General features: G+C 42.8%; 3 protein-coding genes across 6 annotated transcripts; 2 read left to right on the top strand and 1 right to left on the bottom strand.

Moving 5' to 3' along the window:
* Positions 1-530: 530 nt before the first annotated feature.
* LOC139369559 (plasma membrane calcium-transporting ATPase 1-like) lies at positions 531-26,351 on the bottom strand. 2 transcript variants are annotated; one of them, XM_071108807.1, is made up of 21 exons: positions 26,215-26,351; positions 21,551-21,990; positions 17,326-17,523; positions 15,849-16,106; positions 15,514-15,639; positions 14,189-14,425; positions 10,945-10,971; positions 8,707-8,853; positions 8,359-8,573; positions 7,956-8,198; positions 7,416-7,657; positions 7,069-7,306; positions 6,682-6,861; positions 6,502-6,589; positions 6,289-6,395; positions 5,960-6,151; positions 5,556-5,769; positions 2,391-2,602; positions 2,180-2,287; positions 1,870-2,058; positions 531-1,719 (listed from the first exon to the last, which is right to left on the bottom strand). In XM_071108807.1, the coding sequence occupies exons 2-21, from the start codon at positions 21,747-21,749 to the stop codon at positions 1,348-1,350; spliced, it is 3,792 nt and encodes a 1,263-aa protein (XP_070964908.1). In that variant the 5' UTR covers positions 21,750-21,990; positions 26,215-26,351; the 3' UTR covers positions 531-1,347. The 2 variants fall into 2 exon arrangements, with proteins under 2 accessions (XP_070964908.1, XP_070964916.1); XM_071108815.1 differs by lacking the exon at positions 26,215-26,351 and adding an exon at positions 23,366-23,604.
* Positions 26,352-45,310: 18,959 nt separating this feature from the next.
* Positions 45,311-88,526, top strand: LOC139369574 (GRAM domain-containing protein 4-like). 3 transcript variants are annotated; one of them, XM_071108833.1, is made up of 19 exons: positions 45,311-45,451; positions 54,371-54,578; positions 56,415-56,538; positions 63,028-63,151; positions 63,431-63,489; positions 69,257-69,389; positions 71,981-72,006; positions 72,204-72,295; positions 72,882-72,973; positions 73,084-73,132; positions 73,565-73,636; positions 73,780-73,823; positions 75,391-75,500; positions 75,693-75,847; positions 81,353-81,500; positions 81,738-81,831; positions 83,268-83,358; positions 83,944-84,012; positions 84,897-88,526. In XM_071108833.1, exons 2-19 carry the CDS (start codon positions 54,414-54,416, stop codon positions 85,002-85,004), a joined length of 1,755 nt encoding a protein of 584 aa, XP_070964934.1. In that variant the 5' UTR covers positions 45,311-45,451; positions 54,371-54,413; the 3' UTR covers positions 85,005-88,526. The 3 variants fall into 3 exon arrangements, with proteins under 3 accessions (XP_070964934.1, XP_070964927.1, XP_070964942.1); XM_071108826.1 differs by lacking the exon at positions 45,311-45,451 and adding an exon at positions 53,450-53,673; XM_071108841.1 differs by lacking the exon at positions 45,311-45,451 and adding an exon at positions 54,098-54,235.
* Positions 88,527-114,232: 25,706 nt separating this feature from the next.
* LOC139381449 (L-amino-acid oxidase-like) lies at positions 114,233-120,765 on the top strand. The gene is made up of 7 exons (XM_071124991.1): positions 114,233-114,577; positions 114,710-114,822; positions 115,279-115,480; positions 115,622-115,690; positions 117,557-117,693; positions 118,045-118,342; positions 118,640-120,765. Exons 1-7 carry the CDS (start codon positions 114,344-114,346, stop codon positions 119,114-119,116), a joined length of 1,530 nt encoding a protein of 509 aa, XP_070981092.1. The 5' UTR covers positions 114,233-114,343; the 3' UTR covers positions 119,117-120,765.
* Positions 120,766-144,179: the final 23,414 nt, after the last annotated feature.

Consider the following 144,179-nt stretch of genomic DNA (forward strand, 5'->3'; position numbering starts at 1 on the left):
TAACAATCTACTCGCTTTACAAAATGCTCTCTAGGGAAACATCTGAAACAGCAACAGGTTTCTCCTCTCTTTTTCTGTAACGTATGGGTCTTATTCTGGATTCATAATGAGCCTTTCAATGGATCAGTGGTCAGTGCTTATGATCAGTGGTCTAGATTGAAAGCACTAAGGACACAAATAGGAGCTCCACCACTTTCCAGTAGTCATGAAATTGAGTTTTGGAACAACGTTAAAGAGATTCTCCGGTACTTTTGTATACTTTTTTTAGCCAGTAGTTCTGAAAGTAGCAGCACTCACGAGCCGAATGTGGTCCCTGAAGATTGCTTACTACGTCACATATGTATGGAAATGTCCACCATGTCATTTCTCTCTCTCCCTCTCTCTCTCTCCCGTGTCCACTGAGCTGTTGGGCCTGCCCTGCAACTTCATTGGATAACACTGGGCAGGCCTCCTGCTAGCTGTCACTCAAATGTTGAAGCTCATTGGCTAGAACTTGAATTGCTATGGGGGTGACCCACGTGGGGGGGGGGGGGGGATGTTGGGAAAATTGCGGTGCAAAACTTCAAGAAAACAACCACTTTCAAAATAAGGATTTCTTGGCTAATTGAGATAAGACAGTAATTATGCTCATAGATTATGCAGGTATGTACTACATATTGACACATCCAGCCCAAAGCTGGAGGTTTAAAAAACTATTTCTTAGTCGCCAAAGTACCGGAGCATGTCTTTTAATATTTACAGTGTGGAAGTGTGAACATGGATATTTGAGGACATTTTCCCAGTTATTTTCCTGTCTTCTTATAAACATTTAAAACCAATTTCTTATTACTTCGCTAGATATTTCTATGTACCTAGACAAAAACACACCAAATAGTACCTGCAGGCATGTTAGTTCAGTTTCAACAGAAACCTTACTTTTCTCCTAAAAGACAGAAATATCTAAAATACGTTATTTATTTTTTCATTTTGCAGTATGCAGCCCCACTTTGTACATATTATAACGTTGGTTTTTCACGGACAGTCAAAGTTTCACAAACGTGTAAACAGGGTTGCTTTCACAACATGAATGAAATCATAAAAATATAAATAGCCAATGCGTGAATTCTTTAGAAGTACTGCTGATGTACAGCAATGCATACCAGTCTCCCTGTTCATTTAATAAAAATGAAAATGTGCACCACGCAAAATGTGCACCTCTCCTCGATACAAGACCCAAAAATGCTTTAGGAACCAAACATATAAGTAAAAACAGAAACCCATGAGGCTTCCAGAAGCCCTCTCTCCCCACGTCTTGGTATTGTTAAGTGGGCTGAGGTGAGTGGGTAATTACTGGTATTAGAGCCCAGCTCAGAGGGAGGTCTCCAGGCTGTGCAGCGGGCTCCCAGGGCGCGGCGGCAGCGCAGCACTCTGGTGGATCCCGCCAGTCTTTGGGCTCTCTTTGTATAAGGGGATGATCCTGTCCACAGCATTATTGTTCTGGTTGGGCGTGGACGGAAGGGTTGCCAGCGTCGAGGGTGGGGGCAGGGTCTGTGTAGCGTTGCGCTTGGTGGGAGCATCGTCCTCCCCCTCTGTGTCGTCGATGAGGGGGATCTGCGGCTCCGAGTCTTCTATCCGGAACTCCGGGGTGGTCATGAAGTTGTGGATCGAGTTGCGGGACTCAGGGGTCTCCAGGCCTTCGTAGGGGGACAAAGTGTCTTGGAAGGCATTCACTACACGGATCTGGATGGTTTGGGGATGAAGACAGTCAAAATTTTAGTATTGAGTCCCCATCGAAAGTTAAAGCACAATCCTGAGTTTGAATCCTTGGTTTGGTGTAAAGCTGAGGGATGATTGTAAGCTGAGATGTAACTTAGAGTTGATCAAACAAACCTGAGTCTGGATCCTGCCTAGGCCTCTGCACCAGAGCACCTGCCCCCTTCTCATCTCCATTTCACCATGGTCGATCTCGTCCAGGTCATCCATCTCCTCCAGCTCATCCTCAGGGATCTCCTCCTGCTGCGTACCATGACCTGCAGACTTCAGGAACTTCAGCCGACTAGTGGGGACAGTGGTGACCACCTAGAAATGAACAGACAGGAACTCAAATGTTGTCACTAATTTGTGACAAAACATTTGTGACAAAGCTTCATAACAGCCAAGTAGATCATTGGAAGACATTAGAAACCTGTGAGAATCTCACCTGGCCCCATAGAAGACATCCAAAGCCCAAGAACACACACCAGAGCCACTGGTCGATGCTGAGGCCCACACAGCTGAAAGGTTTCCCTCCAAACTGAACGATCACAATCTGAACAACAAAACACAGGGTGATTTGAGAGCAATGTTATTTTCTGTCCAATATGAAATCTCCTCTGTGTGGATATCCTGTATGGATCCGAAGGCTAGCTCACCTGGATGACGAACGTTCCGAACACAATGGAGCAGAAGATCATGTTTTTGAAGATGCCGTCAAAGACGTTGCGCTCGCCGTGGATCTTGCGAGCGTTGATTTCATTGAAGAGCTGCATCATGACGAAGGTGTTGAAAACAATGGTGTAATGTTCCGAGGGAGGTGCATGGAGAGGCGCATACCTCCCACTGTCAATGTCGAAAATCTGCTCTCCTGTGGTGGAAACATACAGGTACATAATAACAAGGCCCACTGGAGACAAGCAATACGGATCAAGTCATTTATTAGATCAATACATTTGCTTTCATATCTTCATAAAGGACAAAGTTAGATGTCCAATTGGCACGACTAACTAATTTGAACCCAGGCGGTACTCACCCGGTAGGGTTGCAAAGCTACTGGTAATTTACCAAAGTTACCAGAATCTTTGGCAATCTATGGAAATCTGTAGTAGCTATGGTAATTTATACTTGAGTAAAAAAAAGTATTCATATATAGTATACACTTTTTATATCAAAGGGCAGTGGTGGAAAAAGTACTCAATTGTCATACTGTAAAAGTAAAGATATTAAAAGTGAGTCACACAGTAAAATACTACTTGAGTAAAAGTCTAAAAGTATCTGATTTTAAATATACTTAAGTATCAAAAGTAAATGCAATTGCTCAAATGTACTTCAGTATCAAAAGTAAAAGTATAAATTCCTTATAAACTCAGCAAAAAAAGAAACGTCCACTCACTGTCAACTGCGTTTATTTTCAGCAAACTTACATTTGTAAATATTTGTATGAACATAAGATTCAACAACTGAGACATAAACTGAACAAGTTCCTCAGACATGTGACTAACAGAAATTGAATAATGTGTCCCTGAACAAAGGTAACAGTCAGTATCTGGTGTGGCCACCAGCTGCATTAAGTACTGCAGTGCATCTCGTCCTCATGGACTGCAGCAGATTTGCCAGTTCTTGCTCTGAGATGTTACTCCACTCTTCCACCTTGGCACCTGCAAGTTCCTGGACATTTCTTGGGGGAATGGCCCTCCGATCCAACAGGTCCCAGACGTGCTCAAAGGGATTGAGATCTGGGCTCTTCGCTGGTGACGGCAGAACACTGACATTCCTGTCTTGCAGGAAATCACACACAGACGAACAGTATGGCTGGTGGCATTGTCATGCTGGAGGGTCATGTCAGGATGCACCTGCAGGAAGGGTACCACATGAGGGAGGAGGATGTCTTCCCTGTAACGCACAGCGTTGAGATTGCCTGCAATGACATCAAGCTCAGTCCGATGATGCTGTGACACACCACCCCAGACCATGACGGACACTCCACCTCCAAATCGATCCCACTCCAGAGTACAGGCCTCGGTGTAAAGCTCATTCCTTCACTCGTCAGCGAAGAGCACTTTTTGCCAGTCCTGTCTGGTCCAGCGACAGTGGACGCGCCCAAAGGCGATGTTGTTGCCGGTGATGTCTATTGAGGACCTGCCTTACAACAGGCTTACAAGCCCTCAGTCCAGCCTCTCTCAGCCTATTGTGGACAGTCTGAGCACTGATGGAGGGATTGTGCGTTCCTGGTGTAACTTGGGCAGTTGTTGTTGCCATCCTGTACCTGTCCCGCGCAGGTGTGATGTTCGGATGTACCGATCCTGTGCAGGCGTTGTTACACGTGGTCTGCCACTGCATGTACAATCAGCTGTCCGTCCTGTCTCCCTGTAGTGCTGTCTTAGGCGTCTCACAGTACGGACATTGCAATTTATTGCCCTGGCCACATCTGCAGTCCTCATGCCTCCTTTCAGCATGCCTAAGGCACGTTCACGCAGATGAGCAGGGACCCTGGGCATCTTTCTTTTGGTGTTTTTCAGAGTCAGTATAAAGGCCTCTTTAGTGTCCTACGTTTTCATAACTGTGACCTTAATTGCCTACCATCTGTAAGCTGTTAGTGTCTTAAAGACCGTTCCACAGGGGCATGTTAATTAATTGTTTATGGTTCGTTAAACAAGCATGGGAAACAGTGTTTAAATCCTTTACAATGAAGATCTATGGAGTTATTTGTGTTTTTACCTAATTATCTTTGAAAGACAGGGTCCTGAAAAAGGGACGTTTGTTTTTTTGCTGAGCTTATTGAGCAAACCAGACAGCACAATATTTTTTTTATGTTTTAGCGGTTAGGCAGGGGCCTACTAAAACACATAATTTACAAACAAAGCATTTGTGTTTAGTGAGTCCGCCATATTTAATTAAGTACTTTACACTACTGTCTAGGGATGGATCTTAAAATAGAGAAAGGTTACCTGGAGGAAAATGGGGGAGAGTCATGATTTTAGAATTCCAATCAAGGAAATTAATTTATTTTAAATGTTTTATCTAGTCCAGGGGAGGGTCATGTAATTTGTAATTGATGAAATCTCAATATTTCTCAGTGTTTGAGTTGTTTATCTTTGTGTGCTTGATGCTGCCCCTTATCTCTGATTCTCTGCTGGGCGGGCAATATCAATAGGCTATAGGCTACGAAGTGCATCCTCTGAGAGGCACAGAGCAAAGTTATATTTCTAATATAGCTGCTGCTGGGATGGTACAAATACAACTAGGCTGCATTACGCCCATTACTCCCTGAGCCCTGGCCTGCTCTGTTCTTGCTGATCAAAAACATTTTTGTGTGCTGCCTAACCAATGGCGGTGCTGTGTAGGCCTAAAGTGGCAGTTCAGGAGGAGAGTCAAAGGCTTCTTCCGAATATTTTACTTATTTATTAGGCCTAGGCCAAAAACTCTTGCTCCAGGACTAGCCTATAGCCCAGGTCTTTCCAACCCTGTTCACGGAGAGCTGCTCTTCTGTAGGTTTTCGCTCCAACCCCAGCTGTAACTAACCTGATTTACCTTATCAACCTGCTAATTATTAGAATCAGGTGTGCAAAATTATGGTTGGAGTGAAAACCTACAGGACGGTAGCTCTCCAGGAACAGGCTTGCTGAAACCTTCATTTTAAACACCAATTGTATTCACTATTTATTCTTGGGATAATGTTTTCATTAATTGTATTATTTTATATATATTAGGCCACAGATAGGGCCAGACATAATTACAGACACCTGTGATAATCTGAATTACCCAAAAGGGCCACTTTGAAAGTTTCCAGTAATATACCCTCCCTTTGCAACACTACTCACCGGTGAAGAGCAGGGTGAAGATGACAGTGAGCTGGTAGACAGCATGGCCCAGGATGTTCTTCATCATGGTGCGGGAGATGAGGGGCTTGTTCCGGCCATACGGTTTCCTCAGCAGCAGAGACTCGGTGGGGGGCTCAGTGGCCAGGGCCAGGGAGGCAAAGGTGTCCATGATCAGGTTCACCCACAGCATCTGGACAGCTTTGAGAGGAGAGTCCTGGGGGGAGATGTAGTTTGGTTTATGTATAGCCCCTCACTTTTCAAAGACTGTCGTAACTTGTAGAGTTTAGAAAATTAGAAAAACTCCCTATAGTGAGTCAGCCGCTCTCTAGTTGACCGATGCGTCCCCTTTTCACGCAGAAAGACAAGATGGGAAGGATGGACATGACAGCAATACAGTGTCTCACCTGTGTGATGCATGCTCCTGTGAAGGCCACGATGACAGCCACCACGTTGACTGTCAACTGGAACTGGAGGAACTTGGAGATGCTGTCGTAGACGTTCCGCCCCCACATCACCGCCTTGACGATGCTGCTGAAGTTGTCGTCTGTCAGGATGATGTCTGAGGCCTCTTTGGCTACGTCCGTGCCCGCAATGCCCTGTGGGCACAGCATGTCACAGCGCATTAGTCGCAGGACCAAAAGTACCCGTCTGGTCAAATCAGAGAGACAACATACTCATGAAATATTGATGGGGTATAAGATACGCCAGATCTTGAAGTATAAAAACACCATACCATGGCAAATCCAACATCCGCTTTCTTCAAGGCAGGGCCGTCATTAGTGCCATCTCCTGTTACAGCAACAACTTGTCTTGGTTCTAGTACAGTGCTATCCATTATACCTGTGAACAGAGGCAAGCATCATCTAGATAGATAATAATAATAATAATATGTAAGACCTAAAAATGTATCTGTAGTGATAAATGAAAAAATACCCCCCAAACATACCTTTTACTAAAGTATGTTTGTCAGTGGGTGAGGATCTTGCAAGCACACGGAGTTTAGGCCAAATCTTATCAATGCGTTCTTGCTCAATCTGGAAGTAGATTGTTTCTTGGGTCACAATATCATCAACATTTTTTTTCACAGAAACAGATTCATTTTGTGAGAGAAAGAGAGGAATATTACCTCTCCCAATTGGTTTCTTATCCGTCGGTTGAACTCTTTGCCGTCTATACAGAGGAAGTCATCTCCGGGGTGCACTATGCCACACTTACTGGCAATGGCGCGAGCCGTGTCGATGTTGTCCCCTGTGACCATGCGCACCGTGATGCCAGCGCGCTGACACCTCTTAATGGCGTCAGGAACCTAGGGTGGAAGAAAAATACTTAATTTTTCCGATTATGGAAATGTGTGTTTTGTTTATAACACACTTAGAAAGACCTGCTCTCCCCTTCAGGGGAATTATACATGTACATTGTTGAGGGTTATATCACCACAAACATCTACCTCCTTGAATTCATTGGACCTTTGCAACAAGGACCTTGATTGGGCATATCCCGCTTGCCCTTTTACCTCTGGCCGCACAGGGTCCTCGATGCCCACCACACACAAACAGGTGAGGCCGGTGAGGATGTCAGTTTCGTTTTCCCAGTCAGGCTCGCCGTCGACCGGGGGGAAGTCCCTGTAGGCCAGGCATATGGTCCTCAGGCCCTCGGAGGCCATGGGCTCGATCACATTCTTCACCACATAGTCTCTGTCCCTGGGCTTGAAGACCTTAGCCTCCCCGCTTGCTGTCATGATCTTACAACACCTGCGATGAGACAAAGAGGAAATCTATATTAGGTTTCGGGACAAATAATACTGGGAGAGTTCACCGAGTTAATTTGCAGGAAAGCAAGAAACTGAAAGTGCCAGCCTACTTCTTTAGGAGGATCTCGGAGGCTCCTTTGCTGAACATCCTGTAGCTCCCGTCTGCGTTCTTCAGCACTGTGCTCATGGACTTCCTGACTGAGTTGAAAGTGTAGACCTTGAAGAGCTTCTCCTCTGGGATCTCGTTGCGGATGGTCATATAGTCACGTCTCAGTTCCAAGACAAAGCCCAGCAAGGCACATTCGGTCTTGTTGCCCACCTGGCGTGGCAGCCCGCCCTCCTTCTCAGGAGACTGAGACAAACCATTTACATGTTAAGGTCAGTTCCAAACTTCAAATCAACTAACATAACTGATACTTTGTACGAAAATGTCCCATTATATCAATGCATGATTTAAATGAAAGTCTGAGTTCTCAGATTTCAAGAGGATTTGTCCCTGGCTTGAAATCCCTGACCTGGCACTCAACATATTTGCTCAGATGTCAATGAACGATTGCTATGAAAAGAGCTGTATTGCACATCTCTTTGTGTTCTGTTTGACAGAGGTGAAAACCTCAACTCGTAGTCTCAAGTGAAGTATGTTCACTTACCATGATCTTGGATGTGTACGCACAGTTGACTCCGATGCCCATAATGAGCAGGTCCAAGACTTTGCCTGGGATGAGGTCAGACTCAGGAACCACCCTGTAGTGCCTGTCTCCCAGATAAGCCTGGACCACGGTCATCCTGTTCATGGTTAACGTCCCCGTTTTGTCAGAGCAGATGGCTGTGGCGTTGCCCATGGTTTCACAGGCATCCAAGTGCCTCACCAGGTTGTTGTCTTTCATCATTTTCTGAGGAAGAGAGGAGGCTATGATTTGGGATCTGGCAATGATTTTCCTAATTGCTCTTGTCTGTAATATATATATATATATATATATATATATATATATATATATATATATATATATATATACTATAGTAATATAGTAGTGACAAAGTAGTGATACCTACTTTGACAGAATACGCAAGTGAGATGGTGACGGCCAGGGGGAGACCTTCGGGTACGGCCACCACAAGCACGGTAACACCAATGATGAAGAACTTGACGCAGAACTGAATGTAGATGGGCGTGCAGTCCGCGATCCACGGTAGGCCCTGGATCCAGAAGGTGTCCACCATAAACAGAGTTATCAGGATGATGACTGTCAACCCTGACATGAACAGGCCTGGACAGAGGAAAAGATAGTAGTGCACTGTACACAATGAGATAAATATTTGCAATAATGACAAGCTGGGACAAGCTGCTGCGGAAATCAAACACACTTTTCAACATTCAGAATTCCCTTGTGATGGTCTTACCCGCTTTGCCGATCTGCACCGCTAATTTGGTCAATTTCCCCTGGAGCACAGACTTCTCCTTCTTCGGGTGGGCTTTCTTCTTCTCCTCCCCTTCGTCGTCACTGTTGAGGGCCTGCATCTCCACGCCTGCACCATCCTGAGACTTACCTGAGGGAGAGGAGAGGACGAGTCCAAAGACATTTAAACAAGGATTGTTGATGCAGCTGAATAAAAAAAGCATGAAATGGGAAAAATAGTCGGGAAAATAGTACATTGGTGTGTAAGGGTTCATCGTGAGATGGCACTGCTACTGCTTGGAAACAGATAGGGGGTGCTGTTCTGTGTGATACACCGCACGACGCTGTGGTGTTTGGTTGACAGTCCTTAATCCGAGCCTGGGGATTATGGCTCCTTCTAGGCTGAGATTCTTTACAAACAAATTCTTCCACCATCATCCCAAAACATGCCCACGTTCTGTAATAGCACAAACACACACGCACCAGAACCCTATATGCTCAAAACTTTTAAAAGTGAAGTAAAGGGACATTGTTCATCCAGGCAAATGTGTGAGTGAGTTTGTGTGTGTCAGTGTGTACAGTATGTGTGTCTGTAAATGTGAACAGTATGTGTAAATGTGTACAGTATGTGTGTCTGTAAGTGTGTACAGCATGTGTGTGTGTAAAGTGTGTACAGTATGTGTGTCTGTAAATGTGTACAGTATGTGTGTCTGTAAGTGTGTACAGTATGTGTGCGTGTAAAGTGTGTACAGTATGTGTGTCTGTAAATGTGTACAGTATGTGTGTCTGTAAGTGTGTACAGTATGTGTGTCTGTAAGTGTGAACAGTATGTGTGTCTGTAAGTGAGTACAGTATGTGTGTCTGTAAGTGTGAACAGTATGTGTAAATGTGTACAGTATGTGTGTCTGTAAGTGTGTACAGTATGTGTGCGTGTAAAGTGTGTACAGTATGTGTGTCTGTAAGTGTGTACAGTATGTGTGTCTGTAAGTGTGTACAGTATGTGTGTCTGTAAGTGTGTACAGTATGTGTGTCTGTAAGTGTGTTGATCCAAAAACAGTACATAAAGGTTGTTAGCTAAGGGAAGAAAGGCATGGGGAAGAATCAGCTGCTGAGCTTAAGAGCTGTAATCTCCTTGGTCCTAATCACCATGAACGGAGTCAAGAGCACCTGCTGCTCGGACAACAGGAACACACACATGACCATATGGCGTCAGGGACACACAGGGCCACATTCAGACTATACACACTTCATGCACAAACCGGAGCCCTATACTATGAATTTAGTTTAGTTTGGTCAACCCTTCAGATCTAACCTGAGCCATATACTACAAATCTAGTTTGAGGACTTAGTGAGGTACAGCTCTTTCAGAAAGTATTCACACCCCTTGACTTTTTCCACATTTTGTTGTGTTACGGCCTTTAAATGGATTCAATTTAAGATTTGTTTTGTCACTGGCCTCCACACGAAACCTTTATAATGTCAAAGTGGAATTGTGTTTTTAGAAATATTTACCAATTAACTAAACATGAAAAGCTGAAATGTCTTGAGTCAATAAGTATTCATCCCCTTTGTTATGGCAAGCCTAAATACGTTCGGGAGTAAAACTGTGCCTAACAAGTCACACAATAAGTTGCATGGACTCACTCTGTGTGCAACAATAATGTTCAACATGATTTTTGAATGACTACCTCATCTCTGTACCCCGCATATACAAATATGTCTACGGTCCCTCAGGCGAGCAGTGGATTTCAAACAGAGATTCATCCACAAAGACCAGGGAGGTTTTTAAAAAGGAGACATTTAATATCCTTTTCATCATGGTGAAATTATTATTTTCCCTTTGGATGGTGTATCTATACACACAGTCACTACAAAGATACTGGCGTCTTTCCTAGGAACATACTGAATGTTTGGTCTTAGAAGTAGTTTTCACATACAAACTTTATATTATTAGGGAAATTGTTATTTTTGCAAAGCATGTAAAAAAAGCATGTGTTTTTCAGATCAAACACACCGCTGGAACGCCAATTAAGCTGTTTTCATGTCACAATAATTTGAAAGATAACTCGGAAAACCAGGTGTTTTAAATCGGCGTATACTTACTGCGATTTTGACCTTTGGCCGCTCTAAGATCAGCAAAGTAAGGCGTTTTACATGACTATTGCATAATCTGCCTACTCCCATAATCCGTTTAATATCAAATCATTACTGTGGATTTAAACGCACTCATTGACAAACTTACCTTTCTTGTTTTTCTCATCTCTTTTATCTGTGGAAAAAAAATAAACGACTGCAGTTAATCATTTGTCCATTTACACATCAGCAAAGAGCATCTCACTATTGCAGAGTGGCAAAACACTTTTAGTTCTAATATGTTCCCTTGGATGTGAGTTCCCTTGACGGCTAGCCCTTAGACACTGAAGTGGAAACTATGAGGCGTGAATGCTCTGACATTTCTGTCTTAACTCCCTAATACAGTCCTCACTCACTCTGAGAATCCCCTGATCAATGATATTGCGACGACAAATGTAAACAAAACACTCCCCTAACACAATTAGCGGCTATGCACCAGGTTGGTTAATTCACAGGCGGTAACGTTTTTTTGTAGCCCTGGTATGTCAGGAGAAGTAACGTCCTTAGTCCAACGGACCCATCTGCAGTCAGTTAACTAACTGAGATGTTAACCAACTGTGTCTATAAGTCAGCATCCTCTATAGCGCTCTTACATGCCGTAATTAACCTGCACCAAGATTCAGCTGCAGATACTCTGTCTGTGTATTGTGGTGTAAGGTGGGAACTTCCTCTATTTGGCACAGCATCTGAGTGGGAGTGTTGAAAGTGCATGTCACTCTCACGCCACTGGCAGACACATCATATAACTCAAGATCGTTGAACTTCGTTGAATTTCATTTGACTACTTTCAGGAATTATTCTTTGACCCCTTCAGTTAATACGGAGCTAATGTTGCAGGGCTTTCAAGCTGTCACAGATTACAAAAGGGAAACCCAGCCGCGAAATGTCCACCGATGCTAGCCTAACAGACGAGCTAAATTCCTTCGATGCGTACTCCAAGGCAAGCAACACTGAACCAAGCAACAGTCCTCCGTAGCACATCAACACCATCATTCCAGACACCCTGTACCCACTCCAAATTCCATACCGCCCCAACAGATCCACAGATGACGCAATCTCTATTTCACTCCAACTGCACTCTCCCACCTGGACAAAAGGAATACTTATGTAAGAATGCTTTTCATTGAGTACAGCTCAGCAAGTTTGACAAACACCATCATCATGTTTACTGACGACACGATGATGGTATGACTGATCACTAACAACAATGAGGCAGCCTCTTGGGAGGAGATCAGTGTGGCGCCAGGACAACAACCACTCCCTCAATGTCAGCAAGACAAAGGAGCTGATCGTGGACTACAGGAAACGGAGGGGTGAGCACGCCCCCCATCCACATCAATAGGGCTGTAGTGGAGTGGGTTGAGAGCTTCAAGTTCCTCAGTGTCCACACCACTAAGGAATTAACATGGTCCACACACACCCACATAGTTGTGAAGAAGGCACGACAGTGCATCTTCCCCCTCAGGACGCTGAAAAGATTTGGCATGGGCCAGAGATCCTCAAAGTTCTACAGCTGCACCATTGAGAGTATCTTGACTGGCTGCATCACTGCTTGGCATGGCAACTGCAAGGCACCTGACCGGAAGGCGCAACAGAGGGTGGTGAGCTCCCTGTCATACACGACCACTATACCAGGCGAGGCAGGCCCCAAAAAATGTCAGACTCCAGCCACCTGAGCTATAGACTGTTCTCTCTGCTACCACATGGCAAGCGGTACCAGTGCACCAAATCTGGAACCAACAGGACCCCGAACAGCTTCTACCCCCAAGCCATAAGACTGACAAACAAGACTGCTAAATAGCTAATGAAATGGCTACCCAGACTATCTGCATTGATCCTTTTTGCACTAACTAGTGCTGAGCGATAAAAAAAAGAAGATAAAACATAACATTTCAGTTAAACAACTGATTGACCAACATCGGTTACATTATTTTAATTCCATTTCCTTTATTTTCTTTTCTTCTGTGAGCTCAGTGCGCAGTTTCTGAGATAAATCAGTTTAGCGCAGAAAACGTGCTAATTAACTACAATGACCACAATCCATTGCATTCGTACTTGTCCGTTCTGTGTGTTTCTTTATTACCTGCTAAGTTAGGTTAGTGCAGGGGCAGACATGGAAAGAGAGAGAGAGAGAGAGAGAGGGAGAGAGAGAGAGAGAGAGAGAGAGAGAGAGAGAGAAGAGCCAAAATAATGTACGATCGAGAGGGATAGAGAGCAGTTCCTTCACGAGGTATCTCTACCTGAAAATGTATGATCTAAGTGATAGTTAGTATTTCAGCATTCATAAAAGTATGCCTTATTTACTTTGAAGAACAGCAGCTCAATGGAGATGAGATGTTGACTTGGAATGAAATAATAAAGTCACCAAATAAAACAAATGTAATATACACAACAACTGAAATATTTTATTAAAGTAAAGTAATGTGAATAAATTACGGTTAGTAAGCAGTAATTGTCACGCCATGATCTGTTTCACCTGTCCTTGTGCTTGTCTGTACCCCCCACCAGGGGTCGCTCATCTTCCCCATTATCCCCTGGGTACCTATACCTGTGTCCTCTGTTTGTCTGTTGCCAGTTTGTATTGTTTGTCAAGTCAACCAGCGTTTGTCAAGTCAACCACCGAAACGACCTCAAAAAGCACTAATTGCTCAGCACTAGCTCTCTTGCACTGACTCCATGCACACACACACTTAACTGTACACACACACACATACTTACACTGACACCCCAACATACACACACACACTATATGCATACTTACACAACACAATAGCTGCTGTTATTGTCTATTATCTATCCTGTTGCCTAGTCACTTTACCCCTACCTATATGTACATAGTTACCTCAATTACCTCGTACCCCGGCACATCGACTGGGTACTGGTACTCCCTGTATATAGCCCTGTTATTTTCTACTCCCTGTATATAGCCATGTTATTTTTTACTCGTTATTGTTATTCCCTGTGTATTTTGTATCTTTATCTTTAACTCTGCATTGTTGGAAAAGGACCCGTAAGTAAGCATTTCACTGTTAGTCTACACCGGTTGTTTACGAAAGCATGTGACAAATAACATTTTATTTCATTTTAATAACCTTGTCTGACACCTTCTATGGTGGCAAATAGCTTTATGTCATGCCACTGGCAAATTGTAATGTAATAGCATCTGTAGGCCCTATAGGATAGCATCATGGAATATCTTATAACACATATTGTTGGAAAGGGTTTTTCAAAACAATTAGATTCTACGTTTACTCCTATGATGGTGAGTCTCAACCAAATACAATAGAGATGAGGTGAGTTTTTTACAAATGTTGTGTAACAGATGACTAAAAGTTTAATCTAGTTGCACATACTTTTCTTGTCCAGTTTGTCCTTCTTGTCCTTCTTTTCTTTCTTCTCTTTCTTTCTCCTCTCTTTCTCCTTCTTCTTCTCCTCCCTTTCCCTCTTTTTCCTTTCCTTCTCTGCTTTCTCCTCCTCGTCGTCGTCTTCGTCTTCGCCGGCTCCGAGCAGGGTGAAAATGATGCCGGTCTGGGAGTTGACACCTACTGCTGTGATCAATATCTTCCCAGAACCCTCCATGACATGGGTACCTGACAGAAGACAAACATGGACAGCCATTGAGACATGGTCATAGGAACCTGACAAATATAATTTCTCCAACTAAAATGGTACAGTAAAAGATATTTCTTTCTTTTACAAGTAAGGCCATACAAATGCATTTAAATGTTTAACGGATACAAATTTTGTGAGGGGAGCAAGCTAATAAAATTTGATTATATTTTTTTGAAAAGTGAAGAGGGGTATGCGTTAAATATTTAATTACATGAGTATGGCCTAACAGTATTTATGCAGGAATAGCAAGATCATGCTGTTTCAAGTAGTTGTTAACTCCAAGGCGCACTTATGAAGATTGATTGACAGTAATAAGATGCCAGGCTAAACAGCAAATGAAAACAACAATGGAAAAGAAAAGGGACCCAGTGGTGTACAGTACTTCAATAGTACTTTAAAGTATTTTTTACTTAAGTAGTTTTGGGGGGAATCTGTACTTCACTTCACTATTTATATTTTGACATATTTTACTTTTACTTCACTACATTCCTAAAGAACATAATGTACTCTTTACTCCTTACATTTTCCCTGACACCCAAAAGTACTCATTACATTTTGAATGCTTAGCAGGACAGGAAAATTGTCCAATTCACGCACGTATCAAGAGAACATCTCTGGTCATCCGTATTGCCTCTGATCTGACGGACTCACTAAACACGAATGCTTTGTTTGTAAATTATGTCGGAGTTTTGGAGAGTGCCCCTGGCTATCTGTAATTTAAAAAACAAGAAAATTGTGCAGACTGGTTTGCTTAATATAAAGAATTTGAAATGATTTATACTTTTACTTTGATACTTAAGTATATTTTAGCAATTCAATTTACTTTTGATACTTTAGACTTTTATTGAAGTAGTATCATTTTCTGAGTCATTTTCTATTAAGGTATTTTTTACTTTCATTCAAGTATGACAATTGGGTACTTTTTCCACCACTACCACCACCTTAATTCATAGTGGAAAGAACAAACGAAGCGACGCCTCTGGGCGATGCCCAGCTCGATCCAAACTGGATCTGCATCTAGACATCAGCCACGTTATATGAAGAGAGGAAGGCTCATCATCATTACCTGACAGCAGCATTGGATCGTTGTCCAAAGTCTTCTTGACATGGTCGGATTCCCCGGTGAGAGAGCTTTCATCGATTTTCAAATCATTTCCCTGGATAAGCACACCATCAGCAGGAAGAAGGTCACCTGGGAAAAAAACATACACACCATACATGAACATCAGACAGCCCAGCTGGGTGAGTTAGCTCATTTAACCCAGATTCAGAGTAGTGGAAAAAGTTGGGTAGAAAGTTATATCAAACGTAGGATGGTAGATGCTCTTTGGTTTTAAGGCAAGCTCTCACGGACACACACACACATACATACGCAGGTCACTCTTCCTTCAGGACCAATACCATATTTCACTTGTGCAACGTCGCCGACTACGATCTCAGCCACGTGGACCTGGACGACTTGGCCTCCGCGGACCACCGTGAACTTCTGCTCCTGTTCGATGCGGCTCTGTAGCCCGCGGAACTGCTTCTCTTTGCTCCAGTCATTGAACGCTGTCACCAGGACCACACAGACGACGGACAGGAGGATGGCTGCACCCTCAATCCAGCCTGCGTCTGCCTCCCCCTCATCCTCCACCCCTCCAGCTGCCTTTCCACAATCTGAAAAGAGGGACAGTTGTCACCTTCTGGACATGCTACAAAGAACAGAAGTACAATGCAATCCCTCCAGAATTGTGTTTTTAAGCCTAGGCCTTAACCCTAAATCGAGGACAAATGGCTAATTCATTCTGACGACATTGCCAATGTTGTCGTTGGTAGCATGGCCATCTAGTGATTACCCAAAGGGACAGCTACAGTGAGTTCCACAGAAAGTAGCCTACAAAAGTAACCTACCATGATTATAAGACAGGAAGTATCACTGTCTTGATCGCAGGAAGTAAAACTGGCTACCCACTATGCCTCTAAAGAGTCCTTTGAAGAATGGGATTATGGATTGATTGAAGTGTATCAAGAGTATCAGACTAAATCCCTGTGTGATTATTCAATGGGCAGGCTACTCACATTTTGTACCAATTGATATCTCTTTGTGCCAATAAAGTCAGAGACATGAGATCAAACAAAACTTTGTGAACATCCTCGGGAAGACGCAGTAAAACATCTGAAATTAGATCTAAGCTACTTGTTTTGGCCTCCGACGAATTCCAAAGTATCTGTCCAATAAACAATCGCCAGAAAGTAAAGTGCATAAACCAGACACGTGGAAACTGTATGACTGCATGCATGAAGTTTACAGGTGCAAAGTAGCAACAATCTGATCATTTTGTATTTGACTGAGTAAATATTCATGATCTGGTGATAAATCAATTAGAATACATGGCATTTCAAGGCCTCCCGGGTGGCGCAGGGGTTAAGGGCGCTGTACTGCAGCGCCAGCTTTGCCATCAGAGTCCTGGGTTCGCGCCCAGGCTCTGTCGTAACCGGCCGCGACCGGGAGGTCTGTGGGGCGACGCACAATTGGCTTAGCGTCGCCCGGGTTAGGGAGGGCCAGCGACTCCTGTGGCGGGCTGGGCGCAGTGTACGCTTGCCAAGGTGGCCAGGTGCACGGTGTTTCCTCCGGCGCATTGGTGCGGCTGGCTTCCGGGTTGGATGTGCGCTGTGTTAAAGAAGCAGCGGCTTGGTTGGTTGTGTATCGGAGGACGCATGACTTTCAACCTTTGTCTCTCCCGAGCCCGTACGGGAGTTGTAGCGATGAGACAAGATAGTAGCTACTACAACAATTGGATACTACGAAAATTGGGGAGAAAAAGGGGTAAAAATTCAACAAAAAAAAAAGAAAAAAAAAGAATACATGGCATTTCAAATGAGAGGAGATACTTACTTTCCCTTTCGGCATCTGGAGGTCTATAAAAAGAAAGGCCTAATGAAATGATGGCTGCCACTTCGAGGATGATTAGTGTCACATCTTGCAACGCTTCCCACACTAACTGAAGAAATGTTTTTGGCTTTTTTGGAGGTATAACGTTTTGTCCAAACTCCTCTTTCCTCCTGGCAATGTCGTCGGCATGGCCTCCTAAACCTAGAGACAAAAGAGGGAAAGGGATCAGGAACAACTGTAAGGCATTTGCATTGTCTAGAATTCAAACATGAGCAAATGCATGCATGACTCTCTCCTGGCTGAGCTCTCTTTTTAGAACAACGCAGTGCAGACCTGTGTTTAGATTTGTTCTACGTTCACAGATGGAACGGCAGAGACAGAACCTGTCGAGAATGGTAAGCTTGGCTTGTTTTTGGAGGCTTTCCAAAAACGTTGACGTTTCAGACCTTTGAGGTGGCTCTGCATGGGGCTGTGTTCATGACAAAACAGGGCCGTGAATATAGCCCGTGAAGCGTTGCCACGAGGGTCGTCAGCACAGGCATTCGAGGTCAACAGCAGGGAATCAATGACTTTCAAAACGCACAAGCCTCCATCTTCCCTCAGACAGCATACTCGACAGTCCGTAAATAGCACGTGTCATAAGAAAACGACCCCAAAACCACACCAAAACCTTTTTGTTGGACATGTATTCTCGCTGAAAGGATTTCATCGATGAATTCCTCACTGTGTGACACTGTACTTTTCTTTACATTTAATCACTGACAAAGTTATGAATAACAAACAGCTACATTTCCATTATGTGACTCAGCCTCTGCCGCTCTGATTCAGAAAGCAAGCCAAATGAATCTCTGAGCTATGTGGACAGGCAACCCGGCAAAAGACGTCCCACCAGGAGCAGCGTGTGTTCCTCGTATATTCTCATTCCATCTAACAGAGATGACTAGTGGCTCTACGATAACAACACATCAGAGAGACAAGAGAAGAAAGCCTTGCGATCATGTGAGTTACACATGAACATAGAAGTCACAACTCTGCCCTGAGTGTGTATGTATTTAACGTACCTAAAGAGTAAAATGGTCAGAGCCACCAACGAGGTGTGCGTAACAGAGACGTTGCTCTCTGTTGTGGCGAACATCTGGATTAAATATTTTTTTTTAGCAGTTCCAGATGACAAGCATTGCTGTTTGCGGGCACAAAGCGTCAATCAAGGAATGAAGAGTAACAAACCAGGAAAGTTCATCGAATGAGGAGAGATGGTCTACAATTGATCATATGAGCCGCAAAAAACAGTTCTGCACAAAACAATTAAAAGTAACTACCAATTGGATACCATGAAATTGAGGAGAAAAGGAGTAATATATATATATATATATATATTATATGTTGTTGTTTATGCTCCAGGAGACTGGTAGATGTAACTAAATTAGACTGAACTTTAATTGTAATCAAAGAGTAAGGGTGCAGCTCTTTGAACTAATATCATGAGACGTGACCTATCTTGCGTTCCCCCTGGAGAGCTGATGACGTCATTGTTATCACTGCAGTAGAGGTCAAATGGCTGCTTTTGTGACTCCATGCAGCACAGCATTGGCCTTCTCTGGCCTGAGTTGGGTTAGTATGCTTATTCCCTCTAAATCCCTCTAAGCAATGCTGCTTCTTCTGACGCTTTAAGGTTAGATTCCAACTCAGGGAGAAAAAAAACCCTGCCGTGATTCTTCACCCTATCACCGAATTACAGATTTCTGGAGTTATCTTCGATTCTTTTTGGACTATTTTGAGGAGGTGCACTTGTTGCTATGGCGTCTCAAGAAGGACAAACAGTTATATTGCCACTCTTTTCTCATTTAAGGGAGAATGCGAAGCACAGATGTTCCCTTCGCCTAGCCGAGTTCTGCCAGGAGCAAACCAAACCTAGTATGTGGGTGCCTTTATACGAGCACCTGCCATTTGCATTTTATAGTGCAAAATGTATGTGTGTGCCACATAGCTTTGTAACTGTACTCCTTTTCTTATATAGTCTTAAATTGGGAATCATGTATGCGGCAGGATTAGAAATGTTTTTTGTAATCTGAGAATCCCATTCAAATCCCATTCCCTAAGAGTTCACCAAAAGGTCACCAACGGGATTATGCAGAAGGACAATGGAGAAGCAGCACTGAAAGGCTTGTCACAATTTGGCCTGTGTACGCTATGTGTGCTCTTGACTGACAAATTCAGGTATAGATTGGAGCAGAACAGGGCATCCTCACAAGCATAGCAGTATCGACATGGGAAAAGGTTCATGGCCAATGAATGTTAGCCAAACAACATGTTAGCCAAACAACATCTAACATCATTCCATCCACATAGGGATTTATAAAACGGCTTGGTCTGAGTAAAGCTGGTTCCTGTTTCCCAACAGCCTACAACTGGCAAAAACATACATGAAAAAGCCATTATAATTGCAAGTAAATGTGTATCAATGCATATTTCTGAATTATAAAAAGGATTTTAGTTGTAATGCTTTTAATGCTTATACATGTTTACAAATTAATGTATTAATTGTATGTACAGTGCCAACAGAAAGTATTAGCACACCTTGACAGTTCCCACATTTTGTTGTGTTACAACCGGAATTTAAAATGTATGCATTTGAGATTTTTGGTCACTGGCCAACACACAATACCCCATAATGTCAAAGCGGGATTACTTCTTCATCTCTGTACCCCACACATACAATTATCTGTAAGGTCCCTCAGTCGATCATTGAATTTCAAACACAGATTCAACCTCAAAGACCAGGGAGGTTTTCAATACCTCACAAAGAAGGGCACCTATTGGTAGATGGGTAAAAATAATACCTTTGATCATGGTGAAGGTATTAATTACACTTTGGATGGTGTAGCAATACACCCAGTCACTACAAAGATACAGGCGTCCTTCCTAACTCAGTTGCCGGAGAGGAAGGAAACCGCTTAGGGATTTCACCATGAGGTCAATAGTGATTTTAAAACAGTTTAATGGCTGTGAGAGGAGGAAACTGATGATGGATCAACAACATTGTAGTTGCTCCACAATACTAACTTAATTGACAGAGTGAAAAGAAGGAAGCTTGTGCAGAAAAAAAATATATTCTGCAAAGCAATTCACTTTTTGTCCTGAATACAAAGTGTTGTGTTTAGGGCAAGTTCAATACAACACATTACTGAGTACAACTCTCCATATTTTCAAGCATAGTGGTGGCTGCATCATGTAATGGGTATGCTTGTAATCATTAAGGGCTAGAAGGTTTTTCAGGATAAAAAAGAAAACGGAATGCAGCTAAGCACAGGCAAAATCCTAGAGGAGAACCTGGTTCAGTCTGCTTTCCACCAGACACTTGGAGATGAATTCACCATTCAGAAGGACAATAACCTAGGCCAAACACAAGGCCAAATCTACACTGGAGTTTCTTACCAAGAAGACAGCGAATGCTCCTGAGTGGCCAAGTTACAGTTTTGACTTGAATCTACTTGAAAGTCTATGGCAAGACCTGAAAATATTTGTCTAACAATGATCAACAACCAATTTGAAAGAGCTTGAAAAATGTTGAAAATAACAAAATGGGCAAATGTTGCACAAACCAGGTGGGGAAATCTGTTAGAACCTTACCCAGAGCGACTCACAGCTGTCATCGGTGCTGCGTGAAAAGTGTGAGTTATCCCCATGTGTAGAGAAGTGACAGCCGGGCCCTGCAGAGTGCCTTCCACTCAGAGCCCAAACCGTAGCCCACACCAGTTCCCCTCAATAAACTCAACAAGACATTGTGCTAAAAGGCTTGAGATTGGCGTAGGAGGAGCAACTCATGACAACTCCAATGGAATGAATGCAGTATCTAGAATCATTCTGCATGGCAGTTGTAGATGCTATTTTGAATTGTTATTGTATTCACAAACTTGTAATTGGGGGGGGGGGGGGGGGGGGGGGTCGGGTTGACGTCAATTTCAGCCACCAGATGAATCGGCAATCAACTCATACATTTAATACGTCCATTACTTCAATTAGGGGTTTTCAATTTGTAAATTATTACAATTCGCTGCAGGGGGGCCCAACCAAATCTCACTTAGGGCCCCCAAAAGGCGTATGGCCCCCAAAAGGCTGATTGGAGTTAAGCCTATCCCCAATGAGTAATAGGAGAATTGGTGTCTGAAGCACCAGACCTGAAAAAAAGAACAAAAACACAAAGCAAGATGCTCAGCAGCATATTTACCATGGATAGGTGATGTTCTTAGTCTGGTACATAGTCCTTCGACATCTCCGTAACATTCCTGGATTCTAGCTATTCCCTCAGGTCCCCTGAGTTCCATGAGAGACCGCAGCTCCTTGAGAGAGCAGTTGAAGTCTCCAACATCATGATTGGCCTGTGCATGTCGACCACGCTTTGACCCACGGAATGAGTTGCTGGCCATGTCTCCTCTACAGCGCACCACTCAAGGGTGGTGGAGAGAGGCTTTCCCAAAAAGGCAAGTAAAATCCTCAGAGGCAAAATACGGTATTTCCCATAAACTGCTGTTATTTCTCAGGGGTGTACGTCGCTTGACTCCTTAGAGCATGACTTGGACATGTAGAAAGCCATTTTAATTTGATTCCTGTAAGCCCACTCTCTCATCTTGGCTGTTGATGTTGGCTTAAGTCCTCACAAGGCTACATCTGAAAAGGCAAACAAAAAATATTGAGTAAAGGTCTTTCTGTTTATCTCTGAAGTCATTCATGTTGACATGAGGAACCTGATCCCGCATATGGCTGAAATGCTATCTAGTAATGTCACACTAATAAAGAATAACATTGAACCCCAAATCATTTAGGTACACTGATACTCCCGTCAACGTACTACTGATCAATACATTTGCAGTAAACATTTTATATTGCATTTTCATGTCAGTCATTTAGCAGATGCTCTTATCCAGAGCAACTTACAGTAGTGAGTGCAGACATTTTCACATTTGTTTTATACTGGTCCCCCGTGGGAATCAAACCCACAACCCTGCCTTTGCAAGTGCCATGCTCTAGCAAATGAGCCACACAGGATCTCCCAGCCACATATGGAATCTACCATTTGAGACACACGTCTGTTAGAGCAATGTTAGCAATGTTTATGCCAAGCTTCTCCACAGCCTCTGTATAGAAAAGCTATTTGAGGAAGAATTCACCCAGAATTCTACGATGACATGACCATCAAATCATTCCCCTTCTCCTGAAATGATGAGGACATTTTGATGGTCTCTGGTATAGCTCTAGACATCCCATCTCAGTCAATCAATCAATCAATTGTTTTTTGGACTCAATCAACTTGAAGTGAGAGTTCTGTTAGGGGTGAGCCTGTCTGACACTCACACCCACTGGCCAGTACACAAAGTGACAGCCGGCTTTAAACACAAGGCCCTGCGAAGTCTATTTAAGACCGGAAAGGCACAAATTAGTTCAGTTACATAAAAAAAAACTGACACGTTGGCCCTGAAATGATCAGCTTTGGGCAAAGTGTACTTGATTTTGTGTACTTGAAATTTGGAGAGAAATGCTGGAAAAAGGACCCAAAGATGTTGAGGACCTATCTGCTCATCCTTACTGACACATCTAAGCTTAGTGGGGCTAATAATAACACACAGGGTGCAACTAATTGTCAGCACGATGGGGTGTGCCTTGCAATGAAAACTGTGACGCCTGAAAACATCGATCCTTGGAGTCGATTTGGTGGTCGAGAAAGTCTTGTAATTTACAGCTGATCAGACAGTGTCTGTGACGGAGGGAGACCAGATTAGCAGGCCCAGACTCAAACACCAGACATCAGGCCTCTCTTATTTGTATCCACACGGAGCAATAAGAAGTATAACCCCTTCGAGGAATGACACCGTGCAAGCACTGCTAACAAGTGACACTGGACGACGCCTTACAACGGTAGCAGATGGAACCAGTTTGAGCATTATTAAAGAGACATGACACATTTTCCGTACAACAATTAATACTGACACTCACTATTAATTTTAGAGATTGCCTCTGCGTTGACCAAAAGATTTTGTGTACTTACTAGAAATCCACCCTTTTCCTATCGTCATAGCAACAGGAGGTATATGACGGTAAGACCACAGGTCCGATTAGGGAAGGCAGTGTCTTTCACAGAACTCCAGAAACATCCCCATAATCCCCTTAGTAGCATCTACCAGCACTTCTCAGAGGGTATCCAGATAGTTACCCTTCTCAGGGTTACGTCCAAATTGCAACTCTTCCTTTGAAAATCAAGGTTTGACCTTCAGTGCACACGCTCGACCGACGCAGGCTTCATTAGAGGGAAAAAGGCTCGCTCAATGATTATCTCAGGAAAGCTTCTTCCTTAATCTAATTAGACAATCTGTGGCATCGGTGCGCTCTACAGTCACTGCTTGCCTTCCCCGAGAGAGCCACTAACACTGTGATGGGGAGACACTGTGGAAAAGTGAAGACACAGCCACCCCATAATTTTTTCACGAGCGTTTTCACTACCACTGTCCATTCAGCTCTACTTTGCCTGTGGTGAATTACATCTGTCAAAATGCAGACTAGAGAACAATTAAAAGGCACTGAATTAGGATGAATATCTTACAATCACAACCAGGGAATGTACCGTGTTCTGGAATGTACCCGTCCTTGGTTGAAACCTTTACAGGTAGACTGAGCTTCCTACTCAAGGGAGGTACACTGGATAGATAACACAGGCCACCAGATGTTTTTTGTTCACTTCTGTTTGACACCGAATGGCCGTGGAACACAATCTTCTCTTGACAATTTTGATTGTATTCCGAGGTCTACTTTATGCCCTCAAGCACAAACAGGTGAGCACTTTCTATTTAATTAAGGAAATTGCACCACTAAATACTCTTTCACAGCCTCGTACCGGTGAAAGGTTTGTTTTTGGTGAAACGTTTTGATTATGTAGATCTCACTACAAGACAAACTAGAGCCGTGTGGTTATAACCAAATGGTTTGAGCACATTCTAGCCTAAATAGCCTAGAATAATTGGGCCACAATACAACAACAAACATAACGTCACAGGGTCACCTGTAACATACAGTGATGGATTAGTTCCTGCCCGTCTAGATGGGCAGGCGTTGCATTGCGGCAACCAATTGTTGCGTGCCACGTCATCAACTGTGCAGTTAGGCATCAGATTGCTATATGATAAGATGTGGTAAACGTATGTGTTAAATACCTATCCAGGCGTTGTAAGATCTGGCATCGGTCTGCAATGTGGTCCTGCGGGATGAGACCCCCTTCCACTTGATCTAGTGACACTGCAAGTGTAATGATGCCAAATCGCGGACCGAAGCTGATTAAGTTATATTCATCAACTTCGGGACACACTACAACTTCAGGGAGCAAGTCATTAGAAAATGTGTGTCGAATCTAGGCAATAATGTGAACAATATAAAATATGAATATTTCTATAAAAATGACTCATAGGATACAGAGCATTGACCTAAGATATATTTTGGCTGGAAGCATTCTGCTCTTTAATGTCAGAACCTTTTATATCAGTTTGGACCTTCCCCCAGGATCTCTGTCTATGGCGTTCTCTGCCTTTGAATTCATACACTGCCAGCAGAAAGAATTCAGCCATAAACATGTGCGGATGTTAGTTGCATTTCAACAGAACGAAAGTAGCCTCATGACCCCGCTGATGAGCATGCATGTTTTTCTCTTCCATCCATTACACGTTGGTCTTTGTGAATCTCAGTTACTATGAAAATGATTGAAAGACCTCGTAAAGGCAAGCACAAAAAAACCTGACTCTCTCGTCAATGATCTTTTTCTGTTGTCTTAATGCTGAATGGAGGCTGGAGAAACACAAATGTGTGTGTGTGTTTGTGTGTGTGCGATGTGCGTGCCTGGATGCAATGTGATGTGCGATGTGCATTCGTAGTGTGTGCTCTCGAGTTTGTATGTGTGTGTGTGTGTGTGCATTAAAGTATGATGAATCGATGACACTTCAAAGGGAAAAGGGATGAAGAAGTAAAGCGCTCCATAACAACAAAGACAACAGGAGAAAATGAGTCAATGGATTTCTGCTGTAAAGGTCAAAGTTGGGGAGGTTAAGTCATTCATTTGGACAGCTTTCCTTCTCGACTGAGGCCATCAATACAACAACAACAGGCACAATCCTGAAGTCTATTTGAAATGATAGTCCTGAGTCGGGTCTAATGGCACCGCTAATGACTTCCGATCACACATCCAGCCCCTTTGGGCAGGGGTTAAATTCTCACTAGAGCCCTTTCTGTCTGCATGCCCCTCTATCTGTATCTCCCTTCTTTATTTGATGACTTCACTACAATACATTTGTAAAAAAAAATAAAAAAGACTTAAAAAGACAACAATTCCCACGTCGATACGTCATCAAATGGAAATGTTTTGATTTTAAATTCCGTAAAAAAAACAGCGTTAAGGTTCACGGAAACACGTAGATTCAAACAGCTGGTGACATGGCAACATTTTAAGCCAAGTCGTGTTGCTTCCAGCTACATAGATGCCTAATCTTATTATGGTGGTACCTACCTATCCTCCCGTAAATGCATTCTCAGACAGAGAATATATTAATCAGGTTGTATGTGTTGCTACGACACAGTGTGAGCATGTGCGTGGGTTGTTAGCGTGACAGAGCAAATAACATGCAACAAAAGGATAAATAAACAATTGGTAAAGCTGTTAAAATTCTATTCTAACTCTAAAAAGCTCTCACAACTGGTAATGCAAATGTCTTATTTTGACCAACAAAAAAGTGAATCATTTCGTTCTAATAAAATGATCTGCAAATCCAATGAGATCCAAGAAATCACCCAAGAGCCCACAAATGATTGTTTATGTTGGTTTGATATGATAGTTCATGTCAAGGCGGAGTCACTTACAGGTGAGCCACAGAGGGGGCCCGCCGGTGGGGCAGGGCTCGTGTGTCGAGGTGAAGGGAATCCGCCATGTCAGAAACATCCAGAAGAGCCCTGTCTATCTGCCCATCAACGGTCACACACACAAATGGAGCCCGGTCTGCTGCCTAGCTGCATCCTTTGCCAGCCCTCTCTTGCACGACGACAGCACGCCAGCGGCGCTTAACTCCGATTGCTCCGTCTCAGGGACAGTAGAGAGCACGACCTCACCGAAACAGGATTAGCTATAAATAGGCATGCATATCCGTCCAGGGGCTGCTGCGTGGCAGTGGCTCAGTCTTTGCCTGTGTGGTACTCTGTTGCACTAGAACGCTAAACACTTGTGGAGTAAACGACTAAACCTGTGTACCCTCACTCAACCCCACCCTACTTCACCCACCAGTCGTTGGGTTAGCTATAGCTCCAAGGGATTTTGGGAGTGATGGGCAGGGGATTATGTTAATCAGACTCCTTTCCCGTCCCCTTTGTTCTACAGAGTCCTGCCTCTCACTACGCCCCCAACTCCCCAATTAAGAGATCAAGCCAAGTATCCCATGATCAAGGCCTCATTTCACCTCACTACTGCTGTGTTTTACACATACTGAAATGCAGTGCACATGTCGCACATGCATGCACACACCCTCCCGTGCACAGATGCCCACATTCAGAGGAGGATTAAACTACACTGCACCTACGCACATGCACACACACAGCCAGATTACAGACGCACATATACACACGGCACAGAAGGATTATACACAAATGCACACACCCACACATACACTGCAGCTAGACAGCAGGATTAGAGGCACACACAAGTACACACACAGAAAGAGACAGATAGAGAGAGAGATTACAATGCAGTTCAGACCCGGTTGCCTCTGCAGAATGTGCAGATCTGATATGTAGGGCAGCAGAGGAAGAGGACATTATTTAATGCAATCTCTCCAAATAATACCATACCCTCCCTGCCAATGAGTGACCCTGTTTGAAAGCTACCCTAACTTGACATTCGCCCAGGGCAACCACAAAGAGTGATGAGCCATTGAAAAGCATAGCGGCCAGGCTGCGTTTCTCTACCATGTCAGCTTCTTTCTGAGAGGATTGTTTGTTGCTTGTGGCTCCTAGGTATTCGATCCTTTAGACAAAGGGCAATTCCACAGTAACGGAATGCCGCTTTGCCTCAGTTTTTCACGTGAAAATGCATACCAAACAAAAAACATTGATTTCAAAGTTCAACAAACCATGCAAGTCTATACACAAAAACTAATTTAGTGGGAGAACTGTCCAGATGCAAACTTTGGTCATTTTTATGTGACCACGTTTTCCAAAAACGTTAAATACCTGCTCCGAATTCTGATTAGATGATGTCTGCATAAAGAATGGGGTATCAGCTATGACATGGCACCTTGAGTTTGAAAAAAAATCTCTTTCGGTTATTGAACTACAGCAAGTGAAGTAGATTTATACCTGATAACTGAGTTACGGTAACAGATTTACCTCATGGGCCCCTGATCTCTACTACACAGAAATGCATAATTATGGATACGAATGTCATTCTCCTCATGTTTCACGTTTGGACATCAAAGCACAGCACAGTAGAGTACAGTGCAGTACAATACAGCACAGCAGAGTAGAGTACAATATATTGTGCTCTACACACTGTGCTGTACAGTACTCAGTACTGTATTGTACTTGTTTTATACTGTACTCTACTGTGCTCTACTCACTGTATTGTATTGTACTGTACTGTACTGCGCTACCCAAACTTGTGAAACAAATGTCTGTGATAGGTTCAGATTTGCTAATGGAATTATGAGTTTTAATCACTTCATTATTAATAATCAAAATTGCTATAAATTAAATCACTGTAACTAATTGATACCATTACTTGTTACCTCTATGAACTTTCATTATCCTTCCTGCTCATGCGGTTTTTGATAACAGAGTTACAAGCAACAAGGCAATATTACTTAAACTTACAATTAATTTCTCCAAAACAACATTTTGATATGTTGGCAGGGGTCTTTATGTCAACATTATTGTGTTTTGATGTATTTCTGATACCTTTTAAGACTTTTTCTGGTAGATGTTTTCTAAGACCCCGTTTCCATCTGTTCACCTCAATAATTTTGAAAATGGAAAATGGTTGAAAAATGTAACTTTATTCAGGGAACAGTAGTTATAACTGTACGTTTCCTTTCAGTCGGCCCCTCAGCATAACATACGATGGGGAAATACAATCCCACCCCAGGCGGGCTCAGACGGTACCAATCTAGGAGGCCCGTGGCAGCCCAAGCACACACAGGTTCCACTGGCTCCAAAAACGAGTTACAGAAGCCACCTTTTCCCCCTAATACTTACCGAGAAGCCTGAACTGTCAGACCCCCATATAGGGAACCAGAACCTGCTGCAAATTGGCTATGCACCCTGACCATAGAGTCCAAGTCCATAGACCCCACAGTTCCAAGAACAATACTTACCTTTAGAGTCTGAAATGTCAGAACTCGTACAAGGAACCCCAAGTCTAAAACGACGGAACACCTGTCGTGACTTAGTAAAGCACGCACGCGCACTGCATAGCATCGATCAGAGTCGGGGAACTGTGGTAACCCGGGTTAAATGCGGAGGCTGCACAGTGGTCTAAGGCACTGCATAGCATCGATCAGAGTCGGGGAACTGTGGTAACCCGGGTTAAATGCGGAGGCTGCACAGTGGTCTAAGGTACTGCATAGCATCGATCAGAGTCGGGGAATTGTGGTAACCCGGGTTAAATGCGGAGGCTGCACAGTGGTCTAAGGCACTGCATAGCATCGATCAGAGTCGGGGAATTGTGGTAACCCGGGTTAAATGCGGAGGCTGCACAGTGGTCTAAGGCACTGCATCGCAGTGCTAGCTGTGCCACTAGATATTCTGGGTTCAAGTCCAGGCTCTGACGCAGCCGGCCGCGACCGGGAGACCCATGGGGCAGCGCATAATTGGCCCAGCACCGTCCGGGATAGGGAAGGGCTTGGCCGGCAGGGATGTCCTTTTTCCATCATGCACTAGCGAATCCTGTGGCGGGCCGGGCGCAGTGCACACTGACATGGTTGCCAGGTGTACTGCGTTTCATCCGACACATTGGTGCGGCTGGCTTCTGGGTTAAGTGGGCATCGTGTCAAGAAGCAGTGCGACTTGGTTGGGTAATGTTTCGGAAGACGCACGGCTCTCGACCTTCGCCTCTCCAGAATCCGTGCGGGAGTTGCAGTGATGAGACAAGACTGTAACTACCAATTGGATACCACAAAATTGGGGAGAAAAAGGGGTACCATTTTCTTTTTTTAATAAATAAAATATTAAATAAATAAATGTGCAACCTGCGGGCTGCCTAACACCCACTCCCGAACCCAGCAATAAAAACACTATGAGGCACCGTGGGAGCAGTTACATCCAAGTGATACAACTGCAGCAAAGATATCACCCATTGCCATACTCCTGCAAAATGCCCAAGCAGCTGCCACACCCCTAGTGGAGTGAGAACCCTTGTCCTTTGCTTTCATACCCCAGAGAGATAACCTCCACAATCCAATGAGAAACACACTGCTTAGAAAGAGCCCTACCCCTATCTAGATTAGTGAAATAGACACAAAGCTGGTCACAAATGCAGATATCCTTGGACCTATCCAAACACGTGCATAAAGCGCGCACCGGACACAGGCCATGCAACCTCCGTTGTTCACTGGAACAAATGGAGTAGGTTAGAAAGGGAACAGCTTGAATGCAAGGGACCTGTAAGACATAGGCATAACCTTGGGAGCAAACGCTGCATTAGGACATAGTATCACCTTGGAGTCGCCAGGTGCAAACTCCAAATAGGAAGGGTGTACTGATAACGCGGAGATCCCCAATGCGTTTGGGCGACGCCAAGGCCATGAGTACCCCAGTCTTGTAGGAAAGGATCTTCAGGTCCACAGACTCCAATGGTTCAAACGGAGGCTCACACAGTGTCCAGGACCAAATCCAAGGTCCTAGGTCAGTAGCATAGGCTTAGACACTGGTCTGAGACGACGCAACCTTTCAGGAACCGCCCCACCAGAAGATGAGACCCCAGGGTATTTTATTTTATTTATTTAACCTTATTTAAATAGGGAAGTCAGTTAAGAACAATGTTCTTATTCACAATGACGGCCTACCCCGGCCAAACCCGGAAGACGCTTGGTCAAGTGTGTGCCGCACTATGGGACACCCAATCACGGTCGGTTGTGCTATAGCCTGGAATCAAACCAGGGTACGTGGTGATGCCTCCAGCACTGAGATGCAGTGCCTTAGACCACTGTGCCACTCGGGAGCACCCGAGAGAGCCGTCAATCTCTACATGACACGCCAAGATGGCTGCCATATAAACCTTTAATGTGGAAAAGAAAGGCCCTGCTTAAAAAGCGCTTGCAAGAACATCAAAATCCAAAGAGCTCTGAAAAGGTGAAACTCGTTTAACCTGAGAATGTGCATTTTGTCTTATAAAAGTGTTGAATAATGTCACGAATACTCCCTCTCCGGCCTCTAGGTCACCAGGCTGCTGATTATTACGCACACCTGTCACCATCGTCACCGCACCAGCACTTCATGACACACACCTAGACTCCAGCACATGTCTGGTCTGGGTTCTGTTGCCGGAGCAAATGAGGATGCCTCAGCCAGCTCACCAGGCTTTCATGCCTCAGCCGGTACTTCGAGGTGTCTAGACTCAGTTGGCAGGTTAAGCGTCTGTTTCCGAGTCTACCGAGGATGCCTCAGCTAGCTCGTCAGGCTTTCATGCCTTAGCTAGCTCGTCAGGTTCTCAAGACTCGGTGTGCTCGGCAGGCTCCCATGCCACAGCTGGCGCTTCAGGCTGCTTGTCAGGTTCCTGTGCCTCGGTGTAGGCGACTGGTCCACTCTTGATCCCCGGGATCGTGCCTTTGGTCGGCGTCCTGCGACTGGAGTCGCGCATCGCAGAGGGGGTACTGTTTCGTCTGCTCCTTTTTCGGCGCTCTAGGTCGCCGGGCTCCCACGCCCCAGCCGGCTCAGCAGGTTCCCGCGCTTCAGCAGAGGTGACAAGTCCGCTCCTGATCCCCGGGATTGTCCCTTTTGTCAGTGTCCTGCGGCTGGAGTCGCGCATCAGGGAGGGAGTCACGTATACTCCCTCTCCGGCCTCTAGGTCACCAGGCTGCTGATTATTACACACGCCTGTCACCATCGCCACACACACCAGCGCTTCATGACACTCACCTGGACTCCATCACCTCCTTGATTACCTTTCCTATATCTGTCACTCTCCTTGGTTTTTTACTCAGGTGTTAGTAACTGTTCTATGTCAGTGTGTTGTTCGTGTTTATGGTTTTATGTTCCGTTTATTTATTAAACACTCACTCCCTGTACTTGCTTCCCGACTCTCAGCACATTTGTTACAAATAAAAAGTGTTGACAAATTTGAACTCACTCATAAAACCAGCAGCTCTTTGCTGTATTCGTTAACTGTCTCTAGTCATGGTTGAATATTTTTTAAATCTCATAGTATCAATTTTGCTGTAGCTTTCTTTTATGCCTGCTATGTTACTGCAGACACAGTAATCTGAGCCATCCGATTGGCCAGTGGTAAGTGCACTCGATTTGCTCCAGGGCCAACCAGGGAGGCAAAGTTTGTTCAGGTACATGAAATTTTTCAAAATCCGAACACTTCCCCTACCTGGTGCAAACGGCAGCTGAATCGGTTGCACCTACCAACAATAGTGCGAGATGATAAAAGAAATTGGAACGCAAGGCTTTATTGGTGGATTTTTACAGACATTTTTGTTCATTGACTAGAAACGCGACCGGTAGGTGACCACTGCTTTAGGTAATTGATATTCAGCACCCCTTTTCCAAGTAACCCACACACAGCACTCCCTATCCCAGTAAGGAAGCATCTGTCGTGTTCAACCAGCGGGACACTTCTCAGACCATGAGAACCCCCTGCAACAGCAGTCACGGGTCCTTTCAAGGAGACAACACCTGTAGGCACAACAGGGATATTCTTATTTACAATGACGGCCTACCTTGGCCAAACCCAGATGATGTTGGGCCAATTGTGCGCCGCCCTATGGGACTCCCGAATCACGGCCCATTATGATACAGCCAGGGATCAAACCCGGGTCTGTAGTGACACCTCTAGCACTGCAATGCAGTGCCTTAGACCGCTACGTCACTCAGGAGGACCATTGATGTAATCACGCCACAAAAAGCAGGAAGAGGATGCACAGCGAACTGCAGACCATACACCCTCGTCAGCGTCCTCATCTCCCATGGTATAACTGCACCCTGAGAACACGCCCACTCTCCCGGCCTCTTGCTATGTATGCAAAGGTCTGCTCTTTTCCCCGCAGTGCAGAAGAATCAGCTTTCACCTCGCGCTCTTTTGACCCAGCACAGTGTCCATGCCAAGAAGTCCCCCGCTGCCCAGAAGCACCAAGATGGTCAAAAACTCTCCATGAACCCGCCTCTGGCTTGGCCCCTTTCCTTCACACAATAGGAACTGCCGGGCAGCCCCCGCAAAGGTTTTTCATGGGAAAAAGGACCCGTAGAGCTGCGTCCTGTTTTTGTTTCTCCTCGAAACAGGCCTGTAAGGACTTCATAGCTGAGCCAAACAACCTTGTTGGCGAAACTGGCTCATGAGCGAAAGCCTCCTTAGCATGTTTTCAGGACAAACAGCACAGCACTCAAAGCCATCTTTCATTTTCCGAAAAATAGGGCACGGTCAGAGGTTCAAACTCTGCTTTTTGAAATTACTCTTACCACTGGTCATCTTGGGTACACACACAGAGCAGAAAGTAGTGGGGTTTTAGCAAACACAAATTGTACCCAAGCAAGGAAGCATTAGCTACACACACAGAGCAGAAAGTAGTGGGGTTTTAGCAAACACAAATTGTACCCAAGCAAGGAAGCATTAGCTACACAAGCAGAGCAGAAAGTAGTTAGCTTTTAGCAAACACAAAAACCGATACCAAGACCCAAACTTGCAACATCTAGGGGGACGAGTACTCTCTCCCCACTAACAGACGCCTAAGTCAGAGACGAATCCCTTAGTCTTCATATGTTTAGTAAAGTAGTTAGTGATTTCGTAACACCTACTTCCTTCAGGTGAGCTAAAGAGAGAAGCATTTAGGAAATGGATGCGAGCGCCGGTATTATAGCCAGGAAAGCGTTACTTCCAAGGGCATACTAGGTATTCATTGGCCCATTGGGAGTGATTTCAGTTTTCTTCAGGTGAATATAATTGGTTGTTGACTCCCCATATTGTGTTATACCAAGTGACCGACTGAAAGGGGACTGAAGATGCATGCTTAGTCATTCATTTTTGTTTTTTTATGCATGCAGAATTCATGGCCTGCTGGTCAGTGTGGCCTTTTGTTTTGGAGAGAGTATGTCTGTGTACACGAAACATGGTCATATGTGGGTAAGCAAGCATGTCATTAAATCTAACAGACGCACCTCCCCTACCTTGCCAGTCAACCAATCTTTGTCTGTGTATTGGACATGGAGCTTGTGGAAGCCTAAAGCTGTTGCTAGCTTAAAACTAAGGATTGTTAGCAATTACAAATCTATAGCGTGTCTTTAAGTTAAAGTAAATATTCTGGCACAAAGCTGCAGCACTCATGTCTGCCCCAGAAGCGCACACACACACACACACACACACACACACACACACACACACACACACACACACACACACACACACACACACACACACACACACACACACACACACACACACACAAGAAGATTAATAATTTTAGAGGAAAACAGCATCAGTACTTTTAGGGACATATGCACACAGATTTGCCCCCACACAGCATCCCTAGGCAACACACATCGTATGGTGGCAACCATGGCATCAAATGAATCCACACCTTACCCACTCAACCTGTCTGCTAATCAAAGGAACTGGTCATGGACACATGTTTGCCGTACCGTTTTGCAGTCCAGGTAATGACTAGAGGGTGTGAAAGGCATTAGAAACGTCTCATTAACATTCAGTGAAAGCCAATGTTTCACCAGGTAACAGGAGAACAGGATCGCGTTTCTGACGTTATTGTACATGTTCAAACTGTTGCTGTTCAAACTGACAAAATGTGGAGCTCAATAACTAATGTGCTGAAGGGAGAGCAAAGATCAACGGTCAAATGGATTTGATGGTTTATCACCAGGTTTGGGGGGGTTCAATTCACTCTAATTCTGTCCATTCAGCAAATGTATTGAAAATCACTCCATCAGGATCTAAATGAGAATTTCCCAATACATTTTAGCCAAGGTAAGTGGACAAATCATGTTTGTTTGTATTTTGAGAGGAACAGCTTTTTAATTTCTGGACCACAGTCTTTAAAGGGATGTTTCACCCTTAACACAATATAATCTGTGTAGCTCAGTTGGTAGGGCATGGTGATTGCAATTCCAGGGTTGTGGGTTCAGTTCTCATGGGGGACCAGCATAAAAATGCATGCACTCACTAGAGCTTTTTAATGTCTACACCACAGTCTTTAAAGGGACTCTGGATGAGAGAGTCTGCTAAATGACTTTTGACAAAGGGTACTTGCTGCTTCTGTTTACATAGTACACCGTAGGCTACTAGAGAAGAAGTGTCTGCATCCAATTGTTGCACTGTGTTTTAGGGAGAATATATTGATTTCATTTACTTACAAGCATCCTTTCTCAAATCAAATGAAATCTGCATGCAGTGTTGGAAGAAATCAAATACATTGACCTCACAAAATACTGGCAAATATTATGTGATACTGCCTACTTGTGGCCGTTGTTGAACGCCTGGAATGTTTTCTCTAAAATTGTAAAACATTTTCGCGAGAGCTGCCTAGGCCACAATTTATATTGCAATGGAATACACATGAGGCTCTGAATATTTCCTAAACCTAGAGGAAAACAGTAACATTCATCACAACAAAGAGAGATCCATTAACTTTACTGGCGTGGTAAATTGGTTCCCTACTTTGTGTATGGACTTCCTGCATCGTTTGCCATGAGATAATGTTATTTATTGGGGTTCAGTGGAGGTTGGTGGGGATGGGCAATAGGAAGACGGGCTCATTGTAATGGCTTGAATGGAATTGATGGAACGGAGTCAAACATGCGGTTTCCATATGTTTGATAATGTTCCATTCGTTCCATTCCAGCCATTAAAATGAGCCCGTCCTCCTATAGCACCTCCCACCAGCCGCCACTGCTGGAGTTCAACTTTAAAGGGAAACTTCACCAATTTTCCACTTCATATTCATCATCTCCAAAACCACCCCAACATCAACATATGTGAAAATGTGTTTCTATGTTCTGTAGTAAAAAAATATAAAGATAAGTGTTTCGATCATCAACCAATTAGTAGACAATTTGCAGCCAATTAGTAGGCAATGCCTACTCACAATTGGTTAAAATAACCAAAATAATACTGATGATGTCAATGGATAAAACTTATCTTCCTCAATTGTTACATAGAAATGCACCATTTTCACATACTGTATGTTGATATTGGAGTGGTGCTGGAGATGATGAAGTTGAAAAATTGTGAAGTTTCCCTTTAATACTTGGAATGAGGGTTGCTTTGAAACGTGTGTCCTGAACAGCATTAGTATGAGCAGCATTAGTGGACACTTCTCTTGACAGGAGGACGGGAAGGGTCATATAGCCTAGTAACTTTTGTTGTGATATCTAGGGATGAAACGGTTACCGGACGGTAAGTATTACCGTTTAAATTTTAATTATCATTGAAACCGTCTTTGATTACCACGGTTTGAAAAACTCACGGTAAATACTGTCCAGCATCAACCAAAGTTAGCAACAGTCTGACGCAGGTGTGAAAACATGGGAGATTTTTGCCTTCTAAAAAGACTACATCTGAAGTGTGGTCGTATTTGGGGTTTTACAAGAGTGCAGAGAGAAACTTAATCGAAGATGGTCACCCTGTCTGCAGAACATGCAAAAGTAAATTGCTGCGAAAGGGGGCAACACTTCAAATCTCTTGAGTCATCTTCGTGACCACCAACCACTACTTTAGGGGGGGGGGGGGGGGTTACCACAGACAACGCAACAAACATGATCAAGGCTTTCGAAGAGTTCTTCGATCTGTGGCTTGGGTGCTTTGGCCATCATTTGAACCTGGCCATCTCAAAGGCTCTGAAAATTAAGTCAAGGCCTGCAATCATCTGGTCCAAGGCTTCTTACGGAGCTGGAAGAGAAGGAGGGAACTGAGAGAAAAGCAAGCTGCCCTCAACATGCCACAGAAAGCTCTGATCCATGATGTGGGAACCCGATGGGGGATCTACACACAAGATGCTTGAGCGTTTCCTCAGCCAACAGCAGCCAGTCTGTGCGACACTGGCTGGAGAAAGAGGAACATGGCATCTGATGCCCAAGGACGCCGACATAAGTGTCATGGAGCAACTGTGCCAGCTACTTGAACCTCTGAAGTTTACAGATGCACTTGCCTCAGAGACACGAGTGACACTGTCAGCCATCAAGCCTGTCCTGGACCACATCACCCGTGATGTTCTGGTGGAAAAGGATACGGAGCCATCCCTGACCAAGGAGATAAAAAGGGTAATGAGAGAAGACCTTAACAGAGAACAGAGTCATGCACATGGCTTGTTTCATTGACCCCTGCGTCAAAAGGAGCTTTTTAGATGAGCCTGAGGCTGCAAAAGTTATCACTGACAGCTGCGTCCAGGAGGCCTTGAAGCTGGCAGCTGCACAAGTCAGGGAAGAACCTCAAAGCACCAGCAGCACCTCCACCACCAACACCCCCACAGAGGCATCGGAAAGGCTGGGTTGCTGAGAAAGATTACCTCGCTGGCCATGGCAGAACACTGACATTCCTGTCTTGCAGGAAATCACCCACAGAACGAGCAGTATGGCTGTGGCATTGTCATGCTGGAGGGTCATGTCAGGATGAGCCTGCAGGAAGGGTACCACATGAGGGAGGAGGTCTCCCCTGTAATGCACAGCGTTGCGATTACCTGCAATGACAACAAGCTCAGTCCGATGATGCTGTGACACACCAGACCATGACGGATCCTCCAAATCAATCCCACTCCAGAGTACAGGCCTTGTTGTAATGCTCATTCCTTCAACGATAAATTCGAATCCGACCATCACCCCTGGTGAGACAAAACCGCGACTCATGAGTGAAGAGCACATTCATAATTACATTCATAATTGGTGTATCATTATTAACAATGACAAATGATTGAATAATTGCTTGATGATAGAAACATGTATAGTACAAATATCTGAGTAGACTGACCAGACCAGTTTAAAAAGCAGTATCAGTCAAAAGACAGACAGTTAGGTATCGGATTTAGATTGTATTGAGTATACAGTCCACACCATATCTATTTTGACAGTGAAGCTAACATTTTAAATGTGACTCTGTACTCCAGCATTTTGGATTTCAGATCAACTGTTTCATATGAGGTGACAGTAGATAATGTCACCTTTATTTCCATACATATCTGTTTCACCGTTTAGAAGTGAAAGCACTTCATGTATCTAATCCCCCTATTTGAATAAGTCACACGTATTCTGACCAATTCACTTATAGTGTATTAAAGCTGCACTAGGGAAACTTTTACCTCTCATGGCCACATGGTGTCATCTTCATTGTTAATGTTATTAATTTAATGTTAATGCACACAAAGTGCATAGTGCTAATAATTTAATTTGATGGTTGTTGATTTTCAATAGTAAACTTGACTAAATGATTTCAGTGTGTGTATCAGTAGTTTTTGAACATTCCCAGCACATTTTAACAATACTGCGATAATACTGATAACCGGGATAATTTTGGTCACTATAATCGTGATATGAAATGTTCATACCGTTTCATAACTTTTCCACCTTTTTAGTTAGATGACAGACGAAGAAGAAAATAACTGAAAATGGCTGACGATCGATCTGGTGTCGATTAAAAATGCCCCTGCTCCTATTCGGATACATTGAGGTCATTTCAAGATTTGCCTGAAGGCAATAACAGCAAATGAAGGAAATGCATAAAATCTGGGCTCTCACCTCAGGGTACACCACCTTTTGACCTATGCACTCGCTGGGCCTGGGTCCTCATCACTGCCGTCGCCAACCCCATCACCAGTGGTGTATATTCATGGATGCCAAGAGAAGCCAGGCTTCCCCCAAAAAATTGACCAATATTTTTTAGACATCAAATATTTGATATTTTGCCTCTCTATGTTTCATAATTTCCCTCAATTCGCAAGAGGCTGAATGCATCTCACCGGATATGTCACATATGTCATGTTTTGCGGCCGGAGTCCGCACCTTGGGGGGGGGGGGGGTACTGTCACACCCTGACCATAGTTTGCTTTGTATGTTTCTATGTTTTGGTTGGTCAGGGTGTGATCTGAGTGGGCATTCTATGTTGGATGTCTTGTTTGTCTATTTCTATGTCTGGCCTGATATGGTTCTCAATCAGAGGCAGGTGTTAGTCATTGTCTCTGATTGGGAACCATATTTAGGTAGCCTGGGTTTCACTGTGTGTTTGTGGGTGATTGTTCCTGTCTTTGTGTTTGCACCAGATAGGGCTGTTTTGAGTTCTCACGTTTATTGTTTTCGTTAGTTTATTCATGTGTAGCGTCTTCATTAAAATCCATGAATAACCACCACGCTGCGTTTTGGTCCGCCTCTACTTCACCCGAAGAGAACCGTTACAGAATCACCCACCACAACAGGACCAAGCGGCGTGGTAACGGGCAACAGCAACAGCAGCGAGAAGAGGAATGGACATGGGAGGATGAGTTGGATGGAAAAGGACCCTGGGCACAGCCTGGAGAATATCGCCGCCCCAAAGAAGAGCTGAAGGCGGAGAGGCGCTGGTATGAGGAGGCAGCACGGCGGTGTGGATGGAAGCCCGAGAGTCAGCCCCAAATTTTTTTTGGGGGGGGCACACAGGAAGTGTGGCGAAGCCAGGTAGGAGACCTGCGCCATGAAGCCGGCTCTACGCATCTGGTCTCCAGTGCGTCTCCTTGGGCCGGCTTACAAGGCACCAGCCTTGCGCACGGTGTCCCCGGTTCGCCTGCATAGCCCAGTGCAGGCTATTCCACCTCTCCGCACTGGCAGGGCGACCGGGACCATTCAACCGGGTAAGGTTGGGCAGGCTCGGTGCTCAAGAGCTCCAGTGCGCCTGCACGGCCCGGTCTATCCGTTACCACCTCCACGCACCAGCCCTCCGGTGGCAGCCCCCCGCACCAGGCTGTCTCTCCGGCCCATCCTTACAGAGGCTCCCGCCTGTCCAGCGCTGCCAGAGCCTTCCTCCTCTCCAGCGCAGCCAGAGTCTCCCGCCTGTTCGGCGCTACCAGAGCTCCCGCTCCTCATTCCAGAGGCACCAGAGCTACTCAGTCCAGCGCTGCCAGAGCCTTCCTCTCCAGCGTTGCCAGAGCTTACCGTCTGCCCAGCGCCACCTGAGCCACCCGTCTGCCCAGCGCCGCCTGAGCCACCCGTCTGCCCAGCGCCGCCTGAGCCACCCGTCTGCCCAGCGCCGCCTGAGCCACCCGTCTGCCCAGCGCCGCCTGAGCCACCCGTCTGCCCAGCGCCGCCTGAGCCACCCGTCTGCCCAGCGCCGCCTGAGCCACCCGTCTGCCCAGCGCCGCCTGAGCCACCCGTCTGCCCAGCGCCGCCTGAGCCACCCGTCTGCCCAGCGCCGCCTGAGCCACCCGTCTGCCCAGCGCCGCCTGAGCCACCCGTCTGCCCAGCGCCGCCTGAGCCACCCGTCTGCCCAGCGCCGCCTGAGCCACCCGTCTGCCCAGCGCCGCCTGAGCCACCCGTCTGCCCAGCGCCGCCTGAGCCACCCGTCTGCCCAGCGCCGCCTGAGCCACCCGTCTGCCCAGTGCCGCCAGTCTGCCCAGCGCCGCCAGTGCCGCCAGTCTGCAAGGGACCGCCAGTGCCGCCAGTCTGCAAGGGACCGCCAGTGCCGCCAGTCTGCAAGGGGCCGCCAGTGCCGCCAGTCTGCAAGGGGCCGCCAGTGCCGCCAGTCTGCAAGGGGCCGCCAGTGCCGCCAGTCAGCCAGGGGCCGCCAGTCAGCAAGGGGCCGCAAGTGCCGCCAGTCAGCCAGGGGCCGCCAGTCAGCCAGGGGCCGCCAGTGCCGCCAGTCAGCCAGGGGCCGCCAGTGCCGCCAGTCAGCCAGGGGCCGCCAGTGCCGCCAGTCAGCCAGGGGCCGCCAGTGCCGCCAGTCAGCCAGGGGCCGCCAGTCAGCCAGGGGCCGCCAGTGCCGCCAGTCAGCCAGGGGCCGCCAGTGCCGCCAGTCAGCCAGGTGCCGCCAGTCAGCCCAGAGGCGCCAGAGCCCCTCAGCCCAGAGGCGCCAGAGCCCCTCAGCCCAGAGGCGCCAGAGCCCCTCAGCCCAGAGGCGCCAGAGCCCCTCAGCCCAGAGGCGCCAGAGCCCCTCTGTCCCGAGCCGCCAGAGCCCCTCTGTCCCGAGCCGCCAGAGCCCCTCTGTCCCGAGCTGCCCCTCAGTCCAGTGGGGTCGTTAAGTAGGGTCGCCGTGGCTAGGAGGCCACGGAAGCGGAGAAGATGGGGGACTAAGACTATGGTGAAGTGGGGGCCACGTCCAGCACCAGAGCCGCCACCGCGGACAGATGCCCACCCAGGCCCTCCCCAATAGGTTCAGGTTTTGCGGCCGGAGTCCGCACCTTGGGGGGGGGGGGTACTGTCACACCCTGACCATAGTTTGCTTTGTATGTTTCTATGTTTTGGTTGGTCAGGGTGTGATCTGAGTGGGCATTCTATGTTGGATGTCTTGTTTGTCTATTTCTATGTCTGGCCTGATATGGTTCTCAATCAGAGGCAGGTGTTAGTCATTGTCTCTGATTGGGAACCATATTTAGGTAGCCTGGGTTTCACTGTGTGTTTGTGGGTGATTGTTCCTGTCTTTGTGTTTGCACCAGATAGGGCTGTTTTGAGTTCTCACGTTTATTGTTTTTGTTAGTTTGTTCATGTGTAGCGTCTTCATTAAAAACCATGAATAACCACCACGCTGCATTTTGGTCCGCCTCTACTTCACCCGAAGAGAACCGTTACAGGATAAGGCATCCTAGCAAGCAATACAGCGCCCTCTCTCTACGTGTAGGCCATCTATTTCATACCGTCTGGCCCAAACGAGTATGACATTGTTGCCGCCCGTAGCGTTGAATGCAATGCAAGGGAAGCACAAGCATTTGGCCTCCCTTGACGAAAAAAGTATCAAAAATAAATTGCCAAAACTGAGCGAACTCAACTGTGAATGGTCCTGGTGCACCCAAAAAAGTGTCAAGGGAAGCCAGCTTGGATGTCAAATCAAATGTTATTTGTCACACGAGCCGAATAAAACAGATGTAGACCATACTTACAAGCCCTTAACCAACAATGCAGTTCATGAAATAGAGTTAAGTTGACCATTTTTGGTGTCACTCCTATATAACCGCATTGAGAGCATACTGTACGTCATTGATAGAAACTTGAATTGTTGCATCTCCTTGTGTTGTTGTCCTCCGGTGGCCTGCCAGCTAGCTAAAATTGGTCCTTTCCTAAATTAGCCATGGAGGAAGATAGGGGTTTGGACTTCTGGTTTTACTTAATTCTCTGTACTAGCCAATGATTATAACGGCGATTCTGATCCAACCATACATTCATACATTGTGCCCCTGGCCTGAGAGGATGGAAGTTCAATATGTACTTTGATGTAAAATACTAATGTTAACTAGCTAGCATTGCTCATGAATGGAAGTTAGGCTAGCGAGCAAGCATTTGAGCCATTTTAACCTATGACAACAAAAAATACAAGTGTGTACTGTATGACAGAGTGATAGACCGTTTCGTCAACATGAAAGTGAGGAGGATGGCATTGGAATATCTCTACAAGTAGGGTGAGTCAACATATGTTCTACTTGCACACACACGCACACAGAAATCAGAACCATGGACAGGCACATCATATTTAGCTTACGTTGATTGCAGGCTGCCAGGTTACAGGCCAGGCTGCCAGGGTGCAGGCCAGGCAACAGGCTGTTAGCCAGCCTGACAGCTTAGTGGAGTCTTAGTGGGATCTGACACTAGCAGTCAGTGTAGTCAGCTCAGCTATCCCCATTGAAACCTTGTCTGTGCCTCGATCTAGGTTGGGCAAAACTAAACATGGCGGTGTTCGCTTTAGCAATCTCATTGGAATGAAGACCTCCTCCATTCCTGTCATTATTGAAAGAGATTTTGATATCTCACATCTCAAAATAGGGCTACTTAATGTTAGATCCCTCACTTCCAAGGCAGTTATAGTCAATGAACTAATCACTGATCTTAATCTTGATGTGATTGGCCTGACTGAAACATGGCTTAAGCCTGATGAATTTATTGTGTTAAATGAGGCCTCTCCTTGTCCAACATGTCTCCGGACCTACTCACTGCCACAGTCATACTATGGACCTAGTTTTGTCCCGTGGAATAAATATTGTGAATCTTAATGTTTTTCCTCATAATCCTGGACTATCGGACCACCATTTTATTAAGTCTGGAATCACAACAAATAATCTGCTCCGACCCAATCCCAAAGGATCATCAAAAACCATGCTATAAATTCTTGGGCAACCCAAATATTACTTGATGCCCTTCTAGACTCCCTCCGCCTACCCAAGGACGTCAGAGTACAAAAATCGGTTAACCACTGAACTGAGAAACTAAATGTAACCTTGCATAATACCCTAGATGCAGTTGCACCCCTAAAAACAAAACAACATTTGTCATGAGAAACTAGCTCCCTGGTATACAGAAAATACCAGAGTCCTGAAGCAAGCTTCCAGAAAATTAGAACGTAAATAGTGCTACACCAAACTGGAAGTCTTCCGATTTGGCTTGGAAAGACAGTACCGTGCAGTATCGAAGAGCCCTCACTGCTGCTCAATAATCCTATTTTTCCAACTTAATTGAGGAGAATAAAAACAATCCAACATGTATTTTTGATACTGTCGCAAAGCTAACTAAAAAGCAGCATTCCCCAAGGGGATGGTTTTCACTTCAGCAGTGATACATCCATGAACTTCTTTGAAGAAAAGATCATGATTATTAGAATGCAAATTACGGACTCCTCTTTAAATCTGCGTATTTCTCCAAAGCTCAGTTGTCCCGAGTCTGCACAACACTGCCAGGACCTAGCATCAAGGGAGACACTCAAGGTTTTTAATTCTATACATTTTGACACATTAATGAAAATAGTAATGGCCTCTAAACCTTCAACCTGCATCCTGAACCCTATTCCAACAAAACTACTGAAAGAGCTGCTTCCTTTGCTTGGCGCTCCTATGTTGAACATAATAAATGTCTCCCTATCCACCAGATGTGTACCAAATTCACTAAAAGTGGCAGTAATAAAGCCTCTCCTGAAAAAGATAAACCTTGACCAAGAAAAAAAACTATCGGCCTATATCGAATCTCCCATTCCGCTCAATTTCTTTGTTGAAAAATCTGTTGCACAACAACTCACTGCCTTCCTGAAGACAAACAGTGTACACGAAACGCTTCAGTCTGGTTTTAGACCCCATCATAGCACTGAGACTTCACTCGTGAAGGTGGGTGGTAAATGATCTTTTAATGGTCATTCTTTTGGAGAGATTGGAAACCCAAAATTGGTCTACAAGGACAAGTTCTGGCCTGGTTTAGATCTTGTCTGTCGGAAAGATATCAGTTTGTCTCTGGATGGTTTGTCCTCTGACAAATCAACTGTAAGTTTCGGTGTTCCTCAAGGTTCTGTTTTAGGACCACTATTGTTTTCACTATATATTTTATCTCTTGGTGATGTCATTCGGAAACATAATGTTAACAGCTGTACATTTTAATGAAACATGGTGAAGCCCCAAAACTGCCCTACCTGGAAGACTGTTTCAGATATAAGGAAGTGGATGGCGGTAAATGTTTTACTTTTAAACTCGGACAAAACAGAGATGCTAGTTCTAAGTACAAAGAAACAAAAATATTTTCTGTTGGATCTGAACAATTCATCTTGATGGTTGTACAGTCATCTCAAATAAAATTGTGAAGGACCTCTGTGTTACTCTGGACCCTGAACATATCAAGACTGTTACAAGGACAGCTTTTTTCCATCTTTGTAACATTGCAAAAATCTGAAAATTTCTGTCCAAAAATGATGCAGAAAAGTAAATTCATGCTTTTGTCACTTCAAGAGTAGACTACTGCAATGCTCTACTTTCCGGCTACCGGATAAAGAACTAAATAGACTTCAGTTAGTGGTAAACACAGTTGCTAGAATCTTGACTAGAACCCCATAATTTTGATCATATTTCTCCAGTGCTAGCCTCTCTACACTGGCTTCCTGTAAAGGCAAGGGCTGATTTCAAGGTTTTACTGCTAACCTACATTACATGGGCTTGCTCCTACCTATCTTTCCAATTTGGTCCTGCCGTACATACCTACACGTTCACTACGGTCACAAGACGCAGGCCTCCTTATTGTTCCTAGAATTTCTAAGCAAACAGCTGGAGGCAGGGCTTTCTTCTGTAGAGCTCCATTTGTATGGAATGGTCTGCCTACCCATGTGTGAAGGTGAACGCAAAGGCACTGGAGCGACGAACCACCCTTGCTGTCTCTGTGAGTCACTGGCTTACTGGTGCTCTTCCATCCCGTCCCTAGGAGGGGTGCGTCACTTGAGTGCGTTGAGTCACTGACGTGATCTTCCAGTCCAGGTTTGGCGCCCCCCTCGGGTTCATGCGGTGTGGGAGATCTTCATGGGCTACACTCGAGAATCCCCGGATTGGGACACCTCCATAGGCCTACATTTTCAGAGAGGTGAAAATTCCCCTCTCCACTCCCCTCTACAATATGAATCTAAAGTATAACATTTTTACATCAACGGCCATGTAGTTGACTCTCAGACAAGCATGGCTTCACTCAAACGAGTTTGGCTAAAGTCCTGGTGCTAGCTGGGATTCCAATTGATGTTTACTTTGTGTCAAAATAACTAATTGTTTTCTTTTGCTGAACTTAAATAACAACAGTCCAACCTTGTATAGCATCATCTAGTCAAATTGCATCAGTTTCATTGGGTGACTTTTAATTTGAAGGCGAACCGCCGATTCCGCTATTGTTGTCCACAGCACACTGGTCTATGAAACACTGACAGGTGAGAAAGGGCGACCGACGGACTAACAACAGCGTTAATGGAACTTTGTTGCTGATTTCGTTATGGGTAAGAAACTTTCTGACCGGTTCTTATTTATTTAAACTCAGTTCTAAGAGCAACAGGCGCAGTCCTGTGCAATTTCTCGTGGCACCAACATATATTGGTTTAATTCGATATCAGGCTCTCATTTTGCGCTCATAGAGAACATGATATTTTCACAACGTGTCTTCCTTCCCCTGACCACATTTATAGTTTTTGATATAATTCTATAATTTAGCCTAGCATAACCTACTGTTAATGTCTTTCTTATATGTATTATTGCCTCCTTTTACTTTTGTGTTAGCCACTACTACGACTAAAACTGGCTACTTTTGTCTGCTTTACAATATTTAAACAATCAAACGTTACACTGTAACAATGTTCTTCAATCAAGATTAGCTGGTGACGGCGCAACATCGTATAACGAAATTATGTTTGTACATGTGTTTCTACAAACCCTCATCCAAACGTCTTGCACTTGAACGTTCTGATTTTTACATTTCATTTTGCAGTGATATGTGGCGATGTAATCTGCCCAGCAGCTACATAATTCAGTCTGTTGGCCCATTTAAAAACACATAATGACCATTAACAAAGACAGTACAATCTAAAGGACCAAACAAAATGTACCATACTGCCTCTCTGTCATTAATATTTATAAGCTTATTGATCTCCTGTTCAGGGAGTGGTTCTTAGTGTGTTGCACCCAATGATATACATTTACACTAGATCACTAAAAGGGGTGCAGTTTTGAACACTACGCGCCTCCATCTTGGCACAACCCACCATAATAAAAAAAAAAAACATAAATTCACCAACTTTGTACATTGTAGCGCAAAATATGCTGATTTCAAATCTGATTGCCGCCTAAACTTTATTCGTTCACTTAATGGGTCTCTCTCACGTCTCTCCCAAAGATGATCTATTGCCTCAGCGAACTGACTGTGTCTGTGAATAGGGCTTCCACAGGCCACTTCGTGAATGACCACATTACTGATTCGAGATAGCTATTTTTATGCAGATATTGTTGATCAGTACAATAAAACAAGCTCAATAACTCAATGCATGCACACACACCTATTGAATATGCATTCAACTGTATTATGAATAGGCCTAGGCTTGATTTACCCAATAGAAATTTACCATTAAAATAAATGATCACTGTTACCAAAGTCAAATTGATTATATGATTTATTCATTAATGCATATATGGCTGTCACTGAAAATTGTTGACGTATAAAATTGAATGATATTGAACTCAAAATTTGCCCAACGATTAAACAGCACAGTTTCTCTCTGGCTCAAGTGCCATTCTCTGATTTTGGTTAATATGCCTTTTTTGCTGTGGTATCGTGATAGTATTGAAAATCGTGATACCAAACCCGGTATCGATGTAAACATTTTGGTAATGTGACAACACTGTCACATAAGACCTTTACCCTTTACATCTTCCATGATAAAGTCATTGGATTTGTGAGAGAAAAGAAAGTTGCATCCTTTCCTCCTGATCAGCAAGGACTGAAAATAGGGTAAATCCATTTGAATTCAACCACTTTTTGTCAGCATTCATTTTGATTTAAACAACTTTCCATACATATTTGCTCATGGAAGAAGCAGTCAGAAATGTACTTTTTGGACCAGAATGCCAAAACATTCAGTGTGTAAAGGGGCTCAAAGTTGACCCATTTTTCATACCCCACCATACCATGCGACATTCATGTCTTCATCACTGTAAAAGATAAACGGTTGATTGATTATCATTTAAAAGCTTAAAGTGTTCTCAAATAATTTGATTATTTCTCTAAAAAAATATTTTTAATAGATTTTTTTCAACCTTTAACATCAATTATCTAAACACACATATTTTCATATTCACATACAGTTAATTCGGAAAGATACTGCCGCCACCGTGCTTCACCGTAGGGATGGTGCCAGGTTTCCTCCAGAAGTGACACTTGGCATTCAGGTGAAAGAGTTCCTTCTGGCCACGATACCATAAAGGCCTGATTGGTGGAGTGCTGCAGAGATGGTTGTCCTTCTGGAAGGTTCATCCATCTCCACAGAGGAACTCTGGACCTCTGTCAGTTACCATCGGGTCAATGATTTCTCAGTTTGACCAGACTGCCAACTATAGGAAGAGTTTTGGTGGTTCCAAACTTCTTCCGTTTTTAAGAATGATGGAGGCCACTATGTTCTTGGAGACCTTCAATGCTGCAGGCATCTTTGGTACCCTTCCCCAGATCAGTGCCTCGACACAATCCTGTCTCAGAGCTCTACAGACAATTCCTTCGACCTCATGGCTCGGTTTTTGCTCTGACATGCACTTTCAACTATGGGACCTTATACACCTTAGACAAGGTGTATGCCTTTCCAAATCATGTCCAATTTAATTGAATATACCACAGGTGAACTCCAATCAAGTTTTAGAAACAACTCAAGGATGATCAATGGAAACAGGATGCACTTGAGCCCAATTTCAAAGCAAAGGGTCTGAATACTTATGTAAATAAGGTATTTCAGTTTTTGTTTGTTATACATGTGAAAGATTTTTAAAATCATGTTTTCGCTTTGTCGTTATGGGGTACTGTGTAAAGATTGAGGATTTTTTAAAATTTAATCCATTTTAGAATAAGGTGGTAACGTAACAAAGTGGAAAAAGTGAAGTGGTCTGAATACTTTCCAAAGGCACTGTATGTTGTAGCGTATACCCTATTTCACATCATCTGAGGTTTTTGTGTTGTGCCCGTCATGATTTGAGACTCAACATGCTCTTGAGGACAGGGTGGGTTTCATTTCAATCGTATAAATATAATTCATAGAATGGACCTATCCCTTCAGACCACTGCAATTTAGCTGGTATACCATTGACATTTTTATTGAAATTTTTACCACACCCACCATTGAGCGTCAACTTAAATGGTCATGTCTATTCATTATCCATATTTCTATGATTTCAATTGGTTTCCTATTGAGTTTGACAGTATAATTTAAAATGGATATTTCCATTCAAGTCAACATTTTCTGATGTGTGGACACCCAACCCTGTTGGTGGTAGCATTTGAAAGTAGAAATGTCAATTTCTTTCTCTTCCAATTTTAGTACATTTATCAGTCAAAACATGACACCCACCGTGCATTCAAGAGTGGGCACAACACAAAACCTTAGATTATGTAAAATAGGGTCTAAGCTACAACATATGGAAAAAATGATAATTGCTGTTAAAAGTTTAGAAAATTACAATTTGTCTTATTAAAAAAAAAACTTTTTTTCTTCCAGCTTTTAAATGATATCAAACTCAACCCTTTATCTTTTCCAGTGATGGTATGTTGGGGTATGGCATTCAGGTCCAAAAAGTTACTTTCTGAGTACTTCTACAATGGGCAAATATCTATAGAATGTATCATTCAAATCAAAAGGGCTGCTTTCAAAAAGTGACTGAATTCAAATGGATTTACCCTATGGGCTTAGAGGATTTTAGTCTTCTCATTGCTCTGTTTACTTTGCCTTTGTGCACAGACACAGCCATCACACCTTTCTGCTCATGATTTTCTCTCAATCGGTAGGGCTTAGCTGCATATGTCAAACCCCTTAACTCAGAAAAGATTAATGGTTAACCTTAGTCCATTCTTAGACTTTAGCATATATTCATGAAGTTATCTTCTGGCTGGGGGAGTTTTGTTAAAGGGTGACCGCACTTCCTGATTTGGCCTTGTTTTTCATCAATGCTCATTTAGAAATCCTTGCAGCTATGACAAAAGTCAAACTAGACTTGTCTTGAGGGTGTGGTTTGATGTGGTTGTTTCTTGGGTGTGTCTTTGGCATTCAATCACAACAAACAAGACCAGTAGTGAGTATAGTGAGGTAAGCTAATCTAGCTTTGCTATGGAGAGAATAAAGTTTTGAAGTTGAGGACTTCTCCTCTCCAGACTGATTCGCCATCTCAAGATGGAAAGCTAATTCAGTTCTTGGTGAAATACTGCACCAAATATCTTAGTTAGATGTAAAATTGCGAGACTAAGATCTGCTCCGCAAAAACGTCAAAATTAATGACCGATTTCTTGAGTTAGATTAATTAGATTAATTCAGACTTTTGAGGAAGTGTATACTAGCTACGGCGTCTCAAAATGAACAAACAGTACTATGGTTGCTTTTTTTCTCATTTTTCAATTGAAGGTCTTGTAAGCACACTCCTTCCTTTCGGCTAGCCGAGTTCGGCTAGGCACCAGCCAAACTGAAGCCTTAAGCACACACTGATATGCACAGCTCTCTGGGTGAGATTCTGTCTTCAAGTCTCCAGTGGTTGAGGAAGTGGCAAGCGGGCTGGAATGCATGACACTCTATCCTGGATATGACTGAATTTGCCTCAAACCATGGGTCCAGCAGGCAGAGTTCAATAAATACAGGCAGATGTAAGATGCAAGAAGATGACTCTCTTCTAATACCACTCCGTAGGCTGTCTAATTCAAAGCTTCCGCCAGAAGGAAGCTTTGAATAGGTCCGTAGCCGACAGAGTAATATGAGAAGAGTGTAATTGCTCAACTTATGCAGATATTCTAAACAATGTTTTGATAACTTTCAAGTTGTAACAGTTTCATGTAGAATAAACCATATTCTGCTAATATAACAATGTGCAAATATTATAGCTTCCGGTACGGTGTCACGTGTAAGAAAGAAGTACCCACTAATGTTTGATAGTACCATTCGACTCAATAATTACAAAAGACGATAAAAAGTAATAGATGTCTTGTATAATTTTAATGCTGAGTGTAAGGCCTCTCCCAATTCAGACATCAGTATCAACCTGTTTCAGGACTCCATTTCAAAAGTATCTCTTCTGCCCATCTGTTGAAAAAAACAAGGAAGGGTTGATGAGTGACACGTATCAAAAGGGTGATATTATTAAACACTTGTGATGTACTGTCTTATTAGCAATCACCTTTTGTCCCTTCTGAGGTGTTTGCCAATGCCTGATGGGCATGGTAGCATAGATCATAGTCAATCAGAGATGCTAATTCACAAGGGACACATGCCAGTGTGTTACTGATTGGTTGGCATTACTCACTCGGGCCCAGGAGTAGTCCATTGGCACAGACAGTGGAAGGGGACACCTTACAACATACAAGACATATAGCACTGATTACATGATTAATGGTGGTTAGGTGAATTCCAGGATAGATAGTATATTGACCAGATCAAATGTGCCCAACCTGATTCAAGTGTCCTCCATTACTCTGAAGCGGGACTGGTGTCTGGCCACTGCCTCAGCCTTCTGTAACAGCTCTTGATATGTTAGCAGGGTTCCCACGACGCTGCTGAACAATAAATCCACCAGGTTCTGTACTTGGCCTGTGAATGGAATAAAGTATCACCCAATAAACATATAGCGAGGAAAAATAACTTTCTCTAGTTTGGAAACAATTTATATGCTAATAGAGAGACTGTAACTACAGAATCCTTTCAGGCCGGTGACGCTGATGCCATGACTATGCAAACAGCTGTGTACATTGCTTGCTGACACATGTTGATATTTGCTGCCAGAGCCATAGCTGTATTTTTAGTTGACAAGTACCATCCTTAATTCGTTTTTGCCTTAGAAAATACACAAACATTAATGAGAACAGGCATGTTTTGGGTTAGAAGATGAAGCCGAAATGCTAGCTAGCTACTTAACTTGCAAATCTGGGTTAGTTATATTTTTTGTCAGAGTTGAAACAAGTTGGCTAGCCAGTTTGAGTTGAAACATAATTGAAAGCAAGCTGGCTACATCCTATGATAAGCTTGGAAGATACTATCCAAGATCCTGTCTTGTATTGATCTAAATGCCAATGTACTACAGTTAGCTGTTGTTAGCAAGGTAGCTAGCTAACGTGAGCTACACACATCTTCCTCTGACATGCTACATCACATTACACATTATCTTGATGTGGTGCCTTTTGGACCTCATAACTTTTAAGGGAAAAAAGTGTTTATATATATATATATTTATTTATTTATATATATATATATATAATACCAGTCAAAAGTTTGGACACCTACTCATTCCAGGGTGTTTCTTTATTTTTTTTTACTATTTTCTGCTTTGTAGAATAATAGTGAAGACAACAAAACTATGAACTAACACATGGAATCATGTAGTAACCAAAAAAGTGTTTAACAAATCAAAATATATGTTATATTTGAGGTTCTTCAAAGTAGCCACCCTTTGTCAGTTTCTTTTGTATGTGGTTTTGTTATAAACATTTTTTTACACCTTTTCCTCCCCAATTTTGTGGTATCCAATTTGTAGTTAGTCCTGTCCCATTGTTGCAACTCCCGTATGGACTCGGGAGAGGCAAAGGTCGAGAGCTGTGCGTCCTCCGAAAACACGACTCCGCCAAGCCACACTGCTTCTTGACACAATGCTCGCTTAACCCAGAAGCCAGCCACACCAATGTGTCGGAGGAAACACCGTACACCTGGTGACCGTGTCAGCGTGCATGCGCCCGGCCTACCACAGGAGTCGCTAGAGCGCGATGGGACAAGGACAACCCGGTCGTGGATAGCTGCGACACAGCCAGGATCTGTAGTGCTGCAGCTAGCACTGCAATGCAGTCCCTTAGACCGCTGTGCCACTCGGGAGGCCTGCAATTTTTTTAAAATGTTGGATAAAAGTAGAGACAGAGCTACAAAATGATATGTCATGGGAAAATAATTCTGCTTTGAAAGTTGATAAACTTGAATGTTTTGGTACACCTACTGGAGTGCTACTTTGTCTAGACCTATTCAACATTGTTCACACCCTCTTAAGCTTTAGCCCCGCCTGTCTCTTTAATGATTCACTTGTGAGGCCATGTGCTAAACAGAGGGAGTAAGATAGTTCAAGACTATTTGGTTGTTTACTATACTAAAAGTGGTTTAAGTAGTAGCCTACAATAAGGGAAGAACTCCAGGTAAAAATACACTCTCTAGTCCTTGGTTGATTGTTTACAGAAGACGTGCTACACCTGTGTGTAAGTGTACTAGGGAAAGAAGTGTAGTGGAAGTGTATTTTGTCGGCTGGAGTCACAGCCGTATGGATCTGTGCAAACCTGCTACAGCAAGTGTATCTTTTTTTTTTTGAAAGATTCTTGCTGATATGAAAGATAAGATCCATATGTTTCGAAAACCTTATCGCAAGCAATGATTATTAAACGATAAAACAGAGCGTCGGGATTGTATTTCACATGGTCCCACCAGTAAGCTGTGCTTATAGTTGAGAACCTTTGGGATTTGGATTTGATTTATTAGGATCCCCGTTAGCCGACGCCAATGGCAACAGCTAGTCTTACTTCGGTCAGACACACAACGAAAAAGACATTACAGGCAAAAGACTCCAATTTACATACATTTAAAAACATTAACATGTGTCACACATACATTGCATTTGAAAACTGCCTTGCACTGTCATCTGTGGGACCTTATATACTGTAGATGGGGGTGTGCCTTTCCAAATAATTTCCAATCAATTGAATTTACCACAGGTGGAATCCAATCAAGTTGAAAAAAGTAAAATTGTTTTGTTGACATTATCAAATAGTTTGTCAACCTTTTTTGTAAGCTTATATATCAAACTCAATTATATCAAACTCAACCATTTATCTTTTCCAGTGATGCAGACATGGATGTCTCATTGTATTGCGGGATATGCAAAATGGGTGAACTTTGGGCACCTCTATCTCCTGAATGTTTTCGCATTCAGGTCCAAAAAGTATATTTAACTAGGGGCAAATATGTATGGAAAGTTTTGTTCAAAGCAAAACCCTCCTAAATTAAACCTCTCGTCTTATAAAGGGTGCCTAGTCTCCTAATTAATGATGCAAGTTGGCCATCACCACATCTCTCTTTCTCCTTCAACCTTTTTCTCTTTTCCACTCTCTTTCAATCTCGCTCTCTGGGCAGAGGCTAAAGGGTCCAGCGTTCTGTCTGACCTACAGAGAGTAAAGAGATAATGCTGGAACGACCCAGCCCTAAAATCATTGCCCAACTCACCCACACCGCCTCAGTCACATTGGTCTCACACCGCTCTGGCCCTACTTTGCTGGTGCAACATGTATAGCAAGTTAAGTTTTGGGGAAAGAATAATACTTCGAAAAATAGATTCTAGATGAAAAGGGATCAAAGTTAAGGTAGAAGAAATAGACATTCTTCCTGCCTACCATTTGTCTATTTTGTCATCGTTTTAGAATTGTCTAATCATGTGGAGAAGTGATGGGAGTCAAGTTTATTCTACGGTAAGTGTCTCATTACTGATTTTGAGTAGAGGGTTTTATTTCTCCTGTAGGAAATTGATAGGAATGAAATCATGCTGTGTGCCCATTACTCTTGCAGAATTGAATGACTGTATGTGGATGACTATGCCGTTCATACCTCCCTCCTCATGCCTGTGCTAGAATGCAATGTCCTTGTGGATTGCACATGTAAGTATTATATTGCTGCACAGGAATCTTTATATTGGCATTTAGAATTGGTCATATTCATATAGATGTATAATTTTCCGACATTTTTATTAAGGATGATGATGATAGGATTTCTGAGCTTGAACTATTTATTAATCATTAGTTATAAAAGAGACATGAGGGTTGCCATAATGAAGCTGGGGGGGGCTGAGTGCAGGGAAAACGGTCACATGTGGCTGTACTGATAAGGGGAGGAACCGCTTACTTAGCTCCCTGCCTAGCAATAATGATGCAATGTTTAGCGATAAAGAGGAGACTGCACCCAAAGTGGGTTGGAACGGGTGGAACCATGCCTTTGTCTGTTCAGCTGTTCGATCCTCTGGGAAGAATAAACTTGGTTTGAGCTTTCATAGTGTCTGAGTATTTACTCTGATAATTACAATGCCTTATGGAGACACATCCTGGTCAGTGAGTTGGCGGTACAATATTTTATTCTAACCACCTGTGTCTTTCTTCCTTTTTGTCCCTACAGGGATGCCATACGCCATGTTAAGATAAAGACGACTGTGTTTAACATGCTTAAGCGGTTGGACAAAATCCGGTTCCGGGGCCAGCGGACAGATGTGTTTCTGGATCTGGGCGACTCGCCCAACACATCTGACACTGAATGTAGCGAAGAGATTCTGATGAAGCCTCGGCCCTCACTTGAAATGAAAGACACTGAAGAACTGCAAGACCCTGTAAGTGAATATCAGTATTAATAGAACCACAGAACTGGCATCTCTTCAGACTCTTTCACTTCACTAATTCTCACTGACACAAAACCGATATTTACCTCCTAACTTAGTTTGGAATCTTACAGATAACTTTGTTAAGTCTACTCACTCGTCATACCAAGGTGCCGCTTCCATTTTCGGGGAGGAGGGGGGGTTAGCCAAAATGTCCCCCCTTTGATACATGGCTTTCATGTTTATTCAACCCCCTTCCTGTTGATGTAGTTCACTCAAGCGAGGATGGAGAGAAAGACTTAGCAACCGCTGTCTGCATCACTGCAGGCAGAGTTTAGTCAAACTATACATGTGCCAAGGCCTACCGCCAACTCAACATCCCTGAACACATTAGAAGAACAGCTATATTTTTCATCCAACTATTTCATTTGACTGCATATTCTGGTGTGTTGATGTTCATATTTTTGTGGAGAGAGGTTGATCAAACTGCTTGATCTTTGAAGATCTACTCAGAGGAAAAAGTTGAATGCATGTTTTCCCCATTTTAACACCGATCAAAGTTATCATGAGTTATTTGATATCATTCCACACAGGGTCAAATTGATTGCGTTCTTTATGAAGTGTCCAAAAAAAGTGCAAAGTTGCTGACAGATGCACACAAAAGACGTAAAAACTTGGCACTGGTGCGAATGCTCAGCTAGCCGATCTGGTTCCTAAATATCAAGACCCAACTTGCACGTCGAGTCTAAATAAGAGAAGACAGTTGGAGATGTTGATCTTTTTAGGGTGGCTGTGTCTCAAACAAACTTTGACCTGGAACGCCTATGTGCAGTGGAATTAGGGCTTCAACACAGCCCCTGTAATGTCTAACCACAGACGTCTTGGTTCTGGGAAACTGGGCTTCAGCCAGTTCAGTACTGTACAGTGACACATTTTGTTTGTGTCTTGGGCTTGTTCTCATGGAAACAGGAACAGTGTGGTTCTTCTCACTCTGGTTATTTATCATAATCTTGACACCTTTGTCATTATGTTTTAATCGATTTATGAACTCGTGTCAAATAGATGTATTTACCCGCGTAGCAGGCCTGGCTGTCATTACTTACCACTTTTGATGCACTTCAGCTCTTTTATATCTAATTAACGTTGAGGTCTAATTTACACGGATGGAATACATTACATTTGTCAGCTAGTAGACCTAGTGAAACGTGTCACTGCTTCTCCGGGTAAATGGTGCAAAGAGGGACAGGGTTAAAGTCCATCTATTATTCTCATCATTTTACAAGCGGCACTATTGCAATCTGCTATTGCACTGATTTCTACCCTTCTGACACGAGCGGTCTCTCCTCCTGCTGAGAGGATGTGAAATGAAATCGACTTTGCCTCTCCCAGCTCTGTTGTCTGAGTAGTGTCGTACAAGTTGGCACTAGTGGCTATCTCACTGTAGCAGTCCTCTCTCTCTCTCTCTCTCTCTCTCTCACACTCACTTTCTCAATCTTTCCTCTTGCGCACTCTCACCATCTCAATCTCCTTTGTTTCTCTCTCTTTGTCAAAATCTTCGTTCCTCTATCAGTGCTTTGGGTCATGATACTAGGCATACAGGATTATACTGCTGTTTTTGAGCCAGGCTGGAGGGTGCAGGGAGAAACTGTAGGGTGAAATGAATTCTGCAGTCAGCTTGCCTCCATTTGTTTGTTTGGGTGTTTTGTGTGCGTTTGCTTTACTTTGCAATATCAGAATTTTGAGGTTCTGTGTGCAGGTGTTTTGAACCAGAGACTACGGTAGCTCACATCGGCAAGGAGGTTGTTCTTCTTCACTCACCCCTGCATTTGTGTGTTTGCCCACATCCAGGCTGGTCCAGGGACACTTACGATGCCTGCTGCAGCCATCCAGGACTACCAGAGGGCTGAGACAGATCGACTCAACGACTTGAAAGGCCACCTGGAAATTGCCTTACTGGAAAAGCACTTCCTACGTGAGTACTACACTTTATTTTTCAACCTAGGTGATAGTTTGTCAGACCTCTAGCCGGAAGTCTTTGATTTGCAAAAAGGGATATCATCACGTTTTGTTGTTTGATTGCCAATCTTCACAGCAGCTTTGGATATCTGTCTTTCCTGTCCATGTGTCTGTTGGGGCATTTTCACACATGCAGTCAAAAGTTTGGACACACTTTCTTTATTTCATTAAAACTATGAAATAACACATGGAATCATGTAGCAACAAAAAAAGTGTGTAACAAATAAAAATATATTTTAGATTATTTAAAGTAGCCACCCTTTGCCTTGATGACAGCTTTGCACACTCTTGGCATTCTCTTAGCCAGCTTCGTGAGGTAGTCACCTGGAATGCATTTCAATTAACAGGTGTGCCTTGTTAATTTGTGGAATTTCTTTCCTTAATGCGTTTAAGCCAATCAGTTGTGTTGTGACAAGGTAGGGGTAGTATACAGATGATAGCCCTATTTGGTAAAAGACCAAGTCCGTATTATGGCATGAACAGCTCAAATAAGCAAAGAGACATGAAGGTCAGTCAATCCGGAAAATGTCAAGAACTTTGAACATTTCTTCAAGTGCAGTCGCAAAAACCATCAAGTGCTATGATGAAACTGGCTCTCATGAGGACCGCCAGAGGAAAGGAAGACCCAGAGTTACCTCTGCTGCAGAGGATAAGTTCATTAGAGTTACCAGGCTCAGATTGCAGCCCAAATAAATACTTCACAGAGTTCAAGTGACAGACACATCTCAACATCAACTGTTCAGAGGACACAGCGTGAATCAGGCCTTCATGGTTGAATTGTTGCAAAGAAACCACTACTAAAGGACACCAATAATAAGAAGATACTTTCTTGGGCCAAGAAACATGAGCAATGGACATGAGACTGGTGGAAATCTGTCCTTTGATCTGGAGTCCGAATTTGACATTTTTGGTTCCAACCGTCTTTGTGAGGCGCAGAGTAGGTGAACGGATGATCTCCGCATGTGTGGTTCCCACCGTGAAACCTGGAGGTTTGATGGTGTGGGGATGCTTTTCTGGTGACACTGTCGTGATTTATTTAGAATTCAAGGCACACTTAACCAGCATGGCTACAACAGCATTCTGCAGTGATACGCCATCCATTCTATTTTGCGGTTAGTGGGACTATCATTTGTTATTCAACAGGACAATGACCCACAAAACACCTCCAGGCTGTGTAAGGGCTATTTGATAAGGAATCAGAGTGATGGAGTGCTACATCAGATGACCTGGCCTCCACAATCACCCGACCTCAACCCAATTGAAATGGTTTGGGATGAGTTGGACCGCAGAGTAAAGGAAAAGCGGCCAACAAATGGTGTTTTTCTCTCTTTCGGGGCTCTCCTGGCTGCAGAATTACTGGCTCCTATAACCCTCTGGCAACGTTAAGTGTTAGCCTCCTCTTACCCCATCTAGGTCAGTGATCGTACAAAGTATCTGTGAGTGACTATATCACTACTAAATGATGCTTACGTTTGGGCCGTTATTGTCATCCTACTCGGGCATGTGTCAATACATTTCGCACATTGAGGAGATCAAAGTACAGAAGAGGTGTGTGTGTGTGTGTCCTTCATTTCACATCAGCCCTTCATCTTGGATGCAGGATGTGTGTGTCAGCAGTGTGTGCCTCATTACACAGCCTATTGACCTCTGTCTTGCACCAAAGGGTACTATGGGAATGATCACAATCTCCAAATGTACTTTTGCTGCTCTGCTAAAGCACACGTGTTTCCTCTAGGGAGGAAAAAAAGGTGAGATTTCCGTATTGTCACAGTTGGTATTGAAGTTGATATGACAATGACTGGGAGAGCGTTGTGCATTTGCAATGCGAATGTTGTTTGTCTGCCTTGATTTGAATCCTGGTCTGTAACTTGTAAGGGCTGGGAGAATGTTTTATCATGAGCCTTCAGGGAGGTGGTAAGTCCTTTTTTTAAATTCTGCTTTGAGTCAGTAAGACCTGCAGCTCCGGGACGTGTTCAGGATTGGTGGTGTTGCATTGCACTGTGTTGGCAAACCTTGTTTATCAAAGTGACCCAGCCTTTAATTTCAATTAGTGTGTCAGCAGGCCCAAGAGATTACCCCTATGCTAAGAATGGTTAAAAACACACACGCGCGGACATGCGCTACAGTAAACGCAATCTCTACCAGGAATTACCAGTTACATTTAAACACACCGACCACAGCCATTGTGTTTAACACGCACATGCACAGCATACACTGCAATGCTGATTAATTGAGGCCAATCTGCCCCGCGATCAATACATTAGTCTAGCAGACAGTCCATGTTGTGATATCATCAGCCTCTACAACGGCACAGACCAAGGCATTTACCACCCTTTTGAGTTGGATACAATTGACAGATTTAAATAGTGCTGTAAGGGTTGACCATTTCCTCTAAATAGCTTGGATTTCACTCTCACGGTCGATCCTTTCACACAACCTGCGACAGGAAGAGCCTCAGAGAGCCAGGAATGTGTATTTTTATGAGTCCCCCCCCCCTGCTTGCTCTCTTGATGTTTAAATCCTAGAGGCCTACGCACTTACCACCTGTACTGACTCTCTGCACCTTAGCACACATGCACCCACTTACACACACGCGTGCGCGCGCAAACAATTTAAACACTTGCCCCCCCAATCCCCTCTTCCCTGATACATGTGTACATTTTGTACTCTAAATTGTGCCTTCCTGTATTATACTTATGCAACCAACAAACAAAGATTCTACTGAACCAAGGACTTTGTTTGTATTGTTATCTTTTATAAAATCGAATTGCTTTTGCATTGTCGAAGGAACCTGCAAGTAAGCATTTTGGAAGGTGTATCCTGTACATATGACTAATACAACTTGAAACACTTCACGATTGTAAATAATGTGAAGTGAGGTCATCGTCCACTATGAGTGCGGAGGTCATGCAAAAGTCAGACGAGGACCTTCTTATTGTGCCAGCAAATAAAATTAATTTCTACAGATGGTCGATGTCACAGATGCTTCCCCACACACGAAGAGAAAGGCAGCCAGGTATTGAAGGACCATTGGGTGTCTCTGGTCTGATCCGCTGGTACAGAGACCGAAGGATAAGAGGTCTCAAACAGTTAATTTCACAGCAGTAGTTACTTCAGAAACATTCAGCGTGGCCTCTCCCTTGCTCTTGGCAACTATTAATCTATGCTGGCTAGAAAACCACAACGCATTTTTTTTTATAGTCTCCAATTCCAACCTCGTCTGTTCACATGCCTGGGCGCGTGTAACCAGGGCTACACTTTTAACGACAATGGCAGCGTAGAATGAGAGATTGGTAGCAGTAGTATGATGTATTTTACTAGGCATTAATTATGCCTATGTTTGTGTAAACACTGTTAGTAAAATAGTCCAGGTTCTGTTGTACATTTTATGTAACAGCTTGCCCCCAGAGAAATGGGTATGTTTCTACAACAGCGAGTGTTTTCATCGTCCAATAAGGCTATATCTAAAATGCGTTTAATCTTCACTTGAGCTAACGGTTGGTAGGTACTAAAGCGGTTGTACCTCCCAGGTGCCCTGTATTTGAGGGCCAGCTTCTGTCTTTAGAGATCAGGGGATGGGGTGGTTGTGCCAAAACGAGGCAGAAGCATTTTTGGATGGTTTCCAGTTTACTCTGCTAGTCTCTGGCTCCAGGCCAAAACAAGGTCAAGTCACATGGGTCACACCTCCTCCTGTTTTACATTGTGAAATGCCTGGATGAGGTTACATAGCGATACCTCAGGAATGTCCAGGCCAGCCTGTAGACGTCATTCTACTCGCTGTTTCCTTGTTGTGAGTCATTGCACAGGGCGTTCGGTTTTCTTAGGGAAAGTATTAGTGTGAGGAGATGCTGCATGTCCTGGATGGCATTAGTCCTTTGGCTCACTTTTTATTTTATTTTATACCCACTGTTAGACACTGACCCTGGGACAGTTGGTCATGGTTATATGATCCCCATCCCCTTCCCCCATCTACCTAGGATGTGTGAGGATATAGCTAGCTTTGAGTATGACGTGAACCTCACACAGAACACTATTGAAAGTTTACAGGAATTCAACCGATTTAAGCGTTGCATCATGGAATTGGATATCTAATTCAAACAGCCTGTGTAACAGGAGTAAAATACCTCTGTTTACCCTGGCATTCCTTTCCCTAGCCTGGCAACATATCCATTAGCTAAGTGTTAGCCAGTGATAAAGATACACAGCACCTCCCTTACCATAGGTGTCCCATGATACTGGCGCTGAAAGATTTACTTGAATACGATAAAAGACGAGAGCGACCTCAACAGCGCGTTGGAGATGCTAACATAAATGGTTGTCTTGTGTTGGCAGCTAGCCAAAACGAGGCACTGTGGGAAAGAAGAAGCAAGGAAGTCGGAGAGAGAGAGACAAGCTGTCCTTCAAATACGGAGAACCTGTGAGGTACAACCGCTCTCTGTGACCGCCGGTAACTTCAGGACAAAGTTGACGACAAATACAAAGTTACCAACGTCTTTGCAATTGATACAAACCAGCGAAAAAAGATGCGTCCAATTAAAACCCGAGATGACGGCATTAAAATACAGTAGGCCTTTTCCCAGCAAAATGAAGGCAGTTATGAATGTATTGTAATGTTTTTCAAATGTATCAAACAGATTTCACAATGTATTAAGTGTGTGCCCTCAGGCCTCTACTTTACTAACACCTATCTATGACACAAAATCCATATGTACATGTGTTTATAGTGCGTGTGTTTGTATGCATGTGTCTATGTATGTGTCGCTTCACAGTCCCCGCTGTTACATAAGGTGTATTTGTATCTGTTTTTTAAATACATTTTTTTACTGCTGGCATGAGTTACTTGATGTGGAATAGAGTTCCGTGTAAGTCATGGCTCTATGTAGTACTGTGCGCCTCCCATAGTCTATTCTGGACTTGGGGACTGTGAAGAGACCTCTGGTGGCACGTCTTGTGGGGTATGCATGGGTGTCTGAGCTGTGTGCCAGTAGCTCGGCGCATTCAACATGTCAATACCTCTCACAAATGGTGATGAAGTCCATCTCTCCTCCACTTTTTTAGCCAGAAGAGATTGACATGCATACTATTAATGTCCCTTGACCACACGACCAAACAGTAGTGCTAGTGCGTCAAAACTAGAGCCTGTAGGACCTGCCTTGTTGATAGTGCTGTTAAGAAGGTAGAGCAGTGCTTTATTATAGACCGAGTTCTCCCTATCCTAGCTACTGTTGTATCAATATGTTTTGACCATGACAGTTTACTATCCAGGGTTACTCCAAGCAGTTTAGTCTCAACTTGCTCAGTTTCAGTCAATTGAGTTCTATTTTTCTACTTGTAGGCTACCGTCTGTAATTTGCCTCCAATATATTTCATGATGTGTAGCATAACGTGCGCAATGATTTACCAAATCTTGATTTGTTGCATTGTTATAGGGTAAGCAATAGAATAAGCCGCATCAGTATTTGCAAACATAGATATTATCACCTATCTAGGACCTGATCCGTCGTCAGTATTGTGGAATAATTCTAATGTTAAGGTAAGATTTGAATGGGATAAATCTGATCTGAGAGCAGCTTTGCCTTTCCTGCGATCCTCAGTATCGACATGCTTCAATGCGTTTAGCGAACATTCTCCATGGGTGGTGTTTTGGGAAACGTGGGTTACATCTTTGGCCGTTGTAGAAAAGATGCATTGTTAAAACACTCGGAAGATGCATTGTTAAAACACTAGTTTGTCCAGGTTTTCCATCGCTATCCAGAAACCGGGCACTGGACAGTTGAAATGAACGTAGTTGATGCCTGTCTACTTCCCTGTCTACCTCCATCTTATTGTGTTAGCCTATCCCATTCAAATAATATCAAGTCATTCTTTCTCTTGTGGATTAAGGAAGGACATTGAGGAAGAGTCTTCTTGAGATCTTTTCTGTATCTGTTATTCTGTGTCATGGGGGAACATCCCTTGTGAAAAATGAAATGTCTATCTTTTATAAGGTCTTAGTTCAATTACAGTGATGAAGTAGGTTGAGGTGTTCTCTGCCAGAACTCTGTGCTACATTCATTTTTAATTACCTAAAACAGTTGCATTAACGAGAAACTTTTTTACGGGTCTTAATTCGTCTTCTTTTCACCCCTTCTCTCTGTTCAGTCAAATAAAAGCTCAATGATTTGGGGACTGTTAATGTAGTTGTGGGCAAAAATATCTGTTCCCATAGAACAGGTGTAGGCAACCCTGGTCCTGGAGTGCAGCAGATTCTTATTTTAGTTCCAGCCAGGCACCGCATCTGATTCTACCAGTCATCAGATGTGCTACTTGGACAATGTCAGTGACTGGTTAAAGACTTAACCAGTTTGTCCAGGTGCCTTTGACAGTGACTCTCCAGGAGCAGGGTAACTGTTAGGAATATGTATTGGCTGAGACATTGATGGGCTTTTATTGCTTTATTTTTCAGAGGAAGAGTTGAGGAAACTTCGGGAAGAAACCAACATAGACACTCTGAAACAGGATTTGGAGAAGGAGAGATCGAAGAGGCTGGACTTGGAACAGAAACTGAACTTGGATGTTCTCAAAATGGGGTAAGGGGCATGTGCGCACATGCTCCACTGCTGGCGTCCTTGTGTTAGTGTGTCTGTTGTATTTGTCAGTCCTTGTTAAAAATGGAGCCTCTCCCTAGAGTTGGTAGTGGGAATTTCTCAAGAAGCAGAGCCAGGCTACCAATAAGCAATAATTGTTTTTCCCCTGTCCTTTTGCTTTCACTTGTCTGACACAATTATGTCTCAATAAGTGAATGTGTTTTTCTGAAGCCATGACTAATGCTCTACCTACCAGCAATGCTTTTTCTCTCCTGTTCCTAGACCGGAAGATTCCCCATCACAGCGACCCAGAGAAACGCCTCCAACTGCCAACGGTACAGGTAAGCCAGAAACAGGTATTCCACAATAGACAACTGAAGATGCGCACAGACACGCTAATTCACACATTTTTTGAATACCTTTCATTGCAGACTTGACGCTCCCCAGACTGCGCATCCCAGGATTTCAGCTCCATAACATGCCATCTCTCACCATTCAAATGACCTGTCTCGTAATGGTTCAGAATGGAAATTTGCCATTGGAGATGGTCTCAACATCTCTGTGTGGTAGTTAGAGGCGAAACTATGTGCTTTTCTAAGCCCCTCTGGTTTTTGATGGGTAGAGAGCTATCTATCTTTCCCGTGTTTGTGTGTGTGTCTGTGCGTGCGTGCATGCACACGCTTGTATGTATGCAACGCCTAGCATGAGTATCAGGAAGTCTGTGTGTGTGGCGACAGGAATTGCATCCCTCTCCCTCTCTGTAGGGACTGTTACACATTCATAGGTGGATGAATGCAGCTGTGGGACATTGCCTCTTATGGTGGAACATTGCCTTTCTACTCCCCTGTGACCGTGCTCAAGTCTTGATTTTGTCTCGCACCGCGTTTCTTCATTAAATTCTGTCAGCCTTGTTTTCAGATGAGGGTTTCTTTGTACTGCGAGACACAATATGTGACCGACCGGCTCGATTCGGTCCTATGTAGCAAAATTTGAAATTGTGTTTTTTTTTTATTAGATAAAAGTACACTCGGAGCTAGAAAATTGTATATCATACACTACAGTTGAGGAACAATGGGAAAGTAGATAAACTTGAATGCCCTTGAATGTTTTGGTGCACCAAATGGAGAGCTCTTCTTTGTCTACACCCATTCAGCATTGTTCACACCCTCTTAATTAAGCCTTAGCACCACCGATCTCTTTAAGGATTCACATGTGAGGCCATGTGCTAAACAGAGTAAGAGTGTAGTATATAAACAAATATTTCAAGACTAAAATTGTTGATAGTAGTAGCCAAAATACACTATCTAGTTCAAAATATGATTGTAATCACCCCTGGCTAACTTGATGGGTCATGTAATTATCTGACTAATTGGAGTCTTGTTTAGACATGTAGTTAGCTAGCAACCAATTAACCTAATGGTGCTTTCAAGACGACTGAGAACTTGGAAAAATACGAGGTCAAATCATGACCTCAGTGATCTTCAGGTAGGAAAGTTGGGGCTCTAGAAAGAGGCCAAAGTTCCCGAGTTCTGCTGAAGGCAGAAGTCAGAGTTCTGAGTTCCCAGTTTTGAATGTGGCAATAATCCCAACCCATATACTACTAACAATACAAACTGATTGTCATAGCTAGCCACCATGAATGAATCTGCAGGTAGCTAAAGCTAATCACCTAGGTTCAATGTTAGCTAGCTAGCTAACATTAGGCTATAACTAGCTATGCAAATGGCTTCCTGAGATACACAGATCATACACGTAACGTTAGCTAGCTAGCTAACAGTACACTTTAACTTGCAATGAAAGCAACTTTAGAAATGTGTAATATCTGAAAATGTAGCTAGCTAGACCCTCTTACATGGATAAACGCTTCTCGCTGTCTGTCACAGATGCCGTGGTTGCCCTTAGTTTGAAGATGTAATCCGCAGACAGGTGTTTTATACAACTTCTCTTTTCTAAGCCCGCCACATATTTGCAATCAATACGGCAGAATTTGCTCCATCTCCTTAGCTATCATACTCTTCTTCCACTGGGCATTCCACTGATTTCAAAAGTGGAAACTTATTTTGTGACAACACTGTTAATCACCGTTTTAGAAGACTATGTCTGGTTCAATGAAAATGTTTTTGCCTAAATCAGGGATTTCCTCATCGTCTGATTTATTTTCAGAGTCGGAGTCAGCATGGCACGATCGTCCTCAAGAAAGTGGAGAGCATTAACAACACTTTTGCAGTTCTTCATGATATATATTTTTTTTTAAACTTGGTAGAAAGGTTTACCTACACATACTGAGCAGGTCATGTTATAGACAGAAGCGTGCTACACATGTCAGACCAATCCAAACTAATTTCTCGGCATGTCCAGCCCATCCATTGTCTCAGCCAATCATGGCTAGCGGGAAGGTTCCTGTGTTTTTCCGTAATTTAACAAATGTATTCGTATTTACAGATGGCATTATGTTTGTTATTATGGCACATGAAAGTTCACATGTCCCAGAAGGCATTTCTGCCAAAAAACACATTTTAATAACAAATAAATGTTTACATTCAAATGCCTCTCCTGTGAAATAGTGACGTGCAACATACGCCTAGTTTCCTGAAACGAGTCACATATTTGACTAAAACATAATACAGTATTTTCAAACCTTGCTTATGGGTGGGAATACTTTGGAACAGTTTACCAAAATTAAAATCACTTGGATGTTACTTGGAGCTGATTTGCTGGTGTTTGTACAGTCTTATGTCAAAATCACCCTCGGACCAAATTCGGCCTGTGGGCTGCCAGTTGGGGAACCTTGCCTTAAAAGATTTTTAAACAAATCTCTCTTTTAAATGTAAATTGCATGTTATGTAAAGGTCCAGAGGCTTTTTTTTTGTGATTTCACGTGTTTCTGAAAAATGTACACAACCTGCAATATACTTCCTCATTGCTCGTTCTGCAGTATGGGTGCTCTGAAAAACATGAACAAAGGCTCAAAAAACACCCAAATACTTTCTTTTGAAACGACAAAGCTCTCAGTATAGATGTTTAGAAATGAAATTGTATACTTTATCTGCTACGTCATATTTCATTTTCCCCTACCAGTTGTGCTGCGCGGGCTACACGGAGAAGCAGCACAGCTTATAGGGGAAACCGCTCGAGTTCATCACACGACTCTCCCTTCAGTTTTGCTAGCACAGACTGGAATATGCTAGGGATTCATCCGATAACATTGAGGAGCATACCACCTCAGTCACCGGCTTCGTTAATAAGTGCATCAACGATGACAACGTCCCCACTGTGTCCGTACGTACATATCCCAACCAGAAGGCATGGATTACAGGCAACATCCTCACTGAGGATAAAAATGTTATACAGCTGCACCATTTGAGAGCATCTTGACTGGCTGCATCACTGCTTGGTATAGCAACTGCTTGGCATCCGACTGCAAAGCGCTATAGAGAGAAGTGTGGCTGGCTGAGTACATCACTGGGGCTGAGCTCCCTGCTATCCAAAGACTCCAGCCACCTGAGTCATAGACTGTTTTCTCTGCTACTGCACGTTAAGCGGTACCGATGCACCGAGTCTGGAACCAACAGGACCCTGAACAGCTTTTACCCCATGCCTAAATAGTTAGTTTGAGTAGCTATTGGTTAGCTATTGGTTAACTATTTAACTAATTGCATTTACATTTTTTGACTGATCACATACAGTTGGGCAAAAAAGTATTTAGTCAGCCACCAATTGTGCAAGTTCTCCCACTTAAGAAGATGAGAGAGGCCTGTAATTTTTTATCATAGGTACACTTTAACTATGACAGACAAAATGAGAAAAAAATCCAGAAATTCACATTGTAGGATTTTTAAGGAATTTATTTGCAAATTATGGTGGAAAATAATGTTTTGGCCAATAACAAAAGTTTATCTCAATACTTTGTTATATACCCTTTGTTGGCAATGATGTTTTCTGTAAGTCTTCACAAGGTCTTCACACACTGTTGCTGGTATTTTGGCCTATTCCTCCATGCAGATCTCCTCTAGAGCAGTGATGTTTTGGGGCTGTTGCTGGGCAACACGGACTTTCAACTCCCTCCAAAGATTTTCTATGGGGTTGAGCTCTGGAGACTGGCTAGGCCACTCCAGGACCTTGAAATGCTTCTTACGAAGCCACTCCTTTGTTGCCCGGGCAGTGTGTTTGGGATCATTGTCATGCTGAAAGACCCAGCCACGTTTCATCTTCAATGCCCTTGCTGATGGAAGGAGGTTTTCACTCAAAATCTCACGATACATGGCCCCATTCATTATTTCCTGTACACGGATCAGTCGTCCTGGTCCCTTTGCAGAAAAACAGCCCCAAAGCATGATGTTTCCACGTCTGGCACTGCAGGATTTGAGTCCCTGGCTGCGTAGTGTGTTACTGATGGTAGGCATTGTTACTTTGGTCCCAGCTCTCTGCAGGTAATTTACTAGGTCCCCTGTGTGGTTCTGAGATTTTTGCTCACTGTTCTTGTGATCATTTTTACCCCACGGGGTGAGATCTTGCGTGGATCCCCAGATCGAGGGAGATTATCAGTGGTCTTGTATGTCTTCCATTTCCTAATAATTGCTCCCACAGTTGATTTCTTCAAACCAAGCTGCTTACCTATTACAGATTCAGTCTTCCCAGCCTGGTGCAGGTCTACAATTTTGTTTCTGGTGTCCTTTGACAGCTCTTTGGTCTTGGCCATAGTGGAGTTTGGAATGTGACTGTTTGAGGTTGTGGACAGGTGTCTTTTATACTGATAACAAGTTCAAACAGGTGCCATTAATACAGGTAACGAGTGGAAGACAGAGGAGCCTCTTGAAGAAGTTACAGGTTTGTGAGAGCCAGATATCTTGCTTGTTTGTAGGTGACCAAATACTTATTTTTCACCATAATTTGCAAATAAATTCATAAAAAATCCTACAATGTGATTTTCTGGATTTTTTTCCCTTATTTTGTCTGTCATAGTTGAAGTGTACCTATGATGAAAATTACAGGCCTCTCTCATCTTTTTAAGTGGGAGAACTTGCACAATTGGTGGCTGACTAAATACTTTTTTGCCTCACTGTATGCTGCTGCTACTGTTTTATCATCTACCCTGTTTCCTAAACACTTTATCCTTGCCTATATGTACATATCTAACTCAATTACCTTGTACCCCTGCACATCGACTCGGTCCTGGTACCCCCTGTATCACAGGAGGCTGGTGGCACCCAAATTGGGGAGAACGAGCTCGTGGTAATGGCTGGAGCGGAATGAGGGGAATGGTATCAAACACATAGTGTCCATATGTTTGATGCCATTCCATTTGCGCCATGCTGGCCATTATTATGAGCTGTTCTCCCCTCAGCAGCCTCCTGTGCCATTGTCGTTACTCATCGTGTATCTATTCCTCGTGTTATTTTTCAATCATATCCCGTTTTCTTTTTTCTCTGCATTTTTGGGAAGTGAGCATTTCACTGTTAGTCTCCACCTGTTGTTTACGAAGCAGGTGACAAATACAATTTGATTTGAACCACCCACCACCACATAGTCTCGGAAATCCCAGACTTATGCTGGAACATTGTTAACATTGTGCGATGCAACCAGCATGCTTTGGGAGACCTACCACCACATTGGTCGTCCGCTCAGCCACATTCCAAACTAAGCGAGGATGGAGTACAGATTTGAATGGTACTTGTGAGTTGTCTTGGGGAATAACCCGAGGTGACTATTTTAATTGGGTGTGATGTCAGGCTGCAATTTATTTTAGTGAGGTGTCTCGGAGCGAGCTGTTAGTTAATTAGTTCCATAGACGTGCTGTGGAGACGATACAGTATGAGGGGAAAGGAGATTAGAGAAACTGCTAAATAAAGACGAGGTGTTTGGATAGAGGTGCTAACGTAGGTCTGACACAAAGCATACATAGTGTTGTATTCACATACTTTCATACTGCAACAACCATGCAACATTGAGTTGAATACTGGTCAAATGTATACAGTATAAGTCGTGGTCACCAACACTAGTCCTGGAAAGCAACAAGGTGTGCAGGCTTTTGTTCCAACCCAGATATAACCTACCTGATTCAACAAAACAAGGTCTAACAATATCCCATATGTTCCTCTGCCCCTGCAGACAAGCAGAAGGAGACCATGTACTCATGGCTGCAGGCGTGGCTGTACAACCGGTTCGGAGCGTACATCGGGGACTTCCGTTTCCAGCCGGAGGAGAACACAGTGGAGCCAGAGGAGCCACTAAGCGCTAAGAGGTGAGAACTGCCCACACCCCCGATGTGGAATTACCCTTACCTTCTGCCTAAAGCCCCATAGTGACGGAATCCACAATAATCCATTGTTCACTTCTGCCACAGCCAGGAACTAGCATAATAGGCATTGTCCAATTCATGACTGTAAATCAGGGGACTGATGTTAGCAAAGCGTCACTATGGGCCTTCAGGTAGGGTTGCAAATTTACCAAAGTTGCCAGAATCTTCAGTATTTTTGGTAATTAACAGATTGCCATAAATGTTCTATCATAACTTTGGTAAATTATGCTTGAATAAAATAAATGTATTCATATAATATTATTTTTAAAATTTGTATTACCTTTATTTAACTAGGCAAGTCAGTTAAGTACAAATTCTTATTTTCAATGACGGCCTAGGAACAGTGGGCCTGTTCAGGGGCAGAACAACAGATTTGTACCTTGTCAGCTCGGGGGTTTGAACTTGCAACCTTCCGGTTCCTAGTCCAACTCTCTAACGACTAGGCTACCCTGCCACCCCATATTATTATTATTATCTGTTGTCCATGAGTTTCTAGTAGATAGACCACAAGAGAAAATAGCCTAATTTAATGAAAAGTATCTAATCAACGATGCCATTATTTTCTATTAACTCTGCAACTCTTCCAACTATTGACTTTTCGTCACAACTGCCACCAGTTTGACACCAAAATATTGGCAACAAATACATGGTGACATAGTAAAATAAATTAAGTGTGTAAAAAAAAATGACATGATGGATATTTCATGCTGAAAAGCCTCATATTTGATGCACACACACACACTACCTGTTAATGTTTTTAAATGGATGTAAATTGTGAAGTCTTTTGTCTGTGATGTCTTTTTCGTTATGTGTCGGACCCCAGTAAGACTAGCTGTCACCATTTGGCGTCGGCTAACGGGGATCCTAATAATTGAAATCAAATGTTCACTAAGTTGATGGTTTATATTTAGGATCATGTTTTACAGCTTTGTCATTGTATTTACATTTTTTTATTTTTTTTAAAATCTGCAATATTTAACTTTTTGGGTGACCCGACCAAATTCACATAGAAATAGGAGTTATAGATATTTCATTCTCATTGAAAGAAAATCTAAGAAGCGTTAGATATGTTTTATGTACGCTGTTTATATGTTACATTTTTACACCAGCTTCAAACAGCTGAAAATACAATATTTTTGGTTATTGAAAATTAATTTCATAGTGGTTTAGATGATAAAATGACTCTACGCTATGCGTTGCTTGTTTTGTCACAAACTGAAATTAGGCAAACTATTTGAATTTTAGCGAACAGGAAGTGGCTAAGCGATTTCTGCATATTACACCTTTGAATTATTTAATACTTTAAAGGTTTTAAATGTGATAAGGCCACACAGAGGGTCGGAGATAATTAGACACCTGTGATAATCTGAAATACCCAAAAGGGCCACTTTATGTCTTGTGATAGATTTCATAAATTCCTTGAAAGATTCTAGTAGTGTACTGGTAAATGTCAAAAGTTTCCAGTAATATGTACCTTCCATTTGTAACCCAAGACACAACTCAAGGTAAGGTTAATTCCACCCATATTTTGATTTTGGCTTAACTATCCCTTTTTAAGATTCTGATTTTAACATTTGCTCTAACGTTGCTCCCCTCGGCTTCTCCCCTATCATTTCGATCAGAGTGGGGGATCAGCCAGCCACTGTAGTCATCAGGTTAACCAGCTCAGAAGACCCTGAGTACATGCTGCTTAGTGAAGGGTCATAAAACTGATGGCTTTGTAATGGGCCTAGAGTCTGTCAGCATGCTATTCATCAGCACCCACCGTAAAGTAGCCGTCCCCATGACTTCACCCTGATGTCAAATTGGCCTGTTGTTATAACCCACAGCCAATCCCAGGCCTTTCAGCACAGTAGAGGTTGTAACCATGTTGTTCCGGAAGTGGGAGGATTCTGACCCCTGGTGGTAGGTTGAGTGCACTGCAGCAGGCTGTTGTCATTCTATGCTAGTTAAAACCGATTTAGGGTCCGTTCTTCCTGCTCCAATCCAAACAGTGACATTTTACAGTTGCCCTGGACCAGTCCTCTCCTGAATAACGCAGAGTGGCGTCATGGGTACTCTGACTCAAACTATGTTATGAAACGTACAATAGACGGAGGGGAGAGAAAGAGGAGAGGAAGAGAAGAAGAGAACGCTCAGTGTTAACAATGTCAGTATTGTCATGAGTAGTTTGACACAAACTGTGTCCTGTAACTTTATCCGAGGACGGAGAGTGAGAGAGCAGAAGAGGCAGGGGGAGAGAAGGAAGGAGTGTTCACTGCACCCTGCCAGTTGAAATGAACTTGATGTTAGTTTTTGAGGCTGAAAGGGAGATGAGATAGGAGGCAGACAAGAAGGCTTTGGCAGACAAGTGATTCTTCCAGGCAACACATATGCCAAATAAAATAAAGGTTCAAATAAAATACTTTCCCATGAAGGATAGCTAAATGCGGTGAAATCGGTTCTCTTCCTCCACCAAAACCTGTATAGCACTGTTTGTGCTTTTGCTTGTTCTAATTGAATAAAACTCCCCTTCTCTTGTCCTCTGTCCTCAGATTGACTGAAAACATGAGAAGACTCAGTAAGTGTTGTAAATTTAGTGAACAAGATGTACCGATCACACTCAATGTCAGCCGTATCTTGATGAATATCATATTCTGAGTCGAATACTATTCCAATGACATATCTTTATTGTAGTAAATTATGTATACATGATTGATGCATTTGTGTTTTGATAGTGTTTTTAAAAATGTTTTAATACTTTCTACTTGTCTGTAGAGCGAGGTGCCAAACCTGTCATAAACTTTAAGAGGAACCTTTTTGCCTTATCCAGCTGGCAATCAGTGTATACGTCAGCCTTCGCCTTCATTGTGAGTGTATACACACACACACACACACACACACACACACACACACACACACACACACACACACACACACACACACACACACACACACGAGGCAGTGAGGCCAGAGGTGTCCACCTCTCATGACTATCATTTGGCCGCCTAGTGTTTTGAGTACTCACGCGACGTAGCCTGCTTTGTGAGTCCTCTGAAACAGAATGGCACACACACACACACTGTTGAGCCTGACAAACCGGTGCGCCTGGCACCTACTACCATACCCCGTTCAAAGGCACCTAAATCTTTTCTCTTGCCCATTCACCCTCTGAATGACACGCGTACATAAGTCATCTCGATTGTCTTGAGGCTTAAAAATCAAGATTCCAGCGAGAAAGATCAATAGATCTATCGCTCCACTTGTATAGCAACATCTATTTAGGTTTTAGAGAGATATTTGCATGTAAATCTATATCTGCCCCAAAACGGTATACAATATGTGTTGCATAGTACCGAGATGTTTCACACCTCAGTATGAGTATAGACTAGAGGTGGATAGATGGAAATAATAGATTGTGTGTGACCTGTTCTCCCCCTTTTCTATTTTACACAGATCTATATGAATGCAGCGTGGCACGGTTGGGCCATCCCCATGTTTATCTTCCTAGCCATTCTAAGGTTGTCCTTGAATTACCTCATTTCCAGGTAGATAAGCTCATTACAAGGTGCATTGCCTGTTATAAGTTGTTCCATTTGAACATGTGCAATCTGCTTGTGAGTTGAGTCAAACTTGTCTCTCTCCACTTTCTTCTCAGAGGTTGGAGGATCCAGTGGAGTATTGTGCCTGGTGTCTCTGAACCTGTGGTAAGACTTTAATGATGTCACCTCTTTTGGGATCTAGCTTTACCTAGGAAAGGTCAAAAAATCATCCCCTTGTACCTTCCACACGCCCCTACCCCTTCAGTGTTTGCAGATTTTAGGGCACTGGGCGTGGTATGAGGTATTCTGGGTGGGGTTATCCCTGTGCTGGGATGTGGGTTTTATATGGGGTGTATTCTCTTTTCTCTCCACTGGCTATCTGGTAAAAAGGCTACACTCTAGGCAGTCTATTCTGTTGATGTGTGTGGGTCTGGTAGTGGTACTCTCTCTATTCTACTATTTTCCTTTCGGCATGGTTAATACCTGCCTGGCGCCCGAACAAAATCTTTATCTTTACCCCTCTCAAATAAATACGCTACAGCCTTAATGCTGTTTGCTTTCGGGGCAAGAGTTTGGTTGTAACTCTTCTTTTCCTAGGAACCACCAAAAGAGGATCTGACTGTTTCAGAGAAGTTCCAGTTAGTTCTTGATGTAGCTCAAAAAGCACAGGTGAGCTGTAACAATTGTTTCACCTTCTTGAGTTAGAAATGGTTAGAGATGCTTGATGACATCTATTCATAGTTATGGAGCTGCGTTGTGAGGTGTTTAAATTGTTGTGCCATTTTCACAACAAAAATGTGTGTTCTTAACAGAATCTTTTTGGAAAGATGGCAGATGTCTTGGAGAAGATAAAGAAGTGAGTGTGTGTTTTGTTACCGGTATGTTTAAGTTTGTTAACCAACGTGTGTTTTACACTTCATGTGTGTATATATACAGTTGAAGTCGGAAGTTTACATACACCTGAGCCAAATGCATTTAAACTCAGTTTTCCACCATTCCTGACATTTAATCCTCGTAAATGTTCCCTATCTTAGGTCAGTTAGGATGAAGTTTACATACACTCAATTAGTATTTGGTAGCTTTGCCTTTAAATTGTTTAACTTGGGTCAAACTTTTCGGGTAGCCTTCCATAAGCTTCCCACAATAAGTTGGGTGAATTTTGGCCCATTCCTCCTGACAGAGCTGGTGTAACTGAGTCAGGTTTTTAGGATTGAGGTCAGGGCTTTGTTATGGCCACTCCAGCCATTTTGCCACAACTTTGGAAGTATGCTTGGGGTCATTGTCCATTTGGAAGACCCATTTGCGACCAAGCTTTAACTTCCTGACTGATGTCTTGAGATGTCGCTTCAATATATCCACATAATTTTCTTACCTCATGGTGCCATCTATTTTGTGAAGTGCACCAGTCCCTCCTGCAGCATAGCACCCCCATAACATGATGCTGCCACTCCCGTGCTTCACGGTTGGGATGGTGTCCTTCGGCTTGCGAGCCTCCCCCTATTTCCTCCAAACATAACAATTGTCATCATTGCCAAACAGTTCTATTTTTGTTTCAACAGACTAGAGGACATTTATCAAAAAAGTACAATCTTTGTCCCCATGTGCAGTTGCAAACCGTAGTCTGGCTTTTTTATGGCAGTTTTGGAGCAGTGGCTTCTTCCTTGCTTAGCGGCCTTTCAGGTTATGTCGATATAGGACTCGTTTTACTGTGGATATAGATACTTTTGTACCTGTTTCCTCCAGCATCTTCACAAGGTACTTTGCTGTTGTTCTGGGATTGATTTGCACTTTTCGCACCAAAGTACGTTCATCTCTAGGGGACAGAACGCGTCTCTTTCCTGAGCGGCATGACGGCTGCGTGGTCCCATGGTGTTTATACTTGCGTAGTGTTGTTTGTACAGATGAAAATGGTACCTTCAGGCGTTTGAAAATTGCTCCCAAGGATGAACCAGACTTGTGGAGGTCTACAATTTATTTTTCCTGAGGTCTTGGCTGATTCATTTAGCTTTTCCCATGATGACAAGCAAAGAGGTGCTGTGCCTTGAAATACATCCAAAGGTACACCTCCAATTGACACAAATGATGTCAATTAGCCTATCAGAAGCTTCGAAAGCCATAACATCATTTTCTGGAATTTTGCAAGCTGTTTAAAGGCACAGTCAACTTAGTGTATGTAAACTTCTGACCCACTGGAAATGTAATACAGTGAAATAATCTGTCTGTAAACAATTAATGGAAAAATTACTTGTGTCATGCACAAAGTAGATGTCCAAAACTACAGTTTGTTAACAATACATTTGTGGAGTGGTTGAAAAACGAGTTTTAATGACTCCAACCTAAGTGTATGTAAACTTTGAGTTCAACAGTGTATATATAAATAGAATAAATAAATAAATCTGTGTGTGCGCGCACGTGTATTTCAGCCTGTTCATGTGGGTGCATCCTGAGATTACTCGGAAGCTTTACGTTGGTCTATGGGTGGCCTTGATCTGCTCCTGTCTCATCCCCTACAAACTCATGGGCTTTATGATCGGTAAGTACAATATGTAAATTGTACCCTGGACTGACCTAAGATCAGCATAGGGGGTCACTCCCTGCTACACCTACTCGGTGAGAGCCCCAAGCATTGAGATGAGAAAAAGAGTGAGATATACCAGACGAAGAAAGAGACACGGAGAGATCCTCTTGTTCTTCTCTCATGCCTTTCTGCATGTCTCCTCTTCAGGGCTGTATGCAGGGATCAAGTTCTTCCTAATCGACTTCATGTTTAGGAGCTGTCCCAAACTAAGGGACAAGTATGACACGCCGCACATCATCTGGACCAACCTGCCCACTGACCCCCAGCTGAAGGAGCGCGGGGGCGCGACATTGTCCAGACGGGTTCGTCTCAAACTCTACATACAGTGCCTTGCGAAAGTATTCGGCCCCCTTGAACTTTGCAACCTTTTGCCACATTTCAGGCTTCAAACATAAAGATATAAAACTGTATTTTTTTATGAAGAATCAACAACAAGTGGGACACAATCATGAAGTGGAACAACATTTATTGGATATTTCAAACTTTTTTAACAAATCAAAAACTGAAAAATTGGGCGTGCAAAATTATTCAGCCCCTTTACTTTCAGTGCAGCAAACTCTCTCCAGAAGTTCAGTAAGGATCAAATCTACCAAGACCTGGCCGTCCCTCTAAACTTTCAGCTCATACAAGGAGGAGACTGATCAGAGATGCAGCCAAGAGGCCCATGATAACTCTGGATGAACTGCAGAGATCTACAGCTGAGGTGGGAGACTCTGTCCATAGGACAACAATCAGTCGTATATTGCACAAATCAGGCTTTATGGAAGAGAGGCAAGAAGAAAGCCAATCCTTAAAGATATCCATAAAAAGTGTTGTTTAGAGTTTGCCACAAGCCACCTGGGAGACACACCAAACATGTGGAAGAAGGTGCTCTGGTCAGATGAAACCAAAATTGAACTTTTTGGCAACAATGCAAAATGTTATGTTTGGAATAAAAGCAACACAGCTCATCACCCTGAACACACCATCCCCACTGTCAAACATGGTGGTGGCAGCATCATGGTTTGGGCCTGCTTTTCTTCAGCAGGGACAGGGAAGATGGTTAAAATTGATGGGAAGATGGATGGAGCCAAATACAGGACCATTCTGGAAGAAAACCTGATGGAGTCTGCAAAAGACCTGAGACTGGGACGGAGATTTGTCTTCCAACAAGACAATGATCCAAAACATAAAGCAAAATCTACAATGGAATGGTTCAAAAATAAACATATCCAGGTGTTAGAATGGCCAAGTCAAAGTCCAGACCTGAATCCAATCGAGAATCTGTGGAAAGAACTGAAAACTGCTGTTCACAAATACTCTCCATCCAACCTCACTGAGCTCGAGCTGTTTTGCAAGGAGGAATGGGAAAAAATGTCAGTCTCTCGATGTGCAAAACTGATAGAGATATACTCCAAGTGACTTACAGCTGTAATCGCAGCAAAAGGTGGCGCTACAAAGTATTAACTTAAGGGGGCTGAATAATTTTGCACGCCCAATTTTTCAGTTTTTGATTTGTTAAAAAAGTTTGAAATATCCAATAAATGTTGTTCCACTTCATGATTGTGTCCCACTTGTTGTTGATTCTTCACAAAAAAATACAGTTTTATATCTTTATGTTTGAAGCCTGAAATGTGGCAAAAGGTCGCAAAGTTCAAGGGGGCCGAATACTTTCGCAAGGCACTGTATACTATTGTATATAATGCGTTTGTGTGTCTGTATATGTGCAGGTCTTTTGTGCCTACAGTGCATTCGGGGAAAGTATTCGCTTCAAGTTTTCTTTATGTTAAAGCCTTATTCTAAAATGTACCAAATAGCTTTTTCCCCTCATCAATCTATACACAATACCCCATAATGACAAAGTAGAAACAGGTTTTTAGAAAATGGAAATATGACAGGTACATAAGTATTCAGACCCTTTACTTAGTACTTTGTTGAAGCACCTTTGGCAGTGATTACAGCCTCGAGTCTTCCTGGGTATGACGCTACAAGCTTGGCACAGCTATATTTGAGGAGCTTCTCCTATTCTTCTCTGCAGATCCTCTCAAGCTCTGCCAGGTTTGTTGGTGAGCTTCGCTGCACAGCTATTTTCAGGTCTCTCCAGAGATGTTCGATTGGGTTCAAGTCCGGTCTCTGGCTGGTCCACTCAAGGACATTCAGAGACTTGTCCCGAAGCCACTCCTGCTTTGTATTGGCTGTGTCCTGAGCTCTCTGGAGCAGGTTTTCATCATGGATCTCTCTGTACTTTGCTCCGTTCATCTTTCCCTCGATGCTTACTAGTCTCTCAGCCCTTTCCTCTGAAAAACATCCCCACAGCATGATGATGCTGCCACCACCATGCTTTCCATTAGGGATGTTGTCAGGTTTTCTCCAGACGTGACGATTGGCATTCAGGCCAAAGAGTTCAATCTTGGTTTCATCAGACCAGATAATCTTGTTTCTCATGATCTGAGAGTCTTTAGGTGCCTTCTGGCAAACTCCAAGCAGGCTGTCATGTGCCATTTACTGAGGAGTGGCTTCTGTCTGGCCACTCTACCATAAAGGCCTGATTGGTGGAGTGCTGCATAGATCGTTGTCCTTCTGGAATGTTCTTCCATCTCCACAGACAAACTTTGGAGCTCTATCAGAGTCACCATCGGGTTCTTGGCCACCTCCCTGACCAAGGCCCTTCTCCTCCTATTGCTCAGTTTGGCCGGGCGGCCAGCTCTAGGAAGAGTCTTGGTGGTCCATTTAAGAATGATGGAGGCCACTGTGAAATTTGGTTGTACCCTTCCCCAGATCAGTGCCTCGACACAATGCTGTCTCGGAGCTCTACAGACAATTCCTTGGACCTCATGACTTGGTTTTTGCTCTGACATGCACTGTCAACTGTGGGACCTTATATAGACAGGTGTGTGTGCTTTTCCAAATCATGTCCAATCAATTAAATTTACCACAGTTGGACTTCTACAATCAAGTTGTAGAAACATCTCAAGGATGATCAATGGAAACAGGATGCACCTGATCTCTTTTCCGAGTCTCTTAGCAAAGGATCTGAATACTTATTTTACATAAGGTATTTCAGTTTTTAATTTTTAATAAATTAGAAAACGTTTCTAAAAACACTTAAAAAAAAAAAGCTTTGTCACTACAGGGTAGATTGATGAGGAGAAACATTAATTGAATCAATTTGAGAATAAAGCTGTAACGTAAACAAATGTGGAAAAGGTCAAGGGGTCTGAATACTTTCCGAGGGCACTGAAGGTACATGTGTCATTGTCACAGTTCATCCCTAATTAATGTTGGTGGTCACAGCAGCTGGGAACTGTGGGAATCCTTAACTCAGGTGATCAGACACAAACTTCTCTGTTGTTTTTCCTCTCTCAGCTCTCTGGGTGTGAAAAGGTAGGGCTCCCTAGGGTGCACTTTGGTTGGCGAGTGTCTGTGTTTGCGCCACCATCGTGTGTATGTGTCATTTAGAGATAAGCTGCATTCCAAATCGACCCCTTGCCCCTTTGGATATCAGCAGTAGAGCAATGCTAACTGTGTCTATGTGAAGGATGAAAATGTGGCCTTGTCTTTTTAACATGTGCATCTACCACAGTGCTGTTGAAAGTGTTATTTTCCATATGACACCAAAGTAGAGATTACCGTAATGGTGTATTGAATGTTCATTTTGTATCCATTCTCATAGACACGATCAGAAGGAACCCTATATTCAAAGTAGTGCTGTGTGTGTTGAGGAAGTAACTAGAAGCCAGAAACTGCTCATTGGTTCTTTTTGAAAGATAGTGGTTTGTTAATAGTATTAGTATTTGTAATATCATACCGGTAACTACTCTTCCACAAAATCCCATACAATTATTCAAGGTTGTATTATAATGTCCTAATAGGTAGCAATACTTATCAGTGTGTTCGGGCCAGTTTGTGTTTTCTAGAAAAAGAAATCCTGCCAATGGTCAGCAAAAACAAATGAAAGTCGAATCAAATTGTATTTGTCACATGCGCTGAACACAACTGGTATAGACTTTACTGTGAAATGCTTGATTATGAGCCCTTCCCAACGATGCAGAGTTGAAAAATAAAATGGTAACTAGGAATAAAATAAATAAGAATGGAGCCATATACAGGGAGTACCATATCAATGTGCAGAGGTATGAGGTATCATGAAGGCATGGTAAAGTGACAAGGCATCAGGATAGTTGTGAATATGTGAGGGTTTTGTATTGGACTGTTAATGGTGTGTGTGTGTATAGTCTAGATGGAGTCAGTGCAGATAGTTTGGGTACCATTAATTTACTATTTAGCGGTCTTATAGCTTGGGGGTAGAAGCTGTCTCGGCGCCTGTTTGTCCTGGAGCCGATGCTCTGGTACTGTTTGCCAGGAAGTAGCAGAGTGAACAGTCTATGGCTTCGGTGGCTGGAGTCTTTGGCAATTTTTCGGGCCTTCCTCTGACACAGCCTGATACTGTTTAGAGGTCCTGGATTACAGGGAGCTCGGCCCCACCACCCTCTGTAGCACTATGCTAAAGAGGGTGGTGTTTCTGCGGTCAAGGACGGTGCATTTGGTATACCAAGCGGGGAAGCAGCCAGTCAAGATGCTCTCGATGGTGCAGCTGTATAACTTTTTGAGGAGCCTAGGGCCCATGCCAAATCTTTCCAGCCTCCTGAGGGGGGGAAAAGGCCCTGCTGTGCACTCTTCACGACTGTGCAGGTGTGTGTGGACCATGTTTAGTCCTTAGTGATGTGGACGCCAAGGAACTTGAAGCTCTCGACCCGCTCCACAACAGCCCATTCGATGTGAATTGGGGCCTGCTCTCCCCTCTTTCTCCTATAGTCCACGATCAGCTCCTTGGTTTTACTGATGTTGAGGGAGAAGTTGTTGTGCTGGCACCACAGGTCTCTGACCTCCATGTAGGTTTACTCATCACCTACCACAATCGTGTCGTTAGCAAACTTGATGATGGTTTTGGAGTCCTGTGTGGCTATGCAGTCATGGGTGAACAGGGAGTACAGGAGGGGACACCCCTGAGGGGTGTTGTTGCCTACCTTGGTGATGAGCTTGGAGGGGACTATGGTGTTGAAAGCTGAGCTGTAGTCTATGAACAGCATTGTCGCATAGTTATTTCCCCTCTTGTCCAGGTGGGAGATGGCAGTGTGAAGTGCAATTGAGATTGCATCTTCTGTGGATCTGTTGGGGAAGTAGGCGAATTGGAGTGGATCTGGGATGATGGTGTTGATGTGTGTCTTGACCAGCCTTTCAAAGCACTTTATTACACATGTGATTGCTACAGGGCGATAGTCATTTACGCAGGGTACTTTGGAGCTCTTTGGAAACATGGACAATGGTGGTCAGCTTGAAACATGCTGGGGTAACAGACTGGGACAAGGAGAGATTGAAAATGTCTGTGAAGACACTTGCCAGTTGGTCTGCGCATGCTTTGAGAAAACCTGTCCAGTCATTTTTCATGTTTCATTCTTTAGAAGGAAAGGTTGTTATATACAGTACAGGGCATGAGTCCATTGCGTCATGCTTTGCATGAGACACACCATAAACCTATCGTTCACATCCCCATAAGCATTGTATCCAATGCTCTCCACTAGTACCCCGGCCAATATGCACTGCTAACCATAAAACTGTGTACACTTTGATTCACCTGCAGTGAAGTTGACTGAGTGATGCTGATGACCAAGTCAAGCCACTGGTTTGAGAGAGCCTGCTATAATGCACACACACTGCTTAGGTCTAGCCAATTCCCTTCCCTCACTCTGTTCCTAGTCTAAAATGCTGACCTCTCTCCATCCTTCCTTCTATCCTACCATTCTTATCCCCGCTCTCTTTCTCTTTAGATCCATCCGACGGTAGCTCACGGCAGTCTAGGAACAGCCTTACCATGTGGTATCAGTCTAGAGGAACAGACTGGCAGAGCCTACAATACTAAGAAGGGGGCTTTCCACGAGGTCTTCAATCTTTCTGGGGATGAGCGCCCCCTAGCAGGTTGGTAGAGCACTACATGATCATTCTCAGGAGCGACAGCTGACTATTTGTGCCTGGATCACCACCTCACCCTTTTCCATGTTGACCTATTTCCATAGTTGTTGTTGATGAATTTAGTGTTTATCGATTGTGTTATGTTGGTGCAGTGCAAGCAGTGAAACCATGAGTATTGACTGTGTTCGTTGGCAGTGTGTCAGACCTGATATATGTGTGTGTGTCGACTGGTTTCGTTGGCAGTGTGTGAGAATGGCTGGCGATGCTGCTTGATCAACAGGGACAGGAAGAGTCCCACAGACTACATCCGTAATGGTGTGCTCTTTGTCACTGAAAAGTAAGCCATATACCGCTAATACCTAGCTGTCACATGTAGATATGTACACTGAGTATACCAAACATTAGGAACACCATACCCCGTTCAAAGGCACTTCAAATCTTATCTTGCCCATTCACCCTCTGAATGGCGCACATACACAATCAATGTCTCACTTGTCTCAAGGCATAAAAATACTTTTTTTTTTGTTATTGTATTTTTTATTTAACTGGGCAAGTCAGTTAAGAACATTTACAGTTAAGAACAAATTTATTTACAATAACGGCCTAACAATGAAATAAAAAATATATAGGACAAGAGACACCACAACACCACATAAAGAGAGACCTGAGACAACAGCATAGCATGGCAGAATAGCTTCTTTAAAAACCCCTGGAATCGATGTCCGGGCCCCCGTGGAAATCGAATTAGCATAATACAAAAATCCCCATCAAAATCCTTCAGTTTAAACTGGAGATATGTTTCTACGCATCGGAATGCTCTCAATCCACCTCGTCCGCCGATGTCGCGCGTTCGCATCGGAATGCTCTCAATCCACCGCGTCCGCCGATGTCGCGCGTTCGCATCGGAATGCTCTCAATCCACCGCGTCCGCCGATGTCGCGCGTTCGCATCGGAATGCTCTCAATCCACCGCGTCCGCCGATGTCGCGCGTTCGCATCGGAATGCTCTCAATCCACCGCGTCCGCCGATGTCGCGCGTTCGCATCGGAATGCTCTCAATCCACCGCGTCCGCCGATGTCGCGCGTTCGCATCGGAATGCTCTCAATCCACCGCGTCCGCCGATGTCGCGCGTTCGCATCGGAATGCTCTCAGTCCGCCGATGTCGCGCGTTCGCATCGGAATGCTCTCAGTCCGCCGATGTCGCGCGTTCGCATCGGAATGCTCTCAGTCCGCCGATGTCGCGCGTTCGCATCGGAATGCTCTCAATCCACCACGTCCGCCGATGTCGCGCGTTCGCATCGGAATGCTCTCAATCCACCGCGTCCGCCGATGTCGCGCGTTCGCATCGGAATGTTCTCAATCCACCGCGTCCGCCGATGTCGCGCTTGGCCTACAAACTATTATGAGCCCTCGGATGGTAACCCGAGACTCACACAAACATGATGGTGTTCGACAACCCCCACAAGCGCCTTGGGACTCGTCTGAAGGGCTTAGACTGTTATGCGTTAGCCTGTCTCCTGCCTTTTTCATCTACACTGATTTGAAGTGGACTTAACAAGGGACATCAATAAAGGGATAATGGCTTTCACCTGGATTCACCTGGTCAGTCGGTCATGGGAAGAACAGGTGTCCTTTAATGTTTTGTATCTCTTTAATGTTTTGTATCTCAGTCTCTGTATGTGCTCTTGCAGCACCCATTTGTGTGTTTTGTATTGGCCTGTGTTCAGGTGTAATGTGTCCTTCTCTGTGCTTACAAAGTGTTTCCCTCCCCAGTTACCTTTGCTTTGAAAGCTCAAGCTGCAGGTCAAATTCCTCTAAAAAGAATAAAGTCATCAAACTGATTGACATCACTGATATCCAGAAGGTGGGTTTCTCTATTTTCACTTCACCTTCTGTCCAATGTCTAAATTCATTGGTTGAACAAAAATTTGAGTTGGGCTGTATCCATATTTTCTGCGCCATGCCGAGGTCTGCAGTATTACCGAATGTGCGCACAAGGGGTGCTATTTCCAAATGATAAAGAGAACTTTGCAGTAGTTTAGGAATCACAAAGACAGACGCGACTGGACAGGGATCTTAGTCAACTTTGTTTACTAGTGTTTAAATAAAATGTAAAAAAAAAAAAAGTCATTTTTTTGATTCTTTATTTTTGAGGCACAAATCCTTTAGGCAAGAAGGATCTTGATCCAGGAGGATGCATAGCTGGAGCCCTATTGCTGGATATAATTTATTTGACACACCTTAGATTTCTTATAGTTATAAGCAGTGGCATAACACGCACACCCAAACCCCCAAAAATAAACATTATTTTTTACAGTATTGAAAATCATACAATCAGTGTTTCGGTATAAATGGTATATAGCCCAAGTCTACTAAAAATCGACTTCTGCAGTAGAATGTTTTAAGGTTGTCTGAGCTTATCTGGTGTTTTGTTTTGTTTGTTCCACAGTACAAAGTCTTGTCTGTATTACCTGGGTCTGGAATGGGAATCTCCATAGCAACACCGTCCACCCAGAAGGTAGGAACACTTATGGACAGTCCATTTTAGACCATGTTTCTTTTCTCTCTATTTAGGTCTGATTTTGTTTTGTCAAATATCCTGTTAACTATATAAAACTACAAGATGGAATAACAAGTGCATTACATTAGAACATCACAGCCATCATGAACTACTGTAGCTGTTAAAGTAAATCAATTAACAAAATTCCACACCTGGGTGAAGTCGTTTATCATCAGGGTTCTAAAGTGCCCTAGTTGCACCAGGGAATCCAAATGTAGTTAATTTTGTAAGTGGTTCCAAAACTGTGCAGTGTTAAAACTAAAAGGGGACTTACCTAGTCCAGTGGAGACCCAAGGAACCTTGAGTGAACGGATTTGGTATCTTATGTTTTTATACTATACTTTTTATATATACTTTAACAACAAAGTGAGGTAAGTTGGAAGCTTGTATAGTAGAGCTTTGTAAACAAAAAGGAAGTTAATTAAGTGATCTACGGGACTGTAATGAGGACCAGCCTACCTTTTTGTGACAGGATGCAGTGGGGTGTATTAAAACGGTCACCTGTGATCGAGCGAAAGGCACTATGGTAGAGTGGTGACTGCTGGTAAATGGTATCACCATAGACAAGATCTGGTAGGAAAGTTGACTGTACAATCTGCTTCCTGCTATTTAGGGACTTTAAATCTTAGCTTTTTAACTAGCTCATCGGTATGGTTTTTCAACATAAAATCTTTGTCAATTCAAAAGACCAGATATTTATAGGCAGGAACCCAATCATTGCGCTTCATAAGTTTTGACAGGTTTATCGACGCCTAAAATAATCTTCCAAATAATATCCCCTCCTATTATCACTGTCTTTCTATCCCCCTCACGCTCCCCTTTATTTACCTGTTCTCTCTCAGCCGTTGGTGTTTGGTGCCATGATCCACAGAGACGAGGCCTTTGAAGCCATCTTCACACAGTACACGAAGAAAGTGACCATGACCACAGCCACCAACCCTGAGACCTAACATACCAAAATGGCTGCCTTCACCAGGGATGTCCTATACTGACACAGCGAGTTCTCTATGTAGTACACTGCTACTGGCCAATTAGTATATCTGCAAGTATGTTAAGCTAGTGTCCATGCCAAGGTGGTGGATTCCTCCACCAAGCCACATTAGGTTAGTATGTGAGGATGGTATCCACTTGATCTGAGGCCTGGTCCATCACTATAAAGGCCAAGATCTTTGTATCCTCTCGCTGATAACCACAACTTCTCATTAGGTCTAAGGGTCTACAACTGGACCCGCACACCATCGCTGACTCCTACTGGTTCGGTCGAGGCTATTGCATCTGGGGAAGTAGCCTTTTGAGCCAAGAGAGCACACTTGTCTTAATTTGCTGTTGTTCTGTACTCGGGTAATAGCTTTTCAAGTCTCTCTCTTTTGTTGTCAGTTTTTCTTTTGTACACGCGTGCGTAGTGTGCACATGCGTGAGAATGTGTGCTGCTAAAAAGCGTATGTGTGTGTGTGTGTGGTGGGGGGGGTGATCATTTTATGGTCAACACTGTTGTGCTGTTTCAGGAGGAGGCTGGATCTCTTTGCCTATCTGAGAGGACTGCCTGGCACTCCCATTTTGTGTATCACACACATTGATTCTATTTGCTTCAATTGTTGCTCTCCTTCAATAGGATGCATTTGGTTTGATATAGATATCATTGGTGGCCTTGCACAGGTCTTAACTCACATTTTGTAAAGTGCACCAGAAACCACGTTTATGAATACCTCGAGCCTTCATGTTTCTCAGTTAATGAAAGTGCTTTAGATATCATTTCTGCAATAGCCTTTAGGTGTAAGTGTTTTATTTAGCCTTTTTTTCTGAGAGAGGAGGGACGGAACGGGAGTCATTTAATGATGAGCAGCCAAAAGCCTGAAGTTATTGTAGTCGATATCTTTCTCGCACACATTTTTGTCTCGGCAAAGAAAAGGTATGGATTTACATGTCCAGGTTAAGGAGTTATGATGCATTCATAAGCACCACATAAACATGACCTAATGTCAACATAGTCTTTCTGAAGCCTCAGAGTATATTTATTATGTAGAACAATATGTGACTTGTAATATGTGACATTCTACATAACTAATTGGTTCAGTAAAAACGATAACTTATGTAGGTTTTGTGGAATGCTTATGAATGTACTGTAAGTACTTTATGGGACAGATTTCATGTAAAGCAATTCCCCCAAAAATCAGGAGCCTTTTCTACACTTCCTTGTTCCACCACTCTCAATGCCTTACCTAATTCTCTCACAGATTTAGGCCAGGATTCAAACCAATGCAGCGCTGCACTTTCGACTGACTCTGACGTGTAACTTCAGGTAAATTGCCATTGGATCACGCATCCACATGTTCTTAAAAGTCGAGTGCAGAGCAATGCCGGTTATTTGTGTTAGTTTGAATCCCGGACAAAAATGTTGGCAATAAAGTTTTCTTTTTGGTTTTGACAGCAAACGGGAATGGGGTTTATATTAAAATGCTAGTAACCTTGTCAAGAGGTTCGGACCTCTTGGTGTAATGGTTAAGGTGTTGGCTTGAAGGTTGCTGGACCCGGCTTTGAGTGCCAGTCGGGGCTACCCCCTGAATTTGCTACATTGGTGTCAGAAGTGGGATGGTGTCTGTGAGGCCATCGGAGAGGCGTGTACACCTGAGGGACTTGGTATATAGAGAAAGTATGGGGGGGGGGCCCTCTCCCGAAGGAAGGGGGTAATGTAGCGTCCTTAACCCAACACCTTGCGACCTTGTCAAGATGTTCGTATCTCTTGGCGTAACGGTTAAGGTTTTGGCTACAATATGTTCTAGTTGAGCACATGCTAGGGAGGCTAACTGGACATTTGCTTGATGCCTTTTAGTCTACACCAAGTAATTTAGGTATCTCACTCGCCAAGCCCCTCAAAAAAGTTAGATCTACTTAAGAAGCACAGAATGTACTGTATGTGTGCCAAAATCTTTACTTTATTTCACTGCTTGTCATTTAGTTATTTCACCTTATATCTGTAATGTTTACAGATGTTAGGTTCTGAACTCCACTGCTTTAAGTCAGTTTGATTCCTTGTAAGACTATGAGGTCATGAAGACTGACCGGGTACGTCTTGTGATGGAGAACTTCTGAATGCTGATAAACCTGAGTGGTCACATCTCAGCCAATCAAAGACTTCCCCTGGGTTTAGCCACACTCTTTGCCCGTGGATGGTGAATTGAAAGGTGTCAATTCGTGGAGTCATGTTGCTTCCAAATCTGTTTGAATCGCCACTCGCTAAACAATGTCAATATATGGCATGGCCGTCAACTTGAAGATGGAAAATCCTCATTATAGTACCGTGTGTGTCCCAAACTATCGAATGTGTTGTAAAAAAAAAAAAGCCTTGCTAATCAATCATGCCCTTGTTGATCGATCATCCTTTTCGTCGCTTGCTAATTCCCAGTATGATGGTAATGGCTTCACCAAGTCCTCCGGTAGGTTTTTTTGTGTAGTTTCTGCCACACTGTTATGCTCACCTACCATGTCATTTCCCAATAGTTGAGGAGGATCAACACGGGACTGGATACATTTTCAGAGGAGGATGGATATTGTCTCTATGGTTCTGTGTCAGAGGGGGAGAGATTGTTTCAACCACTGAGGCTTGCCAACTGAAAACTGCAGAAGTAATCATGTGGCCTCTGTGTTAAACAAGTACAGGGCCTTCAGAAAGTATTCATACCCCTTGACTTATTCCACATTTTGTTGTGTTGCAGCCTGAATTTAAATAAAAATAATAATAAAATTATCTCACCCATCTGAACACAATACCCTATAAATGACAAAGTGAAAACATGTTTTTAGAAAATGTTGCAAATGTATTGAAATGAAATGCAGCTTTCCACACCTTGTTTGTGCAACAGTTGGCAATTTTTAAAAGTTGTTTGTTTACCTATCTACCAATAAGTGCCCTTTGAGAGGCATTTGAAAACCTCCCAGGTCTGATGTCGAATCTTTATATGAAATTCACTGCTCGAATTAGGGACCTTAGGCTTGCCCTAACAAAGGGTTGAATACTTATTGACCCAAGACATTTCAGTTTTTCATTTTTTATTCATTTGTAAAAATGTCTAAAACGTTGACATTATGGAGTGTTGTGTGTAGGCCAGTGACAAAGAAATCTAAATTTGATCCTTTTTAAATTCAGGCTGTAACACAACAAAATGTGGAAAAAGTCTAGGGGTGTGAACACTTTCTGAAGACCTATTGTATTTATTTGAAATCAAAGTACTTGTTTGCTAATTCATTTTTCATAATACCGTCCCAATCAATATGTAACTGTTTAGGAACGATAACCAGTTACAGTAGGTGTGAATACGTCTTTGTAATCTGCAGTGTCCACTGCCCTCCCAAAAAATTGTACATATGAAATTATGTAATGAACACATTTTAAATCCCTGTAAAGTTTTTAAAGAAAATTGTTTATTGTAAAATGTTATGTACATTTTCACTTAAGTAAACACATTTTAAAGTAATGATTGTTGGCAGTTTTCTTTCAAGCATCTCAGTAACTTTATCACTTATTTCTTTATCCCTCTAATCTGGGATTATCCCTTGTTGAAGGTGGGCATACACTGGAAAGGTTTGGAACGCACTGGGTTAGAAGACCACGGCAAATATGATTTTGTTTCTGGTGTGAAAGGATCCTTTGGAGAGACATTCGCTTGAATGCTCAGAGTGCAAGAGCTTTGCACTAACTTGTGATTGCTCAGTCTGTACACAAGCATGGTCTAGGTTGAAGTTGCCCCTAGATGCTGATCTTGGGTCAGTTTTGCATATCTCCCACTAATGGTTAAGGTTAGGATTGGGGACGGGGAGCTGAAGACACAGTGGGTCCTCATTTAAATGTTTTGTTATGCTTGCGGAATGGTGTGGTACATTAGAATGAATGGAGTGAATCATAGTATTTTACTGTTAGCCATTGTTGCTGTTAATGCTAGTTCGACCACCAGAGGGTGTCAGTGTCTTTATGAAGCTTCTTCGTGCTTGCTTACGTTTCCAAATAATCCTACAGTCCATGTAGGGCAGACGTTTTGATTGCTATACCCTATCCGAAAGAGCATATTCCAAGGTTTTTAATTAATCTAGTTTTGCCAGACAACACAAAATGTTTTACAAATGGTCTCTCTTTCAAAATATAACTTCCTGGAATAACTTCAGCTCCATGCCTTCTGGTGAAAATCAGCAAATACCCATTTGGGGAAACTATCCTTTCTATTATATTCTGTTATATTCCATCATGTTGTAAAGGGCTGGGGAATATAAGCATGTGATGTCTGCTAAATTAACACGTTAATTTCATTGACATTCCATAGCCTATAGCACAGACAAATCTTAAAACAAGCTATTCTGTTATTTTTAAATAGTCTTACTTCCCTGTTTTTTTTTTATTACCTCTCTAAACAAAATATTTATGGATTTCTTTGTGATTGCGTATATTAACCTCTCTAGGGTACGCTAGCGTCCCACCTCGTCAACAGCCAGTGAAACTGCAGGGCGCCAAATTCAAAACAACAGAAATCCCATAATTAAAATTCCTCAAACATACAAGTATTTTAAAGCCTTAGGAAGCCTTAGGAAGTGCAATATGACCCCATAGACACTGTCTATTTGATAGGCCAAGAGTTGAAAAACTACAAACCTCAGATTTCCTACTTCCTGGTTGGATTTATTCTCAGGTTTTTGCCTGCCAAATGAATTCTGTTATACACAGACATCATTCAAACAGTTTTAGAAACGTCAGTTTTCTATCCAAATCTACTAATTCTATGCATATTCTAGATTTTATGGCTGAGTAGCAGGCAGTTTAAATTGGGCACGCTTTTCATCCAAAATTCCCAATGCTGCCCCCTACCCTAGTTGTTAATCATATTTAGGAAAAGTCGGGGACAGGTGGGTTCAAGGTTTTTATTGAAAAGACATGAAGCTGTAGGCCTAAGAGTGCTGTTTACTGTAGCTGTCTTAACTTCTTATGGCTGCCATCCCGTTAACGGGATAATTGTCATCAACAACCGCTGAATTGCATAGCGCTACATTCAAACAATATTACTAAAAATATTTATATTCATGAAATCACAAGTGCAATATAGGAAAACAGTGCAGCCTTTTGTTAATCCACCTGTCGTGTCAGATTTTGAAAATATGCTTTACAGCGAAAGCAATCCAAGCGTTTGTAAGTTTATCGATCGCTTGACAAAACATTATGTACATCTAGCATCAAGTAGCTTGGTCACGAAAATCAGAAAAGCAATCAAATTAATAGTTTACCTTTGATCTACGGATGTTTTCACTCACGAGACTCCTAGTTACACAATAAATGTTCCTTTTGTTCCATAAAGATTATTTTTATATCTAAAATACCTCCGTTTGTTTGGCGCGTTATGTTCAGAAATCCACAGAAAAGAGAGGTCACGACAATGCAGACAAATTCCAAATAGTTTCCGTAATGTCCACAGAAACATGTCAAATGTTTTTTATAATCAACCCTCAGGTTGTTTTTAAAATATTTAATCGATAATATATCAACCGCAACTGTCTATCAGTAGGAGAGGGAGAGACAATGGCTGCCCAAACTCTGTTACGCATACAAAACGCTGCTGGCACCCGGCCATACAATGACGCGATGTTATCGTTCTCGCCCATTTTTCAAAATAAAAGCCTGAAACTATGTCTAAAGACTGACACCTTGAGTAAGCGATAGGAAAAGGAATCTGGTTGATATCCCTTTAAATGGAGCAAAGGCAGGCTATGGAACATGGAGTTTTCAAAATAGAAGCCACTTCCTGGTTTGATTTTCCTCAGGGTTTCGCCTGCAATATCAGTTCTGTTATACTCAGACAATATTTTGACAGTTTTGGAAACTTTAGTGTTTTCTATCCAATACTACTAATAATATGCATTTATTAGCAACTGACACTGAGGAGCAGGCCGTTTAGTTTGGGCAACTTATTCATCCAAGCTACTCAATACTCCCCCCCCCCCCCCCCCCCAGCCATAAGAAGTTAACTTACTTACTGGCATAAAGGCCAACTTCAATATACAGTATATCAATCATTCAGTCGTGTATGTCATCAACACAATCAAGCATTTTAGTTAAAGTAAATAAAGGGAGCCTTGAATAGTTAAACAATGAATAAAGCGCAACATTATTGTTGCTAAAGCAATTGAATTCATGAATGCGTTTGACTGTTTCTTATATTGGCTGTACTAAAGACTTTACAACCTTTTTTTGTTAGAACAGACAACATGGGATTGATTATAAGATATTATTGTATTTGTTGTGCTGTTTATTTATACTGTTAGAAAAATGCATTTTACAGCTGCCTATGTAGACACCTCAGGGTTTCCGTTAGAAAGATATGTCGCTGTATAACGTGACCGGTCGGGAGTAGGACTAGGCGACTGTGAGTGAAGAGCAAAATTATCCTAACATTTCCACAACCTAATTGTAGGCTAACCAAAAGCCAAATGGAGATTCAGTGGGGGAAAAATCTGATTGATCAAGACCAGTCCCCATGTTTGTGTCAGCAGCACGAAACGGTGCTGAAATGGTTGACCACACGTGGGTAGGCTATTGCTTCAAATCCTATTATAACAATTGGATGACTTTGGGAGTTTCAGTAAGCAGCAATTTGTCGCCTTCAATTGCATTAGCCTGCTTTTTTCCAATATTTCCTTCATTCAGTGATACTCCCACAGTACTTTATGGCTCCATCCAGTTGTGTGACATGCCTCGCAAACATCCATTAATACATGTAAAGTCCCTAAACTCGGCAAGAGTATATTGTCCTGCTGATAGCCCATCAAGAGTAGATGGCATCTTTTGAATTCCATTTTATTGGAAAGGCTGCTAAACCATTTACATCTGGCCCACAGCGTTATTGTGTACTTACAGTGCACTTTCACTCCATTCTCCGCCTGACTCTCTACAAATTCCACCAGATACATCTTTCTATTGTTGTTATCCATCCGGTAAAATTCCACAAGTAAATATATAAGTAAATAAAACCGAAATGAAATAGCTCAGGTCTTAATTATGTGAAACCAATTTTTTAGATTTGTATGTGTATGTGCTTACTAGCCGAGGCTATATGGCTGCACCATCAACTTGTTAATTTAGCAGACATCACTTCTATATTCAGTCAACAGGCTACAGTCCAGCTACAGCTTCTTCTGACAAAGTAGAGACAAAACGTGCGCGGGACAGAGGAAGAGCAATTGTTAACACTATTATTGTTCTAAATTCAATTACCCTCTTCTTCTTCATCCTCATCATTCAGTTCATTCAAATTCAATTGTAATACATTTTGTCCCTCCCGTTCAACAACTCCAAATCACTATTGGAGTGCATGCAAAGGGACAACTTGACATAACATGATATAGGTTAAGTAAATAATCAAAAGTAAACATTTGATTATTTATTAGCCTTGTGGATGTAAGTATTTTAGGCATGTTATGTGAATTAGGCCTCATGTAAAATCATTGTCAAAGCGCAAGAAACTGTTGCATGACAAACAGTTACTGTTAGATTATAATATTTTCTGCCATTTTAGAACAATGTAAACAACACTAAATCCTTTACTACAGCATAGCAAAGTTTAAAAAGACGGAATTGTGAAATTGCTTTATCTGACATTTTCTGGGTTGCATGAGGCTTGGTGATCACAGAATCAGTACAATTTTAGACAAACACTGCAAGAAGAGGCATAGGGCTCACTCACTCATTCCTGGTTCATTCTTTATGATTTGTCTTTAGCATATCCAGTCTCTCTCTTGCTACGGCTCATTTTGTTTGAATTATTATATGGATTATAATACATTTACACATTTGTAGGGGTTGATGCATTTTTCGTTAGGGAAAATCAGGTCTGTGATATTGAGTCAGTAATATAAAACTTTAGAGGACTTAAGCCTGGAATACATTACGTGTTTGCCCTTTTTGGCCATTTAGACTACACTTTAAAATAGGACTCAACTCTGACTGACCACAGCATCTATCAGTAGTCTAAACTGTGGCACAAATTGGGGGATTTTTTTCACACCTAGCCAAATCCTGCATCGGGTGGTCCCGGAGTTGAGAGAGAACTTGGGTAAATACAATGCTGCAATTGCACTTGACATGTGAACCGACGATTTTCTAAAAATAGAACTCTTGTGCCTTACCACTCATGACATTAAACAAAGAGTGAATGTTACGTGGCTGGGTCTTTCAGCATGACAATGATCCGAAACACACCGCCCGGGCAACAAAGGAGTGGCTTCGTAAGAAGCATTTCAAGGTCCTGGAGTGGCCTAACCAGTCTCCAGATCTCAACCCCATAGAACATCTTTGGAGGGAGTTGAAAGTCTATGTTGCCCAGCAACAGCCCCAAAACATCACTGCTCTAGAGGAGATATGCATGGAGGAATGGGCCAAAATACCAGCAACAATGTGTGAAAACTTTGAAGACTTGTGAAAACATTTGACCTCTGTTATATACCCTTTGTTGGCAATGACAAAGTATTGAGAAACTTTTGCTATTGACCAAATACTTATTTTCCACCATTATTTGCAAATAAATTAATAAAAAATCCTACAATGTGATTTTCTGGAATTGTTTTTCTCATTTTGTCTGTCATAGTTGAAGTGTACCTATGATGAAAAGTACAGGCCTCATCTTTTTAAGTGGGAGAACTTGCACAATTGGTGGCTGACTAAATACTTTTTTGCCCCACTGTAACTGGAGAGGTTCCAACAAACTTGATGTGCCAATAGTGAACGTCTGTCAGGAGTTCCCCCGGGCGCGGTCCCGTCATTTCTCTTATATACTGCTTACACAGACATATTTGCATGATTTTACATGATTCATTATTCATCACTAATGTTGGCTCCTGCATTACACTGACCAATACCTCACATGGCTTCCTCTCTCCAAGACCTAGAAACTGAGAGACCTCGGTTCCCATAGCAATGTTCTGGGCACCTTGCCAAGTTGCTTATCAGTGTGAGTGAGGATTCCTTCATTCACGTTCAGTCCGTCATCTGTACGAAGCCGTATAATTGGTTATTTGAAAAGTATTATTGATTTGATACTCAAACGGAACAGTTTCCCTCACATTCCCTCCTGTTATCACTCTGATAATTATCGTAACATTTTAGGGTAAGCATTAGAATATAGCTTCTATCAAAGGAGGTTCTATCAAAATATTTCTATTAAAGTCAGCGAAATCAAACACAGAAAACCAGGCTCTTCATCCTTTCAAACCCTTCACTCGGTTTCACAATCTAAAATACACACACACTCAGAGGTGACTAAATCTGTCCAATGTATAACCATTGTTTACGAAGGTCTTACCACAATCGGCTTGCAGTGACATTTGTTCTACGCCAACTGTTCCCGAGACTAGTCAAAACATAAAACAAATCCTCTAGGGCCTTCTAAACATGTCAAACAAAAAACAACTTTCAGTTCTCACTCATCGTCCTTATCTAAAAGCATTAAACATGAAGGCTGCTGAAACCTTATCAGCTAGGGAGGCACAAATAGCCTTACGACATGTTATTAATACAATTAGATGGACTAAGCAAAAAACAAACGCTGCGGCCCATTGGGCAGTTTGGGATCCCCAACATCCAAACAGACATTTCAAGTTGCAAGCGTCCACTCTGTCGGGAATTGTTCTTCGCCACAGTGGCGATGTATTTGGCAAGATTGGTAAGTACTGAACCAGGACAAAAGTGCAGCACTCCTCTCCAATTATTACACAAGTGCATCCCTTACCTGCCAAAAGTTAGTCAAGACCCTCTCTGTTTTGCAGAGCCAATTTATGCAATTTTTTCAGTTTGTCATTTAATTGTTTCAGGGCATTTCGAGCAGCATTGCCAATTTCCTCTACGTGTTTAGAGATATCACGAATTTGGTCAAAGTGCTCATGTGACTCCATACCCAGGAAAAAAATACACCAAAGAACCTGGAGGCAGTTGCCTGAGTGTGAGTGATGTCAGCCAGAGACCTCTTATCTCTTCTCATTCCAGGAGATTTGCAGGCTCTAAAAGGTCTTAAGACTCTTATCAGTGTTTGGAACGGTTCTCATAGCTGTCACTACAAACCCAACAGTATAACTACCTCCCCAGTTCAGGGCCAGGCTATAGTAAGCCATTTTCCCACACAACCAATAGGTGCCATCTGGGGCTCCTCTCAAAGGGACAATAACATTATAGGCTGACATACCATAAGTAACATTACCAGGTTCCCCAGTGTCGGCATTGTTAACAGTTAACTTACAGGTATTGGATCCGTTGTAATACATTGTACAATAACATTCTAGTTCACCCAAATGATTAACTCCTTCTCCTCTAATACACCAAGGGGTTTTCATCACTCCTGCTACTGAGATGGGTGGGAGTAAAGTATTGTCTGGCCTAGCAAACGACGGTGGGCCTGTGTGGTTGTGTAATGCAGAAAACGTCATGGGGTCAGGGTTACGTGGCATCTCTACCACGAATGGTAAGTCAATTTGTGTAGTTAGATTTACCCAATGGGAACTCCCACAAGTGGTAAAGCCTGCTCCTACCTTAACTGGCCCCAACCCACACACCCAACACGCTTTTTGTCCAGATGTAAGATTAGTAACCATTTCTTCTCTAGAACGGAACAGATTGCCCTCATGGTTATGATCAAATGGTAACAGTGTTAGGCACCAGAGGTGCTCTTGCATGTACAGCATTGTTTACTATCCTAAAGTCTTGTACAAAACGATAATCACCAGATGCCAATTCTACCTGTTAGGAAACCGTGTTCCATGGTGAATTCGGGCAGGGAACCAGAGTGCCTCTTTCAACTAACGCACTATGAATGGGAATAATACCCTTTTCCGGCTTCTTTGCTAACAGGGTACTGAGCTTCGTAAAGGTCTGTGGGTGCTTTTTGAAACGGCCACAACTGGCGCAGCTTTAGCCCACGGTTCATCAGCTTTAGCCCACGGTTCACCTTTAGCCAATCAATGTGTGAATTATCTTGTAATACCACAGGCGTGGTTTCAACGGGAATTTCTTTGGTATTGTTATCGCAGTAGCCCAGTATGGCGAAAGCTGCTGTTGAAGCTGACCACTTTCCTTCCCAGGCCACCCAATCAGTTGCTTCCATAGCTTTCTTCATCCAAACACCCACATCTTTCCATTGTGTTCCAGGAGTTTTTGATAAGCTACAATGGGGAAGAGAACCAGGGACGTCATACAAACTCAGGTTCTTGTCCGTCAACAACACTCCAGCTGCTACGAAGTCTTCTCCTCTGTCTATCCCATTCATGGTTTCTCAACTTTCTGTTTTTGTTTTGACCATCTTTGTTGGTATTCAGTGTCCTCTTTGCATGAGAGAACAGCAGCAGTACAATGTAGGTGTTCAGATAATTCCCAGTTAGCATACAACAGGGAAGAGAGGGATTGCTCTCTTAGCTGTCCCTCCAACATGTTGATTATTCATAGTAATAGTTCATCAGGCACGGGACGATTCCATTTTCTCTTGATCTCTATGACAATCCTTCTTCAGTACAGGCAACAGATTAATTAATTTTACAAATCAAATCTCTTCGTAATAAATTTACTGGGCAGGCAGATGAGTATAGGGGAAAGGTCAAACGTTCTTCAGAGGGAATTCCAGACACTCCAACTGTGTGCATTGCTTTTTTTGAGGGGGATATAGACAGGGCAGACATTTTCAACACTGAAACCGCAGCCCCAGTGTCCACCAAAAATGTAATTGTATGTTTATTAACTAACATATCAATATCAAGTGGGTTTTGGGTTGACAAGGTGGTCAATTTTAGCATTTGACAGGTTTCTTCTGGTTCTTCATCTTTTTTTGTTCTTCTTTAGTTTCTTCTTCTGTTTCCACTTCATCCTATGATTGGTAGGCCCCCTCATCCACCTCTTCCAAATGGGTTGTTCACCTGCATGCCCACAGGTGGGGACGGCCACTCTCCTTGGGCTTCTCCAGGACAGTGTCTTGAAAGATGCCCTATCTTCCTACAGTTGTAGCAACTCTAGTCTCTCCCTCCGTCAGCTCCAGCAGGGGCCCCTCTTCCTCTACCTCTTAGGTTTCCATTTTCTCTATGTCCTTTTACTCCTCCAGAGTAGCATATCAGCTGTACCTTCTTCAGTGTATGTCCGTCCTTAGTTTCATTTTCCTTCAACTGTTTTTCTGAATAGGTTATAGATGGCTTTATGTCAGACAGTGTTTTTTTCCCCCATGCAATACAAGTTGTAGTTACAGCTGTTTTCAGATCTTGTGTCAGGCCTGTCACCACAGCATGACACAATAGGCTGCTGTAGGAGTCTTGGTCAGGTATCAGGCCTAAGTGTTGGAGGAAGACTGTCTCCATTCTTTCCATGTAGTCACTGTCACGGTCGTGGTAATTGACGGACCAAGGCGCAGTTCCACATTTTTATTTGCAGTGAAACTTCTAAAAAAACGAAACAATAAACCAACAACGAACCGTAACCTCAGTGGTGCTACATACACAAACAATATCCCACAACCCAGGTGGAAACAATGGAGAACTTAAGTATGATCCCCAATTAGAGACAACGATAATCAGCTGCCTCTAATTGGGAACCATACCAAGTACACCAACATAGAAATAGGAAAACTAGAACACCCCCCTAGTCACGCCCTGACCTACAACACCATAGAGAACCAAGGGCTCTGTACGGCCAGGGTGTGACAGTCACTCACTTTTTCATCAGTTCCCTGTTTGGTGGAAGGGATTTTCTGCCAGTCTGTGCGTTTGGGGAAAGCAGCCTTTGTAGCGGTAAAAACTGCAACCCACGTGTTTATAGTCCTTCCATTTAAATTTCAAGCAGCGGCAGAGTATCTCTTCAATTTTAGTGAGGGAAATATGTCTCCAGCTTCAGCGATTTTTGCAATTCGTTCCAGTCACTGGCAGCAGAGAATTGGAGGGAAAGGCAGCCAAAGGAGGTGTTGGCTTTGGGGATGACCAATGAGATATACCTGCTGGAGTGCATGCTACAGGTGGGTGTTGTTATCGTGACCAGTGAGCTGAGATAAGGCGGAACTTAGCATAGACTTATAGATGACCTGGAACCAGTGGGTCTGGCGACGAATACAGTGCCTTGCGAAAGTATTCGGCCCCCTTGAACTTTGCGACCTTTTGCCACATTTCAGGCTTCAAACATAAAGATATAAAACTGTATTTTTTTGTGAAGAATCAACAAGTGGGACACAATCATGAAGTGGAACGACATTTATTGGATATTTCAAACTTTTTTAACAAATCAAAAACTGAAAAATTGGGCGTGCAAAATGATTCAGCCCCTTTACTTTCAGTGCATCAAACTCTCTCCAGAAGTTCAGTGAGGATCTCTGAATGATCCAATGTTGACCTAAATGACTAATGATGATAAATACAATCCACCTGTGTGTAATCAAGTCTCCGTATAAATGCACCTGCACTGTGATAGTCTCAGAGGTCCGTTAAAAGCGCAGAGAGCATCATGAAGAACAAGGAACACACCAGGCAGGTCCGAGATACTGTTGTGAAGAAGTTTAAAGCCGGATTTGGATACAAAAAGATTTCCCAAGCTTTAAACATCCCAAGGAGCACTGTGCAAGCGATAATATTAAAATGGAAGGAGTATCAGACCACTGCAAATCTACCAAGACCTGGCCATCCCTCTAAACTTTCAGCTCATACAAGGAGAAGACTGATCAGAGATGCAGTCCTTCGCTACTGTTACTCTGGGAGCAGTAAGGCTCTTCTGGACCATACGTTTTATCCCTTGGTGTTTTAAACCCATATGGACGCCAGAGATCAGCACTCGCTCAGCCTCCCCAGGGAGCTCTCCCTTTTAGGAATTGTTTTCCAGCTTCCTCCCCTTCCACTATTGCACTCCTCATCTGAGCAATAGAGTCTACTTTGTCATTACCCTGCCAGTACTCTCCTTCTTTCATATGTGCTTACTAGTGTATTATCTCATGTTGCAAATGCATTAGCAAGTCAGCTATATTAGCCCATACACCTTGGTTAGCTATATGCTTTCCTTTAGCTCTTTCATAGCCGTTTTGTTCCCAGATCCCTAAATCTTATTTTAGGGCTCTATGGCAGTAGTCACTATCAGTTTTCTTTTCTCATATTTTTTACGTACTTTTATATTTAGTTTTTAACAGGCCTTCAAATACTGCAGATTGAAGTTACCACAACTGTTGGGGCTCTTCAGAGAAGCCATACGTGTCTGGTAAATGTTTAACTCTAGATACTGTAGGTAGTCTACATCTTTTAGGCAACACTGTCCTATAATATGTTCAGTTCTCACAGCACATCAGACAGAAACAAGGTTCTCATGGGTATTGCTTGTGGTTGTGGAAACCCAGCATCCTGTAGCTTTCGGTCAGAGCTCAGATCAAAACTGCCAGCGTGTCCTCTCGAGAAAGCACTGGGGGGCCCAGCAGCTCTTGCTGTTTTAATGTCTCAGAGCTAGAGTAATCTCCCTCTGAGTCTTCAGCCCTCTGAAATTCTTAACTCTCCTTTTAAATTTAAATTTTTAATTTTTTACTTTCCACTTGTAATTATTTTCTCATCTTTCTTCTAAGCTCCTGCAACATGGCATCATGTGCCACCTCCATTATGGACGTTTTAAGGGCGAGAGTGAAGCCTTGAGCTGTCATCAAATGCTCTGAGAAGGGGTGGTTGGCAAAATTAATCACCATAAGTGAACCCTGTTTCACAAGTTCCTTCATCCATCTTATCAATTCATGATCTAGGAGGGGTAATAATGGTCTCTTCTGTTCTAGGAACATAGTATTTATAGTATTGTTAAGTGCATGTTTTGTATGTAATGTAATTATGTACATTATGTACATATAATTTAGGAGCAGACACGTCTCCTTTCGCTTCCCCTTCTCTTTTGTGGTTTCTCCTGCCCGATCTCAGTTCCCTGTGGCTTTGGCCCCTCAAGGCTGTGTCACTCCTGCTCATTTCCATTTGCCCCCTTGGTTGAGGTGTTTGTTCTCTATCTCTGGGCGGGTCCACTTTCTTCCCTTCCTATTTTGTTTAGGGTGGATGCCGAAGGGTGTCCATGAGACCCAGATTTTTGGTAAGAGGGAGGTTGTGGTAGAGGAGCCAATCCTGCTGGCTCTGAACCAATCCACCCAGGTTCCATCTGTTCCTCTTCATCCCATTTTTGTGCAGCTGTAACCAGCGTAAGCACCATTCTGGTTCTGAGAGCAGTAAGGGAGTCGACGTTGACACCGCAATACTGCTTGGTGCTATTTAAGAGTAGCTGGCCCCGTGCTCCAGTTGTCTTGAGAGACTTGGAGGGTCAGCACCTTTAGTTTGCACTCCCTATTTGATTTCTCAAATGTTATTTTGTCTGATCTTCCCTGTTTTCGTTTTGCACCACTTTTTGGTTTGCTTCCTATCTTTAAAAATTCCAGAAATTATGTCATGGCTTTAGCTTCTGATAGGCTAATTGACATAATTTGAGTCAATTGGAGGTGTACCTGTGGATGTACTTCAAGGCCTACCTTCAAACTCAGTGCCTCTTTACTTGACATCATGGGAAAATCAAAAGAAATCAGCCAAGACCTCAGAAAAAAAGATAGTACACCTCCACAAGTCTGGTTCATCCTTGGGAGCAATTTCCAAATGCCTGAGGGTACCACGTTCATCTGTATAAACAATAGTATGCAAGTATAAACACCATGGGACCATGCAGCCGTCATACCGCTCAGGAAGAAGACGCGTTCTGTCTCCTAGAGATGAACGTACTTTGGTGCAAAAAGTGCAAATCAATCCCAGAACAACAACAAAGGACCTTGTGAAGATGCTGGAGGAAACGGGTACAAAAGTATCAATATCCACAGTAAAACGAGTCCTATATCAACATAACCTGAAATGCCGCTCAGCAAGGAAGAAGCCACTGCTCCAAAACCGCCATTAAAAAAAAGCCAGACTACAGTTTGCAACTGCACATTGGGACAAACATCGTGTTTTTGGATGAACTTCCGTGTTTTTGGATGAACTTTCATTAACTAGTTAACTTTAACTAGTTAATGAAAAGCACTAACACTTCCTTTTTTTTCTTCCTCAGCTTCGCAACTGATGGATTTAATAGATTATTTTTAATAGCAATGACAGTTGCTTTATCAATAGTAATTAAGCTCTGTGCTTACCTTGCCTCAAAGTCTTCACACTTATAATACATCAATCAGTTCCTGCTCTGTCAGTCCTAGAATCTGCCCTTTCCCTATCTTTTACATGGGCAAGTCAAAGTCCAGACCTGAATCCAATCGAGAATCTGTGGAAAGAACTGAAAACTGCTGTTCACAAATGCTCTCCATCCAACCTCACTGAGCTCGAGCTGTTTTGCAAGGAGGAATGGGAAGAAATTTCAGTCTCTCGATGTGCAAAACTGATAGAGACATACCCCAAGCGACTTACAGCTGTAATCGCAGCAAAAGGTGGCGCTACAAAGTATTAACTTAAGGGGGCTGAATAATTTTGCACGCCCAATTTTTCAGTTTTTGATTTGTTAAAAAAGTTTGAAATATCCAATAAATGTCGTTCCACTTCATGATTGTGTCCCACTTGTTGTTGATTCTTCACAAAAAAATACAGTTTTATATCTTTATGTTTGAAGCCTGAAATGTGGCAAAAGGTCGCAAAGTTCAAGGGGGCCGAATACTTTCGCAAGGCACTGTATGTAGTGAGGGCCAGCCGACTAGAGCATACAGGTCGCAGTGGTGGGTGGTATAAGGGGCTTTGGTAACAAAACGGATGGCACTGTGATAGACTACATCCAATTTGCTGAGTAGAGTATTGGAAGCTATTTTGGAGATGACATCGCCAAAGTTGAGGATTGGTAGGATTGTCAGTTTTACTAGGGTAAATTTGGCGGCGTGAGTGAAGGAGGCTTTGTTGCGAAATAGAAAGCCGATTCTGGATTTGATTTTGGATTGGAGATGTTTAATATGAGTCTGGAAGGAGAGTTTAGAGTCTAGCCAGACACCTAGGTATTTGTAGTTGTCCACATATTCTAGGCCAGAACCGTCCAGAGTAGTGATGCAAGTCGGGCGGGTGGGTGCGGGCAACGAACGGTTGAAAAGCATGCATTTGGTTTTACTAGCGTTTTAAGAGCAGTTGGAGGCTACGGAAGGAGAGTTGAATGGCAATGAAGCTCATCTGGAGGTTTGTTAACCTCTCTAGGGTAGGTGAGACACTAACGTCCCACCAGGCCAACATCCGGGGGAAACTGCAGAGAGCTAACATTCTAAATACACCATTTGTTATAGTAAACATTCTTGTAAATACATGTATCTTACATCATTTAAAAGAGAAACGTCTTAATCCAGCCGCTGTGTCAGATTTCAAAAAGCCGTTACTGTGAAAGCAAACATGCTATTTTCTGAGGATGGCGCCACGCACCCACAAGTATTACTAGCATTTTCCAACCAAGCATTAGCGTCATGAAAGTCAGAAATAACAATAAAATAAATCGCTTACCATTGAAGATCTTCCTCTGGTGGCAAAGACAAGTGTCCTAACTACACAGTGAATGTTTGTTTTGTTTGATATTTTTATACATTTTTATAGCCTAACACAAAACATTTGTAAACCGCTTGCGTCATTTCCGTCTCATTCAACTTTGGAAGATGCGTTCGTGGTAATTACACACACTAAACAAACGTTTATCCAGTCATGGTTGGTTTCATTGCAATCCTTACTAACACAACCATACTTGATGGTTCTTTTCCCGGGGCATATTGACCGAAACAAACCAATTTGAAGACACCAATCAATGACATCATTGCGCACCAATGGTCTATCGTTGATTGACTGTATTTTGGCCCAATGACCACTGATCATCTTGAAATCTAGCTTGGAAGATAGCCAATGAGCTGAGGTAAACGGCAATATGTAATGGTTATACGTTTGAAGACCAGCCTTTGTGGTAAACTCTGGTGTAAAAGAGGTTCATTCGCCATTGCAAATCCTACTTGACGGAGCCACGGGTGTTACGCATAGCAGTACATATTCAATAGCATTTTCAACAAGTTTATATATTTAAAATATGGCGAATAAATCAGGAAAAGCTAAAACAAAGTCTAGCTATACAGATTTAACCCAAATTATAGAGGAAATATATAGATATGTCGTCAGGCGTATCTATCTAGAAGGACGGTGCCAGGGCATGGACCACAAAAAATGTCCACCTTCCAGCTGCTGTGAAGGACTACAACAAGAGCATGGGAGGTGTGGACCTGGCATATGCGCTGATAGGATACTACAATGTTCTCCACAAGACCATGAAATGGTACAAGACATTTTTCTTTCATTTCATTAACAATGCTGTGGTGAATGCCTTCATCCTCCAGAAGGAAATGGCTAAGAGCTGTGGACAGCCCCCCATCTCATAGCTAGCCTTCAGGGAGCTGCTCATCCAGGAGCTTGCTAGCTACAGCAAGTCCACTGTAGCACCTTTTGTCCCCTCTACCTCTGTCCCTTCTGCTCCAACCAGTGGTGTTCACCTGCCCAGATTCATCTCTGCAGACATGAATGTGCCTCTGGGCAAAAAGGGCACAGTAGGGAGACGTCGTTGTGCCCTTTGTCACAGGAAATGCCCCATCACCAGTACCACCTGTTCAGTAAGCCTTTGCTTTACAGCAGACAGAGACTGCTATGGGCCATGGCACCAGCAGCACAATATTGTGTAGAGGACTGAGGGTCTTCACAATATTGTAAATAGAAAATATGTAAATAGTTACCCTTGTTAATTGTTTGTATTATTATTATTATTATTATTATTATTATTATTATATATTTGTGTATATATATATATATATATTGTTTTAGAATAGAATTTATGTATTTTGTATATAGTTCTTTCCTTCAAAATGTATCACTGTACCAATTCGGCCACTTGGGTACATTTGTGTTGGACACCTGGGTGACTTCATGCTCAATGTCATGTAGCTTGCTCATTTTTGAAGTTATCTATCCAAAACTTTGCTCAGCTATTGTTGCCATCTTATGTTCTTCATTCAAATCATCCCCAGCATCCTCCCTGTATGTTTGGCTGTTCTTGGTCATTTGAAAGATGATGCAGCAACAATAAAAAACAGAAAATGTATGTTTATTTCCTTGTATTTTCTTCTACCAGATCTATTGTGTTATTCTCCTACATTCAATTCACATTTCCACAATATTCAGAGGGTTTCCTTTCAAATGATACCAGAATATGCAAATCCTTGCCTCTGGGCCTGAGCTACAGGCAGTTAGATTAGGGTTTGTCTTTAGGCGGAAATTGAGAAGGGAGGGGGTACCCCAAAGAAGTTAAAAGTGTCCAAAGAAGGGCCAGATGTATACAGAATGTTGTCGTCTGCATAGAGGTGGATCAGGAAATCACCTGCAGCAAGAGCAAAATCATTGATATATACATAGAAAAGAGTCGGCCCGAGAATTTAACCCTGTGGTACCCCCATAGAGACTGCCAGAGGTCCGGACAACAAGCCCTCCGATTTGACACACTAAACTCTATCTGAGAAGTAGTTGGTGAACCAGGCGAGGCAGTCATTTGAGAAACCAAGGCTATTGAGTCTGCCGATAAGAATACGGTTATTGACAGAGTCGAAAGCCTTGGCCAGGTTGATGAAGACTGCTGCACAGTACTCTCTTTTATCGATGCCGGTTATGATATCGTTTAGTACCTTGAGCGTCGCTGAGGTGCACCCGTGACCAGTTCGGGAAAACCGGATTGCACAGTGGAGAAGGTACGGGGGGATTCGAAATGGTCAGTGATCTGTTTATTAACTTGGCTTTCGAAGACTTTAGAAAGGCAGGGCAAGATGGATATAGGTCTTTAACAGTTTGGGTCTAGAGTGTCACCCCCTTTGAAGAGGGGGATGACTGCGGCAGCTTTCCAATCTTTAGGGATCTCGGACGATACGAAAGAGAGGTTGAACAGACTGGTAATAGGGGTTGCAACAATGGCGGCAGGTAATTTTAGAAAGTGAGGGTCCAGATTTTCTAGCCCAGCTGATTTGTACAGGTCCAGGTTTTGCAGCTCTTTCAGAACATCTGCTATCTGGATTTGGGTGAAGGAGAAGCAGGGGAGACGCGGGCAAGTAGCTGCGGGGGGTGCGGAGCTGTTGGCCGGGATTGGGGTAGCCAGGAGGAAAGCATGGCCAGCCGTAGAGAAATGCTTATTGAAATGGTGGTAACCGTGTTACCTAGCCTCAGTGCAGTGGGCAGCTGGGAGGAGGTGCTCTTGTTCTCCATGGACTTTACAGGTTCCTCAAACTTTTTGGAGTTAGAGCTTCAGGATGCAAATTTCTGTTTGAAAAAGCTAGCCTTTGCTCTGACTGCGTGTATTGGTTCCTGATTTCCCTGAAAAGTTGCATATCGCGGGGACTATTCAATGCTAGTGCAGTCCGCCACAGGATGTTTTTGTGCTGGTCAAGGGCAGTGGAGTGAACCAAGGGCTATATCTGTTCTTAGTTCTACATTTTTTGATAGAGGCATGCTTATTTAAGATGGTGAGGAAATTACTTTTAAAGAACAACCAGGCATCCTCAACTGATGGGATGAGGTCAATATCCTTCCAGGATACCCGGGCCAGGTTGATTAGAAAGGCCTGTTCGCAGAATTGTTTTAGGGAGCGTTTGACAGTGATGAGGGGTGGTCGTTTGACCGCGGACCCCTAGCGGATGCAGGCAATGAGGCAGTGATCTCTGAGATCCTGATTGAAAACAGCAGAGGTGTATTTGGAGGGCAAGTTGGTCAGGATAATATATTTGAGAGTGCCCATGTTTACAGATTTAGGGTTGTACCTGGTGGATTCCTTGATAATTTGTGTGAGATTGAGGGCATCTACCTTAGATTGTAGGACTGCTGGGGTGTTAAGTATATCCCAGTTTAGGTCACGTCGTAGAAGGAACTCTGAAGATAGATGAGGGGCAATCAATTCACATGTGGTGTCCAGGGCACAGCTGGGAGCTGAGGGGGGTCTATAACAGGCAGCAATAGTGAGAGACTTATTTCTGGAGAGATTCATTTTTAAAATTAGAAACTCTGATTATTCGTTATGAATAGCATTTATTTGATTTATTTCATTAACATTAATTTTAACCACAATGTCACAAATAATTGAACATATACACACACACACACATACACATGAGCAGATTAACTTGGTCAAAACATTTATTTATTAAAGATTGTCAGAATGTTGGTACTTATTTACTTTGATCCAAAGCCATGAATGAGTGAGTCACTCAGCTTTATGCTGACAAATCTAGATATATGGTGCCTACGAAATAGGTCAAGCGTAAACAAATAAATTAAATTGCCTAAATAAACTAGTACCTTTCATAAATTAAATAAATACATTTAAGTAGCTCAGGTCTTGAAAATATGGACAACCTTTTCCCCTCCCTATCCTCACTGGAATCTCTTTCATTCAGCTTCTTCTTCTCATCAGCGAAGAAGGACTCCATGTTTCAGAAATTCAATTCTTATAGAGGGGCTATCACTCTTTCACACTGGTAAATAAAGCCAGTTTCTATTCTAAATGACATTTTTTCTATTTTTAGAGGGAGAGAAACCAAATGCATTATCAGCGTTCAAACTCCTCCGTGTGATAGTGTGGCGCAATGACAGAATGACGTCATTTACCAGGAACTGACGCAGCATAAGCTCAAAACTTTTAATTGAGGAACCACTACAAATCTGTGGCTTGAGGAAACTTCACCCCAGAGCGGTGGTCATGGGAGGTGGTGTGGCTGGGGCAATCAAAGAGAAGACCAGGATGTGTGAACAACTGACTTCTCAAATGCAGTGTTTCAGTTTTAATTATATACAGTGCCTTGCGAAAGTATTCGGCCCCCTTGAACTTTGCGACCTTTTGCCACATTTCAGGCTTCAAACATAAAGATATAAAACTGTATTTTTTTGTGAAGAATCAACAACAAGTGGGACACAATCATGAAGTGGAACGACATTTATTGGATATTTCAAACTTTTTTAACAAATCAAAAACTGAAAAATTGGGCACTGTGCAAGCGATAATATTGAAATGGAAGGAGTATCAGACCACTACAAATCTACCAAGACCTGGCCGTCCCTCTAAACTTTCAGCTCATACAAGGAGAAGACTGATCAGAGATGCAGCCAAGAGGCCCATGATCACTCTGGATGAACTGCAGAGATCTACAGCTGAGGTGGGAGACTCTGTCCATAGGACAACAATCAGTCGTATATTGCACAAATCTGGCCTTTATGGAAGAGTGGCAAGAAGAAAGCCATTTCTTAAAGATATCCATAAAAAGTGTTGTTTAAAGTTTGCCACTAGCCACCTGGGAGACACACCAAACATGTGGAAGAAGGTGCTCTGGTCAGATGAAACCAAAATTGAACTTTTTGGCAACAATGCAAAATGTTATGTTTGGCGTAAAAGCAACACAGCTGAACACACCATCCCCACTGTCAAACATGGTGGTGGCAGCATCATGGTTTGGGCCTGCTTTTCTTCAGCAGGGACAGGGAAGATGGTTAAAATTGATGGGAAGATGGATGGAGCCAAATACAGGACCATTCTGGAAGAAAACCTGATGGAGTCTGCAAAAGACCTGAGACTGGGACGGAGATTTGTCTTCCAACAAGACAATGATACAAAACATAAAGCAAAATCTACAATGGAATGGTTCAAAAATAAACATATCCAGGTGTTAGAATGGCCAAGTCAAAGTCCAGACCTGAATCCAATCGAGAATCTGTGGAAAGAACTGAAAACTGCTGTTCACAAATGCTCTCCATCCAACCTCACTGAGCTCGAGCTGTTTTGCAAGGAGGAATGGGAAAACATTTCAGTCTCTCGATGTGCAAAACTGATAGAGACATACCCCAAGCGACTTACAGCTGTAATCGCAGCTAAAGGTGGCGCTACAAAGTATTAACTTAAGGGGGCTGAATAATTTTGCAAGCCCAATTTTTGAGTTTTTGATTTGTTAAAAAAGTTTGAAATATCCAATAAATGTCGTTCCACTTCATGATTGTGTCCCACTTGTTGTTGATTCTTCACAAAAAAATACAGTTTTATATCTTTATGTTTGAAGCCTGAAATGTGGCAAAAGGTCGCAAAGTTTAAGGGGGCCGAATACTTTCGCAAGTCACTGTACGTTTTTGAACCATTTCCATCATTAGGCCCAAATCTGTCATTTGAATGGTTTGTGACCAGAGTGTATGGTAAATTAATGATCTATTCTCTGTGTCAATATGCCATTTTTACCCTTCTGATCACATCCTGGAAACATAAAAAACATTCCAGCTTGGAGTAAGGAAATTGTTTTAATATCATTATAATAATAAAAAAATATCTACCAGGGTTGCGATCAATACCATTTCAATTCCAGTCAACTCAAAAAGTGAACCAAAGTCTAATTAAATTCAAATCCATGGTGAAGTCCCTTCCCTACAGAGCTTCTGCCACTGTTTTATTCACACAATTAACCCCCTCCAAGTCCAAAGGACTAGGCTGGTGTTGTACCCACATTTTTCTTTCACTTTCTCCCATTCTTCTATGGGTGTGTTTGGATGGAGTTGGTGTAGTGTAACAGGTCTTTTCCACACCCAGAGTCTTATTAATCTCACTATCTATTCCCAACCCCATTATGCCGCGACAGCCTGGACAATTACCCCCTCCCATAGGGTGACTGGTTACAGTAATTGGGGCCCAACACCCCTCTGGGGGGCATGGTTCCCCATCTACCCACAGACCTTTATCCATATTCAATATCGCGTTAACACACTTCTCATAATATTTATATATTGCAGGGTATTTTTTTAGTCTGCATTTTAGTCGTGATGTTCCTTTAGGGGAATTGCTTCCGGTCCCCTCAGCGTTAACAATTCTTTCTATCCCTGGGCATGTCAAATTTAAATTACCCCAGAACAGACTTGACCAGGGTATGTTTACATTACATTCGTCCAGTCCTTGGTTCGCTGTTTCTACACACTCCTTTTCCCATAAAGGCGTGCCCGGATCCCCTTTAAGGTATTGAACGCATCAATGTGTGTATAGCCTTAATGTTCCCTATCTCTTTTAATCACGCCCACTTGTATGGCCTTATCTTCTAACTCGGTCCACTGCAGTGTGACCCAGTACAATTCCTGTGGTCCCAGTTTACGTCCAAGACGCTGTAGCCAACCTCATTATTCAAGTGGCTGTCAACCTTCCAATTCACTAATCTCTGTGAGCACCTGGCTCAAGTCTCATCTCTTTTCCTATATCCTTTAAAAAGCTTTTCTCATTTTCCGCTGACTTTCCAGTGCTTAAATATCAAACCACCTTTAGTAGAGATCATAACCTGGGCCCATTCACATATTATCGGGAGTGCACGGAATGCACGGAAACACTGGAATGAGGGCAGTTTTGTTCAATCTTTCCGTTCTCTTTATCCCTACTCTAACATGTGTTTGTTCCCAGCCAGGCTCTCCAATCAAGTACAAAGACATCAACAGCAGTACTAAAAACAGCATGCCAATACTTACACTTTAGAGGACGATCCCGTGAAAGAGAGATTAGTTGTCTGAGAATGTTAGAGAGTCTTAACAACGAACGAGCGCTTCCTGGACAGCTCCCCACCATGCCCAGCACTTCCTCCTTCACCATCCTCACCCTTTTCATAGGATCTTTGGCCTCCTTCTTTAGGGCCTTTTTCACACTTTGACAGCTGTGCACCATCCCACCTACAGAAACAGTCAGTGGGCATTGTTACTTCATCACCCTTATTTTCCACTCCACGACTACCTTCAGCCTAGGGAGTAGGTTAACTCGGCAATGGTAGCAAAACCATATATCCCCCACTTTAACTGGTCCTGCTGTTATTCCATATAATAACATTGTTCTCCGCCTGGTATCTTTCTTGGCCTTTCCGTCCCACGACACTGCCAGACAACGGGCGGGTGGCACACTCTCCTTCTACACCTTGGCGCCACTTCAGACCTCCAGGCACCGTGCTAGTCATGCCGTCCTTCGCTACTGTTACTCTGGGAGCAGTAAGGCTCTTCTGGACCATACGTTTTATCCCTTGGTGTTTTAAACCCATATGGACGCCAGAGATCAGCACTCGCTCAGCCTCCCCAGGGAGCTCTCCCTTTTAGGAATTGTTTTCCAGCTTCCTCCCCTTCCACTATTGCACTCCTCATCTGAGCAATAGAGTCTACTTTGTCATTACCCTGCCAGTACTCTCCTTCTTTCATATGTGCTTACTAGTGTATTATCTCATGTTGCAAATGCATTAGCAAGTCAGCTATATTAGCCCATACACCTTGGTTAGCTATATGCTTTCCTTTAGCTCTTTCATAGCCATTTTGTTCCCAGATCCCTAAATCTTATTTTAGGGCTCTATGGCAGTAGTCACTATCAGTTTTCTTTTCTCACATTTTTTACGTACTTTTATATTTAGTTTTTAACAGGCCTTCAAATACTGCAGATTGAAGTTACCACAACTGTTGGGGCTCTTCAGAGAAGCCATACGTGTCTGGTAAATGTTTAACTCTAGATACTGTAGGTAGTCTACATCTTTTAGGCAACACTGTCCTATAATATGTTCAGTTCTCACAGCACATCAGACAGAAACAAGGTTCTCATGGGTATTGCTTGTGGTTGTGGAAACCCAGCATCCTGTAGCTTTCGGTCAGAGCTCAGATCAAAACTGCCAGCGTGTCCTCTCGAGAAAGCACTGGGGGGCCCAGCAGCTCTTGCTGTTTTAATGTCTCAGAGCTAGAGTAATCTCCCTCTGAGTCTTCAGCCCTCTGAAATTCTTAACTCTCCTTTTAAATTTAAATTTTTAATTTTTTACTTTCCACTTGTAATTATTTTCTCATCTTTCTTCTAAGCTCCTGCAACATGGCATCATGTGCCACCTCCATTATGGACGTTTTAAGGGCGAGAGTGAAGCCTTGAGCTGTCATCAAATGCTCTGAGAAGGGGTGGTTGGCAAAATTAATCACCATAAGTGAACCCTGTTTCACAAGTTCCTTCATCCATCTTATCAATTCATGATCTAGGAGGGGTAATAATGGTCTCTTCTGTTCTAGGAACATAGTATTTATAGTATTGTTAAGTGCATGTTTTGTATGTAATGTAATTATGTACATTATGTACATATAATTTAGGAGCAGACACGTCTCCTTTCGCTTCCCCTTCTCTTTTGTGGTTTCTCCTGCCCGATCTCAGTTCCCTGTGGCTTTGGCCCCTCAAGGCTGTGTCACTCCTGCTCATTTCCATTTGCCCCCTTGGTTGAGGTGTTTGTTCTCTATCTCTGGGCGGGTCCACTTTCTTCCCTTCCTATTTTGTTTAGGGTGGATGCCGAAGGGTGTCCATGAGACCCAGATTTTTGGTAAGAGGGAGGTTGTGGTAGAGGAGCCAATCCTGCTGGCTCTGAACCAATCCACCCAGGTTCCATCTGTTCCTCTTCATCCCATTTTTGTGCAGCTGTAACCAGCGTAAGCACCATTCTGGTTCTGAGAGCAGTAAGGGAGTCGACGTTGACACCGCAATACTGCTTGGTGCTATTTAAGAGTAGCTGGCCCCGTGCTCCAGTTGTCTTGAGAGACTTGGAGGGTCAGCACCTTTAGTTTGCACTCCCTATTTGATTTCTCAAATGTTATTTTGTCTGATCTTCCCTGTTTTCGTTTTGCACCACTTTTTGGTTTGCTTCCTATCTTTAAAAATTCCAGAAATTATGTCATGGCTTTAGCTTCTGATAGGCTAATTGACATAATTTGAGTCAATTGGAGGTGTACCTGTGGATGTACTTCAAGGCCTACCTTCAAACTCAGTGCCTCTTTACTTGACATCATGGGAAAATCAAAAGAAATCAGCCAAGACCTCAGAAAAAAAGATAGTACACCTCCACAAGTCTTGTTCATCCTTGGGAGCAATTTCCAAATGCCTGAGGGTACCACGTTCATCTGTATAAACAATAGTATGCAAGTATAAACACCATGGGACCATGCAGCCGTCATACCGCTCAGGAAGAAGACGCGTTCTGTCTCCTAGAGATGAACGTACTTTGGTGCAAAAAGTGCAAATCAATCCCAGAACAACAACAAAGGACCTTGTGAAGATGCTGGAGGAAACGGGTACAAAAGTATCAATATCCACAGTAAAACGAGTCCTATATCAACATAACCTGAAATGCCGCTCAGCAAGGAAGAAGCCACTGCTCCAAAACCGCCATAAAAAAAAGCCAGACTACAGTTTGCAACTGCACATTGGGACAAAGATCGTGTTTTTGGATGAACTTCCGTGTTTTTGGATGAACTTTCATTAACTAGTTAACTTTAACTAGTTAATGAAAAGCACTAACACTTCCTTTTTTTTCTTCCTCAGCTTCGCAACTGATGGATTTAATAGATTATTTTTAATAGCAATGACAGTTGCTTTATCAATAGTAATTAAGCTCTGTGCTTACCTTGCCTCAAAGTCTTCACACCTATAATACATCAATCAGTTCCTGCTCTGTCAGTCCTAGAATCTGCCCTTTCCCTATCTTTTACATGGGCATTTATACTTTTTGCCCAAGCCTAGGCCTTTCTTGACTACAGCCACACATCACATCCTCCCTCTCACACGTGATGTTTAAGCAAAGTATAAACTGAGTGGCGCAGCGGTCTAAGACACTGCATCTCAGTGCTTGAGCCGTCACTACAAACACCCTGGTTCGAATCCAGGCTGTATCACAACCGGCTGTGGTTGGGAGTCTCACAGAGTGGCGCACAATTGGCCTAGCTTCGTCCGGGTTTGGCCGGTGTATGCTGTCATTGTAAATAAGAATATGTTCTTAACTGACTTGGCTAGTTAAATAAAGGTTAAATAAAAAAATGTATAAAAAGAAGTTACTTAACACTTTGACTCCTTTTACACATGATGTCTATGCAGGTAGGTTAACACATTGTTACCTTCCATGATAACAATCCGTGGTGTCATCTGTTTCAAGGCCCACATGCCATCCGGCAGCTCTAACCCAGGGCTTGAGTGTAACGGAGGTGTTGCTATATTAGATGAACCTCCATCCTCCAGCAGAGGAAGATCTGCATAAAGTCTACCCACACCAGTCACTTCCTCCCTGCCTTTAACTGGGTCAAGCTGTTCTCTAGCTGCTTATGGTTGGGTCTACTTCCTTCCTGTCCTTCTTCCACTTCTTATTCTTCCTGGTTTCAGTGTTGCTAGAGTCCTCTCGGGAGACTGTAGGGGTCATCATGTCATATTGACCAGGCTCATTCACGACATCATCCAGACCTGTCATTTAAAAGAGAGCTCCGTGTTCAGATTTTTTTTTTAGGGAGACAAAGAGCATAGCTGTGAAGCACTGTTGCTTCCATTTAGTGCTATTTGTCACACAAAGGTGATACAACAAATTATATTTTATGCAGCTTTGTGGATAGATTGCCCTTTTAGTGTCTATACAACACCACCAGGCTAACTCAAAACATGAATGATCTGCCATATCAAACACTTTGTTATTCGGTTATACAATTCACGGGAAATAAATCATTATTATGATGCTGACTCTTTCTGACTCTTGATTGGCTGATACATCCTTATAAAAAGGCAAGTCGGCAGCTTATTGCCATTTGGCAGAAGAACAGGGTGAGTACGCGTCACTCTGATAGAGCCTACACATGACCACAATGCAGTTCAATGTACTGATAAAACAAATGAAACAGAAAACAATTTCCTTTCTCAGGTAAGGTGAGCGGTTAGAGACTCAAAAATAACACCAGCATACAACTTTATCAGAAGAAAATAGGTTTAGTTTTGCTATAATTTACCTTTGGAAGTCATTGGGCTTTGGAGTGAGGATGATCGCTTACTTGGCTCTGTGTAAATACTGTAAGTATTTGATTTATTATATCCCTTTTCTTCAAAATATCATTATGTTCTCATAGCCTGCAGCTTGATTCATAGATTAGTCATAGTTTATCATGGTCTTCAATGTGCACTCAATTTAGCCTACATATTCAAAATGTATAGCTGAGCCTGCTGTCGAATTCCACATAAGAGATTGATTTATCTTAGATTGATTAATGCAACAATGCCAATTTGAACCAGTAACTTTTATGGTATTTCCACATTGTCGAGAAGTAAGGAAAGGGATGTTGTTACATTCTGCAAAAAATTACTAATATGCACAAATGATTTACATTTCTATTATTGTCCTATTCATTGTTGCCATTTAAATTCTTGCAATTACTGATAATTGATCTCTTATTTCTTATTCATTTGATTTCCATGATCTATTTCTGGCCTCCCCTAGTTTCTCTGGCCATAGTTGTGGTCATAGTTTCCTGTGTGAATGGAAAGGACCCTCTATTTGATTGCCTACAAGACTCAGACTATAATGAGCTACTTAGAATAGTGGACAAGGGTCTCCCCCACACAGGCACACCTCATCATATTGCCATCATTGGGGCTGGCATGGCTGGCCTGACGGCAGCAAAGTTTTTGGAGGAGGCAGGACACAAGGTAGTCACCCAGATTCACTGAACAGTATCTAAATACAATGTGAATGTCACACTTCTGTGTCCATATAACACCTATTACAAATAGTGCCTGTGCAGTACATGATCACTTAAATTACTTTTATTGGACCACCAGGTAACCATAATAGAGTCAAGTAATCGTATTGGAGGACGGATAGAGACGTACCGACCTAAGGGAAAGCATTGGTACGCAGAACTTGGTGCCATGAGGATCCCTAACTTCCATACGTGAGTAAGGCCTGAAATCCTTGACTTATCATTGCAGGGTTAGGGTCAATTGAATTTGAATTCAAATGATTTCATGAAGTGAATTGAAATCGTATTGTTTTCCATGGGGATTTTCTGAATCACATTTCTTGCTCTTGACCCCAACACCATATGATAGATATGAGTCAGAGTATTGCAATGTTGGTTATGGGGTAGTTCTAGTAGTTGACGCTTATGTGGACGTGAGAGATTCAGAGTTGTAAAAACAGGAAATAAAGCAGTTCAGAATGATCTTGAATGGAGTCAGACATTTAGTTCTATATGCCACAATACAAAGGTATCACAATATCTCTTACTGGTTATTATTGCAAAAAAAGTCAAGTATCTTATCAAAAATGATTTGCATGGGAATGACAGAATGTGCTCACATTTACCATCAACATTTCAATGTTAACCATAAGATATCTCACTCCATAGAATTATGTTGAAGATTGCAAGCCATGCAGGCCTTAGTCTGAACCCATTCATTGAGGATAACATTAATGCTTACTATTTGGTGAATGGGTTGCTGCACAAAAACTCTCTGGTGAAAGGGGACCCAGACGTCCTCAACTATCCGTTGAATGAAGATGAGAGAGGGAAGTCAGCTGATCAGCTCTTCGACTTGTCTTTGCAGAAGGTTGGTGCAGATGCAGTGGAATCAAATAGGGTTTTCGGGTCCAATACAATAAACTATTTTCCATTCTCATGAACAGTTGCAGAAACATCTTATCACAAAATGTACATGACAAATACATGAGCTATACATGATTTGTTGCAGATAAGAGATTATGTGAAGAACAATGGCTGCCGTGCCATGCTGGACAAATATGACATGTTCTCTGTAAAGGTAAAGAAAGAAACAACTTCCTTGTAGGCCTACTGGATATGGTTGGCTTTTATGAGATCATCCATTTTGAGTGATGACCCCAGACAAGATACAGCAGCTGCTTTGAGTAAATGAGAATGTGATGGGTTGATAATGATTGTAACACTATTAGAACATTATGTGTACATTTTGCATATACAGTTGAAGTCGGAAGATTACATACACCTTAGCTAAATACATTTAAACTCAGTTTTTCACAATTCCTGACATTTAATCAGAGTAAAAATGCCCTGTCTTAGGTCAGTTAGGATCACCACTTTATTTTAAGAATGTGAAATATCTGAATAATAGTAGAGAATATTTTATTTCCGCTTTTATTTCTTTCATCACATTCCAGTGGTTTACATACACTCAATTAGTATTTGTTAGCATTTTCTTTAAATTGTTTGACTTGGGTCAAATGTTTCCACAAGCTTCCCACAATAAGTTTGATACATTTTGGCCCATTCCTCCTGACAGAGCTGGTGTAACTGAGTCAGGTTTGTTGGCCTCCTTGCTCGCACATGCTTCTTCAGCTCTGCTCACACATTTTCTATAGGATTGAGGTCAGAGCTTTGTGATGGCCACTCCAATACCTTGACTTTGTTGTCCTCAAGCCGTTTTGCCACAACTTTGGAAGTATGCTTGGGGTGATTGTCCATTTGGAAGACCCATTTGCGACAAAGCTTTAACTTGTTGACTGATGTCTTGAGATGTTGCTTCAATATATCCACCAAATTTTCCTTCCTCCATTCATGCCATCTATTTTGTGAAGTGCACCAGTCCCTCCTGCAGCAAAGCACCTCCACTACAAGATGCTGCCACTCCCGTGCTTCATGGTTGGGATGGTGTTCTTCGGCATGCAAGCCTCCCCCTTTCTCCTCCAAACATAACAATGGTAATTATGGCCAAACAGTTCTATTTTTGTTTCATCAGACCAGAGGACATTTCTCCAAAAAGTACAGTCTTTGTCCCCATGTGCAGTTGCAAATCGTAGTCTGGCTTTTTTATGGCGGTTTTGGAGCAGTGGCTTCTTCCTTGCTGAGCGGCCTTTCAGGTTATGTCGATATAGGTCTCGTTTTACTGTGGATATAGATACTTTTGTCTCTGTTTCCTCCAGAATCTTCACAAGGTCCTTTGCTGTTGTTCTGGTATTGATTTGCACTTTTCGCACCAAAGTTCGTTCATCTCTATGAGACAGAATGCTTCTCCTTCCTGAGCAGTATGGCAGCTGCATGGCCCCATGGTGTTTATACTTGCTTACTATTGTTTGTACAGATGAACGTGGTACCTTCAGGCGTTTGAAAATTGCTCCCAAGAATGAACCAGACTTGTGGAGGTCTATAATTATTTTTCAGAGGTCTTGGCTGATTTCTTTTGATTTTCCCATGATGTTAAGCAAAGAGGCACTGAGTTTAAAGGTAGGCCTTAAAGTACATCCACAGGTACACCTCCAATTGACTCAAATGATGTCAATTAGCCTATCAGAAGAACATTTTCTGGAATTTTCCAAGCTGTTTAAAGGCACAGTCAACTTAGTGTATGTAAACTTCTGACCCACTGGAATTGTATTACAGTGAATTATAAGTGAAATAATCTGTCTGTAAACAATTGTTGGAAAAATGACTTGTCATGCACAAAGTAGATGTCCTAACCGACTTGCCAAAACTATAGTTTTGTTATCAAGAAATTTGTGGAGTGGTTGAAAAACAAGTTTTAATGACTCCGACCTAAGTGTATGTAAACTTCCGACTTCAACTGTATGCCTTTGAACGTAGACCCTTTCATCCAGCCATTCTACATATACAGTACAGCTAATGTTAAGTCTCAATGGTTTGTTTCTGACAGGAGTACCTTGTGAAGGAGGCCAATCTGAGTCATGGTGCTTTGCGGATGATTGGGGACATTCTGAATGAGAACAGTTTATTCTACACTGCGCTCACAGAGGCGCTGTATGATCAGTCTGATATCAATGATGAGACTATGTAAGAATGCCCCTTCTGTATATACACCACAATCATCTCATTTATCGAGAGCCCTACTTGGTGGAGTTCAATTATATCCGCAGAGGGTAGGTGTGAGTCTATGCTTTCGTTCCAACCACAGTAGCAAACCTGATGCAGCTACGCCTTGAATGAAGACTGTAAATAATTGAACACACCTGTATAGAGATGTTACTGGTTGGTTGGAACAAAAGCCTGGACCCACAACGGCTCTTTCAGATAAAACTAGGCACCACTGCCTCACCACTTTGGTTACAACACATTTACACATGTGCGGTATACCCTGAATGTCCAAGCTTTACAGCAGTGTGATTATTATTTTATTTGTTTCAGCTACTTTGAGGTGACAGGCGGGTTTGACAAACTACCCAATGCCATTTGCGAGGACTTGAAGGGTACCATCCACCTAAATTCCAAGGTGAAACGTATCAGTCAGACCAGCAATAAAGTGACTGTGTCCTACCAGGACCACCATCTCTGGCACAAACCATCCACCCTCACCCACCTGACAGTAGACTACGCCTTGTTGACAGCCACCGCCAAGGCTACTCTCTTTATCGACTTCCAGCCCCCGCTCTCAGCAGACAAGATGGAGGCGCTGCGTTCGCTGCACTATGATAGCTCCACCAAGGTAAGATTTGCAGTGTAAGACAGTGTAGTTCAGGTTTTCTCAATTCTAGGTCTGGAGGGGGCCTTGGTGATTGCACATTTTTGTTCTTGCCAGCACTAACACCCCTGATGCACCTAATCAAACGCTTAATGATAAGTTGAACCAGGGGTTACTGAGCTAGCATTAACGTTTGCAGTCCTCTAAGTCCCCAATACAGGAATTGGTGTATTACGCACGGTGCATTCTGATAGTTTGATCCTGTTATTTGAAACTGTTCTAATGAGAAGGGCTATTAATAAAGTTGATATCGTTATGAAGGTGGTCCTGATATTCAGTGAGAGGTTCTGGGAGAAGGAGGGCATCAATGGAGGGAGGAGCATCACGGATATGCCCTCTCGTTTCATCTACTACCCCAGCCACAGATTCCCTAACACGGACATCGGGGCCCTCTTGGCTTCCTATACCTTCTCGGATGACTCCACCCTCTTTCAAGGGGTGAATGACGAGGAGCTGCAGGGTCTAGTGCTGGAGGACCTTGTCAAGATCCACGGGGAGGGCATACGGCCACTCTGCATTGGAGGGCTGGTGAAGAAGTGGGCACTGGATCCCTATAGTCTTGGGGCGTTTGCCCTCTTCACCCCGTACCAACATATAGACTATGCCTCAGAACTATTCAGGAACGACAATAGGATCCACTTTGCTGGGGAGCACACAGCCCTGCCTCATGCCTGGATAGAGACGGCCATGAAGTCTGCTCTTAGGGCAGCTAGAAATATTAATAACCTCAGAAAGTAGAGAACGGGTGCAGTACAGTATATGCTCTAATCCACTGGTGAAAGCGTATGTCTGTATACTCTGGACAAGAGAGAACACGTACAGTTGAAGTCGGAAGTTTACATAAACCTTAGCCAAAACCACTTAAACTCAATTTTCACAATTCCTGACATTTAACCGAAGTAAAAATTCCCTGTTTTAGGTCAGTTAGTATCACCACTTTATTCTAAGAATTTGAAATGTCAGAATAATAGTAGAGAGAATGATTTATTTCCGCTTTTATTTCTTTCATCACATTCCCAGTGGGTCAGAGGTTTACATACACTCAATTAGTGTCATTGTCCATTTGGAAGACCCATTTGTGACCAAGCTTTAACTTCCTGACTGATGTCTTGAGATGTTGCTTCAATATATCCACCAAATGTTTCTTCCTCCATTGATGCCATCTATTTTGTGAAGTGCACCAGTCCCTCCTGCAGCAAAGCACCCCCACAACATGATGCTGCCACCCCTGTGCTTCACGGTTGGGATGGTGTTCTTCGGCTTGCAAGCCTCCCCCTTTTTCCTCCAAATATAACGATGGTCATTATGGCCAAACAGTTCGATTTTTGTTTCATCAGACGAGAGGACATTTCTCCCAAGGATGAACCAGACTTGTGGAGGTCTACCATTTTTTTCTGAGGTCTTGGCTGATTTCTTTTGATTTCCCCATGATGTCAAGCAAAGAGGTACTGAGTTTGAAGGTAGGCCTTGAAATACATCCACAGGTACACCTCCAATTGACTCAAATGATGTCAATGTGTGAGATGTGTGGCAAGGATGGAGGTTGCAGTGTGTGCATTTTGGGGACTCATCTGCTCATGTCGAGGGTGAGATCTCCTGTCTGTTGGGTAGAATGGGTCTGCTGCTCAGGAAGAAGAGGACTTCTGCAGGTACAGTTGAAGTCGGAAGTTTACATACACCTTAGCCAAATACATTTAACTCAGTTTCCCAATTCCTGACATTTAATCCAAGTAAAAATTCCCTGTCTCAGGACAGTTAGGATCACCACTTTATTTTAAGAATGTGAAATGTCAGAATAATAGTAGAGAGAATCATTTAGTATTTGGTAGCATTCCCTTTAAGTTGTTTAACTTGGGCCAAAGGTTTCGCGTAGCCTTCCACAAGCTTCCCACAAAAAGTTGGATGAATTTTTGCCCATTTCGTGCTTCACGGTTGGGATGGTGTTCTTCAGCTTTCAAGCATCCCCCTTTGTCCTCCAAACATAAAAATTGTCATTATGGCCAAACAGTTCTATTTCTGTTTCAACAGACCAGAGGACATTTCTCCAAAAAGTACAATCTTTGTCCCCATGTGCAGTGGCAAACCGTAGTCTGGCTTATCGGAGGTTTTAAAGCAGTGGCTTCTTCCTTGCTGAGCGGCCTTTAAGGGTATGTCGATATATGACTTGTTTTACTGTGGATATAGATACTTTTGTACCCGTTTCCTCCAGCATCTTCACAAGATCCTTTGCTGTTGTTCTGGGATTGAGTTGCACGTTTCACACCAAAGTACGTTCATCTCTATGAGACAAAATGCGTCTCCTTCCTGAGCGGTATGACGGCTGCGTGGTCACATGGTGTTTATACTAGCATACTATTGTTTGTACAGAAGAACGTGGTCCTTTCAGGTGTTTGGAAATTTCTCCCAAGGATGAACCAGACTTGTGGAGGTGTACACATTTTTTTCATAGGTCTTGGCTGATTTCTTTCGATTTTCCCACGATGTCAAGCAAAGAAGCACTGAGTATGAAGGTAGGCCTTGAAATACATCACATGAGGTTGAAGGACACAAATTATGTCAGTTAGCCTATCAGAAGCTTCTAAAGCCATGACATCGTTTTCTGGAATTTTCCAAGCTGTTTAAAGGCACAGTCAACTTAGTGTATGTAAACTTCTGACCCACTGGAATTGTGGTAGAGTGAATTATAAGTGAAATAATCTATCTGTAAACAATTGTTGGAAAAATTACTTGTGTCATGCACAAAGTAGATGTCCTAACCGACAAGAAATTTGTGGAGTGGTTGAAAAGCGAGTTTTAATGACTCCAACCTAAGTGGATGTAAACTTCCGACTTCAACTGTATTTGTTTATGTACACTGAAAGACCAACAGTATGTGGATCCCTGCTCGTCGAACATCTCCTTCCAAAATCATGGGCGTAAATATGGGCCAGTCAAGTTCTTCCACACCGATCTCGACAAACCATTTCTCGCTTTGTGCACAGGGCCATTGTCATGCTCAAACAACAAAGGGCTTTCCCCAAACCATTGCCACAGATTTGGGATGCACAGAATTGTCTAGAATGTCATTGTACGCTGTAGCGTTAAGATTTCCCTTCAATGGAAGTAAGGGGCCTAGGCCAAACCATGAAAACAGCCCCATTCATCACTCCAGAGAATGCGCTTCCACTGCTCCGGAGTCCAATGGCGGCGAGCTATATACAACTCCAGCCGAAGATTGGCATTGCGTATGGTTATTTTAGGCTTCTTTGCAGCTGCTCAGCCATGGAAACCCATTTTATGAAGCTCCTGATGAACAGTTATTGTGCTGACATTGCTTCAAGAGGCAGTTTGGATCTCGGTAATGAGTGTTGCAACCAAGGACAGACAGTTCTTTACGCACTATGTGCCGTTCTGTGAGGTTGTGTGGCCTACCATTTCACGGCTGAGTCGTTGCTGCTCCTAGATGTTTCCACTTCACTGTAACAACACTTACTTAATCTATGGAGATTGCATGGCTGTGTGCTCGATTTATACACATGTCAGCGATAGGTGTGGCTCAAACAGCCAAGTCAACAAATTTGAAGGGGTGTGCACATACTTTTGTATATACTGTATAGTGTATCTGTATGCTTCAGGAAGTACATGACAAAATGTTCTATCCACGATCTTTATAGCAATGCTCCTTCCATAGAATGACAACGAAAAACAATCAAAATAATAATGGCACATGGTCAATATTAATAAAAAGTGTTGATAAAATTCTCGCAATTGAAACGTTAACTGTGCTTATTATGTGTTAGGAGTGTTATTGTGTTCATATGTTAAGGCTCCTCATCTACATTCATATATTGAACTGTTTTATATGGAGTATTTTATACAGTACCTGCTGCATAATCATGAATGAGAAACTAAAATAGGTAATTTACAGTGCATTCGCAAAGTATTCAGACCCCTTCCCCTTTTCAAAATTCTGTAACGTTACAGCCTTATTCTAAAATGGATTAAATACATGTTTTCCTTCGTCAATGTACACACAATACCCCATAATGACAAAGCGAAAACAGGTTTAGAAATGTTTGCAAATGTATTACAAATAAAAAACTGAAATACCTTATTTGCATATTCAGACCCTTTGCTATGAAACTCGAAATTGAGCTCAGGTGCATCCTGTTACCATTGATCATCCATGTGATGTTTCTATAACTTGATTTGAGTCCACCTGTGGTAAATTCCATTGATTGGACATGATTTGAAAAGGCACACACCTGTCTATATAAGAGCAAAAACCAAGCCATGAGGTTGAAGGAGTTGTCCGTAGAGCTCCGAGACAGTATTTTGTCGAGGCACAGATCTGGGGAAGGGTACCAAAACAATTCTGCAACATTAAATGGTCCCCAAGAACACAGTGGCCTCCATCATTTTTAAATGGAAGAAGTTTGGAACCACCAATACTCTTCCTAGAGATGGCAGCATGGCCAAACTGAGAAATCGGGGGGGAAGGGTCTTGGTCAGGGAGGTGCCATGAACCCTTTGGTCACTCTGACAGAGCTAAAGAGTTCCTCTGTGGAGATGGAAGAACCTTCCAGAAGGACAAGCATCTCTGCAGCACTCCACCAATCAGGCCTTTTTAGTAGAGTGGATAGAAGCCACTGCTCAGTAGAAGACAAATGACAGCCTGCATGGAGTTTTCCAAAAGGCTCATAAAGGACTCTCAGACCATAAGAAATGGTGGTGGCGGCATCATACTGTGGGGAAGTTTTTCAGCAGCAGGAACTATGAGTAGACTAGTCAGGATCGAGGGAAAGATGAACGAAGCAAAGTACAGAGAGATCCTTGATGAAAACCTGCTCTAGAGTGCTCAGGACCTCTGACTGGGGCAACAGGACAACGACCATAAGCACACAGCCAAGACAACACAGGAGTGGCTTCGGGACAAGTCTGAATGTGCTTGAGTGGCCCAGCCAGAACCCGGACTTTAACCCGATTGAACATCTCTGGAGAGACCTGAAAATAGTGATGTAGTGATGCTCCCCATCCAACCTGACCGATCTTGAGAGGATCTGCAGAAAAGAATGGGAGAAACTACCCAAATAAAGGTGTAAATGTCATATTTCAGTTTTACATTTTTTATAAACTTGCAGAAATGTCTAAAAACCTGTTTTTTGTACATAATTTTAGTTACATATCAATGATTCTGTTATGATCAGTACATTTACTAGTTGTAACTATTGTTGCTTTCAATATAAAACTTTTAACAAATCCAATGGGAGAACCAAATTGTTGTTGATCATGACAATTACTTGAACAGTCTGGACAGAAATAGAAACAGATCCACTTACTGAAAATTGCACGCAGAATGGCAATATGCCATAGTTGTTCTGATTTGCCCCATGTATTTGGCAGCCTGTATTAAGGTGTCTGAGACTATATTGATAATGTAAGGTTATTAATATAACCACTGTTCCCTGAAGGATGGAAACTAGATATAACATTGCTATGGGGGATCGCTCATCAAAATGCGAGACCGGCCGACGACCTTTCAACATGCCTGTAAGGGCCAATGGAATTGCAGCGTCCGAGGAGGTCCCACTCTCCTCGTTTACATGAAATCCATAAAAAACAGTCTCTAAACCTTCTGGCGTTATGTCTAGTTTCCCTCTTTCAGGGAACAGTGGTTGTATTCATAACCTTATTTTCCTTTTCAGTCGGTCCACTATATATATAACATTGCTATGGGGAAATACAATCATGTACACAAAGTACAATGCAGGGAAATGAAACATGGGCCCAGGCAGACCTACCAAGGCAGAGCCGTTTATAAGACCGGAATGTAAGGGTTTCCCGAGTGGCGCAGCGGTCTAAGGTACTACATCGCTGTGCTAGAGGCGTCACTAGAGATCCGGGTTCGAATCCCGGGCTGAGCCGCAGCCTGCCGCGATCGGGAGACCCATGAGGCGGAGCACAATTTGACCAGCGTCGTCTGGGTTAGAGGAGGGTTTGGCTGGCTGGGATGTCCTTGTTGCGCTCTAGCGACTCCTTGTGGCGGCCGGGTACATGCACACTCAAATGTTTGTTGGTCACATGAACATGGTTAGTAGATGGTAATGCGAGTGTAGCGAAATGCTTGTGCTTCTAGTTCCGACAGTGCAGTAATATCTAACAAGTATTCGAACAATTCCAAAACAACTAACTAATATACACAAATCTAAAGGGATGGAATAAGAGTATGTACATAAATATATGGATGAGCGATGAGCGGCATATGCAAGATGCAATAGATGGTGTAAGATACAGTGGGGCAAAAAAGTATTTAGTCAGCCACCAATTGTGCAAGTTCTTCCACTTAAAAAGATGAGGCCTGTAATTTTCATCATAGGTACACTTCAACTATGACAGACAAAATGAGAAAAAAAATCCATAAAATCACATTGTAGGATTTTTAATCAATTTATTTGCAAATTATGGTGGACTTCCTAAGGCTTCCACTAGATGTTAACAGTCTTTAGATCCTTGTTTGAGGCTTCTACTGTGAAGGAGGAGAGAATAAGAGCTGTTTCAACCAGAGGTCTGGCAGAAGGCCATGCATGAGCTGATCGCCCATGAGAGGTAGCTGCGTTCCATTGCATTTCTAAAGACAAAGGAATTTTCCGGTTGAAACATTATTGAAGATGTATGTTAAAAACATCCTAAAGATTGATTCTGTATATTGTTTGACATGTTTCTACGAACTGTAATGGAACTTTTTGACTTTTTGTCTGGACCTAGTGCTCACACCTCATGAATTTGGATTTGTGAACTAAACACGTGAACAAAAAGGAGGTATTTGGACATAAATGATGAACTTTATCGAACTAAACAAACATTTATTGTGGAACTGGGATTCCATGGAGTGCATTCTGATGAAGATCATCAAAGTTAAGGGAATATTTATAATGCAATTTCTGACTTCTCTTGACTCCACAAAATGGTGGGTATCTGCATGGTGTGCTTTTTCCTGGAAAGTTTTTTTGAAATCTGACACAACGGTTGCATTAAAGAGAAGTACAGTGCCTTGCGAAAGTATTCGGCCCCCTTGAACTTTGCGACCTTTTGCCACATTTCAGGCTTCAAACATAAAGATATAAAACTGTATTTTTTTGTGAAGAATCCACAACAAGTGGGACACAATCATGAAGTGGAACGACATTTATTGGATATTTCAAACTTTTTTAACAAATCAAAAACTGAAAAATTGGGCGTGCAAAATTATTCAGCCCCTTTACTTTCAGTGCAGCAAACTCTCTCCAGAAGTTCAGTGAGGATCTCTGAATGATCCAATGTTGACCTAAATGACTAATGATGATAAATACAATCCACCTGTGTGTAATCAAGTCTCCGTATAAATGCACCTGCACTGTGATAGTCTCAGAGGTCCGTTAAAAGCGCAGAGAGCATCATGAAGAACAAGGAACACACCAGGCAGGTCCGAGATACTGTTGTGAAGAAGTTTAAAGCCGGATTTGGATACAAAAAGATTTCCCAAGCTTTAAACATCCCAAGGAGCACTGTGCAAGCGATAATATTGAAATGGAAGGAGTATCAGACCACTGCAAATCTACCAAGACCTGGCCGTCCCTCTAAACTTTCAGATCATACAAGGAGAAGACTGATCAGAGATGCAGCCAAGAGGCCCATGATCACTCTGGATGAACTGCAGAGATCTACAGCTGAGGTGGGAGACTCTGTCCATAGGACAACAATCAGTCGTATATTGCACAAATCTGGCCTTTGTGGTAGAGTGGCAAGAAGAAAGCCATTTCTTAAAGATATCCATAAAAAGTGTTGTTTAAAGTTTGCCACAAGCCACCTGGGAGACACACCAAACATGTGGAAGAAGGTGCTCTGGTCAGATGAAACCAAAATTGAACTTTTTGGCAACAATGCAAAACGTTATGTTTGGCGTAAAAGCAACACAGCTGAACACACCATCCCCACTGTCAAACGTGATGGTGGCAGCATCATGGTTTGGGCCTGCTTTTCTTCAGCAGGGACAGGGAAGATGGTTAAAATTGATGGGAAGATGGATGGAGCCAAATATAGGACCATTCTGGAAGAAAACCTGATGGAGTCTGCAAAAGACCTGAGACTGGGACGGAGATTTGTCTTCCAACAAGACAATGATCCAAAACATAAAGCAAAATCTACAATGGAATGGTTCAAAAATAAACATATCCAGGTGTTAGAATGGCCAAGTCAAAGTCCAGACCTGAATCCAATCGAGAATCTGTAGAAAGAACTGAAAACTGCTGTTCACAAATGCTCTCCATCCAACCTCACTGAGCTCAAGCTGTTTTGCAAGGAGGAATGGGAAAAAATGTCAGTCTCTCGATGTGCAAAACTGATAGAGACATACCCCAAGCGACTTACAGCTGTAATCGCAGCAAAAGGTGGCGCTACAAAGTATTAACTTAAGGGGGCTGAATAATTTTGCACGCCCAATTTTTCAGTTTTTGATTTGTTAAAAAAGTTTGCAATATCCAATAAATGTCGTTCCACTTCATGATTGTGTCCCACTTGTTGTTGATTCTTCACAAAAAAATACAGTTTTATATCTTTATGTTTGAAGCCTGAAATGTGGCAAAAGTTTGCAAAGTTCAAGGGGGCCGAATACTTTCGCAAGGCACTGTATCTATAATCCCACGCATAACTCTTATCTTTTATCAATCTTTATTATGAGTATTTCTGTAAATTGATGTGGCTCTCTGCAAAATCACTGGATGTTTTGGAAGCAAAACATTACTGATCATAACGCACCAATGTAAACTTTTTGGATGTCAATATGAACTTTATCGAACAAAACATACATGTACTGTGTAACATGAAGTCCCATGAGTGTCATCTGATGAAGATCATAAAAGGTTAGTGATTAATTTGATCTCTATTTCTGCTTTTTGTGATTCCTCTCTTTGGCTGGAAAAATGGCTGTGTTTTTCTGGGACTAGGTGCTGACCTAACATAATCGTTTGGTGTGCTTTCGTCGTAAAGCCTTTTTGAAATCGGACACTGTGGTGGGATTAACAACAAGTTTATTTTTAAAATGGTGTGAAATACTTGTATGTTTGAGGAATTTTAATTGTGAGATTTCTGTTGTTTGAATTTTGCAGCACTTTCACTGGCTGTTGTCATATCAATCCCGTTAGTGGGATTTCAGCCGTAAGAAGTTTAGACATACAATGTATAATTTTGCCATTTGATTTAGAATTTTAGGATCCATGTAAGTAAAAAAAAAAAAAAATATATATATATATATATATATATATAAAGATTTGATGAAACATAGAATTTGGTCTTTACTGCTATAGCCCATAGAAACGCATTGAATGACACATTTGTACATAGCAAAACATACAGGAAAAAAAATCACAAAGAAAATAAATTTCTGTCCTATATTTGAGAGATATGAGAAAAACAAAACAAACAACAGTAAAACAAAATCAACCCATGTTTGGTCACAGTATTCGTGGCGCATTTTACCTCTATGCACTTTTTAAGTCATAACTGAGTTACCTTCAGACGACTCCCCTCACCCTTGTGTAGGGTAGATAAACCGACACCTTTGTGTTCGTGACAGTCTCCCCTTTCAAAATTCGTGCAATATGTGACCCGTTTCAGGAAGCTAGGCATATGTCGCACGTTAATACTTCACAGGAGAGGCATTTGAAAGTCTTTTTATTTCAATCAAAGTGTGCTTTTTGGCAGAAATGCCTTCTCCAACATGTGAACTTTCATGTGCCCTAATATCAAACTTGTATGCCATCTGTAAATACAAATACAATTGTTAAATTACAAGCTTAGTTGGTTTAGCCACAGAAAAATACAGCAACCTTCCCGCTAGCCATGATTGGCTGAGATAATGAGTGGACTGGACATGCCGAGAGATGAGTTTGGATTGGTCTGCGGTGTAGCATCTTGTGTCTATAAAATGAGCTGCTCGTAATGCGTAAATAATCCTTTCTACAGCAGTTTTTTTGAAAGATATAACATTAGCCATGGAGAACTGCAAATATGTTGCCACTGCTCTCAATAAAATTGCTGCCTTTAAATTATCAGGCGCTATCGACAATGGTCAGTGGGAAAAAGTTGTGATGGACTACTTTCTGGAGGACAATCGTGCCATGCTGGCTTGCTAACGTTACTCTATGGATGTTAATAAAGAGGGACTTGACACAACTGGCCAAACAAGCTGTGCAAACTAAACAGAAACGACACAGGACGTCTTATTTAATAAAAGGGGTTGTGGTCTGCCGTGAAGCTTTCATCCATGTATACGGGTAAGAATCTAACATTGAACCTATTTGGTTAACTTTAGCTAGCTATGACAATCGGTTTGTATTGCTAGTTCAAGCTTGCTGTTAGCTAGCCAGCTGGACTTCAATGGCTGGCTTGCTAACATTACTCAATGGATTGGGATTTTTGTACTTTTTCTTTGCTAGCTAACGTTAACGTTACATATCTAATCAAAAGACACCAAGTTAAAGCTTGTTGTTAGCAAACAAACATTAGCGGAGGTTAGATGGCTGGCTTGCTAGCTAACATTGAACCTATTTGGTTAACTTTAGCTAGCAATGACAATCGGTTTGTATTGCTAGTTAAAGCTTGCTGTTAACTATCCAGCTGCAGTTCGATGGCTGTCTTGCTAACGTTACTCTGTGGATTGGGATTTTAGTTCATTTTTTAGCTAGCTAGCTAACGTTAACGTTACATGTCTAAACAAAAGACCCCAAGTTAAAGCTTGCTGTTAGCTAGCTAATGTTAGCCGAAGTTAGATGGCTGGCTTGCTAACTAACATTGTACCTATTTGGTTAACTTTAGCTAGCTATGACAATTGGTTTGTATTGCTAGTTAAAGCTTGCTGTTAGCTAGCCAGCTGGAGGTTGATGACTGGCTTGCTAACATTACTCTATGGATTGGGATTTTAGTTCATTTTTTAGCTAGCACAGGCTTAGGAGAACTTCTAAGTTTTTTGTTCTATGAGATGATATCAGTGAATTTACATGACCTTTATGAGTTATGAAGCCTTTATGTGCTTGTTTTGATTACATAAATGATTCAAAATGCACCAAAAAAATCACAGAAATTGACAATGTCTACCACATACCCTATTTTCTGTGTTTAGTAGATACAATTATTCTCCTATTAGGGGTGTGGCTTTCAGATGGTTATTTTGGCCACCCGTTACAGAAATGTCATTCCTGTTCATGTTAAGTTTATACACTGCAAATGTATATTTTCCTTTAATATTTAACCGGAATGACATTTACTCTCACAGGTGGCCAAAAAAATTATCTCAACCCCACTCCCGTACTAAGCCATGCCTCCAGACTTCAAAGAAAACAACCTAACTAAGTGACCCAAATGGTTGGGTCAAAATAACCCAAATTGTGTTCTGTCCACTATTTACTCAGTATTGGGTTGTTTTTAAAACCTTTTACTGCAGTGGGCTAAATTAGGGTCACACAGATTGTCTTGGTAATCTCAAAAAAATCTACTTTGACACAAAGGTATACACCTCACACACATGGTTATGGGCTTAAAAAAAATCACATGTACAATGTCAGATATGTATTACATTTTGATTTTGCATCCCAATATTACACTTTATATACATCACAGAAGACTGACTGTTTGACATAGAAATATGGGATTTTCGGCAGATTTTTTTGAAATAATGTTTATTCATTATAATATTAATGTCACACCCTGATCTGTTTCACCTGTCCTTGTTATTGTCTCCACCCCCTCCAGGTGTCGCTAATTTCCCCCAGTGTATTTATCCCTGTGTTTCCTGTCTCTCTGTGCCAGTTCGTTTTGTATGTCCAAACCTACCAGTGGGTTTTCCCCGTTTTCCTGCTTTGCCTTTTCTCCTTTTTCTAGTCCTCCCAGTTTTGACCCTTGCCTGTTCTGGACTCTGTACCCGCCTGCCTGACCATTCGGCCTGCCCTGACCCCGAGCCTGCCTGCCACTCTGTACCTCCTGGACCTTATGACCTTTTGCCTGTCCCGACCATTCTCTTGCCTATTCCCTTTGGATTTATTAAACATTTTAAACTCCAACTATTTGTGTCTGCATTTGGGTCTCGCCTAGTGTCATGATAATTAAAATATTAATGATATTCCACCCATGAGGCCACTAGAGGGTGATTTGGTCATATGACTGCAGGAAAGGGCGGCCCCATCCTGTTTTTGACTGTACTCCTCTGACTGTAGGAAGTTCTTCACAAGATCTGACCTTTTAACAGTTCATAACTTAAGAAATCACAGGCGAGTATACACTGGAAATAAATCGTATTACTGTTCTGACTGAGGGAAGTGCTTCACAACATCAGGTGATCTAACAATTCATCTGAGTGCACACAGGAGATACATTTTACTCCTGCTCTGACTGTGGGAAGTGCTTTACCTCCTCAAGTGGTCTAACGGTTTATCTGAGATTGCACACAGGAGAGAAATCTTACTCCTGTTCTGACTGTGTAGAGTGCTCCATAAGAACTGATATTCTAACAGTGCACACAACTGGGTAACTTAAAACATCACCAGATAATACACACTGGAGAGGAACCTCACTAGTGCTCTTCTCTCAGACCTCCAACAATTTAAATCAGACCATCACTCAATTCTCAGCTCATAAAATACATTGTTAGAGTGAATTGTATTAAATGAAGAGTTGCACACTACTGTAATCTCATTGTTTCTTAGAAGGGGGGGACTGCAAAGAATGGAAAACTAGCCTACTCCTGGTGGGCAAAATTGGTTGCAATTACATCAGGCTAATGTCCTATTTAGTCAGGTTGTATACTGATTGTAAACTTTTTTTTTGGCATCTTTGTGACCAACACAATCATTTATTTATTTATTTATTTATCTGACGTAGATTCAGTCATATGTCATGTTGAAAAGTCAGAAACAACTAAGACTTTGGGAGTTCACCTCAAAAATGTATTACAGTATTGATCTTATTAAATCAAATTCAAAACAAATGTTATTGATCGCGTACACATGTGTTGCAGATTTTATCGCAGGTGCAGTGAAATGCTTATGTTTCTAGCTCCAACACTGCAGTAATAAATAACAATTCAAAAAAATGCACACCATTCCCAAAACATTTAAATGAAGAAATTAAGGAATATCAGAACGAACAATGTCAGAATATAAATATATACACTGCTCAAAAAAATAAAGGGAACACTTAGACAACACAATGTAACTCCAAGTCAATCACACTTCTGTGAAATCAAACTGTCCACTTAGGAAGCAACACTGATTGACAATAAATTTCACATGCTGTTGTGCAAATGAAATAGACAACAGGTGGAAATTATAGGCAATTGGCAAGACACCTCCAATGAAGGAGTGGTTCTGCAGGTGGTGACCACAGACCACTTCTCAGTTCCTATGCTTCCTGGATTATGTTTTGGGCACTTTTGAATGCTGGCGGTGCTTTCACTCTAGTGGTAGCATGAGACGGAGTCTACAACCCACACAAGTGGCTCAGGTAGTGCAGCTCATCCAGGATGGAACATCAATGCGAGCTGTGGCAAGAAGGTTTGCTGTGTCTGTCAGCGTAGTGTCCAGAGCATGGAGGCGCTACCAGGAGACAGGCCAGTACATCAGGAGACGTGGAGGAGGCCGTAGGAGGGCAACAACCCAGCAGCAGGACCGCTACCTCCGTCTTTGTGCAAGGAGGAGCAGGAGGAGCACTGCCAGAGCCCTGCAAAATGACCTCCAGCAGGCCACAAATGTGCATGTGTCTGCTCAAACGTTTAGACTCCATGAGGGTGGTATGAGGGCCCGACGTCCACAGGTGGGGGTTGTGCTTACAGCCCAACACCGTGCAGTACGTTTGGCATTTTCCAGAGAACACCAAGATTGGTAAATTCGCCCTCGCGCCCTGTGCTCTTCACAGATGAAAGCAGGTTCACACTGAGCACGTGACAGACGTGACAGAGTCTTCAGACGCCATGGAGAATGTTCTGCTGCCTGCAACATTCTCCAGCATGACCGGTTTGGCGGTGGGTCAGTCATGGTGTGGGGTGGCATTTCTTTGGGGGGGCGCACAGCCCTCCATGTCCTCGCCAGAGGTAGCCTGAGACTGCCATTAGGTACCGAGATGAGATCCTCAGACCCCTTGTGAGACCATACGCTGGTGCGGTTGGCCCTGGGTTCCTCCTAATGCAAGATAATGCTAGACCTCATGTGGCTGGAGTGTGTCAGCAGTTCCTGCAGGAGGAAGGCATTGATGCTATGGACTGGCCCGCCTGTTCCCCAGAATTGAATCCAATTGAGCACATCTGGGACATCATGTCTCGCTCCATCCACCAACGCCACGTTGCACCACAGACTGTCCAGGAGTTGGCGGATGCTTCAATCCAGGTCTGGGAGGAGATCCCTCAGGAGACCATCTGCCACCTCATCAGGAGCATGCCCAGGCGTTGTAGGGAGGTCATACAGGCACATGGAGGCCACACACACTACTGAGCCTCATTTTGACTTGTTTTAAGGACATTACATCAAAGTTGGATCAGCTTGTAGTGTGGTTTTCCACTCTTAATTTTGAGTGTGACTCCAAATCCAGACCTCCATGGGTTGATAAATTTGATTTCCATTGATACTTTTTGTGTGATTTTGTTGTCAGCACATTCAACTATGTAAAGACAAAAGTATTTAATAAGAATATTTAATTCCTTCAGTTCTAGGATGTGTTATTTTAGTGTTCCCTTTATTTTTTTGAGCAGTGTATTTAGGCGTGCCATAACAAAGGGGTTGAATACTTAAGACATCTCAGCTTTAAATTTTTTATGAATTTGTAAAAATCGCTTAAAAACATAATTCCACTTTGACAATATGGGGTATTATGTATAGAAGTGACAAAAAAAATCTTGATTCTAATCCATTTTAAATTCAGGCTGTAACACAACAACATGTGGAAAAAGTCCAGGGGTGTGTATATTTCTGAAGACACTGTACATCCCTGGCTGTTCAAAAGCCTTGCTGGTCATCACCAGTAACACATGCAGATTATAACACGGTCTGCTGACTTGCCGAAGGCATCTGTTTTCTGTCTTCTGACCTCCCACCGGGCCATTCAGAGTCGTGAAAAAAGAAAGGGAGAGCAATTTATTTGTCTTGTGATAGGGAGGGCTGACCTCCCCCCTTTCATTCCATTGATGCGGTCCAGGGAATATCTGTTTTCCAATAACCCCTACTGAGGGTGCATGATTTCACTTGTGGGCTCTCGTTAAAACGACATGTTTTTCTTTCTTTCAAGTTTCTCGGTAGCTTGGTATCACTGCTCAAAGTTAGCAGAGTTTGGGACTTAATTGCTCACTCATTTCATTTGTATATTTCCTACCAAAGCCACTTGGTGTCACTAGATCACAAGATTCTGAGCTATGTTCAAGAATGTTCTCCAGTCACATGTAGTCGACAGAATGCTACCCTTCCAATTTAGCCCTCATTCCGATAACCAGTTTGTGAAAGGCTTATAAATAACAGTATAATTATTATTATTTTCACCCATTCAAGTGATTGTGTAGAGAGTGAACAATAAAAAATTTAAAAAACGAGTTTAAGGCATAATGCTGCTGTCCCTGCAGCTGTTTGTAAACTGTTGTGATGAGCTTTGTATGTTGAAATATCAGGCTTATTCCCCAGGCTGGTCCTCTTGTTAAGAAGACATAGGGAAGCCATGCAAATTTTTCTCTGTATGAATAAACCATCTGGCTCCCTCCGGTACTGAGCAGCGTAATCACTTACAGCTCGCGGGAAGCACTGGGATGTTTTCCTATACCTTTATCAAACTGGCAGTAAATTGGCAGGCTGCACCTTGTAAGATCCATGTAGGTACGGTTGCATACTCAGTGGAAGGGCATGCTTGACAGAGAAAAGGGGTAACTGGATCAAAGTTGATGTAGTACGACTTCTGTGATTCGTGCAGCAGTTATGTGGTGCTTATGAAGCCTTTGTACATGATGTTTTTTTTTATAGAGGGACCCACATTGATAAGGAAAGAGGCAGTGAACTGCGGCCATGCAGACAATTATTACTACCGGTTTTCATAATGGCTTCACCTACTGACAACCCTCATCTCACAATCTCTAATTTGCCTCCATGTCAACAATAACATGTCAACTTATCGTTGCTCCAGTTTGAATTTTCCGTGTGAGGCGAATATTGATGTCACTTATGTAATGCGGTGCCCAGGCCGTTCTCTGTGCAGTGTAGCTGCAGCATTGAGCCAGTGTGGTTTAAGGAAAGTCCCAGTGGTGGTAAAAGTTGACATTTCAGAGCATATTATTCCCGGAAACATCTTCTGGTTACCCAGCTGTTCCTGCTAATTGCAGTGTAATAAATTCCTAAAGTTAATGTCAGTCAGACAAATACTCCCCGGTAAAGAGGATGCAGGAGCATTAATACCAAGGTTTGGCTCACTTGTTGTATGATAATTGGGGTTAAAGGTCCTGCCTAGTAAACATCATGTTTTCTGTTGAATTCTGTTGTATTTAGCCAGATGAACTTAGCATGATCAATGGTTGAGAAATGTGTTTCATTGCTACTGTATGTTGCTAACGCTCTATGTGAAAAGGTCTGAATCGCACGCTTCAAAGACCACAACTTATCTTGTTGTCACTGGTTGCTTCTACAGCTGCACCGGGACCAGGACTATACAGTAGATGACGGGAAAGCGGCCTGCCATCATTGTGCAATCAAATCTGTTAAAAAATATTGACCCTTTGCCATCCTTAGGGTACAAGTGTAAAATAAGGAGACCGGGTAGCAAAGAAATGTTTTGGTATCTGCATTCCATTTTCACTGGTAAATTCCCATTGGTGAGTCTCTAAGCGTTGCACCAAGGGAACACATCTTGGAACATTTTAATTTGGCCCAAAGGCCTTCTCTGCCACCACCTCTCCCTGGACACCAAGTAAACACATCTCCTGTCTTAGAGGTGTGATTGTTTTTCATGGTTGCTCTTGGGATACTTTCCTCTGTAATGGGCTCCTATTCTGTCTGGGGGACGAATTTGAATATCTTTCAGTCTGCTGTGTTATCACGGCCCTTTTCCATTTGAACATTTCCCTTCTCGGTCCTATGCTGCATCGTGCCGCAGAATGATATCTGCTCTCGTCAGCAGATGCAGGATTTAATCATAGCCAGGGAGGCACCCTGTTTGCAGCAAGCACCAGTATTTTCATTTGCCTAGACTCTTCACCATTATTTGCTATCTGCATGCCCTCACTGGCGTAGAGACAGCCCTTCTAATCCTTGCGGGGCCCTGCCTCATACTGAATGTTATTTTTTTGGGGGGTGGTTTGCTCACAATTCTGCTCATAATTGCAAACAGAGATAACTCGGGACATATTTGGGTTTGGAACCATTTTTGTGCATGTACTGTTATTATACATTCTGTTGAACCTAAAGGGGGAACCTTCTCAGGAATGTTCCGGTTTCCCTGTGACAGGGAGCCTGCACCTCCTAATGTATATCATTAGTGCCCTCTGCTAAGCTGCTCAACTGTGAATGAGAGCGTCTGAGGACAGTACAGTCGTAAATTTGTTTGGTTCATTGTTTCAGTGTTTTCAAAGGGTACCAAATTGCCATTTTGTATCTATGTTGTGTCTATGTATTTTTAATGGTGAGAAGAATAGAATAGATAAGGAATCCACTTTTTCTGGTGGGAAACATAAGGTATTCATGGTTTTCTGGAATCTAATTTATATTTGTCAAGAATTCAATTCCCATTTTCGATGAATTAATAAAACCGAAAGCTTACCTTAACTTGGAAAAGTTGCAGTGTTGGAGAGCCTTAGCCAGCAAGCTAGCATACATATCATTCCTCTCTATTTGAGTCAGGTTGATGAGTTTTTGTTAATGATGTCGGGGTTAAACATGTGTTGAAGTTAAGGAGACAATGTTCCAGATGATCCATCTACATGGAGAGACATCTCTCTCTTGTCCACTGTCTATAAAGTGTTAATGAAATGCTTGATTGCCCGCATACTACCATGGCTTGTAGATACAGGCATTCTCTCTCCCAAACAAAATGCATATGTACACTGTAGACAGACAGGGCATGAATTAACATGTATTCTGCCTAAAAACTGTAATTGCTGACTTTAAGCATGAATCCACAAAGTTTAACACTGTGTTATTGGACTTTTAGATATGCCTTTGGTACCTTATCAAAGTGAAAGTGATCAATGCCCTTGAAGAAATACACCTACCTCAGCCTTATTTGGGCATTATATCCGATGTATACAAAGGCATTTTCTTTCCAAGTTATTTGTGGAAGCAACTGACTGAACCAATTCCACCCACAGGGTTAGCATAAAAACAGGCTGCTGTTAACTTCATCCTATCGGTCAACCAGTGGCTGAAATGGCTATGCCAGTGTGCCTCAAACCTTTTGTGGTCATGGAACCCAGTACAGTGTTATGCTGATGATGTTCCAATCTCCTCCAGAGAAGAGCATGTTATCAAAGACATGCTCTCCCGCACAGATTACTTTTTGTTGAGAGTTACCGGTGGGGGACCCCTGACTGGTAACTTGACCAAGATTACTAAATTTAGATAGCTGGCCACTAGACCAATTCATCAATCTAAGAAATGTTAGCTGAGATGGGCTAATTGTGTGACTATCAGTGACTGACTTAACAAGAGTGAAACTGTTGATGCACAACCAAATTTAATGCCCTCAAAAATCGAAAGGAATTTTGTTCGGAAGTGTTTGTCCTATAGCTGAGCGATATAAGAAATATCAGGAAACATTTTATTTTTCTTATTTTTTTTTTACATGTATTTAACCCCTTATTTTTGGCACTAAACAGTCTCCATATATACTTCCATACATTTTTTCAATCTGTACCAGGGGACCTTCGGACGAGTCTTGTGGGGCCTGCGGGCATCCTCGAGCAATACTGTGTACCGCAAACTGTTCGGATGCTACAGACAATTTTTTGAGAAGACCGATTTTCGGGATGTCTCATGGTTTGACAAACCCCGCTCTGGTTCTGTACCCTTTCACCGTAGACGTGGGAGTGCCACAACGGCGGATGCGGTGAACAGATATCTTAAACTGACAGATTTTTATATGGGGTTTTCGTATTATGTTAATTACATTCCTGCAGGGCCTTCAGATTTATTCAACAAAATACGATAGTCAGTTTAAAAAGTCAGAAACATCCAGCTAAGCCTATGCCCTATCTCAAATCGGAACTTGGATTGAGCTCGCCTAGAGCACATGTGCGCTGAGCTGGGCGCAAATGAGCACTAGGCTACTTCAGGAGACAGATTGTAGTTTTTATGCCCTGATATCAGGAGCTGGCGGCGAAACATTTGATGAAACAATTCAGAGACTGAAACTAATAAATCAGGTGACTTATATTTAAGTAGATCGATAGACAATCCTGAAATCAGCTGTTAATAGTCAAACAAGGTTTAAAACGATGTTTGAGTGAACCCAGAATACAGAACATTTATGGTGAGGTCGCTTCCGAACACTGTAGACTTCTCCTTCTCCTTGGTATCAGGCAGATGCAGCTACGACGGCACTGGACTGGCTTGAGCCTGCTTGGGAAACTCGCTGCTATGGACTGTGCTTACCATTCTGTCTCACACTCCATGTATCAGAATGCTGCTATTGGTGAAGACATTCTCACTTTTAGTGTTAAGGCGAGATTGCAGGTCCTACCAACAAAATACAACCTAGCACTTTGGTGTCTGTTGCAAATCAAATTGTATTGGTCACATAGACATGTTTAGTAGATGTTATTGTGGGTGTAGTGAAATGCTTGTGTTTCCAGCTCCAACAGTACAGTAATATCTAACAATTTCACAACAACACACACAAATCTAAAGGAAAGGAATGGAATTAAGAATATATGAATATTTGGACAAGCAAAGTCGGAGTGACATAGACTAAAATACAATAGAATTGAAATACATTATGTACATATGAGATGAGTAATGCAAAATATGTAAACATTATTAAAGTGACTAGTGTTCCATCATTAAAGTGGCCAGTCAATGTCAATGTATATTGGGAAGCATTCTCTAAGGTGCTGGTGATGGTTATTTAACAATCTGATGGCATTGAGTTAGAAGCTATTTGTCAGTCTCTCAGTCCCAGCTTTGATACGCCTGTACTGACCTCGCCTTCTGGATGATAGTGGGGCGAACAGGCAATGGTTCGGGTGGTTGTTGTCCTTGATGATCTTTTTGGCCTTCCTGTGACATCGGGTGCTGTTGGTGTCCTGAAGGGCAGGTAGTTTTCCCCCAGTGATCCTGAGGTTGCGGGTGGTGCAGTTGCCTTACCAGGCGGTGATACAGCCCGACAGGATGCTCTCAATTGTGTAACATTTCTGTAAAGTTTTGTGAGGGTTTTAGATGCCAAGCCAAATTTCTCCTAGCACCCCACTCCCAGGGCCTTCACCTCCTCCCTGTAGGCTGTCTGGTAATCAGGCCTACTACTGTTGTGTTGTCTGCAAACTTGATGATTGAGTTGGAGGCATGCGTGGTCACGCAGTCATGGGTGAACAGGGAGTACAGGAGGGGGCTGAGTACGCATCCATGTGGGGACCCTGTGTGGATCAGTGAAGTGGAGGAGTTGTTTCCTACCTTCACCACAAGCCCGTCAGGAAGTTCAGGACCCAGTTGCACATGGCGGGGTTCAGACCCATGGTCCTGAGCTTAATAATGGGCTTGGAGGGTACTATGGTGTTGAAAGCTGAGCTATCGTCAATGAACAGCAATCTTACATAGGTATTCCTCTTGTCCAGATGGGATAGGGCAGTGTGATGGCGATTGCATCATCTGTGGATCTATTGGGGCGGTAAACAAATTGAAGTGGGTCTAGAGTGTCAGGTAAGGTAGATGTGATATGATCCATGACTAGTCTCTCAATGCACTTCTTCATGATGACAGAAGTGAGTTCTACCGGACGATAATAATTTAGTTCAGTTACCTTTGCTTTCTTGAGTATATGTTGTTAATGGTTGACGCTCATACAAAGTACATAGCTAGACACTGCCTTGTCGACCTGATAGCTACTGGGAGTCTCACCAACAGCACACGTTCACAAATTCTCTCAGGCTGGTTTAATGTCAATTATGATATGTTTTCTTGTATGCCAAATATGCCAGACGTTGTTGTTGGGGAGGCCAAAGGGAGGTGCTCATTTTGGAAGTAGGTTGCTCTTTTGACTCTTACATGGAGCAGACCTTTTCTGACAAGTGACAGAAATACCAGTCCTTTGTGTCATGTCTTAACAGCCTCGGTTATCAGTGCAAGCTTGTGGTGCTGATATTTGGGAGTCTAGGCCATGTACGTAGACTGACAGTACGTGGCCTTCAGATTGCAGGCCTGCATAAGACAACAGCAGGAGCAGCTGGCGAGGAACTGCTCTGTGTCAGCGGTCATGGGCACCTTTGCTGTGTGGAGAAGAAGGTGCTATCTGTGTCCAGATATTCATGTCCTTTGAAATGTTTTAATTCATCTCAGCCGTAATGTGATTTAAATAAAGTATTTCAGCTGTGTGTGCGTGCACATGAGTGCCTGCAGCCTGGCATATGAAGAACCCACTTAATATATCCCTCCATGCTACATGTCTTCAAACGAGACGAGTGAAGCTTCCAAGCACATTATCTTTAAAAAAAAAAAGTCATTCACATCAAGATGATGTTATTTGTTTACTAGTCAAAGAGAAATACAATTTAAGCAAGAAGATTCCCTGTGTGAAAATGTGATGCCTTGTATTTTCTTATGATGGGCATTTTAGAAAAATAACAATGTTAGGGTGACGATGTGTGTACAATGGGCATTTCAGATTCATCTCCTTGACATGGATTGTTGAAGCCGGGGGGTTTATCTGTTGAAAGACACAATCTGTTCTCGTAGACACCTAGAGATTGGCGTGTCACCTTTCTATGTGACTTCATGAAATCTCGTGAACCAATCATCTAAAAGGATTGGTTGGTGAGATGGAGTGAACAGTGAGTCAGTGAACCTTGGGGTCCCTTAGTTGAAGGCAGACACTTCAAAGCGATGTTGTTTGAAACTCTCAAGGTTGTCTGATGAAAACAGACGTGTCACCTCACATTATCACATTGTCCTGTTCATAGACGCAATAAAGAGAGGAAAGACTCAGACGCGTGAATGGCAGTGACATTGGTGCTGCTGTCTAATTGGATAAACACATGTGAGGGTAAGGTGTGCCGACGCTCTGTGGAGCTGGGGAGTGTGTTTATGGGAGAGTGAAATGGCGGTGAAAGTGGGTGGAGAACTCTACAATAGATATGTACCAACATTATGTCAACGTTTGTGTGACGGTTTTTGTCAGTGTTTGTGTTTCTCCAGAGTGGGCATGAGGTGGGTTGGATGTGGCGTTCATTGTGATCGAGTTTCTGTCTTCTCCAGCGATGCATGATGGCCATCTGGAGGGAAGCGCATTGCTCATTAATCACCTCCCTCTGGACGGACTTCATTAAACACTCTGCTAAGGTGCGTTTCACTAATTCACTGTTCTTTCTTTAACTTTCTCAATCTCTCTCTTTCTCTCTCTCTCTCTAAGATAGTATTTTGATAGTTGATAGCATTTTCTTCCGAAAAAGGAACTGCATTCAACTGCTGGAGGTGGAACAGGAATTGAATTGGTTTCTTGCACAGTACAGGGATTCAAAAGGTAAAGCTGAAAAACTATCAGGCAGTACGCTGTAATGCTTCCATTCACCACAACATGGCAGTGTGTCTACATGAATGAGAGGCATGGAGCAATGAAATAAACCATGGTTGCTGGCTGCACTGTTAAAGATGGTGCACAGTAAATTACTGGACTTTTTCTGTTATGGAGTTTCTATCTGTTAATTTATTTTGTATGGCACACACACACACACACACACACACACAATCGCTCACTCGCTCTCTTCTCATTGCTCCTTGGATTAGGAAGGTAGCTTAGAGCTCTTACTAAGACCTCTCTTATATATGGGCTTCCACAAAAGACAGATGAATCCCTTTGGATATTAGAGTATCTCGTTCAGTAATCACACACGCACACACACTTTGTCTCCTGGCCTCTGCTGTGCTCATCTCAAGTGCCGGACAGAGGAGAGCAGTTAGAGAGGCCTGGAGGAAGTAAACACTGTATATCATTTGGGATGAATGCCCTGTATTATCCCTTGCTCCTCTCCTCCGCTCACACATTGGCCCACAGGTGGGAGTTACGGTAGCTGCTTATTGCAGTCCAGATGCCTGGCTGGGGTGTTTACTGTGAGAATGGGACTGGCTGTGTTCAGAGCTGTGTACACAAGGCATGCCACATGGCGTGAGTTGGCTCGAACCGAAGCAGACAAAAGATATAGTCATGAAAGGTGGTAGTATATGTGTGTGTATGTGTGTTTGTGTTTACATGGATTTTGCATACAACAAACAATGTGCCACATCATATCTTCCAGCTTTCATCTCATCTGCTGTTGGTAATGTGTGTGTGTTTATTTCTAGACCATCACTATGACATATGTCTGGCGCCTTGTATCACTTTAGAGACCCATATAGTGAACTCCCCTCAAACGCCTGCAAGATAAATTGACCCCAACCCCCGCAGGTGTGGATGTCCCCTTGTTCCCCCCCAAATAGCTCAACTAATGTGGGTGTACAGGAGGCATGCATGGCGGATGGGGGAATTTATTGCTCAGGGGGGTGTGCTCAAACCTGCCTTGGTGACCCCCAGGTGATTACAGTACTGCAAGCCCACCAGGCCCTCCCACCTGGATAGATGGAAATAGGAGAGGAGAGAGGAAGCGAGGTTGTTCCCTTTGATCTATACCTTTATCCTATAACTTTGGTGTTTAGAACAGTTCAAACACAGCAATCTGTGTGAAGGTTTTAAGGTGGGTGTAATGTGCATGGTAGGTTGGCTCCTGAGGGGAGGACGACTCATAATAATAATAACTGAGCAAATGGAATGGCATCAAACTACGTGTTTGATGTATTTAATACTATTCCACTTATTCCGCTCCAGCCATTACCACTAGCCCGTCCTCCCCAATTAAGGTGCCACCAGCCTCCTGTATTGCACATGTAGTTCCATGGAACATGCATTAACATATCACAATATCTGGTACTTTGGTTCTGATTCATGGACCAACCACTCAGGCAGGTAGCAGAATGTGTTTGCAATCTTGGAACCCACAACCAAATCTAGCTAGCTAACTCAATTCACTTCTCGGGGTGTGAAACATTAAGCATAGATCAGGGCACCAAACACTCCAGGATCCGAATCAGAAAATGCCCTATAATTAAAATGAAGTGCTTCTCTGTTGTCAAATCAGCATCCTCTAAGGGGTGCTTGGATTGGTCTACCCCACCAAGCAGCTTATTCCTCCATCCTGAATGTCCTCCACATGAGTCCCCACCAAACTGCAGCCAGACTCCTAGCTGCAGGGAGATCGTCTCCACTAGGTCCTGGAACATTGTGTGGCACCTCATCAAGGCCCCATCTGTCATTCACGCTGCACCACTGTGTCCACAGAGGCCTGAAGATAATGATAACCGTTAGTCCATTTGCCACAAAACACTGGGCGACCTCCTTTTCAGACGCCCTCACTCGCTGGATGATGGAGATAACTGGACCACGGCCTCCGCACTGTTGTTTGTTGCTTAGGGCCTCATCCATCCAGGCAACAGATAGAGACAAAATGGCAGGCAATCATGGCCGCGATTTAAAAACGGAGGCAGTTAGCATGACAGCCATTGATGTCGTTCATAATTAGCGAGTGTTTTATAATTAGCTAGTTAGCTAATGGGCTGATGGCTGTTTTTCTCCTCATTCTGTCGCCGTGGTTGCAGAGGCACCACCACCACCTCCTGTGGTTTTGGACAAAATGGCAGGTTAGTCAGGTCGCTTAAATGTGCCCAGCAAATGTCCCTGGTGGCTCCCAGACGTGTGATTCAGACTGCCATTTGGCCACGCGCCTAGAACTTTTCTGTGACACTGCCACCAGGGCCGGATAGGCGGGACAGCTGGTGCCAAAGACAAATCGTATAGGGATGTGTTTTTTTTGGGGGTTCCCCCGAAATCGGGGAGCTTCTCTTCAGCATCTGGAACGAAATCCCAAAGTCTCCTTGCTTTGGTTTTGGCTGATTCCTGTTGACTGCCTCTGATATGTTCCAACTGCTCTACATACAGCCAAGAGAAACAGTCATTTCTTCTTTATCTATATTACTCCCCACCCATTAGGGACTCTACTTTTCCTACCAACACCCTTCACCTTGAAAGTCAAAATAATCTCTGTGCTCTTGGATTTCAATTAGAGTTCATATGGGAAGGCTTGTGACATTGACAAAAAAAATGGTGGCTAAACTGCATCACTCCCTGATGAAGGTTGTGTGAAAGCATAACATTTTGGCCATATTTTTTATTTTTTAAATTGTACCTTTATTTAACTAGGCAAGTCAGTTAAGAACAAATTCTTATTTTCAATGACGGCCTAGGAACAGTGGGTTTAACTGCCTGTTCAGGGGCAGAACGACAGATTTGTACCTTGTCAGCTCGGGGGTTTGAACTTGAACTTGCAACATAGAAGGAGATATGATCGAATGTGCTTATACCTATCCTATCATTTCAAATCCAGTGCCTAGGACAGGGGTGTCAAACATACAGAGGGGGTCCAATCTGGCCTGCGGGTGGTTTGAGTAATAATAAAAAGAAAAAATATATAAAAAAGAAAAAAAAATATATAAATATATATATATATACTGTAAATATATATTTTTTGCGGGGTGGGAGCAAG

This window comes from Oncorhynchus clarkii, chromosome 2 (genome assembly GCF_045791955.1).
Source record: "Oncorhynchus clarkii lewisi isolate Uvic-CL-2024 chromosome 2, UVic_Ocla_1.0, whole genome shotgun sequence".
In the NCBI taxonomy this organism is placed as follows: Eukaryota; Metazoa; Chordata; class Actinopteri; order Salmoniformes; family Salmonidae; genus Oncorhynchus; species Oncorhynchus clarkii.

Excerpts from the sequence above, each read along its gene's own strand:
- LOC139369559 (XM_071108807.1), bottom strand. The coding sequence starts at position 21,749 with ATGGCCAGCAACTCATTCCGTGGGTCAAAGCGTGGTCGACATGCACAG. Across the intron at positions 15,640-15,848 it reads CGTTGCACAAGTGAAATATG|GTGACCTTCTTCCTGCTGAT; the intron begins GTATTGGTCCTG and ends TTTTTTTCCCAG. Across the intron at positions 8,199-8,358 it reads CACTTGCGTATTCTGTCAAA|AAAATGATGAAAGACAACAA; the intron begins GTAGGTATCACT and ends TCTCTTCCTCAG.
- LOC139369574 (XM_071108826.1), top strand. The coding sequence starts at position 53,651 with ATGGGAGTCAAGTTTATTCTACG. Across the intron at positions 81,501-81,737 it reads GGATGAGCGCCCCCTAGCAG|TGTGTGAGAATGGCTGGCGA; the intron begins GTTGGTAGAGCA and ends TTTCGTTGGCAG. Across the intron at positions 83,359-83,943 it reads ACATCACTGATATCCAGAAG|TACAAAGTCTTGTCTGTATT; the intron begins GTGGGTTTCTCT and ends TTTGTTCCACAG.
- LOC139381449 (XM_071124991.1), top strand. The coding sequence starts at position 114,344 with ATGATCTATTTCTGGCCTCCCCTAGTTTCTCTGGCCATAGTTGTGGTC. Across the intron at positions 115,691-117,556 it reads ATGACATGTTCTCTGTAAAG|GAGTACCTTGTGAAGGAGGC; the intron begins GTAAAGAAAGAA and ends TGTTTCTGACAG. Across the intron at positions 118,343-118,639 it reads ACTATGATAGCTCCACCAAG|GTGGTCCTGATATTCAGTGA; the intron begins GTAAGATTTGCA and ends ATCGTTATGAAG.